A 144,179-nucleotide genomic window follows, 5' to 3' on the forward strand; every position below is an offset into this window, starting at 1 on the left:
CTGAGTGGAACTAGAGAGAAGTTGGAAAGTAGCAGGGAAGTTGGAGGGAGTTGGAGTTCGCGCGGTTCGGTTACAGGCGGCTGGTCAAGTTCAAGTCAAGGGAAGACGGCGGTCGGCAACGAGGTTGCGGTGTGGCGGTCGCTCGTCTCGTCGCGGGACCCAGGACAGCCAGCCATTCCCCTCTCCCTGAGTATCAGCAATTCCCCCCCCCCATCCGCACTGAGATAGTGCCGGGGGGGCCCCGTTCCTCCCCCACCCTAAACGCGGTGTCAACCAAACCGCTCGCGCGGAGCACGCCGGAGAGGACTCGCCGACCACGCGAGGGGCACCAAGTCGGGGCGCAGCTGCGCGAACATTGCGGCTTGCCCGCCATCACGTCACGAGGATGCGGGTAAGACCTTCTCAGTCTCGTGGACCTGGCCGATCTTCCTGGATCCACGTACATTTGGTCTACGGACCTGTCTGCCTCCTTGCCTATGAGGGTGGCTTTCTTTCTTTCGGGTTGAAAGCATGCTGTGGCGCCGTGTCCAATAAGTAGAACTGTGTAAATGTTGCCGTGTGTAAATAATTCCCTTTTATTCGGGTGTAACTCTTTTCCTTGCATTTGCTTTTGTTGCATTATTGTATGGATGTATATACGTGCTTCCGTGTGTGGCCGTATTAAAGTGCATTGCTTGTGAACTGTTTTCCCGTTTCGCTTCGTCTTTTCCTTGTATTGAATCTCCATCTTGCATCACGTAAGGGATTGATAGTGGGTTTAAAACGCCCGGTAATTAATCGGAACCGTCAAAGCCGACGATAACTCCGCTCGGTTATCCCTGTAATACGGAACGAACCGCTTAAGCGGATGGCTTCATTCATGCTTATGAAGCATGCTTCATGCTTATGAAGCGGATCGCTTAAGCGGAAATTCAGCCGCTGATGGCTGTGGCAGCCATTTTCCACTGCCATCAAAAATTTGAGATGGCCCAATATCCAAATCTGTTCATAATATGATAGGCTACTAGTGTGCCAAATTTGGTGCTTTCCTCACAAAATGCACAATTGTTATGCTATATTTAGCTAAGTTGCCCCACTACAATAACCTTTTTTATTCTTTGATGAAAACAACACATCACCTGACTTATCATTACTTGTGTCATATATATATATATATATATATATATATATATATATATATATATATATATATATATATATATATATATATATATATATATATATATATATATATATATATATATATATATATCACTTGTCGTAATTTCAAATATAAATCTATCTGTATCCATATGTAACAATGACACATTATCCTCATACGTTGATTTTAAATTATTCTCGTAATAGTCATACATTACCGACTTTGACAAGTGCAGAATTGATGTTCCTATATAAATAAGTTTATCCATTTCAATACTCTCTTTTTTTCAAATGAATAGCACAAAAGTTCTCTGAAAACACCTCCGTTCGCTCAAAACTTGATCTATTAATCAACTTTGAAGCCTGTTTCCAAGATGAAGAAATTCTTATGTTTTGTCGATTCCTAACATTTTCCATAGTCTTTCCAAATACAGCATTATTCATTAATTTATAAAAGTCCTTATCAAAATCTGTTTTTGCTTCTGTTCTCCTTTTTGTATTAAAATCAATATACCTCTTTAACCAATGACTGTTTAAATTTCATAATCCGATGAATTTTTCCTCACTCTCAACCCAGCAGATAAATATTGTTTCAAGTTCCTTTGATGCAAAACATAACTTTCTTTATCATTCAATGTAGTAAGTAGTTTGTCTGGAGATTTACCTTTTATATTGAATGACTGTTGGTAATCACTTTACCATTCTTTTCTTGGACTTTCTTTATCAGGGGCATAAGGTTGGTCTTTATGTTTGTGATGAAGTTCTTCTGGATATTTTAAATCAACCTCAAAATAATATCCAACTTCATCCAATTCTTTTTGAGAGAAGATAACAATGTCAAGTAAAACTTTTTCATAATGTTTTTCTTTAACCCATTTAAGTTTTCCATAAGGTAAAGATTGAGACATAGCCCACCCATATAAATTGTTAGCATGATAATACATCAGGTAAGAGTTGTCCTCATTCTTATTATAATCAGGAATATATTTGTTATTTGCTTTGGCATATCTCTTGGAACATACTTGAGATATTCCTCCTCTTTTAGCCTTCTCTATCATTAAAAGCATATCTACATCACTGATTAATTCCAAATTTTGTTTTGTCATTTTTAACATAGCACTCAAAGCCAACCCCGGGGCTATGTAATAGTGAACGGGGTCTAATCCATAAGAATTTTTACTATGACAGACTGTTCTAAAAGTTTCAAACACATCAGCCAATAACAATACATCAGTTTTAAGATACAAATCATGATATTCTCCAAGATTCTTTATATTAAACTTCTCCCAAACCTTTTTAGCTTGTGTATAATCTCTATCGGAAATATGAGTTTTATTTAACTTTCCATAGAAACTTTCCCTTGAAGGAAGTTGTGTTTCTTTAAACTTCTCAAGTGAATCCATATAGTCATACGGATATATTCCCTTTTGTGATAAGAGATCAATCTCTTCTTGATTTGAGAAATGTGATTTAAGATTCGGTAAGTTTTTAATATTTGATGCTAAGTTAGATAATGGACTTGCCATAAACTTGTATGTGTCAAGAAATCTGATATGGGTTATGGGGGATGTATGAATTGTTTTTGTGAATGAGATGTATTTTTGATCTGTGTTAGGAATGGCAGAAATATATCCAGATGTCTTTGAAAGTTCATTTATAAATAGATGTGTCATAGTGAGCATTGTTGTGAAGAAAGACAGGAATAAAGTTTGGGGGCTTGTAATTAAGATTACAACGGGAGTGAGCTGGTCCTCTATATTTACCAGTAAGATGAAAGTGATCCCTAACCTTGACCTCTCCCTCAATTTTCTTCTCACAAATATGACAGATACTGTTCTTTCTAAATTCATTTTTCTCTCCCTTTGTTAATGACATTGGTTTATAGGTTTTAACCATTATTTCTCTTCGTCTTATACAGTCTTTTTCCAATCGTCTTACAAACTTCTCTGAGGCATCTTCTCCTGTATAAAGTTCTAACTTGTTGTATTCATCACCAACAGATGATTTGATATCATAACAGAATCCACAAGGAGTATGTTTTTGATATTTATTTGTGTATGATTTATTTGGATTTGGAGAAACAGTATCTATCTTTTCAAGGATACTTTCAAAATCAGCATATATCACAAACGGATGTTTTATAGATTTGTTAAAATCTTTGAATGATATGTTTGAACCTGCTTTTGGTAAATTGATTACGATTGATTTATGATTACTGCAATATTTTGAATGTGGATTTAATCGTTATTTTGAGTGAAAGGATTCGAGACATCTCTTACAAGGACACGTTTTACATTTTCTCTTATATAGTTGTGATTTGGTTAATGTTGAGAAATTTTTGATGAAAGCAGAATGTGATTTTTCCTTTGAAGTAAAGTAGAGAAGGTCAATGTGTGTTTCATCATTTTTATAGTTTGAAATTTTTAATATCTGAACTTTGTTTGTATCCGTTAATCCATATACATTAACAGATAGATTATTCATTTTCTCAAATTTAGAAATATCTCTTAATGACATTGGAAACTTTAAATAGTTAACATTTAATGTATTCTCGTATTTCTTATAATGTTCAACCCTTTCAGGATTCCATTGTGGAGAATGTAAGTGAGCAAGAACAGACCATATAAAACATTTATTATCTTTGTTTTGAATACTAGTGCATGCCCGTAGGTGCGTGGCTGTACGTGCGTGGCCGTACGTGCGTGGCCGTACGTGCGTGGCTGTACGTGCAAAAAAAAAAAAAAAAAAAACTTTCAAACCGCTTGCCAGAAACAACAACCACACAGGCCGTTCCTTCGCTCTCGCATGCCCATAGGTAGGTGCGTGCCTGTCGGTGCATGCCCGTACGTGCATGGCCATACGTACGTGGAAAAAAAAAAAACTTTCAAACCGCGTGCCAGAAACAACAACCACACAGGCCGTTCCTTCGCTCTCGCATGCCCGTGCGTGCGTGCCTGTATGTGCGTGGCCGTACGTGCGGGCCCGTACGTGCATGGCCGTACGTGCGGGCCCGTACGTGCATGCCCGTACGTGCATGCGCGTACGTGCATGCCCGTACGTGCCTAAAACAACAACCACACAGGTCGTTTCCATACCCACCTTGAGAGTGATCCGATGTGGAGGCACATACTCAGGTCCCCAGTGTCAATTGTGACGTCATATCAAATGAAGAAGAAGAGGAATTGTGACGTCAATCGTGCAAAAAAAGAAAAAAAAAAGAAGAATTGTGACATCAATCGTGACGTCATAGCACCATGTCCTGTCATTGGTTGGCAAATAAATGGCCGTAACTTGGGAACTGCTTGTCCGATTAATATCAAACCTTGAAAAGGCACATCTATAGGTCCCCAGCAATATTCCTGGCAAGTTTAAATTAGATTGGACCAGTGGTTGTCGAGAAACAGCGGTCACAGGCACACACACACACACACACACACACACACACACACACACACACACACACACACACACACACACACACACACACACACACACACACACACACACACACACACACACACACACACACACACACTGCTGGAATTACAGATAGATTAACAACCGCTTTCTTCAGTTTTATCTCTTTTGGTAAATTAATATAAGAAGCGTGAAGAAGATCTGATTTTAAGATGTGTATATCTAAAAAGATTATTTTTGTAATCGTAAATCCTCTACCTCCGACAGTGTTATCAACATCTTGTTTTTGTCTCTGGAGTTCATCGTAAACAACACATCTTACAAAATCTTGAAATGATGAGATAAAGTGAGGGCTTGTCCTCATATAGGGAGTAGTTTCATTACCTTGTCTTACCATATTCAATTTTACTCCCATATAAAACTTAAAAGTTTTCATTTCACTTAATGTGTTTTTAATTATAGTTTCAATACTTTGTTTAACCATATCAACAGCTTCCATGATTGAAGATGGTCCAGGGTCTTGAAAGTGAAACAATCTTATTTTTATATGCCCTTTAAATGCCCCATCAGTGTTTTCAATGGAGAATTTAGTGGCACCTTCCTTTTCTTCATTGTTTTTGTGTTTGCATGATTGAAGGTGTTTATTTTTATTTTTTTAAAGCATATCATTATCACATCGATCACAATGTTTTGTTTCTTGGTCAAGTGGAGATATTTGTCTGAAAAGATTGAATGTGTGTTTGTTGGTTTGAAGGTGTTTCTTATAACATTTATATTCATGATTACAAACATCGCAGTACGTTGTATTCACCATATTTGTAGAATAAAACTTTGCTTAAAATATAATTTTCTTGATGAAAATTTCGTTTAATATATTGGTGAATCTGTGCTTAAAACCATTTTATCCTCCAACTTTTTTCACTTAATAAATACAATGTATCAAGACACAAAAGACAAGTTTCAATCAATCTCTTCATTTGTAAAAGATACTGAGAAATATGTCGAGGATGTAAAATTGAATAAAGATAAATATAACAACTATTGGATAAAAACAATTATGGTGAATAATGAGTTCTTCAATTTCCTTTAGTGGAAGGGCTTTTAGTATATCTGGAAGAACATCAATTAAAGTAGCTCCAACAAAAGTTTCTCCTCTCCTTCTGGCAATATATTCAAAACTAGAAAAAGCAATGAAACAAGAAAAAGTATCAATAAAGAAAAACCTTATGGATGAAGCTTTGGAAAGAAAAGATAAGACCATCTGTAATATGCAAGGAGAAATTTGTATTTTTTTTGAACAACCCTAAAGATGTAAATCCTGATGCAATAAAGGATGTTAATATATCAGGTGAAATGACATTTCGTTCAATAGTCGTTAAGGATCATTTTAAAATTACCTTTAATATAAAAAATGTAGTAGTTGAATCTGTTAATGAAAAAAAGTATGTAGATATAGATGGTAATGTTTTTTTCTACTAATTAAATACGAGTCATTATTCAACTGAAGATTTTGAAGATTATGAGAGTGATGATCGTATCTCTGTTGGAACAGAAGACAGTTATGATACTGAGAGTTTGTGTTCAAATGATAGTTATGAAAGTAGTTTTATAGATGATTGAGAAAGCATCAATGAAATTACCGAAGATGATACTGAAGATGAATTTTTATTTGAAGTAAAGTGTTACTTTATAAATGTGAATAGTTTATGAGATTTTGAGGCCCTTGAATTCCCTGATTCTCCATATGACAAATTTGAGAATTGTCTTGCATGTGATAGAGTAGGATTAAACACAGAGTCAAAAGCCTATAAACAATGTATATTCTGTGATTATCTTCTAATTAATGATAAAAAATATAAAAAGGAAACTAATTCTTTTAGATTTACACCAAAAATGAATTACTTTACAAGATTGATAAGAGAAATGAATGTAAAGTATGAGGGTGATAACACACCTTTCCTTACAATGGAAGAAACTGAACGTATTAGATAAATGTTCAAAGGGTTGTTGTTATATATTATTCACGATTGTCATTTTCAGGGAAATATCAACACAAGATATTATATAAATAAAATAATGGATTATGTTGAAATTAAACCTGAACTTAGGATAAAATATAGTTTCTAAAAAAGCCAATAATAAATTAAATAACCTGTTTTCCAAATATATAAATGAATGATTTTTTTACCCATTTGCAAAAATAAGATAAAATTTAACAACCATAAAAATCTTCCAAATTCATGAAGATGGCTCATAGTTGGTTCAAGCGGGTGTGGAAAACACTGCTTACTTTTAAAGATGCGCCTTACTCCCAACTTTTTAGATTATGATAATTTAATAATTTTCACAAAGTCGAGTTTTCAACCAGAGTATCAACTATTCTCACAAGGTTTTAATCCTGCTCTTCAGAAAGAAGATATAATCGGTTTATTTAAACTTCAAAACAAACTAAATGATGACAACATTGAAGATATAATTCAACTATTTTGTGATACACAGAGATATAAAAATAAATCAAAGCCGATAACTTGTATTCTTAGTGATAATACGGATGATATACTTTCTCCCCAAGATTTGGATAAATCAAAAAAGAACCTCATTATCTTTGATGATTGTGTTAATCAGAGAAACCAAACGGTAATGGATAGCTACTACACAAGAGAGAGACATTCTTCTTGTAATTGTATTTATCTTAGTCAATCATACTTTCAACTCCCTTGTCACTCCATAAGAAACAATGCTAATGCTTTTATTTTATTCAAGTTAAATTCAATAGATATAAATAATTTTTGGAGAGACAATTGTTCTACTTTAAGTAGTAAAAAGGAATTTGGGGATTATATGAAGCACACCACTGAAAAATATAAATATATTGTGAAACAAGATGAGATATTAAGGGATATATTTTTTATTTTCTAAACAATTACATATATATATACATATATATATATATATATATATATATATATATATATATATATATATATATATATATATATATATATATATATATATATATATATATATATATATATATATATATATATATTGTTACGGATTCGCGCCCGCCGGCGTGCTGACGGCCACGTAACTCGAATCGCGGCACGTCGCCCACCGGACGGACAATCCAGTCGTGACCCTCTCGGACTAACGCCGGGAACCAGTCACGGGTGGACCTTTCGGTCTCACCGCGATCGAGCCAATCAGCCCCCGCGTGGGATAGGGTTGCTCGCCAAATTCGACCTACCTAAGTACCCACACGGAGGGTAGACCGGGCGATCGCACCTCGCCGCAGGTCGACTTCGGACACGGGCCACTTAAGCGACCCGTTCCGTACTATCGGGATAACCGAGCGGTGTTATTCGTCGACCTCGACGGTTCGATTAATTATCGGGCGTATTCAGCCCACTACCAACCCTTTACGTGAAGCAAGATGAGGATTCAATGAAAGAAATGACGAAGCGAAGCGGGAAACAGTTCAACACAAAGCACATTTATTCGCGATGAACGGAAAGCACACATATTCAATTCCACCAAAAGCACATAGAAAAGGAAGACAAAAAGCAAATGCGACAATGCAGATCTAATACCGATTACGCGAGCACACGGCAACACTTATACAATTCTACTTCACAGACGGCGCCGACAACACATACACTCAAAGCAAGAAAAAGAACACCCTCAAGGATGAGGCGGGCCTGAGGCCGAGACCGGGTCGGGCCTACCCGTCTGGTGATGAGACGCGGAGCGGCGATGGTGCCTCAACTCCGCGGGCCTCGCGGGCAGTGTCTGGTAGGGGGTGGGAAAGGGGCCCCCTTGGTCGCACTATCTCAGCACGGGGGGAAACAGGAGGGGGTTGCTGATGCTCGGGGTAAGGAGGATTTTTACTCTGCCTCGAGTCCCGCGACGAGCGTCTCCACCTCGACCAGGTCGCGCCGTCGGCCTCCCTGGTGTGCAGCTCCCGGCACGACGCGAGCACCCCCTCGTCTGCCTTCGCCGCCTCTCCACAGCTCCGTCCTCTTCGCTCCGACTCCAACACACACGACGACGATGACGACGACCAACCAACTCTTCTTCCCAACTCCACTGACTGCGAAGTCTTAACTCCAGCTCTACTGACGAACGCAGCCTCTTATATAAGCCCCGTGGCTTCGCTCTCTCATCTTTGACCCCCTGCCTTCGACCTTTCACCTCGCTCCCCATTGGCCCGAGAAAAAGTGGGCGTGAATGCATTTTGATCCATGAATTTGCAAATAGCGACCGCCCTCCAACGCCCTGGAGGCGGGGCCAAATCGCCCCTCGCTCACCGATTGGACGGCACAAAAGTGGGTGTGTGTCGTTTTTGATCCGTTTTTGGAGCGGAAAATCTGTGGTTTTGTACACGCTGTTCGGCGCGCGCCCTGCACGAGTCCAACACCGGTACCCACAAGCGGCGCAAGAACGGTGGCGATGCGACGGTTGCGAGGTGTGACGTGAAGCGGCGCCGCGGTGGGTGGTTGATGTTGTGGTGGGTGGTGGTAACAATGGCGGTTGGTCCAAAATAAAGATAGTAAAAGAAAAACGGCTATCCTGAAGAGTCGCAGCACGCATAAATGACATGTATTCCCACTAGACAACGGGTTTGGGCCTAACTACACATATACTTACCGAGATACCTCACCTAAGGGACCTGAATGGTGGTTTGCGAATTTGGTAACCACAACAATATATATATATATATATATATATATATATATATATATATATACATATATATATATATATATATATATATATATATATATATATATATATATATATATATACATATATATATATATATACATATATATATATATATACATATATATATATATATACATATATATATATATATATATATATATATATATATATATATATATATATATATATATATATATATATATATATCTATATATATATATATATATATATATATATATATATATATATATATATATATATATATATATATATATATATATATATATATATATGACAACTATTATTATAAATCTTGTGGGTAAATCTGCTTCTGGAAAAAAACTTTCATACATCAAGGTTCTTGTATAGTACAAATGAGAATATTTTTAACTTGCTTAAAAAACACCCCGTGATACGCATTGTATCGACAACAACTCGAGCAATAAGACCTGGAGAAGTAGAAGGTGAAGATTATTACTGTATTTCAGTGGAGGAACATATGCGATTGAGGAATGAAGGACAAATATTTGAGGAGGTTTCTCTTGGTACAACAAAATATTCACATTGCAAGAGTGAGTTAAAGAAACTGAAATCTGGTGGTCTTGGGATATTAGAAACTAATCCAGAAGGAATGAGAGAAATTATTAAACATCTCAGTGGTAATGGGGTTAAGATTTTATCATTCAGTTTTGATGTTGATGAAGAAACTCAACACAAACGTATGAAAAGCAGAGATACAAATATTAGTGAAGAAGAAATTACAACTCGTATTAATGTTAATAAAGAATTCGATGAAATATTTAAAGAAAAGGATTTATTTGAACACATCTACTTTAATGATGAAGAAAAGGAAAATTTCCCTGTTGACCTTTATAATTCAGTGAATGATATTTTCCAATAAATAAATGGATGTGAAAGAAAGAGCAAGAAGATTTAAGGAGCATCAAGAGTTGGTTTCAAAAGTTGTAAAACATCAGGAAGACATAAAGAAGAAATGCAGACAGAAACTAACAGGAGAAGAAGCATTTGAAAGAAAAGAAGATAAATTTTTGAAACCACTTTAAAAAACTTCCCAAGAAAAAAATTATTGATGTTTCCACAGTTCCCACAATAGAATATACTCCGAAAAAAACTTCAAATGTTAAAAGATTTCAGTCAAATGACGGAGGAAGAAATAAGAGCATATAGGAGAATTAGAATATGATGATGGATTATTTCAACAACTGGAAGAGATTAATCAACCCCCTGATTATATTGTGAATGCTCTTCAAAACAATGAATATTCAGCGGATTCATAAACCATAGCAGGACTCATTCCAACAGAACAACCAGCAATATTCCATTTTGTTCAAGAAAAGGTATTGATATTTAATGATGAATTAAGGTTCTTGAGTTCTGCTGAACCCCCTGTTAAACTAACTCGGAGATTAATGTTTCTTCTCACAAAATATGGGGGACAAGGTTCAACTGTGAGGGATGAATCAAAGTATTTTGATAAACCATTGGATATGAAAAATAATGATGATAGAGTATATATTGATCTGCTGGACTCTCTTAATTATAGGGTTCGTCTATCTGGTAAAAGTAGGAAGAATGAGAAGGAGAAACACATTATTCAGGCTTTAAGTAGCCTTGGTTCAGGTGTTAGTTTTCTTCCAAATGACCCATCACAATTTGTTAATAGACTGTTATTGCTGTTAGATAGTAAGAAGGCTGGAAATAACAATTGTTTTAATGAAGCATCGGCCATTTTAGACCAGTTGATAACCATGAAAATAATTAATAAATGTCAATACAAAGACATTTTATCTCATATTAAATAAGATGAGAAGCACAATCCTTGGTTTTCATTTCACAACAATGAACCATACATCTTCATTCCCATACCCACTACAACTTTACGCAACAAAAGAATATGAGGCGTCTTTATTGTCCATGGAAACTTATAATACCTTATTTAATATCACCGAGAAAAATGACAAGTTTAGTTATAATCCGAGAAGTGGATACAAAACGATAACAGTTTCACTCGGAGTATATGAGATTTCTCAAATATCTTCCAAAATTGCTCGTCTTATGAAAGAACAGGGTGATGAACCAAAAAATATTGTTATAGATATCCAAAAACATACTTCAAAATCAACGATTAAACTTTAAAATAACTACAAGGTTGATTTCACAATTGATAATTCATTTTGAGAGTGATTGGGTTTCTCCTCAAAAAATATTGAAACTAATAGGACCTTTTACATGATGTCATTCAAATATCCTCAGGCATAAATTCGGTATTAATTCACTGTGATTTGATTGATGGCGCTTATAATAATGGAATAAGAACAAATACAATATTTACATTCAGCGCATACTCAACCCCAATTGGTTATAAATTAAATATGGAACCCAAAAATCTGGTTTGTATACTTTTAGGATAACCATATACAGAGTAAATTTTAGGATAACCGACCAAGATAATTGCATGATTTTTATTAATGGAGAAATTATATCCATCAGAATTCACCAACGTGAAGTTTTCCAATAAATAAATACGATGGTTATTGTGAGGAAACATGAGTTGGGAAAATATAAAATAATTACAGGGGATGGGATGTTCCTTTCCCCATACTAAAAGGGTGAAGGTATGTATCTTGGTAAAGGATACTGTGACGTCCACGGGACTTGAACAGTCCCGCCAACGTAGAATGAGCCGAAACGATGGAGGCGGTTTATTTATTTATAACCAAAACATGGCGGTTCTAATCGCTCTACCGTAAACGGGACGAGGAAGGTGGCACGAGTCACTTTTCACTGAGTTGATGATGTTTATTCGTTTTTACTATTAACCAGAAATAACAAGACTCGGCAAGAAAAGGGATCCGGGGCGATTCGACGGGATGGTGTGGGATCGGGCGTGGGGAAAAACACAGACAATTCCAATGAATATACAGATCTCAAACCCTCTAAAGCGCCAAGCACACACACACACACACACACACACACACACACACACACACACACACACACACACACACACACACACACACACACACACACACACACACACACACACACACACACACACACACACACACACAGTAGCTATTTCTGGTGGTCAGGCTGGACCGTGGTGTGGACGCAACTGTCCCTGGATCGGCATCGGACGAGCTGGCCATGCTCTCGTCAGGGGGGCAGGAGAAACCGTGGTGCTGTTGACCTCCTGGTCTTGGCCCAAGTCCGCTCACAGCCGCCAGGGAACCAGTTCTGGCGCCAAGTTGCGAGCAGGAGAGGGAGGCAGGTCCGCCCGCTGTTCGACCCCGTACTCCGAGTCAGCAGAACCCCAGAGCCAACCAAGGTGAGGCACGAGGCTCAGCAAGGCTCCAAGACACGATCAAGAACACGATCGAATCAGCACAACAACAAGGACGCTCTCCGCGCAACAGCCTCCACACCAAAAAAACACGATCGTTTTGTCCCGATCTTCTTCCTCTTCCTTTTCGACCCCAAACAGAACCTTTTTATCCTCCTGTCCTCGTCACTTCCAATCGAGCAGTTTATTGGCCCACCGCCATCGCCTTCTGCCAATCGTGATCACGGGGCGGAGCCATCCGCTGCACTGTCCTGTGACGTCACGGCCAGTATCCAGAGAATACCAAAAGGGGTTTACGCAGACACACTTACCCTATCCCGTGTCCCTATCTAATTACGTGACAATTATCATTTCCCCCTTGAAGAAATGGACATTTACTAGACAACTTATCACCACTGAATTGCTACTTATTACATCGAGATCCTGGTAACCTCGAACAGCGTGGCATACCTAATTAAACATCCTAATTACCCTTTGAATGCATACCCCCCCCCTCAAACGTAACACTGCCCCCTCCTCTGGTACCGCAGCTCCTGCAAGGTATATCACAGGCGCTACCGTACCAGCCTTAACACTTACTGACTCACACCTAATTAACCTAACGAAATAAAGTAGGAGGGGCAATGGGCAGCGAGTCGCAGCTAACTTACCTATCCTGCTTAATGTACTACCCTCTTATGGCCTTATCCTCGCCTAAACAATCATTCGTTTTTTATTTTATTTTATTTTATCACATGAGAGCACTGAGCGAAGTTGCACTCCATCTTCTGGATCATCGCTCTTGCCCAGCACTCTTCCAGTGATCTGGGGAGGGGAAACAAAAGGTTCCACAAAACACAACACTTATACTTTACATTCCTACTCTAAGCCTTAACGACACTATTCACAGGATATTTACACTTGACCACCTCCCCCAGTGGATGCTAATAGACCCAGCGTTACCTGGGGAGCCAATTTTCAAATTTGCTTGCCCCAAAATTATGCGGACATCATGCCCTTGCTGCACATGTCAAGTTGTGCGGGATCGAGTGGGACTCACACATCTTCACAACACTCACACCATGGTCATCATCACATTTCTAGGTCATGGTCCTCACTTTAATCATGCAGGCTGAATCCCGTCATGGCCGTGGGGTGGGTTACCACAAGATGATGGGGGCATCTCAGGTGCAACCATGCCCACAGGTAAGCTTTAGTCCAACCCGGACGTTTCTCCACCCCGCTCCCTTTGATTCCCTCCCCCCTGGTAGCCATCAGCTCTAATCCCGTACAACACTCTGGAAGGGGTCTCACTGGCTCCTCTGGCCTTCCTGGGTCGCCAAGGTCCTACCCGCCTTGGTCGCCCAACCAGACCCTCTCCCAGTTGCCTCCAGACACTGTCACCATTAGCCACCAGGGGTGAATCTCCTTGAAGGGGGTCGCAATTCCCGCTCACCGTGAGCTTCAGCAATCCCTGTGGACAAGCACATCATCCCCACCCACACAACCCACATGACTCGCCCACCCCATCGGCCTTACATGTGACACCTGCATTTCTAACACTTCACCGACCATGACATTCCCTGTTACCACACCATGCCCAATAAAAAAAACAATGTGTGCACCATACATTTCACTTCTTAACTTGAAACAACTCACACAGCACTTCTCACCCGATCCACGCACCAGCCATTGGACAGCCACTCGTGCCCGCTTTGTTACCAATTACCCACTGTCCCGATTGTCACTCGAAAACCCAGCAGAACTTACAAACCCATGCCAATTTTCCAACAATTCATTTTTTTTTCCCACCAAAGGAGGGCACTTCGCCACAATCTCAGCAGCCGAGCATGGCCGTATATGCTCAGCCCAATCTAGTCTCCCCGACCCCCGACAGTGATCTCCGGACCCGACCTATGAAAGGGCATCTCGGATTGACCTGGCGGTTCAGCTGGAGGATTCACCCTCTCCGAGTCTAAAAATCCATTGGAGGGTCCCTCCATCGCCGGGTACCAGCAATATCGTTGCATGTGTCCTCTTCGCCCGCACCGGAAACAACTCCTCATAAAAGGCCCCCGTGAGTATTGGTGAAATGTCTCTTCCGGTTCCGGACCCCCTCGGCCATAATCAAATTGCTCTATTGGCTGGGCTGGACCCCGCCGCTTTGGCGCACTAACTACCGGATTACCCTTTATCAAACTTGACAGTTTCTGGCAAATTTCCTGAAACATTTGGGTATTGCCAATTTCTCCCAGCCCCCCTCCCTGATCCTGGATCTCTGCCTGTCGGATTGGCACCGATGGCCTCTCTGGATGAGAGGTGGGTGGGTGAACGATGAACGGTGGGTGGATCCTGTAACTCCACTAGCGCTCGGACCTCAGGGTCAGGAAGAGCAGCTAAAAATTTCTCTAGTGCCAGTCTGTCCCATGCCTCCACTGTAAGGTCCCGATACGCGATCCTGACTGATTGGTAAATGTCCTGTGCCAGCTCCTGCACTGTCTCACCCGGCTTTAATCTGCGGTGCTGGAGCTGAGCCCGCACCAGATCACAGTTTGCCGCGAACCCAAACCGACGGCTCAACGCCTCGCAAATGTGGGAGCTGGTCAACATCCCCTCCGCGATCACGTTTAACACATCTGCGGCTGGTCCCCGCAACGTTGCCACCAAATTCCCTGTACGTTCCCGCTCATTCCACCCGTTTAGTCAGGAAATGCACTCAAATTGCGTCAGAAAAGCTTCAACGCTCCCTGACCCGTCAAAATTTACCAGGGGGATCACTTTTACGGTGGCCCGCTTCTCAGTTTCTCCCTTGTCCGAATCCAGCCCCGGGATCAAACACCCTTGTGGCTGCATATCCAATTTCGGAGCCCACTGTGGCCAAAGATGTTTTGTGGTGAGGGTCTCATGGGTCAATTTTGCCTCCTGTTCCAAACGTTGAATGGACCGATTCACCTCTTCCCGCAGGATCTTCTGGGCCCGCACAACCTCCTCCAAGGCTCCGTCGCGAGTTTGTAGCTGCTCCTCAACCAACCCGGACACTACTTACAAAAGACGGCTCTACCAGGCCTTTATCCAAGACTTCATCTTGGCTCATAATTTTATCTTGTTCATCCAAACGAGCCTCCAATCCTTTTACCTCCTCCGCCAAATTCATCCCTTGCTTCCTCAGCTCTCCCCACTCTTAAACGTGCAGCTGCATACGAGCATCCACACAGGCATGATGACGTTCCAGGCTTTCATGCACTTTATCAACCCGAATGTTCGTTGCATCAATTTTATCTACCAATTTTTTCCGTATATTTTCCCCCTCCAATGTAATTTCTACCTTTGTTTCCTCCAATCTATCCTCGAATTTACGTTGTATTTCCCCCAATTTAACATCCACACACTCCTGCATCTCAGTTTTCATTTTCTCCATCTTTTCCCCCAATTCATCCCTCATTAAATCAATCCATGCACCCAACTGTACCCCCATTACCCCCAATTGATCTGTCATTTCTGCCCTCTGTGCCGTCATTTCTGCCCTCTGTGTCACGAATTGATTTGCCATTTCTGCCCTGTGTCACGAATTGATTTATCATTTGTACCGTCATGTCCCCTATTAAACGTTCCAACATTGTCTGGATCGACATCGCGCCGGTTTCCGGCGCTGCCGGCCCCGTTACGGGCGATGAAACACGGTCCACGCTCGGAATGGGGGAGGTTCCAACCCTACCCCCATCTCTCCCTTCTTCCCCCGACTCACTGCCAGACACGTGGCCTTCCTCCTCAAACATCTGCACATCCGCCATGGTGCAGAAGTCCCGTTTGCCGCCAATTAATTTAAATTTGAAAAATCCCGCCAAAATTTTCCCGCGCTCGCGCGCTTTTCTGTAGTAATTTTGTATTCCAATTCGTGGCGAGATTTTAATCTTGGTATGTTCTCCTGATACCAAATATAATTTAGAGGGGTTCGAACATCCAACACCCTGACACCAATGTGACGTCCACGGGACTTGAACAGTCCCGCCAACGTAGAATGAGCCGAAACGATGGAGGCGGTTTATTTATTTATAACCCAAACATGGCGGTTCTAATCGCTCTACCGCAAACGGGACGAGGAAGGTGGCACGAGTCACTTTTCACTGAGTTGATGATGTTTATTCGTTTTTACTATTAACCAGAAATAACAAGACTCGGCAAGAAAAGGGATCCGGGGCGATTCGACGGGATGGTGTGGGATCGGGCGTGGGGAAAAACACAGACAATTCCAATGAATATACAGATCTCAAACCCTCTAAGGCGCCAAGCACACACACACACACACACACACACACACACACACACACACACACACACACACACACACACACACACACACACACACACACACACACACACACACACACACACAAAACGTAGCTATTTCTGGTGGTCAGGCTGGACCGTGGTGTGGATGCAACTGTACCTGGATCGGCGTCGGACGAGCTGGCCTTGCTCTCGTCAGGGGGGCAGGAGAAACCGTGGTGCTGTCGACCTCCTGGTCTTGGCCCAAGTCCGCTCACAGCCGCCAGGGAACCAGTTCTGGCGCCAAGTTGCGAGCAGGAGAGGGAGGCAGGTCCGCCCGCCGTTCGACCCCGTACTCCGAGTCAGCAGAACCCCAGAGCCAACCAAGGTGAGGGACGAGGCTCAGCAAGGCTCCAAGACACGATCAAGAACACGATCGAATCAGCACAACAACAAGGACGCTCTCCGCGCAACAGCCTCCACACCAAAAAAACACGATCATTTTGTCCCGATCTTCTTCCTCTTCCTTTTCGACCCCAAACAGAACCTTTTTATCCTCCTGTCCTCGTCACTTCCAATCGAGCCGTTTATTGGCCCACCGCCGTCGCCTTCTGCCAATCGTGATCACGGGGCGGAGCCATCCGCTGCACTGTCCTGTGATGTCACGGCCAGTCTCCAGAGAATACCAAAAGGGGTTTACGCAGACACACTTACCCTATCCCGTGTCCCTATCTAATTACGTGACAATTATCATTTCCCCCCTTGAAGAAATGAACATTTACTAGACAACTTATCACCACTGAATTGCTACTTATTACATCGAGATCCTGGTAAACTCGAACAGCATGGCATACCTAATTAAACATCCTAATTACCCTTTGAATGCATACCCCCCCCCTCAAACGTAACAATACTATAAACCTTAGAGACAAAAGGGTATAGGACATCAATTTAGAAAAAAAGTAGATGGGATAATTGATACTCTAATGGGGATAGGTTCAAGTATTCTTAAACATAAAGACCTAATTGGTTCAACTGCTTCTGCTGTGGGAAATGTGGTGGGTGCTATGAAGAGTATAAAAGATGCCCAAAAGGAATCTCATAAATTACAAGCAATAAAATAAATTAAGAAAGGCAAAACTCAGTTGTCTCCCCAAGAACGACAGAAAATAATTCAAATACTTGGGTCAGGGTTTCAAAAGTTTTAAGATCTTTTTTCCGAAATAAATACAAGTATGGAAGCAATTGATAGCATCTATGATTTGGATGATACCATTGTCAACTCAAACTCTACTAAAAAAGAAGATTACTTCAAGGTAAATGCAATAACTGGAATGCAAATGGACAAAAAGTTTTGAAATAAATAATCAATAAACTTATTTGAATCTATCTGAAAGTTTCTTGTTGTGTAAATTTACATTCGCTAAGGCTGCGAATAACACAAATGCTACACTCGTAAATGATTTCTTCTGCAAAATGTTTGATAGTGTTCGTTTGTACATGAGAACACAAGAAGTTGAAGTGGTTGATTATGTCTCTGCAACATCTGAAATGATGAAATTTACACTATATTCATTTGGTGATAGAATGGGAAAGGGGGCTGTCGAAGGTATTATTCCTGATATGTCAACGGGAACAAACACAGACCCTGGATATAGTCAAAGGAAAGGAATGTATAATGATGATGCAAAAGCAGGGAATAGTTTTACTGTGGCAGTTCCTCTTAAAGGTATATTTGGATTTTGTGATCATGATAAAGTTCTGTATGATCTTAAAATTATATTTCAACTGCAAAGGAATGATAATGAAAATAGATTGCTTTTTGGTGTGGCTAATGCTTTTGCTGTTCAGAATAAATTTGTTATTGATGAAATTATTTGGTATATTAGTGAATTTTCTCCTTATCTTAAAACAGAAAAGATGTTGAATAGAAGACTTAACTCAAATAAGCCACTCAATGTATCTTACCTTAAAAGAAGATGCCACCTCGTTAAACTGAACCGAACCACTTACACGTGGAATTTGGATGTTCTGGAAGGAAAGCCACGATGTCTGTGGCTCATTAAAAAAAAACCAGATGGTGATACTGCGACTGATAAGAATAATGCATTGAGTGATAATGTTGCGAATCTGGAAGCCAGGATCACACAGACATTCAGGTTCCGATAGCTTAGCTATTTTGATAGGTATGTGTTTTCCAGTGAGAATCCATCCACTAGTCTAATGGGTGAATAAATGTAAATGCGCTGTATGTTATTTTTATAGTTAGGATTTTTACACCCCTTATGACAACAACAACACGCCTTCACCTCAACGCCATTGGCAACGTGCGTTCGACCACGTAAGTGGGCGGAGTTTCCTCGGCCACCAGAGCTCTGACTCCGCCCTGGAGAGATGGAATGTTCCCCCTGACCAATAGGAGGCGTGAGACAACTCAGACACTGACGTTCCCACGAACCCCGGACCAATGGGAGGCGCGAGACGCCTCAGACATCGACGTTCCCACGAACCTCGGACCAATGGGAGGCGTGAGACGTCTCAGACATCGACTTTCCAATGAACCCCGGACCAATGGGAGGCGAGACGTCTCAGACGGTGATCCTTCCCACGACACCCCCTCCCACAGGAGAAATGCCATATAAGAAACGCCAGGGCCTTGGAAAGTCAGTCAAAGTCAGTGTGAGCATGAGCATCAGGGGAGGAGATCAGTGTAAACATCAGCGTCAGGGTTGGGCGTCAGCTTCAGGGTCGGCTTGGCAGTGATCAGGTTCGAGGTGCCAGAGATTGACTCGTCTGGTCTGGTCAGCTTGGCAGTGATCGGGTTCGAGGTGCCGGAGATCGACTTGTCTGGTCTGGTCGGCTTGGCAGTGCCTGGCGTCTGATGCTTTTTCTCTGTCTCCTGGTGCTTGGAGTGGCATCGTGTTGCGGGTTCGAGTCCCGCCGAGCCAGATCGAAGACCACACGAGGTGGACAGGTCCAAGCACAGGCTCTGGTCTCCAGCTCACCTTTCCTCGAGCTGGAAACCTTCAATAAAGACCCGATGGGGTCCATTTCTGTGTGTGGGCCCATCTTTAAGTAGCAACTGTATAAGTGCTTGTGTGTAAATTTGCATTTCTTATAGTCATGATAGCTCTGCTCTTTGTGTGTTCCCTTCTCCCCATTGTAAAATAAATACCCCTATTATTGAATGTACCAGCTCGTTCCCTGTCATTTCTTTCATTGGCTTAGCACGGTGCGTGTTGGGAAATTGGGAAACAGTAAATTGTGCATTTGAACCGACGGGTCATGGTAACCATCCGCTCAGGTTATGCAGTTTGAGCACTATAACGGCTCGTTCCACTCGAGGCCTGCCGAGGGTGTGAATTCCCCGGTAGCTTTGCCACGTGGATACTTAGGTATATTGAAGTTGGCAATTAACCCTATTCCACGCGGCCGAATTATTGGCGATTCACAGTCCTGTAAGGGACCCGTGCCTTTCGGAGTTCTCCGAGGAGCACGATCTAGATTCCGGGTGTTCGGTGGAGCCGACTCTACTGCTCCACCTAGCAGTCGTGCTCGCCACCGACACCCAGCCCCACAACAATACCACCTTCGTTTTTGACATTGGGCCTATGTTGACCTCAAAAAATAATTGGCTGGTTGAATTAAATGACCTGAAATATAAATCCTCTTCAAATTGAGTCAATCGAATGAAAACTGAGGATTTTGGAAACCTCACCTAAGTTGTTGACCTTTGGCCTATGTTGACCTAAAAATAATTTGTGGTTGATTTCAGTAAGCTGATATGAAAATCCTGTTCAAATTTTGTCAATCGGATGAAAATTGAGGATTTTAGAAGTTTGCAATTTTGTTGACCTTTGGCTCATGTTGACCTTTTGGCCTCAAAAACAATAGGCTTCTTGCTTATAACAAACTACCATGTGGTGAAGTTTCGTGAAGATCAGTGTAAAATTGTGACCTGTACACGATTGACAAACAAGCAAGAAAAAGATGTCGTGCAGAGCACGATACTTGCAAAATCCACCCCCTCTCCAAAGGTTGCCATGGATACATCAAATTGTCCACTTCATTAAGATTAAAATTGACAATCTTAATCAAAGCTTAGATCAATCAGATGAAAACTGATTATTTTTCAGATTGAAATTGATGATTTTCAAAGTTTGACTTTGTTGACCTTTGACCTTAAAATAGTTGTTTCCCAAATTCAGTGATGCACTATGCAATTGCTGCTTCATTTTCAGGTTAATCAGATGAAAATTGATTTTTCAGATGAAATTTGAGAAGTTTGACCTTCAGTTGACCTTTTGACCACAAAAATAGGTGTTTTCACAATTCAGTGATGAACAATGCAAATCCTGTTCAACTTTCTATTTAATAGGATGTAATCTGACAATTTTTCAGTTGAAAATCGATTTTAGAAGTTTAACCTTGATTTTACCTTTGACCTTTTGATCTCAAAAATAGTTGGTTTTCCAATTCAGTGACACAATATGCAATTTTGTTTTCAAATATCAAGTCAATCGGATGAAAAATTACGATTTTAGAAATTTGACCTTTGACCGCAAAATCAATAGGCTCCTCAGTTGAGATAACCTTGACAACTTTGTGAAGTTTCGTGAAGATTGGTTTGAAATGGTGACAGTTAAACAGACAGACGCAGAATAACAAAATCGACTGACCAATTTCCTCGAAAAATCTTTGATTTTGCAAGTAACAAACAAACAAACAGACAGACAGAAAGGGGAGAACAATCAACAATGATCATTCCCTTTATCCGTATCCAAACCGATGGCTGAGGTGGAGTTTCAGACAGCTCTGCCTTGTTCTTTTTACATCTCTCAAGCGTGATGGAACAACTCATCTTTGGCGTCACCGTTTCTCATGCTTTTTCACTGTTTGTTAATTCTCCACGAATTATGTCATTTCTGAAATATGCAAATGATGTGCATATTAAACGTTTTTTTTTTGTTTTGTTTTTTAAACCAAACAATTAATGAATGAATTATGTAAGTAACGTGAAGTTCCATCATCTTCTTTACATTCGATAAAGTTCCATCTTCCGAAAGCAAGTCATCCCTCCTGGTTTCATCACCCTCCTCGAAATCCTGAACACCCTGGGACGTTGCAGCTGGCACCCTGTGTCGCTGGCCTAAAGCCGTCTGCTGCATTAGGCCTCTTTAGTAACAAAATCCATTCGCATCGTCAGAGGGGAGAGAAAGAAAATCCATTGCAAACGCAATCATGAGACATCATTTCACAAGGCAGTAAGCCAGGCCACTTTCACCCGAGAAATATTTCTATTGTGTAAGGAAACCCTCAATGTTGCAAATTCCAGGAGAAATTAAAAATGTCAAAATAATCCGTTTATTTATTTCAATACAAAGAACGGTACAGTTAAATATTAATCACAGGCTTATTGGACTGCAACATTTGTTAAAGGGTTAGTACGCGAGGATAGTTTAAGGTTGCGGTTGACGTGTTATTAGAGAAAATCAAAAAGTGGAGGGATGTTTTTCTTCTTCCTCCATGTGCAGTGCAAGGATGAGTGGTAGCATCAATGGCTGAGGGCACGGCTGTCTGCTGATGCAGTGCCCCTTTAGGTTAAAGCAGGAATTTGATCATAGTGCTGGCAATAGCTTACCTACTTTCATGAAGGACACAGTAGGATCTTTAATGTCAGCATGCAGGTCAGGTCAGGTATGGTAGCATGCACCAGAGCAGCATGTTGCTGCGTCCACTTTCCAGTACTCCAGGGTCCTCTGTCTGGCCATCCCCCAGGCAGATGCCTGGCCTATTCCCATCTCCTTGAGATGCCGATCAACCTGCTGCAACCACGAGGCACGTGGTCGACCCATTGGCCTCCTCCACTCACGAGGTTCCCTCGCCGAGAGAATCTGGTGAGCAGGATCAGAGTCAGGAAAACGAGCCACATATCCATACAGCTGCAGCTGATGCTCACGGACTATGTGCAGGTAACAAATCTCATTTGAGTCTCTCTCAGCAACCGCTCGTTGTACACAAAGTCCGAGCAGCAATAGCCATGGATTCTTCAGAGACCTGGTACTAAAGGAATAAAGTGTCCCCTGATCAGAGTCCAAGTCTCACATCTGTAGAGCAAGACTGGAAGCACCAAGGACCTAAAGACTCAGACTTTTGTCCTCCTGTACAGGTACCGACGGCGCTACACCCCATGATCCAGTGAATCCATGACTCCCCAGGCCCGACCCAGATGTCTATTGACCTCTGGCTCACAGCCAGCAGAGACACGAATATCACTGTCAAGGTAAGTGAATCTCTCCGTGACCTCAACATCTTCACCACAAACAGGTACAAACAAGATAGCAGCATCCAATATGTCATAGAAAGTCTGAATCTTAGTTTTGACCCAGGAAACTCGTAATCCTAGCTGCTCAGACTCCTCATTCAGCACCTCAAGGGCCCCCAAAAGGATATCCAGAGTCTCTGCAAAGATGACTGCATCATCTGTGAAATCAAGGTCAGAGATCTTGACATTCCCAAATGATGCACCTCAGCTTGATCTCTCCAACACCCTCCCCAGAATCTAGTCCATACAAGTGCTGAAAAGTGTGGGGGCCAGTACACACACACCCCTTACAAACTCCAGTAATAACTGGAAGTAAGTCGGAGATGGCATCACCACATCTCACAGCACTCTCAGTACCAGAGTATAGTTCAGATATCAGATTGATCAGTTTTGGTGACACCCCACGAAGACCTAGAATCCTCCAGAGGGCATCCCGATTCACTGAATTGAATGCTTTGCAGAGATCAACATCGGCTGCAAGCAGCCCTGCCGAAACTCTCGTCTGCATTTGGTGAGGACCCGAAGAGCAAGGATACAGTCAATCCTTGTCCTCTGGTGTAAAGCCTGACTGCTCTGGACGCTGATGCCCAAGCAGATGGTGGCAAATCCTGTGAAGAATTATCCGAGCAAAGACCTTGACCGACACTGAGAGCAGCGTTACCCCTCGGTAGTTGTCGTCCTGGCGATCACCCTTCCATGGAGATCACCCTTCCATCATCAGTTGGGAAGATGCCTGTGTTCCAGGCAAAGCACAGAACTGCATACAATGACATGAGTGCAGCATTTCCACCAGTCTTGAGAAGTTCAGCAGTTCAGCATGGAACTTGAGAAGTTCAGCAGACAGGACACCCCGTTTAACGGCCATCCGATGGACGGCAGATACATTGATGACTCATCCTGTCTGCGAAACACCGAGATGACAGTTCATAGCTGGGTCAGGATTCAAACCCAGGCTTGACAGCTCAGAGGTGAGTGTGCATACCTTGTGAGTCTAGGCCATCCTGCCAGCCTATAGCGATGTCAATGAAACTTCACTGACTTCTTCATTGCACATATACATGCATCACGTCCGTGCTCGTACAAATCTTTAGGACAGGTCGGGAGCCATTTAAGTGCATGTGCTTTGCCGTCATCATTCGTAATTTATGAGAAATTGGATGTTCTTTGAGTGGTCGAAGGTGACTTGTCAACATACAGCACTGCCTTCAGAGGTGTAATGGCCAAATGCCTTAAAGGCAGAATTATTGTTGAAAAAGAACGAGAGAGGCACACTTGGCAGTCACCTGAAAAGTCGAGACAAATCTGTACTGTATGGAGCATCATTTAGACATCCTGGAGTTACTGGGGAGGGTTAGAGGACTGAGGGAGGAGAGGAAGCAATATCAGAGAAGAGGTGGTTAAAAATCGGAGGGACCACCAACCCACCCACCTGTGATGTGAAAGCAACAGACGCTTGTGCTTCGGCATCATCACAAACCTTGATGTTTCTGCAACCTGGAAGCTTAATGCCTAGTCGGCCACTACTTCGAAGATGGTAATAACATCGAGAGCTTTTGATTCCACAGAATCCAGGAGACACAAATGTAATTCTGGGCCACCAGCCCATAGGAGAGAGCAACAGTACTCAATTGAGTTATGGACATAGGTGTAGTTGGCTCCAAGTCATTTTACTTTTTCAAGGAATGACTTGGAATGGCAGACTTCCCACTTAGCGATTGACTTTGAGTCCAGCTTTCAAATATGGTCAGCCGAAGAGAGGTCATGGCTGATGGTGAACTGCATCAGCAGGAACAACCAGACGTCAGCAATTACGCAACCACCGGGCTGAGGTCATAATCAAATCTGTCCAATACGCATGCCCTCGATTGTAATATTTACTTGAGCAACACCAGTTGGTTGCATCAGAGAATGCTCGTGATCATTCATCAGTCAATTCATGGCCATTTTTTCAGGTCATCATGAACTATACCCTATGCAGAGCGTTGGTGCTGCTGAAGCAGTTACTGGGCTACAATGCTGGTCTGGTCACCACCGAACAAGGCAGGGGCAGGAATTTGTAACTTATTCAGGGTGGCAGCGATAGCTCACCTTCTCTTCATGAAGGACACCATAGGATCATTAAGTCCACAAACTAATGCTGGCAGATGTGACACCCAGTTTAACGTCCATCTGAGGGGCGGCACACACATTGATGAATCGCCCTTCCTGTGAAACCTCGGGATGACAGTTTATAGCTGGGTCGGGATTCAAACCCAGGCTAGACAGCATAGAGGTGAGTGTACATACCTCTTGGGCCATCCTGCCAGTCCTTTTCTCATCTCATTGCACCTATTAAACACACAATTACATGAAAGACATACATCACCATATTGCACAGATAATCTTGTGAATATCAATTGGTTTGATGTTTTTCTTCAAGAGGAACGTCACAACCCACAGCAGCACGCGACTGGTGGCCGCCAGCTGGGTTTTACCCATGATCTGCAATAAAAAGTGTAAGTTACCCTTGAACTTCCATCGTTTTCAGAATTTCTCATTAATTCCACTCTGTTTACATGATACTTACGTTTTTGAACAAATCAGTATGTCATGACAATGAGCTGTCCAACTGGCTGAATACCTTTTTCATAGTGGGCTGCAGAGCAATTAAAAGATTTGGTAGGAAATTATACTTCTGTACTATACATCAAAAGTTCGATGTTCTTGGCATGTTTAGAATGAATTTTTTTTTTGGTGACTTTGTGAATTGTTGTTCCTTCATTTCGCTGAACTTCAAATGGGACTTCAACCTTGCAAAAATTACAACCTTTAATAGTTGATTATTCTCATCTGTGTGCAATCCGTTTGCAACTTCTTCGGTTCTCAAGTGATTTTCAATACCGTATGTGCAACTTTTTTTTCCCCATCACTGTCAGGACATAGTTGGGATGGCTACGTCAACGTCATATTTGTACTTTGATGTGAAAGTGGGTGAATTATAATAACTGCTTAGTGTGAATGTATTCTTACACAGCTGGACAGAATAATATGAAAACTGGATGTTATCGCTAAAAAATAAATCAAACTCCAGGACGATGTACAAATCACGCCAATTCTCTGTGTTATAGTACTGTATAATGAAAACTATAATCATCTCGAAGCACCGAAGCGTTACCCGGAGGATGTCACAGCAGAAAATAAATGAGGACACCAATGTGCCCTGCTTGTTGTTTTATGCGTGAAACCAACATCCGACAGGAGACAGAAGGATATTTTATTGACAAAATAAAATGTCATCCATCCATCTGTCTGTATGTTCACGTTTTTTGCAGACAGCCGTGCCGACAACCACCACATTTGACACACAGATTAAGTCTGACCCTGGGATTCTCCGACTAATGTTTCATCCACCACCTCAGCATTTAAAGACCCCAAGACCGTTTAGACCCCCAAAACCCATGACACTTAATGATCCTGAAGACCGTTGAGACCTCAAAGACCCTTGAGACCACAAAGATCCGTAAGACCCCAAAACCCATAAGACCCTTTATGACCTTGAAAACCCTTTAAATATTCCCAAAACCCTGAAGACCCCAAATACCTTTAAGACCCTAAAGACCTTTTAAAACCCTTAAGACTCCAAAGATCCTTCAAGATGTTGAAGACTCCTAAGACCCCTTACACCCTTCAGACACACCCTACACCCCTTGACTATTTAGACGAGAGCTTTAGACCACTTGGACCTTTTTCAACTCACCCGGAGTAGGGACCCGGGCCTGACGTTGCCTGGCAACGCTGGGTACCTTTGAGAGTAAATAATATTTATTACTCCTGACAGTCTACCTTTAAAACAATAATACTAATTAAAAGCAACCCTAAATGGCTTTCCTAAGACTCCCCAAATTAATAAATTACAAATGTCACAGATATCAATGCAGCTATGAATTAATTCAAGACTTTTGAGGTGGCAACTCATCTTGGGTAGACAGTTTGTATAATAAACCCCAGCAAGTTGTAAAGGCTTAACTGTTAAGGTGGCTGGCATAAGATCTTAGGGTCTTGAGTTTGAACCCCCTTTTTTAACCGTTTAATTATTACCAGGTGGGGTTGACTCAGCCTGTTACCCTTCCAGAGTCTGCAAAATGAGTACCAGTGTACTGGTTGGTAGAGGGGCACAAAATTCGTGGCACAACCGCGCTTCCAAGAAATGATAGCTACCCGGCAGCCAAGCTACCATACGCAAGAACAGATAGCAAGGATGCCCTCTGTTTTGTGTGCAACATAAAAAGAAAGTACAACTTCATCAGTGTCCTCAGCATCAATCATAACGGCATCCATGATTCCTGCTTTCCGTGTCCCGGAAAATATGTCGAAGATGATTGTATCTGCCTCAATGTGCTCACAATCAAAATCTTCAATTCTTTCTCCCGTGGAAAGGTTCCAACAATTTTGACTAATTTAATAAACAAAGCCAAAACCTGGAAGTTTCTTTGCGAGCTTCTTGAATCCATCTTCGAGAAATTTCTGCAGTCTTTGTTTGTTTGCTATATTGCAGAACAGGTTGTGAAAATCCTTGGAGGCTAGAAGTTTATCTGATGTCTTCATATACACATTTCTGGATCCATCCCTATATGATGGGTTTGTTACACGCCACTCATGCTCACCAGCTTTGATTGTGATTTCTATATCATAGAGGTCAATCGTGAACACAATTTGGCTTGTGTGTGGATGCCTCACAAGAATAATAGAGAACAATTTCTTGACATAATCACCCCATGTGAAGGTTGTCCCGTCTGGTTTCTCGTGGTCTTTCGCAGATGGAGAAGCCAGTTGCCACAGGAAACCCATATTGACTAATGCAATGTACCTATCAGGAACTGGATTGATGGGCTGTATGTGTAGTTTGTCGACAAATTTTGATTTCTGGGATTTCTTCATGGTGCCATTAATGTTGAATATTGGCAGGCACTCAACTGTCACACGGTATTCCATCACCTGTGCAAGAGTAACTTTCTCTTCAGCTGTCTGTACCAGCAGATTATTGATGCTATCTCTTGGTTTTCCATAGCATCTGTCTTTGTCACTTTGGTTGGTGTTGCATCCTTACTCACAGGTGGCTTGCCTAAACTACACCTTGAACTTCTGTGGATTGTCGCATCAAAGGGTGTATTCTCTGAAAACATGCGATCACTGAATAACTGTTTCACTTTTCTTTCACCGTCTTCAAGGGCACTTTCAAAGTCACGAACAAGTACATCAGAAGCAATAACTCCAGATTCTAGAGATCTCGGTTGTGGATTCTCCAGATCAAACTGATCTCAGTCAAACTCTGTGATCACAACAGCACCACTGAGTGACATGCCTTTCTGCGTTTCGTTTCAACACACACACACACACACACACACACACACACACACACACACACACACACACACACACACACACACACACACACACGAGACTTTTTCCATATTTTCAGGGATGAGATCACGCCGACTCACAAATGACACTTTGATACTCGATGGAGCACTGGCACAAATATGTCCTCCTGTCTTCATTTTTTCTTTAATGTAATGAATCGTCAATTCGTTAACGCCATAATGGTGTCGTGCCTGGTGTTGGCTTAATGGTTAGGGTGGTGGGCTTGGGATCCTAGGATCCTGAGCTAAAATCCCTTTCTACTGTTGAATTAATACCAGGTGGGGTTGACTCTGCCTGTCATCCTTCTGTGATTAGCAAAATGAGTACCAGCTTGCTGGTATCCTGTGTCGGAGTGGTGACCTGTCCAGGATTGTGTCCAATAGCCAAGGAGACTGCTAAGGCAGCACACATGCTCTGTACAGAGTATGGTCCCAACGGATGGATGGATGGATGGATAATGGCGTCCGATCACAGCACCACTCACTCTGCTGGCCAACTTGTCCAACTCGTACACTTTCTCTAAAAGTGCCATCACTTTCCTTTGCCCTTTTCTCGAAGTCGTTTCACCAGTACCTGCAGTATGCCTCATAGACATAATGTACTTATTTAAAAGACCAACAAAAACGAAATCACACAATACTGTAGCACACAATAACATGCTAAATCACACGACAACAAACTCAATCATGTAATATCACACGATAACAAACTAAATCACGCGATATCACATGATAAACTAAATCACACAATACTGTAGCACACAATAACAAACTAAATCATGCGATATCACACGATAACAAACGAAATCATGCGATATCACACGATAAAACGAAATCATGTGATATCACACCATAACAAACTAAATCACGCGATATCATATGATGACAAACTAAATCACGCTAAATCACACAATACTGTAGCACACAATGACATGCTAAATCACACGACAACAAACTCAATCACGCGATATCACACGATAACAAACTAAATCACGCAATATCACATGATAAACTAAATCACGCAATATCACATGAAACTAAATCACGCGATATCACATGATAAACTAAATCACGCGATATCACACAATAATAAACTAAATCACGCGATATCACATGATAAACTAAATCACGCAATACTGCAGCACACAATAACATGCGAAATCATATGACAACAAACTCAATCATGTGATATCACACGATAACAAACTAAATCACGCGATATCACATGATAAACTAAATCACGCAATACTGTAGCACACAAACATGCTAAATCACATGACAACAAACTCAATCACGTGATATCACATGATAACAAACTAAATCAAGCGATATCACATGATAACAAACTTAATGACGCGATATCACAAGATAAACTAAATCACACAATACTGTAGCACACAATAACAAACTCAATCATGCGATATCACACGATAACAAACTAAATCACATGATATCACACGATAACAAACTAAATCATGCAATACTGCAGCACACAATAACATGCTAAATCATACGACAACAAACTAAATCATGCGATATCACACGATAACAAACTAAATCACGCGATATCACACGATAACAAACTCAATCATGCGATATCACACGATAAACTAAATCACATGCTATCATACGATAACAAACTCAATCATGCGATATCACACGATAACAAACTAAATCACATGATATCACATGATAAACTAAATCATGCGATATCACACGATAACAAACTAAATCACATGATATCACATGATAACAAACTAAATCACATGATATCACATGATAACAAACTAAATCACATGATATCACATGATAACAAACTAAATCACACGATATCACATAACAAACTAAATCACACGATAAACTAAATCATGCGATATCACACGATAACAAACTAAATCACACGATATCACACGATAACAAACTAAATCACATGATATCACACGATAACAAACTAAATCACACGATATCACACGATAACAAACTAAATCACACGATATCAAACTAAATCACACGATAAACTCAATCATGCGATATCACACGATTACAAACTAAATCACACGATATCAAACTAAATCATGCGATACTGTAGCACACAAAGCATGCTAAATCACACGACAACAAACTCAATCACGCGATATCACACTATAACAAACTAAATCACGCGATATCACATGATAAACTAAATCACGCGATATCACATGACAAACTAAATCACGCGATATCACATGATAAACTAAATCACGTGATATCACATGATAAACTAAATCACGCAATACTGTAGCACACAATGACATGCTAAATAACAAAATAAGTCACGTGATATCACGGGATAACAAACTAAATCACGCGATATCACATGATAAATTAAATCATGCAATACTGTAGTACACAATGACATGCTAAATCACACGACAATAAACTAAATCACGCGATATCATACGATAAACTAAATCATGCGATATCACATTAAATCACGCGATATCACATGATGAACTAAATCATGCGATATCACATGATAAATTAAATCACACGATATCACATGATAAATTAAATCACGCGATATCACATGATAAACTAAATCACGCAATATCACATGATAAATTAAATCACGTGATATCACATGATAAAATAAATCACGCGATATCACATGATAAATTAAATCACGCGATATCACATGATAAATTAAATCACGCGATATCACATGATAAACTAAATCACGCGATATCACATGATAAACTAAATCACGCAATACTGTAGCACACAATAACATGCTAAATCATGCGGCAGCAAACTCAGTCACGCGATAACAAACTAAATCACGCGATATCACATGATAAACTAAATCAGCCGATATCACATGATAAAATAAATCAGCCGATATCACATGATAAAATAAATCACACAATACTGTAGCACACAATGACATGCTAAATAACAAATTAAATCACAATAGCAAACTAAATCACGTGATATCACACGATAACAAACTAAACTTCTCTTCCTATGGTATACAAGGCCATCTCCACTTATGGCTCGCAGACTTCCTCTCCTGTCGCAGTCAACGTGTGGCCCGAAATGGAGTTCCCTCATCCCCTCTTCCTGTCCAGGCTGGAGTTCCTCAAGGCAGCATTCTGGGCCCCGTTCTTTTTGTTTTTCATCAATTATCTCTCCAACTCTGGAAAATCCTCTATTTCTTTGCTGATGACTCCAATTTTCTGCCGTACCATCTGTCAACCCTCAGACCGGCAAGCAGCAGCTTCTTCGCTCACTGAAGATCTGGGTAAAATCACAAACTGGTCCAACACGTGGAACATGTTTTTCAATCGGGACAAATCTCACAGTGTCATTATGTCTCTCCAAAAAGGACTGTTTGGACCCCCCCCCCTCACCCCATCCACTTTGTCAACAATCCTCTGGAAGAAGTCCTTTCTTTCAAGCTTCTGGGTCTCACCGTCTGCCATGATCTTTCCTGGGAAAGCCACATTTCCAACTTGGTCTCCAAAGCCAGTCACCGACTGGGAATCCTCCGTCGTGCAAAGTCCTTCCTCGGCCCACCTGAGCTCCTGACCACATACAAAGCTTTCGTCCACAGCCTGATGGAGTACTGCTCTCCCTCTGCGCTGGTGCTCCTGCCTCCCACCTTTCTCGGCTTCACATTGTGGAAACCAAGGAATTTTGGATCATCGACATCTCCCGCGATGAGGCCGGCTCTTTGGGACTCTCACCGCAGGCAGGTTGGTGGTCTTTCTGTTTTCTACCGTCTCCTCTCCGGTCTCGCCCCTCTCCCCCCTGCTCTGTCTGCAATTTGTCCCCACCATATTTTTGCAGGGTGCTCAAGGTCCACCAACAACCCACTTCTGGTAAAACTACCAAAATCATGAATCACTGCTCACCTTCACTCTTTCATTCCTCTTTTTGCCCACCTTTGGAATAAACTCCCCCACTCTGTTCAATCCCATTCTTCCCTCCAGGCCTTCAAAACAGCTGTTCACCAACACCTCTTATTGTCCCCTATCGCAATCCTCGATCTTTTCTACCCCTTAATCAACCCCAAACCCATCTCCTTCAAATTCCCTGCTTTCCTTCCTGAAAGTCCCTGTAATGTCCATCTTGTATTCCCCATGTTCCCCACCCCATCCCTCTCCATTCCACAGATCTCCTAATGTCTCTGTTCCCCACTGTTTTGTCCTTCCCACTCCCACCCCTCTTGTCTCATGCCCCCCCCCCCCCTTGCTGTGCGTTGTGTGTTAGCTATCATTCGAACCACGACAAGGTTAAAAAAAAAGAAGAAAAAAAGTCACACAATATCAAACTAAATCACGTGATGGTCCATGCGTCACGATATTGAAAGAGCAACTGTGAGGTGAGACAGACATGCGGGGTTGTGTATTCCTCCACACCAGCCCAAGATAGTGAGAGACCCATATCGCGATTGGCACATTTTACCACAATAATTCAACTACGATAGAATGAAATAGTGATGCAGAAACCTGCATTTGGGGAGGGCCTGCGGTACATAAATATGTAATTTACATTAGTATTCAGCCCACTGAATCAATACTTTGAAGAAGTGCCTTTGGCAGTAATTACAGTCAAGTCTTCTCTGGTATGTCTATCAGCTTTGCACATCTGAATTTGGGGATTTTCTCCCATTCTTTCTTACATTCCATCCATCCATTGGGACCATACTCTGTGCAGAGCATTGGTGCTGCTTAAGCAGTCTCCTTGGCTAATGGGAACAATCCTGGACGGGTCACCACTCCGACACAGGATACCAGCAAGCTGGCACTCATTTTGCCGACCTCGGAAGGATGGCAGGTCGAGTCAACCCCACATGGCATTAATTTAACAGCTTTCTTACAGATTTGATCAAACTCTGCCAAGTTGGATGGGGAGTGTTGGTGAACAGCTATTTTCAAGTGTTTCCATAGATTCTCAATGGGATTCAAGTCTGGGCTTTGGCTCGGCCACTCAAGGAATTTCGCGTTTTTGTTCTGAAGCCATTGCAGTGTTGCTTTGGCTGTATACTTGGAGACATTGTTCTGTTGGAATGTAAATCTTCACCACAAGGTCTAAGGTCTTTTTAAACTCTGAAGCAGGTTCTCCTCAAGGATTTGCCTGTATTTAGCTCCATTCATTGTTCCCTCTGTCCTCACAAGTCTCCCTGTCCCTGCCACTGAAAAGCATTCCCATAGCATGATGCTGCCACCACCATGCTTCATGGCAGTGATGGTGTTCGATGGGTGATGAGCTGTGCTCGGTTTCCGCCAGACTTAGCGCTTTGCATTTAAGCCAAATAATTCAATTTTCATCTCATCAGACCACAGAATCGGTTGCTTCATGCTTTCAGTCTTTCATGTGCCTTTTTGCAAACTCTAGGCATGCTGTCATGTGCCTTTTTCGAAGGAGTGGCTTCTGTCTGGCCACTCTCCCATAAAGCCTCGATTTGTGAAGTGCTGCAGAGACTGTTTTCCTTCCAGCAGGTTCTCCCATGTCAGCCAAGGTACTCTGTAGTTCTGTCAGAGTGGTCATTGGGTTCTTGGTCACCTCCATGACCAAAGTCCTTCTTGCCCGGTTGCTGAGTTTGGTCAGACGGCCTGCTCTAAGAAGAGTCTGGGTAGTTCTATATTCTTTCCATTTCTTAACGAGAGTGCTCACTGTGCTCTTGGGCACTTTCAACACTCGAGAAATTGTTTTAAACCCTTCCCCCAGACCTATGCCTCCTTACAATCCCATCTCGGAGTTCTAAGTACAACTCACAATTCCACGAGATATGTTCCTTGGACTTTATGGAAGAGTTTTTGCTCTGACATGCACTGTCAACTGTGGGACCTTATATAGAAAGGTGTGTTTCTTTCTAAATCATGTCCAATGAATTGAATTGGCTACAGGTTGTAGAGGTTGTAGAGGTTGTAGAGATGCCTCATAGATGATCAAAGGAAATTGGATGCACCTGAGCTCAATTTGGAGTGTCATAGCAAAGGGGTTTGAATACTTATTCACTCAAGACATTTCAGCTTTTCATCTTTAATTAACTTGTAAAAAAAATTAAAAAAAAAATTACACTGACATGATGGGGGTGTTCATGAGTCGATCAGTGACAAAAAAAAATCTGAATTCGAATCTCATTTAAATTCAGTCTGTAATACAACAAAATGTGAGAAAGTCAAGGGGTATGAATACTTTCTGAAGGCACTGTAACCAACAGGGACCCGCTGAACATCCGCAGAATGTAAAATTGTCCATGAGCTCTCTCTGGTCCATGAGCTCTCGCCCTGTGGTCCATCATCCGTTCTCTCTCTGGTCCTGAAGCCCCTTCTGCCCTTCAGTCCTTTCTTGTTCGGTCGTGAAAGCACCAGCAGCAACGCTGGAGAGAGCTCGCTGACCACGCCAGGGGCCCGAGGTCAGGCGCGGCTACGCAAGGCCGTGGGGAGTCGACGTCGCGACCTGCCCACCGTCGCGCAACGAGGGCGCGGGTAAGACCCTTCGGTTTCACGGGACCCGTGCCATAAAGGTTTACAAACCCCGTCTACCTCCCTGCCTATGGGGAGGGTTTTTCTTTGTTTTCGTATGCATGCTGTGGTGCCGTGTCCTGCCAAGTAGAAACTGCCTAAGTAACGGTGCATGTAAATTGATCTTTGCTTATAGTCGGTAGTAGTACTTTCTATTTGTTGCTTGAACATTGCATGACTGCCTTACTTGTGTTGTGTATGTAATAATAAATGTCCTTGTTGAAATGTATCCCGTTCATCGTCTTTTTCCCTTTTGAAAGTGCCATCTTGAATCGCGGAATAAATTAGTAGAGGGTTTTGAACGCCCGGTAAACAGAATCACATCTGTCGAGGTCGGCGATAACACCGCTCGGTTATCACTGTAGCACGGAACGGACCGCTTAAGCGATTCGTGTCCTAGGCCGACCTGCGGCGAGGTACGATTGCCCGGTCGACTACTTGCGCAGGTACTTAGGTAGGTCGAATTTGGCGAGCAACCCTATCCTCCGCGGGTCGGCAATTGGCACGATCGTGGTGAGGTTAAACCCCCACCCGTGACTGGCTCCTGGTGGTAGTTCCAGGAGGGTCACGACTGAATTGTCCATCCGGTGGGCGACGCGGTTGCGATTGGAGTTATGCAATCGCTCGCACGCCAGGCGGGCCAGAATTCGAAACAATATGTATGTTTGTTTGTGAGACAAAGTGTTGAAACTTTGTGATTGTATTCAGGGTGTGCATGGGAATGGTTAACTAGTTTGGGATGGCCAGCTCCAACTTGCTACTCCGGTAGAGAGCAAGTTTTCTAGTAACAGTAATTTCAAGTGCCAGTCAGTTCCTGGTGGAGAGTTAACCATGTGGCACTGCTACTGGTTGGTGTTCAGGATGTCTGTCCTGGGGAATCGGCTTTTAAAAAACTTAAAAAAAACAAAAACACCACAAAAGTCTGAGTTATGCAACTTTTAATTCAAGAAACATCAAAGTTCTCTCTGTCCTGGAAGTCGAGGCCACCCAGGCATGTAGTTCCTGATAAGTCCTGAGCGGCTGAGCAAGCCTATCTACCAAAACTCTCCTGCTGAGTGCCAGGCATCATTCATAACCTGGCATACCATGTATGGCAGAGAAACTATTTATATGGAATTTGTGTAAAATAAATTTGAATAATTGCTTTTTGCAATTAATCTTTTTATTATTTCATTTAAGTAAACCATTTGGCAGCATCATGCCAACATAAAATCTATCCATCCATTGGGACCATATTCTGTACAGAGCGTTGGTGCTGCTAAAGCAGTCTCCTGGGCTAATGGGCACAATCCTGGACGGGTCGCCACTCCGACGCAAGATACACGAATGGCTCAATCATCCCAGCAAGCTCGTACTCATGTCGATGACCTTAGAGGGATGACAGGCTGAGTCAACCCCACCTGGTATTAATTCGACAGCTAAGCAGGATTTCAACTCAGGAACCCAAGCTCCCAAGCCCACCACCCCCCCCCCCTTTGAACCATTAAGCAAGACAAAACGGCACACACATAAGTTACCGTTTATACTTGGTATTAAAAAAACTGGCTAATGATATCACTATCTCAACAAGAACTGTGTATGGTTTACAGCTATTGTTACCTTCTGAAGTAGTCATAACAAATCAGTAAATGGTGTATTTTCCACATGATGCACCACTCATCTGCTGCAATATATCCCAATGCTGAACCCTTCACAGATCAATGTTTGAACAAACCACTTCACTGATTAAATTGCATTATACACTTGCTGCACAACTCCCAATATATCGGAGTGAGTTGGGCTACGGTACTTACCCACCACCACCACTCAACTTCTGATTCAGCTTTTGATCTTGAAGCCAACTTTCCATGCTCATTAAATCATAAACCATCATCATCATATTCGTTTAACAACCTTTTCTCCTATTTTTGGAGGTTACTTGATCTCCATTCAATTCTTTCATTTACATGTTCTCTTTCTTCAAACCTAATGTTTTCATGTTGTTCACACACCCTTGCCAGGTTTTCCTTGGCCTGCCTCTTGGTCTTTTTCCATTTGCCTCAACACTTCCTCTCAATATTTTCATCCTCTATACATTTAGCTACATGACCAAACCATGCAAGTCTTCTTATTTCTTAATTCAACCTCTGTACTGAAATTTTTTGTGGATTTCTAAGATCTTAACTCCAACCATAAAAGGAAGAGTTAAAAAAACAAAAAACCCAGGGAAATTTCGAAAATGGTGCACCTCAATTAGCTTCACGGTACATATAGTGCTCGTGATTATCACCATAGATGATGGAAATCCCAAGAAAAAGACATTTTAAGAGGAAGGACACACACACACACACACACACACACACACACACACACACACACACACACACACACACACACACACACACACACACACACACACACACACACACACACACACACACACACACACACACACACACACACACGGTTGGTTGTCAATACTAATGCAATTACTTTTGAAACAACCAGCTTCCATCACTTGCTAAACCAGGCTTTTGCTCCACAAAATCTCAATGAATGTGTAGCACTTTGCATGTTTGTCCATAATGGTTAAAAGCATGAGGTCATGCAGATAATGGCCTCTTCAACTGACAAATGAGTGGCTCATGGACAGACAGCAATCTTTACGAGGCTAATTCTTTGCACAAAGGCGTCGGCTCTTCGACACATTCCCCTGATGATAGTCACAACTGCTCCAAATTAACGAGCGACTGAATTCATCCTACATCAAGCTTCAAGGTAAGCATCTTATCCTGTTAACTTTGAAAGCAATTAACCAAGTAACAATCCATCCAAGCTTACTCAATGATTCCAGCAACACTCATTTCATTAACCACATTTCACAAAATCTCAAATCATCAGAGAACAATACATAAGCAACTGATTTGAAGGCAACTCTTTAATACATTTGTAACGGCAAATTAAGTGACGTTTATACAAGAGCTTGAAACCAGCCGAGGAAAAATGAAAAACCTCAGACCTGCCGTAGTCAGCAGAGTTTGCAGCCAAAGTTGTCATAGTAACTACTGCAGCTTGCAAGTTGAAATAAAATTTTCTGGTCCACCAGGCAAGAACCCTCGCTTATTGAGTCAGGCACTGTGCGATGGTACTGCGGAAGTGGTTAAAGGAAAAAAAGTGAAGAAAAAAAATCCACAATGATGGAATATCCTGCACCGTTCATGACAGACAGGCGACCACAACACAATTTCACTCACTGTTTTGTGTGCATGTTATTACAAAGGCAGTAGCTATGGTAACAAAATCCTCAGAAGATCCCGTTTGCATTGCTGCAGCTTGGGTGGGTGTCCCGCTGCTTCTATCGCTTCAATTTGTGCACGCAGGCCAAGAGATTGGGCGAGGGAAAGGGCAGTCACTCCACCGTGTCCTGACACCAGTGTCCCCATTGCCACCAGTACACGGAAGACGGCTTCAGGACTGAGCCGGCACTCCAAGGCCGTCGAAACTGCAGAGAGGAGCTGAGCAAAGAAATCTGCATCAAGTTTTGTGGAGGCAGCCACTGAGAAGTTGAGTATCAAGGTGGCAAGGGCAACCTGTAAGAAGAGAATGAAGGACAAAGCTGATATCATCAAATTAATAATTCCAAAACATGTAAAGCCTTCTTATTGTCGACTGTCAGTTGAGACAGTGGATAAGCCAACAAAAGCAAATGGTTTCTCCTCTATAAGTTCATAAAAATGCTTGTACATGCATACCAATGTACAAGCACTTACAAACTACCATACAACCTGGTATGAGCTCCCCCCGAAAGAACCATCCCGAGCCATGGACTCTACATTAAAAGACATACCTATGCCACCCGGCACCCACAGGTAAGCAGGTTACATGAAGGTCAGTGGAAAACGAGGATTATCGAGATTGAAAGAAAGTCTCAAACTTTCACGAATGGTGATCAATTACAGGAACAAACTATCATGTTGCACTGGCTAAGAACCTCACAGGACTAATCATTATATTCGATAAAGCAGCTGATGTGGTCGAGATACACTCAAAGAATTAACACGCCATGGGACGCAAACACCAAACAGGACTAAACGAGACATTACTTTTTTCTTCAAGCACATGCTATGGGAATTTCACCAGACCAGTTAAAGGCCCATTTGTAGTGGCTAAAGATGACACTTTCTTCTGCCACACTTTGCAGATTCTCAAGTACTGTACTATATTTTTGAAGAGGTTTAACACTCAATAAAAATAAAAATACGAGAATTGCTTTTCCACAAATACCAATTTATTGATATTTCAAGTCCTCTTGTGTTTGGCACAGTGAAAAAAAATATATTTCCTGACAAATCTTACACGATCAATGTCTCTCTGGAAGGACCATTTGGTGAACCCTCCCATATATTTACTGAACAATACTCTTGAAGTAGTAAATTCACTCAAACATTTGGGCCTTACTACCAGCTATATTTCTTAAAGCTATATTTCTATCAAAGTTTGCCTCCAAAGCCAGCCGCCGACTGGGCATCCTCCACCATGCAAACCCTTTCCTTGGTACATTTGAACTCTTGTCTACTTACAAGACCTTCATCCAGAGCTTGATGGAGTACCGCTCTTCCCTCTGGGCTGGTGCCCCTGCCTCACACCTTCCTTAGCTTAATGCTATGGAAACAAAGGCCTTCAAAATCATTGATATCTCCTGCGATGAAGCCGAGTTTCTGGGCCTATTATTTTCATACAGCAGGCAGGTCGGTGGTTTCTCCGTCTTTCTGGTCTTGCACTCTCTGCCCGCCCCAGGTTTCTGCAGGAAGCACGTGGTCCACCAGCAACCCAGTTTTGCTGAAGCTCCCAAAATCCAGGCTCACCGCTCATCTTCACTCATTTGTTCCTCTTTTCTCACCTGTGGAACCAACTTATCAGTCTGTTAAATCTCGTTCTACCCTCTTGTGCTTAAAGACAGCTGTTCACCAACATCTCAAGTCACCCCCCCCTCACCCTCACTCCCATCCATACCAATGATCTTTTTCACCCTTGTTAACTCTCCCCAAGCCCACCTCTTTACGTTTTTCCAGGTTACCAGGTTTTCCACCACTCCCTCACTCTCCTATTAAGTTTTTTTTGTTGTTCCATTTCTGCTTTTTCTCCAGTTTTCCCTTCTACTACCTTGGAATCAAGAGTCGGCACCTCATGTCCTCCTCCTCCCCTTACATTCTTCCCAGCATCCTTTCTCCCCCCAGGTCTCCTATATTTGTCCCTCTATCCCACTGTTGGTGTGTCCCCCCTCCCCTATTTTCACCGTTTGTTTTGTTCTGTCATATCCTGGTCCGTTCTTTGTTCCAGCTCCTCCACAAGCCTCAACAACAACAACAAAACTGACGACCATCTTCACATCGATCATGCAATTTTTTTTCCATGCTGCGCTGCATTGTTTTTTTTTTCCCATTTCACTTGTGTACGTGACTAATCCATACGAGTCAAACAATACGTGGGACACACTGCGTTCCTTCCACCTTTATTCCGAGTTCACCATCTTGTTTATGCAGACTTCAATGTCAATTATCATCCTGACTCTGCATCAAAGTTTCGGGTTCTTCACAGACTTTTTCTTCTTCTTGAATCGGCACCGGATCACCTTCAAATTTAAAACAATTTACCAACTCATATGAACCAGGAGTGTATGCCAGGCAATTGTTGATTGTTCTTTACAATTTCTTCTTCTTCTTCTTGACTGCTTCGGAACAATGTTTTGGTCAATGTTTAGTCACATGTTGCAGCATTAGTTACTTGGTTTTTGTGTTTTTTTTTTTGCTGTATCTGTTATAACATATTGTTATTGCTAATTATAATAGGTCACATGTATTATTGTATAAAAGCACCCTGTTATTCACATTAGCTTACTACCCTGTGCACGCGAAGCAAAAAACAGGGTTAGGCGATTCGTTCATGTCCATCAGTCTGTCGGTAAATGTCAGTTTATGATCGAGGAACAACTTGTTTAAATTGAATGTTATATTTTCAACACAAATCGGAACATGAATTGGAAGACGAGTCTTTCGTTTTAAGATGCTTTGGCTCTGAATTTGTCCTGAACGCACATGCATTGAGAGGATCGAGATAAATTTTTTATTTTTATTTTACTCTTTGCCTGCTTGACAGTCCAGCAAAATTGAAAATCATTTCAAATGGAAAAAAAATCACTGTTTTTAAGGACGTTTTAAAGGACACATATGACAGGCACGAATACCTAATGCAACGTGTTAGATAGGGTGGTGTAATAGACACTGCATAAATGGGGGTAAATCCCGGAATTAATTTATTTACACGACTTTTACAATCTTTATTTTATTTAAGTTGAATTATATACTGAACACTGAAGAACACAAATTGCCTTCTTTGCACTTCCAAGAACCTCCAGTTTTGCAGTACATGGACGTGTTAAATAGGGTGTTGTATAAGGGTGATGTGCAAGACTGTTTGAACAGCACTGAACTTATGGAATGTTTAACGATCTTTAAAATCATAATTTTATCAAACAATTGAAGGATACACTTAAACACTGCACGGGGTAATGTGTTCTATGAACTCTCTACCACGACATTTGCATCGGGTTTTGGCCAATCATCTGGTACAATGGAACATAATTGCACAATTGAATGGTGTTTTCCTGTTAACAGAGATAAGGTTAAAAAAAAAAAAGCCCACCTCTTTCCAAGTTTCCAGTTTTTCTTTCCTGGCAGTATGTGGCTGTATCTATCTTGTTCATCCCCAGCACTCATTTGTTTAAGTCTCCCTCTATTTTTGTCCTTCATCCCTGCTGTTGGTGTCCCCCCCCATCCCCCTCTTCCCTCCCTCTCTTTCTACTGTTCCTTTTGTTATGTTACATCCTGATCCGTTCTATGTTCTACCTCCTCCATGAGCTTCGACATTCTATGCAATTAATCAATCAACAAAACTAGAACGGCACTCAGTGGAGCAAACAACTCCGCCAGGCTGAACAGTTTGCACTTTGTATCCCACCAATATGTCTGATCTGGATCCGGACCTGAACCAAAATCTCATCGGCTTGTTCGTGTCACCTGACCAACTCATCCACCTAGTTTAGTCCGAATCCGTCCACACCATTTGGAAAAAAAATCATGCTATATATCATTTTTTTTGCCTCATCCTTCAATGGTAAAGAATCACTTATAAAATTCTCATCTCCAGATGTTCACCAAAATCGAATCAATTCGTCATTGTCACACACCCAAACTGTCCATCATGTTTCGTCAGAATCTGTCCATAACTTTTTTAGATACCCTGCTCACAGACAGACAGACAGACAAACAGGGGTGAAGACATAACCTCCATTCACCTTCGGTGGTGGAGAGAAGTAGGTAATTAGTAAAACAAACAAACAATGGACTTTTTACATTGGTAGCATTTCTGAGTAATAATTTCAAGAATTCCAAGTATTTGGAGAAAGTAGTCTCCTCCAAAAGGTATAAACCTTTTTTAACTGACAATCCCCTTTTGTTCTCATAGATTTGTCTTATATCCCATATTGGGAGCATCACTTAATTATGCTGTGATAACGTGAATCACACTCTCACAGGGAGTGGCTCAATGATGACCCAAAGAGTGATGATCCAAATGAATGGCTTGGTGAAGGAATTAATGCTGAATTGATTTTTCTTGCCTGCAAATATCTCTCTTTGAGATACATCTTCGGGATACACAAATCGTGACATTTTTGATCCTATGAGAGTCATTAAAATGTTCAAAGCATGAGACAAATATTGTCCATAACATGTCAATGTTGACACTTGTTGCATTTCCCCTTCAAATTGTCTATCCCAGTAAAATACAAGTCTTCAGATAACTCACTCAGTCACATAATCAGTTGCTTCACCTGCTTCCTCATCGTCTGTGAACTGGTGGGCAAGCAGGTAAAACGTCAGACATTGAAACAGATAATACTTATACGGTTGAGGTCCAACATCCAGATCTGGATTGGGGATGGGAAAGAGTTAGGAAGGGGAGGGGGTGGTTGGGGGAGGGAATGTTCTAGATGCTCAAAGCCACAGATGTGAATGGTAGTCTGTGCAACAAGCTTTATGCACAGGTATGTTGCCATGCACAGAGAAACACATTTGAGCATTCACCCAGGATGGCTTGCCGCAAACTTCACATGAGGCTGGTGTAATATTCCACTACAATTGTAGTTTAGCGAGGACCTTTATCAATTTACAGAATTTTTCTTGGTATTCCAGAAAATCGTGGCCATAATCTTGCCGCCTGAGGGTATGGTGTGAAATTTCTTGGGTGGCAGTGAGCTCTTGTGCTGCCATTGCACAATTTCCAATATGGTTTCAGGATTCCAGTGGTGAATGCGTATTTCATCACGAGTTAACCGACAAGGAATAAAGTTGGCTGGATCGATCAAGTGTGTCGAATCGTTTGAGAAGCTCCTGATGTGATGCCACCCATTGCTGTCAATCATGAGTGCTGAGATTTCACAAGAACCATCTTGTTGAGACCATGGGCATGCCTACGTGTTTACGCATGGTAATAATATTATTATTATGAATAATAATAACCATTCCTTTCATGCTATGAGGCACATAGGAGCTGCCGAGGCAGTTTCATTGGCTAAGATGATGATGATGATGATGATGATGATGATGATGATGATGATGATGAAAATAACGCTGCCTGAACAAAATTCTGTGGATATTTTGGTGATTTTAACGTGCCGCTCCTCCATGATTAACACCTCGATATGGACAACAATGTGTGGGTCTGTCATCTGCCAGCCGTCTTGACCTGGGGCCATCTTCAAGAGACTGGTGTCTCCACTTAAAGTCAGCCACCCATTTTGTTAGTGCAGTATAATGAGGGGGTACACCTTGACATGCAGAGCAACTACGAGTTTGTGGATTTCTTCGAAAGTGGCACCTTCTTTGCATAAAAAAAAATTGATAACAGCTCGACGCTCAATCTTGTCAAGGTCTATAATTGTGTGACTGCAAATTTATAGTTTATGCTGCAAAACAAAAAAGTCAGATTGATGAAACTAATGGCGTATATAAAGAAAATAATGATATCACTGAAACGGTTGACAAGGGCAGAGTTTGGACTGCACATGCTCGTTCGCCTGAAATTTCCTGTGCAAAAAAATATTTTCACACGAGGGTGGTCAGTCACAATAAAAACTTTCAATTCCTAATGAAATTAAAAAAAAAAAAAGATGAAATATGGCCACTTTCAGCGAGCTGAGCGAGTACCATGATGTATCATACACACGTCACATGGAACAGAGATGTCCTGATGTAAATCCATCACGCAAGTGCTCTACACCTATTTTTCATAAGTGTAAATATATTCATAGCTTTCCCAATTCATGATTGGGTACCAAACTTTCCACTTTGTTCTTCTTTAACACAAAAACAAGTGATCCTGTTCTGTGCCATCTTGTTCCATCATCGTCCGTTTTACACATGGAAACAAATTCTCTACTGTAATTGCCTGAATGCTGACCTTTGACAAACATTCGAATGAAAAAAAAAACTTCTTCATCACTTTTAACTGAACATTGTGCGTTCATTTAGCAAGTTTGTTTCGGTAAGACGAGTCACTTGTTGCGTTATGACATCATCTTCAAGCCATTTCCAAAAATGATGACGATCATTTGAGCCACGTTGTTGCAAGTTACTGATACAAGCAGTATTTTCTACGACAATAAACAAGGCCCGTGGACAAACACCACAAAGAGTTTCCCTTCACCTAGAAAAACATGCGTTTTCCCAATGGACATCTGTAAGTCACTTTATTACATACAACAGCATTTCACGGCATTAGCTATTATGGGCATTCATCCAGGTGTGAAAAGGTATTACAAGTCATTTGTCAAAAACATTGCTCTCCGAGAAGCACTCCTGTAGCACGCCAACAATTAAAACAATCTCAGCTTCGAAGTCAACAGACCAATCGGAAAACAATTCCATCTTCTAAAGGCCACGACCACATCACAACATTAACTCGAACGGCGCTCGGAAGAGATGCCATGCCAAGCTGAACGGTTTACGTTTTGTATCCCACTGATAGGCCGACCCAACTCATCCACCAAATTTTGTCAGACTTTGTCCACACGTTTTGAAACATCATGCTACATATCGTTTTTTGGCCCTCCAACACAATGGTGAAGAATCATGTAAAAATTCTGGGATCCGGATCTTCACCAAAATCTAATCAATTTGTCCTCGTCACACACCCAACAACCTGTCCACCAAGTTTCGGCCCAATTAGTCGATAACTCTGAGATTTCCTGCTCACAGACAGACATGCAAACGTAACCTCCGTCCACCTTCGGTGGCAGAGGTAATAAACTCAAACATCCATCTTGACTATGAGCATAACAGGATTTGTAATATATCAACATCAAAAACCTGGTGTGCATGTAGCAACAAAGAGCAATATTCACGATTTATCAATTGTAATTTCACCAGGTCCCTTTCTTTGGGAGTAATAACAACCAAAAGGGACCCACGGAAGATCCGCACAATGTCAAATGTGACTAAGTCCTCAACAACACCAACCCACCCCCACACCTCACTCACAAACACCAAGTCCTCAACTTCACAACTTCAAGTACTCAACCTCCACACCCCCCAACCCTAAGGCTTCAATCCCCTCCCCACACCAAGTCTTCAAACTCCCCCACCCCCCAACTCTGTTCCATCTCTGCTCCACCCCCTTCCTCCCAATGAACTCCCCCCCCTTTTTCCCCACTCATAAAAGCAAAAGGGCATTCCCATATCGATCAATAAATATTTCTTTAAAACAGAATATTTAACTATTTTCCATCCCCTACCAGCCAATCACCGACTTCACAGAAACCGTGATCGAAACAGCAAGAGCATGGCTCCTACATGTCATGCCCCATCACGGTCACCTGTCCAACTTACAATCCCATGAGATATGTGGAAACCCCATGGAATTGCAACTCTCAAGTGATCACGAGCAGCCTCAATTGTGCCAATAACCACCTTAACTGAATTACCATCTTCCTGATGCAAATATACACACACATCGTTAGAAGTAAATAATGACGGATGTTTTCTTTCACAATCTCGCTAGATTCCCAGAACTCCTCGGACAATGACCTTGATACTGATGTGGGTTTTATGGTTCCTGGTCAAGTCGTTTAAGAGAAAATAGTCAGAAATAATAGCAAGGACACAAATTCTCCATGCAAGTATGCATCATGTTGCACCGCTCACGATATTCAAGGGTGTGTTACAAGTCGTATTTAAATATGTCAATTCTCTATAAGAAAACCAAGGACATCATCGAAGTGCGGGAATTATCATCCTAAATATAATACTGTTTGTGTGCTCGTTTGAGTTATATGCACTCCTGAATCGCTGGACGGAGAGAATTTTAAAACCAGTCGTCGTACTGCAAACCCTTAAATATCGCGGGTTTGAATATCGCAGTTTTGATCAGTCGGGGCAACCTCTTTATGGACCGATTTAGTTATCGTGGGGCTTAATTTCAACCAATCACGGTACCTTTTTTAGCTGAGATGTGATTGTTATCACGGCTTTTGTTTCTCATGCACCGTTAAGATTTGAATGGTGTTGAAGTGTAACACGTCAAAAGTGTAAAAAGAAAAACATAAATGATTCTTTTAATTTTATTTCTTGCTGGATTATGAAGCTGCAGAACTATTGACAAGAAAAACATATCAACAGATTACAAAGAAAAACTGTTTAAAGGATTAAAAAGGGAGGAATGGTGATGGCAAGGGGCAAGTTTAAATCGCTTCTAAATGTTTATCTGCTTCAACACAGCAGAAGACTTCATCGTAAAACGGATTTATATTTAGATTACATGGTTATTAACCTCCGCCATCGAAGATGGACGGAGGTTACTGTTTTCACCCGTCTGTTTGTTTAGGCCCGGTCACACCTTGACGTTTTAGCCAGCGATGGCAACGTATTAAAATGTATCTAAAACGCTGGCTTACGTTGAACTTTTGATGTTTTTTTTTTCAAGATTCGGACGTATTCATAGCGACTTGGTCTTATGTACAACGCATTGGTAATGGACACAGAACGTTTCGTTGTGTTATAGATAACTTATACCAATGAATGCTGAACCTGTTGTCGACCTACACAACCGATGCCCAACGATAGTCTAACTTAGGCATAGCGCGTTGCACGCATCGCCGACGATGTCGTGACGTAGCCTATTAAAAGGCTGACGCACAACGATTCGAATCATAACTGCCGTAGAAATGGAAGTGTCAACATCGCGGTGACACCTTGGCGATCTTGCCAGCGTATGCCGACCTAAGAAAAATGTGTCTAAAACGTTGGGGCACGTCAAATACGGTATGAGTAAGTTTGGTATACGTGAGTAGAACGCTAAAGTACGCTATCATACGTCGTAGTAAGTAGAGTACGTCAAGAAATTTTAAACATGTTCAAAATTTTACGACGTACTCGGCATATGACACACGTTCCGCATGTGATGGGGATAAGTTTTACACACGATATGTGGACGCTTACACACGTCCACAAAGGCTACTTATAAGCTACTCATAAGTCGAAACACGTCGCGGTAATGTCTTTTTTTACGCGAAACTTATTTCTAACTTATGTTTGACGTGCTTTGAACCAATTCTGTACGTAGTCCCAACACACATCGACGTATGTAGACGTATTCCAATGACGTCTTCCGGTTGACAAAAATAAAAAAATTAACGTGTTTCTAGCTTACAACTGCCATATAAAGACGTGTTCCCAGCGGTTTTGGGAATTGGTATATAAAAATGCTGCTCATAAAAGGGGAACCCAACAGTGTTTTCGAGTCCTTTTTGAGTTGATGTCCATGTCAGCATTAACAGTATCAGTATCAGTATTAGTATTAGTTTGTTCATGTTGGCAGTAGTAGGTGAGTGTGAGGGGGAGGGTGTGGGTTATGATGGATCGTCCTTGTGTCCGCGTGTCCACGGGTAGGAGACATCTTTTCACCATTGTTCGAAGTTCTTCGCGACTATTTTTTATGGGGCTTTTTCAACAATGAGCTATAGCTTGTTTTTACGATTTAGGTCTATTCATAACGGGTTGGACAAATGCACAATGAACTAATAATGTGCATAGAGCGCTTTGATTACTTATAGATACGATATACCAACGAATAATTATCATGAAGCCGGCGTTCACAAACTATGCCCAACGATAGCCTAACTTATCCATATCGTGCGGCAGTTTATCTTTGCCGGTGACGTAGGGTTTGCTATTCATAGGCTGCCACTCAACGATTTAAATGGCTGCATCTCCACGATTGAAAGTAGACGCTTGCGCTCAACAATTGGATTTTTTTACACAACGACTTTTAAACGGTACCACTCAGCTATTTTCATTGTTTACAATGAACGATTTAAATTGCTGTCACTCGCCTTTGTTTTTTGACGCTGGGGTTTGGAAATTTGAAGCGCTTCTTCTGAACGTGTTAAAACGCTCAAACTCGACTATTTTAAATAGACGCTGCCGATGGACAATTGGAATCATAGCCAAGCTAGACATCGAAGTGTGAACATCCTCGTCATGCCGAAGAAAAGTTTGAAGAATGCTGCAAATAAGTGTCCTGGCCGTGGACGCTGACGCAAGGACGATCCATTATACCGACGTCTTTCAGCCTATGAGTAACTTAAAAGTAACGTCTGTCGACGTGTGGCAACGATCGCGTAACGTGCCAACAACACGTTAATCATAGGTTAGAAATAAGTTTCGGGTACGCTAAACATTACCTCGGCGTGTCTCAACTTATGATTAACTTACAAGTAGCATGTGTTGACGTCTGTCAACGATCGCAGACCGTGCATACAACTTGTGGCCAGCGGAGCGGAATGTGTGAGTCATACGCCGGCATACGTCGTGAAATTTCAAGCATGCAAAAATTTGAGGACAACCAAAAAGTACAACGTTTAAAGCCAACGTACAACGCCGTATGGCAGTGTTTTTCAGCGTGCTCTCAATGTTATCAAAACTTACCCATAACGTATTCAACGTGTGCCAGCGTTTTAGAAAAAAAAATAAAAAATCGGCATACGTTGGCTAAAACGTCAAGGTGTGACCGGGCCTTTTGTTTGTGAACAGTATTATGGAAAAACTCCTCGACGGATTTCGACGAAACTTGGTGAGGGGATTAGGTATGGTCCAAGGATCATGCCATTAGACTTTGAACTTGGTCCAAAGTCCAATATGGCCGCTATGGCGGCCATTTTGAAAAAATATTTGAATTTTTGTTTTTGCATTTCTACATGTTTTAAGTGATTTCCAACCCACCCCCCCCCCCAAAAAAAAATTGTTAGAGAAAAAAACCCAAAATTTTGCAACTTTTTTTTCAACAAAATTTCGATTTTTTTTTTTGCATTTCTACATGTTATAAGTGATTTCCAACAAAAAACATGCCAAAATTATAATTGCGGCTGATTTTGGAACTTCAGGTGGATATACCCAAGTAAAATCAATTTCTGTCTCAAGGAGTCTAGTTATGACGAATGAATTGAGTATGTAAAAGTTAAAAGTAAAAGGGAAAGTTGCAAACTATAACTCTGTGAGCACTGTTGACGTCAAATTGAATGGATAGGATATCAGGTTCACTTGAGTGACCAAGCAGTATTGGCGGCGGAGGTTTTGCACTCTACTGAGTGCTCCCCCTCTAGTTTAAATTGTGATTTTTTTTTTTTTTGCATGACACTCACCTGCCTCTATATTTTCTTGAAGCCCAGGAGTTTAACGTCCCTTATTAGCACACAAAACTGGTTTTCACTATCTTGGTTTTGAATATTACGGCGTTTTCGATGAACATAACCCCGTTATATGTAAGGGTTTACTGTTTTTTAATTGTTCATGGGAAGCTTTTTATTGGTTGAAAAAAACAAAAATCATACTCTGGGAAATTGGAACATTTTAGGAAGGAAGAAAAAAAAACAATTTCAGTCTCAGGGGTTCAGGGTGGGTAGGGGAGGAGGACCCCATCGTCCTCCACAAGTGGATTGTATAGCACCACCTGATGGTAGCCCATATTACATGTTGTGAATTATAAAAGTGGGGGAATTAACCTGTCCGTAAGAACTGGTTCTTTGCCAGTAATAATGATATTGATGATAATAACAATAATAACATTAACTAGAACACAGCTGCCAACATCACCTTAAAAATGGGACATGGAGATTGTACATTTAATAAGTAATTCAACAAATCAAGGTTGTAGAAAGGTGTATAAATAAATAATTCAAGGTTAATTGTACGTAGTTACAGTCAGGTCAGGTTCGATCTGTGACCTGCTACAGGTACCATGTAAACCTGTACTAACCTGTTCCATGGTCGGGTTGTCGGCGACTAAACCGTCTCCCCCACCAGGTTTTCTGGTGAGGAGGGTGTTTGGATATGGACACCCAGCAGGATTAAAAACAAAACCTGTCAAAGGGCGGAGGAGCTCCTTGTGAGCCAACGGCCATCCATATCTAGTGCCCAACTGTGTCTGCGGACGTCCTCCTGCAGTTGGGTTACTCCTTATTAGGAGGTTGGTGGCAGGATTTGCACTCCAGCCACCGTAAAACGCTTCATTCCGCAAAACGCAAAAACGCAAAAAAATCTGAAAACCCACTCCGTGGGAGTACCTCCTGTGCAGCTTCCCTTCGCAGGGCAGCTCACCGGATGACAGGATTGGGGCAAAGCCTTTGGGACCCCCAATCTTTGATAGGAGGGAAACCACGGGGTAACATCCCTGGGTCAGATTGCAGGAGAGTGTGTCGGAGTGGTGCTGAGGTGTCGTCCACCAGACGGCGGTCTCCTTGGGTTAACCTGAGGCGGTCCCTTCGGGTGGGTGCCTGGAATGTCCTATCCCTAAGAGAGGATGATCACCTGTCTCTGTTATCATCTGAGCTCAAGCGTTTGGACATCGGGATTGCAGCTCTCTCTGAGGTTCGGAGACCGGATTGCGGCGAGATAATGGTGGGTGGTTACACCTACTATTGGTCTGGTCGCTCTGATGGTTACCATACCCAAGGAGTTGCTGTAGCTGTGTCCAATAAGCTGACCCCAATGATAATTGAGGTAACACCGGTCAACGAGCGTATTATGAGATTAAGGATTCGCCACTCCTTAGGTGTCATTTCCCTGGTCTCTATTTATGCTCCAACTGAGGCGAGTGATCTCACCGTGAAGGACACATTCTACGCCGCACTCGAGTCTGTGCTTGATCAGTGCCCCAGACGAGATGCACTTCTAGTCTTGGGGGATTTCAATGCATCGACTGGAACTGATAGGGATGGTTATGAGGTGTGTGTTGGTCCCCATGGGTCAGGAACTATGAACCAGAATAGCACTAAGTTCCTTGACTTTGCAAGAAGTCATGGACTTAGGGTGGCTGGTTCATGGTTTCAGCGCCCGCAAGCTCATCGCTGGACTTGGTATTCCAACGCTGGTGGTGTGGCAAAGGAGATTGACCATGTCCTCATTGACGGTCGTTGGAGGATGATCCAGAACTGCAGGGTCTACCGGAGTGCTCAGTTCCTCAATACTGACCACAGGCTTGTTGTAGCAACTCTAAAGCTGCAGCTTAAATCCTGGAGAATGGTACCATCCCAGCCTAGGCTGGATGTTGCCAAGCTCAGGGATGAGAGAGTAGCTGAGGAGTTTGCGAACAGGCTGAGTGGACACTTGGGGGGTCTGGGTGCTTTGGGGGGTCCTGAAGAGTTGTGGAGCGCCTTCAAGACCACCGTCCTTGATGTTGCCGGTGGATGCCTTGGAGTTCACCGCAGGGCAAAGAAGAATTTTGTCTCTCAAGGGACACTGGATACCATTGAGCAGAGTCGCAGGGCCAGGCTGAATGGCAGAGCTGAGCTGTTCAGGGAGCTGAGGCGTAAAACTGTACGTGCACTGAGGGTGGACAAGGAGGCCTATGTGCGAGGAATCTGTGAGGGGGTAGAGCATCACCTGTGGACAGGTGATTCTCGTCCCGCTTACAGGGGAATTCGCGCATTACGTTCATCCAAGCCCATCCCTCGGAGCACTGCAGTTCGAGCAGAGAGTGGTAGGCTCTTGACAGGAGTCTGAAGTGAAGGCCCGCTGGGCCGGTTACTTTGAGCGGTTGTACCAGGCTGATCCCCCAGCTGTCGAGTTGGACGTCAAGGGTGTTACAATCCCTGTTGCTGACCCTCGAATCAACTGTGGTCCACCATCGCTTGTGGAAACATGGGCTGCGGTGAACCAGTTGAAACGGGGCAAAGCTCCAGGGATCTGTGGCATCTATGCTGAACTTCTCAAGGCTGGTGGAAATGCTGCACTCGTGTCGTTGCATGCAGTTTTGTGCTCTGCCTGGAACACAGGCATCATCCCAACTGACTGGAAGAGGGCCTTGTTGTCCCTCTCTGGAAAGGGAAGGGTGATCGCCAAGACTGCAACAACTACCGAGGGGTGACGCTGCTCTCAGTGCCGGGCAAGGTCTTTGCTCGGATAATTCTTCATAGGGTTCGCCACCATCTGCTTGAGCACCAGCGTCCAGAGCAGTCAGGCTTTACACCAAAGAGGTCAACGATTGACCGTATCCTTGCACTTCGTGTCCTCACCGAACGCAGACGAGAGTTTCGGCAGGGGCTGCTTGCAGCCTATGTTGATCTCTGTAAAGCGTTCGATTCAGTGAATCGGGATGTCCTCTGGAGGATTCTTGGTCTTCGTGGGGTGCCACCGAAACTGATCGATCTGATGTCTGAACTCTACTCTGGTACTGAGAGTGCTGTGAAGTGTGGTGGTACCATCTCTGACTTATTTCCAGTTGTTACTGGAGTTCGTCAGGGATGTGTACTTGCCCCCACACTTTTCAGCACTTGTATGGACTGGATTTTTGGGAGGATGTCGGAGAGATCAAGTTGCGGTGCATCGTTTGGCAATGTCAAGATCTCGGACCTTGATTTTGCAGATGATGCAGTCATCTTTGCGGAGACTTTAGACATCCTCTTGGGGGCCTTCGAGGTGCTGAATGAGGAGTCGGAGCCGTTGGGATTACGGATTTCTTGGGTCAAAACTAAGATCCAGGCTTTCGGTGACATCTTGGATGCTGCTGTCCTGTCTGTGTCTGTTTGTGGTGAGGATGTTGAGGTCGTGGATAGATTCACTTACCTTGGCAGTGATATTCATGTCTCCGCAGGTTGTGAGCCGGAGGTCAATAGACGTCTGGGTCGGGCCTGGGGAGTCATGGATTCACTGGATCATGGGGTGTGGCGCTGCCGGTACCTGTGCGGGAGGACGAAAGTCCGAGTCTTCAGGTCCTTGGTACTTCCAGTCTTGCTCTATGGGTGCGAGACTTGGACTTTGACCAAGGATCTGAGACGGAGACTTAATTCCTTTGGTACCAGGTCTCTTCGGAGAATCCTTGGCTATCGCTGGTCGGATTTTGTGTCCAACGAGTGGTTGCTGAGAGAGACTCGGATGAGATTTGTTACCTGCATAGTCCGTGAGCGTCAGCTGCGGCTGTATGGACATGTGGCTCGTTTTCCTGACGCTGATCCTGCTCACCAGATTCTCTCAGCGAGGGAGTCTCATGAGTGGAGGAGGCCAGTGGGCCGACCACGTGCCTCATGGTTGCAGCAGGTTGACCATCATCTCAAGGAGATGGGGATGGGCCTGGCATCTGCCTGGGGGATGGCCAGACGGAGGCCCCTGGAGTACCGGCGGAAAGTGGATGCAGCGACGCGCTGTTCTGGCACATGCTCCCATACCTGACCTGACCTGTACGTAGTTGTGGTGGTAAAGTGTACATAAATAAGAGGGATAGAGAATTAAAAGTTGCACATCAGTGGTGGGAGGAGAGGAGATGGTGTGGTAAAGTGTATATCCTTATCCTTACAATAATTCACAGACCGGTGTTTGTTTGTTTTGTGTTTGTTTGTCACGCTACTCCAACTACAGTTGTAGATGATTACGTCCAAACTTGCTACATAGGATCAGCATGACCCCAATTAGTGCATAGGGGTGTTTTTATCTTTGCCGGTGGTCTTGGAAGGACGTGGGGGGGGGGGGAAAGAGGGATTGTAGGGAACGCAAATTCTCTATGTAAATGTGTATCGTGTAAATGTGTATCTATGTAAATGTGTAAATGTAAATGTGTATCTATGTAAATGTGTAGCGCTACCTCCAGGTGGGAGGGGGTATTACAAGTCCCCACTCCACAGTGCCGCCCGCATTCCTGTCCCTTTGTTTTCCAGTGCAGTGAGGTGTTTTGAATTATACGCAGGAGGCATGTTTTTTCTTCATGCACGTAACCTGGGTTATTTTTATGATTATTATTTTTGAGATCGATTGAGGCAGCTGTCAGTTGCCTATACACTGCCCAAATAAAGGTATGTGCCAGAAGAAAGCATTGCATGCTTGGTACAAGATCACCCATAGGGTGGATACTCTGCTATTGAAGAAATAATTCAAGGTGGTATGTCGGTAGCAAAAAGGGTAAAGTGTACATATATAAAATAAATAAAGACTATAGAATCATGTTTTGGTAGTGTTGATGGTAAAGTGTATGTAATAAATAAATAATTCAAAGCTTGCGTTGGTAATGCATTTGAGAAAGTAGATATAATAAATCTTTCACATGCAGCACAAGGCTGTTCTGTTCTTGCGTGTGGCAGCTTGGCTGCCGGGGTAGCTCTCATTTATTGGAAGCGCGGCTTTGCTGCTGATGCTGTGCCCCTCCACCAGTACACTGGTACTCGTTTCGCCGACCTCGGAAGGATGACAGGCTGAATCAACCCCACCTGATGTTAATTCAGCGGCCAGCAGGGTTCGAACTCAGGACCCTAAGATCCTAAGCCAGCCACCCTTACCACTAAGAACACCAGGCTTAGCACAAGGCTGTGGGGTAGCATCATTGACTGAAGGCATGGCTTTGCTGCTGATGCAGTGCCCTCTGTAGGTTAGGACAGGAATTTGGAACATATCCAGGGTGCCGGGGATAGCTCGCCTAGTCCTTGTGAAGGACACCATGTGATCTTTAACATCCACAAATTACTGCTATTATCTGGGACACCTGTTTAATGTCAATACGAGGTACAGTACACACACTGATGACTCACCCTACCTGTGAAACACAAGGATGACAGTTTTAATATAGCTGGGTCGGGATTTAAACTCAGGCAAGACAACTTGGAGGCGAGTGCACATCCCTCTGAGCCATCCTGTCAGCCCTATATAATTAATGAATAGTCCCAAGTGGGACAGACACTCATCTCCCAATGGAGTGTGGTCATAGTGCATTCGGTGATAAAGTTGTTTTTCATTTTGATTCGATGGAAAATTATGGGCCCGTGGGGACTGAAAGGCCTGATAACACGATTGTAAAGTGTCTAAAGTGTTGAAGGGGGTCTAAAGAAGTCTAAATGGGTCTACGGGGCTGAAAGGTCCAAAAGGTATATTCCAATAGCAGTTGGGGTGTAAAGATCTAAAGGGTCTATTAGATCAGGGTCAGGTCAGGTATGGGAGCATGCGCCAGAGCAGCGAGTCGCTGCGTCCACTTTCCGCCGGTACTCCAGGGACCTCCGTCTGGCCATCCCCCAGGCAGATGCCTGGCCCATCCCAATCTTGAGATGCCAATCAACCTGCTGCAACCACGAGGCACGGAGTTGGCCCATTGGCCTCCTCCACTCACAATACTCCCTTGCTGAGAGAATCTGGTGAGCAGGATCAGCGTCAGGAAAACGAGCCACATGTCCATACAGCCGCAGCTGATGCTCACGGACTATGCAGGTAACAAATCTCATTTGAGTCTCTCTCAGCAACTGCTCGTTGGACACAAAGTCCAACCAGCGATAGCCAAGGATTCTCCGAATCAAAGGAATTCGTACCAAAGGTGCCAAAGGAATTAAGTCTCCATCTCAGATCCTTGGTCAGAGTCCAAGTCTCACACCCATAGAGCAAGACTGGAAGCACCAAGGACCTGAACACTTGGACTTTCGTCCTCCCGCACAGGTACCGGCAGTGCCACACCCCATTATTCAGTGAATCCATGACTCCCCAGGCTCGACCCAGACATCTATTGATCTCTGACCCACAGCCAGCAGATACATGAATATCACTGGCGAGGTAAGTGAATCTCTCCACGACCTCAACATCCCCACCACAAACAGAAGGGGTCTAAAGATCAGAAGGGGTCTAAAGGGTGTAAAGTGTCAAAAGGGTCTTAAAAGGAGTGAAAGGGTAAAACGACGAAAAGGACTGGCCCCGGGGACCTGTTCCGCGATGTCCGCCTGGTCTTGGGGAGAGGCCAAACGGGAACCCTGGGAATTTTTTGGGGACTCCCAAGCAAAAGAAGATTATCTATTTCTAGAATATCTTGAACGCTACTTACACAGAATCGAAAACTATTTCGGCCAAAATTTGCACGTACTCGGGGTACCCAGGGTCAGGTTTTGGGCACCTCCCCCCCCCAAACACGAGGTTGAGAAGATGACGCGATATTTGCTTGTGCCCATAGCATGTGGTTTACGAATCCCTATCTGAGAAGGCCGGTATTACTAGCAGCGGCACATAATACATTTACCCATCCTCCTCTCCGCCTTTCTCCCCAGGCCCTCTGGGAGCAGGCGTTTCCATTACCAAATATACAACCCCACCCCACCTATCCTTCCTATCTCCTTTCTGCCCAGTCTCCAACTCTCATTTTATTGTCCAAACTCATCCCTCTTGATTGCAAAATATATTCCAATTTAGACTCGCATTGTTGCAAACATAATATATTGTTGCCTCTTACAACTGAACTTATCTTTTGCAGTTCCCTTTAGCAATGGGGAAATTGCCACATTAAAAGGGCTTTAGTGGTCAGGGCATTAAAAATAAAAATTTATACTGTACATGGATTAAATTTTTCTCAGCATCTCTCTATCCATTTACATCGTATGCAAATACTGTAAACAGTAAATTATGTTGATAGGAAATAATTAAATAAATAAATAAACAAATAAAGGCACCTGCAAGTTCTTGTTTTCTGATCCAATCAGTTTCAGGGTCATTTTCATCACATCATCTCGATGTGACATGAGTAGCTCCCAGCCTGCCGTTTGGCTAAAAGCATTACACAGTGTGCGCAGGCATAGCATTTGATTTGCCGGGTGGCCGTCCGGTCTGGCCAATTGCACAAGTTGTGCAAGAAAGCTAGGGCCTGAACATGCACGACAAAAGTGTTGATTGATAGCGGGGAGGCGAACAGCCAGGCGTAGGATGTCCAATCCAGGAAAGACTGTCTCTGGTGAGGATAGGTTAGAAATTAATAATTAAAAAGACATGACCAGTTTTATCATTGTGCCCCCCATCCCCCAATTCCTTTATCTTTTAGTCAAATGACCGCTGCTTACCCTCTGGCCAGTGCAGAGCCCTATCCAGGGCATCCAGGTGATCAAGCGTTGGTTCTTCACTCCCCGTAGCCCCAATGGCATACTCTGCTAAGATCTGTAGTTGCATCAAAGTCTCCATTTGCAGGCGCTGATTCTCAGGTATCTGACTGTTCAGCTCTCTGAACTTTGCTAAACAAGTACACAAAATAATGCTTGTTCACATGCATGACTGGTTTATTACATTCCGTAATCATACTTTGCATCCAGAGCGTCGTGCACATCAATGTGTGAACATTTCTGGAGTTGATAACCCAATGCTGGACAAACCACAACTGCATCACAGGTGTCAGTGCTTTACACTAATCAAAGACAAAGACAAATAGATTCAAGAAGAAGAAAAAAAAGTGGAAAATAATTACGCAATTATTTAAATAATATTTGTGTTTTAAAGAAGTAAATTATGTTACTACACCTTTTTGGGTGACTGTCTTTTTTTTTTTTCACCCTGTCTGTAACTTGTGAAATAGAACATTCACAAGTATGTATATTTGCTGGTCTGTTCTGTTATTAGTCTCCTACCAGTTTCACCGGAGGGGATTACAGGTTTACTCTCCGTCTGTCCCACCTGTGGTTTTTCAGACTTTTTTTTCCCCCCATACCCTTTAACATATTCAACTCATACTTGGTACATGGCTTCATTGTGATAAGTTACAGAATAAGTTTGAGAGCGTTGTCAATTTTTCAGTTATGCCCTTTTTAAACTTAGAAAATATCACATATTATACACGCGTCAGTGTTCAGCTGCCCTGACTCCACCTCAATAAAATCATGCACCACATTTGCATGAAGCAGGACAGATCATCAGGCCTCAGAACTCAGGTCTGGCAGTTCATCCACGACCCAGTGCAATTACGATGATCCCAGGTACACTACATGGCCAAAAGTATGTGGACACCTGCTCGTCCAGCATTCCAAAATCAAAATCATTAAAATGGAGTTGGTCCCCCCTTTGCTGCTACAACAGCCTCCACTCTTCTGGGAAGGCTTTCCACGAGATGTTGGAACAATGCTGCAGGGATTTGCTTCCATTCGGCCACAAGAGCATTCATGAGGTCAGGCACTGATGTTCGGCGATTAGGTCTGGCTATAACAGTCAGCGTTCCAATTCATCCCAAAGGTGTTTGATGGGGTTGAGATCAGGGCTTTGTGCAGGCCAGTCAAGTTCTTCTACACTGATCTCGACAAACCATTTCTGTATGGACCTCACTTTGTGCACGGAGACATTGTCATACTGAAACAGGAAAGGGCCTTCCCCAAACTGTTGCCACAAAGTTGGAAGCACAGAATCGTCTAGAATGTCATTGTATGCTGTCGCATTAAGATTTCCCTTCACTGGAACCAAGGGGTCTCTCGCCTGAACCATGAAAAACAGCCCCAGACCATTATTCCTCCTCCACCAAATTTTACAGTTGGCACTGTGCAATCGGGTAGGTAGCTTTCTCCTGACATCCGCCAAACCCAGATTCGTCCGTCGGACTGCCAGATGGTGAAGCGTGATTCATCATTCCAGAGAACACATTTACACTGCTCCAGAGTCCAATGGCGGTGAGCTTTATACCACTCCAGCCGATGCTTGGATTGCGCATGGTGATCTTAGGCTTGTGTGCGGCTGCTCGGCCATGTAAACCCATTTCATGAAGCTCTCAATGAACAGTGCTTGTGCTGACGTTGCCTCTAGAATCGGTATAGAACTCGGTAGTGAGTGTTGCAACCAACGACAGACGATTTTTTCACGCTACGCGCTTCAGCACTCGGCAGTCCTGTTCTGCGAGTTTGTGTGGCCTACCACTTCGCGGCTGACCTGTTGTTGCACCTTGACATTTCCACTTCGCAATAACAGCACTTACAGTTGACCGGGACAGCTCGAGCAGGGCAGAAATTTGATGAACTCACTTGTTGGAAAGGTGGCATCCAATGACGGTGCCACAACGAAAGTCACTGAGCTCTTCAGTACGGCCCATTCTACTGCCAATGTTTGTCTATGGAGATTACATGGCTGTGTGCTTCATTATATACACCTGTCAGCAATGGGTGTGACTGAAATAGCTAAATTCCCAAATTAGAAGGGGTGTCCGCATACTTTTGGCCATGTCGTGTATATTGTTATGGATTTGGAAACCTTGTGCAAACAGCCAGAGTCCCCATAGTTCGGTTATTTTGATAAGTATGTGTACAGTTAGAATCCATCCCCTATGTATAATGGGAATTTCATGTGTGTGCTGTGAGTTATTTCATAGTTAGGTTATTTAAATCTCCACATCCCCTCCACTTGCGGCCACAGTGTCTTTCAGCGCTTGCGCCCTCGCCTTGCGGCCGTAGCATACGAGGCAAGGTCCTTGCGTGCTTGATTCGACTTCCTCGAATTGGTCTGCATTCCAACACCACGAGGCAAAATCGTTGTTTCTCAAGCAAGAGGGATACAGACATGCGTAAAGGGGGCGGGGTTTTCCCGGTTCGGCCATAACCCCACCAAGAAAGGGCGGATCCATGGAGGTCCCTGTCCAATCAGGGCGATCAGCGCATCAGCTCCACCAAGGCATCGCCCCACTCAGAGGGGTCGATAAAGGAGGACGCGACCGTGTGTGTGTGTGTGTGTGTGTGTGTGTGTGTGTGTGTGTGTGTGTGTGTGTGTGTGTGTGTGTGTGTGTGTGTGTAGAGAGTTCTTGTGCTCGTTCGAGTTCTGAGAGTTCAGAGAGTTCTTGCGTGTCCTTGGGAGTTATTGAGAGTTCTTTGAAGTTCTTTGGAGGGAGCAGTTCTTGGAAGGCAGTTTGGGTGCGCTGTCGTCATTGCTGAAGCTCTCAAGCCTGGAGTCTTCGCTGGCCTTCAACAAGGAGCGACCCTGGATCCGCTATTCACCATCCAAGCTCCCACGGACCACAGACCCCACACATGCAGTGTGGGGCCAAGCCGCACGAACACGGTCAGGTACTCCAATGGAACTCTGACCGCCAGCTCGACTATCCTCTTGGCTGAGAGTCGAATAAAGACCAATTGGGTCCTTTTTCTTTTGGATGTGTGTCTGTGTGTGGTGCCGTCCTACAAGTAAAACTGTTTGTTTATGATCATTGTAAATATTTGCTTGCATATAGTCGAAAATAAGTCTACACTTCATCCCTTTCTTTTATTCCTGAAAATAAAATAATTGTTTAAATGTTCCAGTTCGTTTCTGCCCTTTCTTTGATTGACCCAGCATGGTTCGGACTTGAGAATTAGTGAGGCCATTTGGGCCGGTAAGTTGTCATTGGGACCGGCGCGGCTCTGGTAACCCCACTCGGTTACGCTGGATCCGAGTCGGTACCTGCGACTCGGTCCGGACAGAGTCGGCCGAGGGTGTGGTTTCCCCGGTAGTTGGACGACGTGGGTACTTAGGTATATTGAAATGAGGCAATTAACCCTACCCCACGCCATCAAAATATTGGCGATCACGGTCCGCTAAGTGACCCGTGACCTTTCGGACTTATCCGAGAGTCACGACCTAAATTCCGGGTGTTCGGTGGGAGACGACTCCACTGCTCCACCTCGTGGGCGTTTATCGCCACCAAACCCCAGCCCACAACAAATTGGTTGTCAGCAGTGGGGTACGAACCCCTCCACCTCCATAGAAAATTTGCAGGACACCAATCACAACAAATTGGTGATCAGGAGTGCGATTCGGCCCTCCGCCTCCGTAGAGAAATTAACGAGATTCGGATCAGGGGTGTACGGAGCAAAACCCCCCATTCCCTCCAAATTAAGAGTGAAAATTGTTCTCAGACGCACCATGGCGGGCCAAGATGTGCTGGAGCAGGTGGGTGTGGAGATAATGGTAAAGGAACCAATGACCCAGGACGAAACCCCCATGGAGGAAGACATTCCCCCTCAACCAAACCCAGAAGTAGTTTTGGGAGTGGCTGGGGTGGCGCATGAGCACCCCCAAGTGCAATTTCCCGCACGGACCAGATGATAGAAATGATGAGACAATTGATGCAAGATGTACGAACAATAAATGACAAAATTGACCGGAATGCGCAAAAGATGGACGAGAGTATGCAGGCATGGTGGGGGGATATGCGGGCAATAAGAGGTGATATGAAAAACGTGGTCCGGAACTTTGCAAATGCAACCAGGACAGTACATGAAGAGGTGACCGAGTCGAGGGGGAGTGTTGAAGGTGTTTGGACCGCAATGGAGACGGGCAAGGTCGAGGGGACGAGCGATATCACGATAATTGGGGGAGAGACAGAATTAAGAAAGACACAAGGGGAGATGCAGGATTTAGAAATAATGACGGAGATGCAGGAAGCAAAAGAGGGGAACAAATTAAATAAAGTTAAAGCGGAGCACACATAGGTAGAGATAGGAAGGGACATTGAGGTTGAGTGAGTGGAATGTTTTGGGACCCAGTTCGAGCATCAGGTTAACCTCCCTCAGGAACAGAGGGAGACGGTATGCTCCCATGAAGTGGATTGCGACCAGGTGAGTCCGGTTGGGCCGTGCGAGGTCGAGTGGGTGCATGATGTGAACGGGTCCATGCAGAGTTTGGGGGGGGGGGGTTAGAGATCCCGGGACCCCTTGAGTTAACACGAATCCCCGATGTGATTGTCCCGGAGTGTGTGTGAGTGTTGTGAGTGTCCTGGCGTGCATGAGTACGTGCATGGAAATGGATGACACGGACCGATCCAGATGGGAGACATGAATGGCGAGCTTAATGGGCCGCAAAGGGTGAATTTGGCAACCGCGACGGCACGTACGAGGTCCATGGCGCATTTCGCGCACGGCCCACATGCGCGCGTCTGTGCGAGTGCAATCCGGCGCGAGAACGCTCCACGTTGGACACAAACCGGCCATGTGGATGGCAAAAATGGCGGTGAGTGTCGGGTGAATTTGGAACATGCGGGTTCCCATGCGGGCGCGTGTGCGAAGCTCCCCGTGCTGCGCACCACGTGTTCTGTTCGCGGAATGCGCGGAGTGAGTTCCCAGGACGATACGCTCAGGCTGGCCTGCACGGGAAACCGCGCAGGTTCGGTGTGCGAGTGACGTCACCGGGGATCTCGCGGCATGAAGGCCGGGTAAACAGCGCACGTTGTCCTGCATGGGGAATTTCCTGAAAGCAAGCGCTGATTGGGATGCGCAGGGTGACGACAAGGCCCCAGGTATCCGACAGAAGGGACAATGAGCGAGTCGCAGACCGCCACCCTGGCGGTGCAAGAAAAAAAATGGCCTCGCTCAAAGTACACGGCCCCGGCCGGGATGTGGTAAACATCCTGCATGGGCAAAGGAGCGTTAGTTGGTGGGAAGGGTTTAGCGATAGATAGACCGGCCTCATGGGACATCAACAGTTCCTCATGGGGCCCGTGGAACAGTTAGTGGGAATTTAGGTTAGATTTAGAAATGGATTTGGGAGACATGGATGGACATGGAATGTGTAGTGGGGACGTAGCTTAGTGATATAATTAAATGGAACGTGCACTAGTTTAAGGGATGATGGGGAGCACGAGATAGTTAGGGGGACGTTGTTGTTGGAGTGTTGGTGTGAAAATAAAAGTGAAAGAAAGATGGATGATGAGTGAATGTGAGTGGAGTGAATGTGGAATGCATGGTGCGAATGAATGATTGGTGGGAGGAGTGAATCCCACCCAAGGGAACCTGGGTCAGTGTAATGTTAGTTAGTGGGTTAGTTAAATTTACCAAAAGGAGGTTGTTTTGTTGTTGGTGTGGGAAGAAGGCTCGAAACCCTTTTGAAGGGTGCAGGAGTCCATTGACCGGCTGGGAGCGTGGCAGTGGAAAGGTGAGTATTGAGTAGAGGGCACCCCGGGCGCAGAAGTAGTCGGCCAGAGTAGGCCATGGGTCCAAGGGACCGGGATAGTGTACTGGGCACGGGTGGCCCATCGGAAACGGGACCCGTAGCGCTGAGATGCCACATGGGCATATACGGGGGAGTAGCCGGGAAGGGCACTCCCCGCGTTCATAGGGAGCAGGTAGGCTTGGAAAGAGCCTCAGGGCCCGGAGGTGCCGTAGTTAGAGTTTGACAGATGGGAATCCCTGCCAAGTGAGCCACGCTGCCCAGCCACAAAACTGTGCAAGGGCACGAGAGAAAATTTGCGGGCCAGGCCCAAATTTATAAGGAACACCAACACAGGCAATAGGAATCATGGTTATTAGAACCGATATTATTAGAACGGGTATTATTAGAACCGATTTCAATGAATCGACTGGAACTGATAGGGATGGTTATGAGGTATGTGTTGGTCCCCATGGGTCAGGAACTATGAACCAGAATAGCACTAAGTTCCTTGACTTTGCAAGAAGTCATGGACTTAGGGTGGCTGGTTCATGGTTTCAGCGCCCACAAGCTCATCGCTGGACTTGGTATTCCAACGCTGGCGGTGTGGCAAAGGAGATTGACCATGTCCTCATTGACGGTCGTTGGAGGATGATCCAGAACTGCAGGGTCTACCGGAGTGCTCAGTTCCTCAATACTGACCACAGGCTTGTTGTAGCAACTCTAAAGCTGCACCTTAAATCCTGGAGAATGGTACCATCCCAGCCTAGGCTGGATGTTGCCAAGCTCAGGGATGAGAGAGTAGCTGAGGAGTTTGCGAACAGGCTGAGTGGACACTTTGGGGAGTCTGGGTGCTTTGGGGGGTCCTGAAGAGTTGTGGAGCGCCTTCAAGACCACCGTTCTTGATGTTGCCGGTGGATGCCTTGGAGCTCACCGCAGGGCAAAGAAGAATTTTGTCTCTCAAGGGACACTGGATACCATTGACCAGAGTCGCAGGGCCAGGCTGAATGGCAGAGCTGAGCTGTTCAGGGAGCTGAGGCGTAAAACTGTACATGCACTGAGGGTGGACAAGGAGGCCTATGTGCGAGGAATCTGTGAGGGGGTAGAGCATCACCTGTGGACAGGTGATTCTTGTCCCGCTTACAGGGGAATTCGTGCCTTACGTTCATCCAAGCCCATCCCTCGGAGCACTGCAGTTCGAGCAGAGAGTGGTAGGCTCTTGACAGAGGAGTCCGAAGTGAAGGCCCGCTGGGCCGGTTACTTTGAGCGGTTGTACCAGGCTGATCCCCCAGCTGTCGAGTTGGACGTCAAGGGTGTTACAATCCCTGTTGCTGACCCTCGAATCAACTGTGGTCCACCTTCGCTTGTGGAAACACGGGCTGCGGTGAACCAGTTGAAACGGGGAAAAGCTCCAGGGATCTGTGGCATCCATGCTGAACTTCTCAAGGCTGGTGGAAATGCTGCACTCGTGTCGTTGCATGCAGTTTTGTGCTCTGCCTGGAACACAGGCATCATCCCAACTGACTGGAAGAGGGGCCTTGTTGTCCCTCTCTGGAAAGGGAAGGGTGATCGCCAAGACTGCAACAACTACCGAGGGGTGACGCTGCTCTCAGTGCCGGGCAAGGTCTTTGCTCGGATAATTCTTGATAGGGTTCGCCACCATCTGCTTGAGCACCAGCGTCCAGAGCAGTCAGGCTTTACACCAAAGAGGTCAACGATTGACCGTATCCTTGCACTTCGTGTCCTCACCGAACGCAGACTAGAGTTTCGGCAGGGGCTGCTTGCAGCCTATGTTGATCTCTGTAAAGCGTTCGATTCAGTGAATCGGGATGTCCTCTGGAGGATTCTTGGTCTTCGTGGGGTGCCACCAAAACTGATCGATCTGATGTCTGAACTCTACTCTGGTACTGAGAGTGCTGTGAAGTGTGGTGGTACCATCTCTGACTTATTTCCAGTTGTTACTGGAGTTCGTCAGGGATGTGTACTTGCCCCCACACTTTTCAGCACTTGTATGGACTGGATTTTAGGGAGGATGTCGGAGAGATCAAGTTGCGGTGCATCGTTTGGCAATGTCAAGATCTCGGAGCTTGATTTTGCAGATGATGCAGTCATCTTTGCGGAGACTTTAGACATCCTCTTGGGGGCCCTCGAGGTGCTGAATGAGGAGTCGGAGCCGTTGGGATTACGGGTTTCTTGGGTCAAAACGAAGATCCAGGCTTTCGGTGACATCTTGGATGCTGCTGTCCTGTCTATGTGTTTGTGGTGAGGATGTTGAGGTCGTGGAGAGATTCACTTACCTTGGCAGTGATATTCATGTCTCTGCTGGCTGCGAGTCAGAGGTCAATAGACGTCTGGGTCGGGCCTGGGGAGTCATGGATTCACTGGATCATGGGGTGTGGCGCTGCCGGTACCTGTGCGGGAGGACGAAAGTCCGAGTCTTCAGGTCCTTGGTACTTCCAGTCTTGCTCTCTGGGTGCGAGACTTGGACTCTGACCAAGGATCTGAGACGGAGACTTAATTCCTTTGGTACCAGGTCTCTTCGGAGAATCGTTGGCTATCGCTGGTCGGATTTTGTGTCCAACGAGCGGTTGCTGAGAGAGACTCAGATGAGATTTGTCACCTGCATAGTCCGTGAGCGTCAGTTGCGGCTGTATGGACATGTGGCTCGTTTTCCTGACGCTGATCCTGCTCACCAGATTCTCTCAGCGAGGGAGTCTCATGAGTGGAGGAGGCCAGTGGGCCGACCACGTGCCTCATGGTTGCAGCAGGTTGATCATCATCTCAAGGAGATGGGAATGGGCCTGGCATCTGCCTGGGAGATGGCCAGACGGAGGCCCCTGGAGTACCGGCGGAAAGTGGACGCAGCGACACGCTGTTCTGGCACATGCTCCCATACCTGACCTGACCTGAGAACCGATAGTTTAAAGTGACAGGCGTTTTGGAAAGCCCCGGAGAGAGTTTAAAGTGTAATAAATGCTAGGGTAGTTCAAAAAAAAAAAAAATGTACCTCTTCGCACCATCCATCCCTTCGCTCTCTGTAGGCCGCTGGACTCACTGTGGGAAGATTGCTGAACTCTGTGGAGGTTGTTCTGAGGTTTTGTTGGGCCTCCAGGCAGGACACTCATATCTCCCTTATTCCCCTCCAAAAAGGATCTTAGGGGTTGGCAGTAGACGGACAGGATAGGTTAGCCGGATAAGGACAGTAAGAGGTTTCGGGACCAGCAATTATAAAGAAAAATATTTAAAATAAAATAAAATTAAAGAATAACAGGGGGCTAAATTTTGTTGTTTTCTTGTTGCAAACTAAGGGAGTGGGTATGGACAGAGACAGGCAAAGGCGATACGTTGGGGGGGGGGGACAGTAGGGTAGGTCCGAGCCTGTCTTCGGAGCGGCCAGCACCACCGCACTCTCTCCACAACCTCACGGGACCATACCAGAGGCCGGTCAGCTTCATATGCCGGCCTGTTGTGCTGTATTTGTGGGTCCGCATTTGCCTTGCCTCACTTGCCTGCCTTTGTCTTGACCCCATGCCTGCTTGCCCTTGTTGCATTTGCCCCTGTGTCACCAACTCACCATGTGTGCCAGGACCATCTTTAGCGTTTTGCAAGGACTGCCCTGCAGGCAGCCACACCACGAGGACTGCATTGCGCAGCCCGTGCATCGTTTGCATCCATCATCCATTTTGTGTTTTTGCATCCAGTCCATCTCCATCCATTCACATGTGCCAGGGACTGCATTGAGCAGCACAGCTACCTCCTTCTTGAATAAAAGCCAGTTCAAATGGCCTGTGGGACGGCGCATGGCCTACCGTGTTAGGGTGAGTTGCCTCCAGCAGCTGAAGACTGAAATAAAAGAGAAGGTTCAGTGACAAAAGGGACCTTTTGAGTAGGCCCTGAAGACGTCTGACCTTCAAGCTGCTGTGCACTAACCCACACAAAATGATTGACTTTACTGTGCCTTTTTCTTCACAGATCACAGGTCCTGGGCCATGGTTAGTGTAAATATTAGAAAATGTAAATAAGTTTTGCAACCCACCTGTGTGTTTGTCTAGCGCTGCAATCTTAGTTAAGTTGTCCATGTGAGTCTGATAGTTTAGTTACGCAGCGCACTAGGTTATTTACTTTTGGGACATGTATACAAATGTCGCACTCAGGGATCCGCAGGTAAAACGTACTCGGGGGGGGGGGGGTGGGGGAAACCTACACATGCATGCCACACGGAAATTTGAGTACTCGGGACGAGTCTGTAAAAAGGGGAGGGGGTAGTGTTACGGATTTGGAAACCTTGTGCACACAAACAGCCAGAGTCCCCGTAGTTCAGTTATTTCGATAAGTATGTGTACAGTTAGAATCCATCCCCCATGTCTAATGGGAATTTCATGTGTGCGCTGCGAGTTATTTTATAGTAAGGTTATTTAAATCTCCAGATCCCCTCCACTTGCGGCCACAGTGTCTTTCAGCGCTTGCGCCCTCGCCTCGCGGCCGTAGCATACGAGGCGAGGTCCTCGCGTGCTTGATTCGACTTCCTCAAATTGGTCTGCATTCCAACACCATGAGGCAAAAGCATTGTTTCTCTAGCAAGAGGGGCACAGACACGCGTAGAGGGGACGGGATTTTCCCGGCTCGGCCATAACCCCGCCCAGAAAGGGCGGATCCATGGAGGTCCCTGTCCAATCAGGGCGATCAGCGTGTCAGCTCCACCAAGGCTCCGCTCCACTCAGAGCGGTCGATAAAGGACGACGCGACCCTCAGTGCGTGCGTGTGTGTGTGTGTGTGTAGAGTTCTTGTGCTCGTTCGAGTTCGGAGACTTTAGAGAGTTGTTGTGTGTCCTTGGGAGTACTTGAGAGTTCTTTGAAGTTCTTTGGAGGGAGCAGTTCTTGGTAGACAGTTTTGGTGTGCTGTCGTCATTGCTGGAGCTCTCGAGCCTGGAGTCTCCGCTGGCCTTTGACAAGGAGCGACCATGGATCCGCTATTTACCATCCAAGCTCCCACGGACCCCACATGTGCAGTCGCGGGCCAAGCCGCATGAACGCGGTCAGGTACCGCAATGGAACTCTGACCCCCAGCTCGACTATCCACTTGGCTGTGAGGGTCGAATAAAGACCAATTGGGTCCAGTTTCTTTTGGGTGTGTGTCTGTGTGTGGCGCCATCCTATAAGTAAAACTGTTTAAGTGTTTATGTTCATTGTAAATATTTGCTTGCATATAGTCATGAATAAGTCTATACTTCGTCCCTTTCTTTTATTCCTGTAAATAAAATAATTGTTAAAATGTTCCAGTTCATTTCTGTCCTTTCTTTGATTGACCCAGCATGGTTCGGACTTGAGAATTAGTGAGACCGTTTGGGCCGGTAAGTTGTCATTGGGATCGGCGCAATTCTCGTAACTCCGCTTGGTTACGCCGGATTTGAGTCGGTACCTGCGACTCGGTCCAGACAGAGTCGGCCGAGGGTGTGCTTTCCCGGGCAGTTGGATGATGTGGGTACTTAGGTATATTGAAATTAGGCAATTAACCCTACCCCACGCCATCAAAATATTGGCGATCACGGTCCGCTAAGTGACCCGTGACCTTTCGGACTTATCCGAGAGTCACGACCTAAATTCCGGGTGTTCGGTGGGAGACGACTCCACTGCTCCACCTAGTGGTCTTTTATCGCCACCGAATCCTGGCTCATAACAATATAACCATGATATATTACATATGCATACAAGCCATACGCATGTTTTTGCTTCATTTATGTACATCGGTGTTATTATCCCACAATCACAAAGAGAAAAGCGGGGGTAAGCAATCGGTTGCGTATGTACGTGCGTGTCTGCATTTTGATAAGGGTGTACATCAAAAACCGCTCAAAGGAAGAAATTAAAACTTTACCATGTTACATGACCATTTGATATAGTGAATATTGAGCATACATCAAAAAAAAAAAACGTACAAAATTAGTTTTATTGTACTCGCTTCAGCCTTTAATTGTGCTTGGCTGGTGAAAAAGCAAAGAAAATGATGATGTACAATGTGGCGTTTTAACGATCTCCCCATTTATACGTTAACGATCTACTCTGGTGTTTTTTTTTTTTTTTTAATCAGCCTTGGTAGTGATGAAAACACTTGAATGAGAATAAAAGCTACTTTGTAAAGGCTTATGAATGTATAGTACTGTGGATGAAAAAAAAATTATATTAATTTATTCTCAATTATATTCACTTGTCGCTGTGTATTCAATTGTTGTTGGGACTTTTCTAAATTGAACACTGCATAAAATAAGGTCGTACTTTTGTACCCCCTCCCCGACAGTCTTTTCACCTCCATGGTGATATAAATGAATCTAGAAGTAAAGTAGAATTGTATCGGACTAAATCGTAAGTGCTTTTATCTCACTGAAATACATATAACCAAGACTAGTATCTCCAATGTTTAAATGGAACTGCCCAGCTGCTAAAGAGAACGCCTTGCTGGCGCTGCCTCATTGTCTAGAAGAAATTAAATAACTTTGTTAGGCTACTGGAGCAAATGTCTTGCTGTCTACAGAAAATTAAATAACTCCATTGGCTTTTGATGACAAAGGCCTTGCTAGCTGCATGAAAACAAGCTGGGTGTTTGAGAATGCATGTTCAAAGTACTGACCTCAGGTGTTTTTGTTTTTTTTTAATCTCTATCTCTATCTCCAAGCTTATCATCCTTTCTTCATGGTTAACACTGCAAACTTTTGCCACGAGTGTGTTATTTTTTTCCCTCCCACCCAAAATGGTCATATATTGCAGTTCTGAGTTATTTTGCTTTGTGCCTATCAGCCCTTCCCCAAGTTTGACAGCCAAAACACGGGAGGGTGAAACATTTGGCAATTCAACGAGCATAAAAGGGGATTACTGTGTGCATTTTGACCAGAAAGAGGATCGTGTTTGATATTGCTTGTGTCTTGTATCTCCTTCTTTCCCATGCACATGTTTGTTGTTGTTTGTTAATAAATGGTCTCAGACGCCGACAGAGAAGAACTGAATTTCTTCCACAAATTGGCGACTGTGACAGGATGCAATTTGCCTCGGTGAATCGAGATCAGTGGCATGCAGTTGGAGGAAAGGGAAACAAAAGTGAGCTTACCATAAAGGTAAGGGATTTCGTCCCCGAGGGGGAGCATAGGTACAGTATGTTTGCCCTCCCTCCCTGCATGCCTCATCTCTCGACCATTTTGTAAACTTGCTTCGGAGTTACACAAAAGAGCCTGAACCATTTGATGTGCTTGTAGTTGGTGTCCTGGTTGATGAAGAGTTGGTGTGTTTCAAGGTTGGCAGCCTGTCCTGATCAGACAAAAAGCCATTGTGGGCATCCCCCTTTTTAAGTCTCGGTGCCACACTCAAGGCAATTTGGTGTTTTTTACCAGAAGTAGGAACATTATTTGGTGTTTTTACCTTAAGTAGGAACATAATTTGGTGTTTTCACCTGAAGTAGGAACATAATTTGGTGTTTTTACCTGAAGTAGGGATTTGTAATTCAGTGTCTCTACCTGAAGTAGGAATATACTGTGATTTGGCTGTTCCACCTGAAGCTGGGACATAGTTTGACTGGTCGAACCTGAAGTTGGATAAATTGACTAAAGTGGAGGGATAAATTATGGGTTTATTGTTATCTTCACCTGAAATGGAGGGATAAATCGACTAAATTCATTGTTTTTCCAACCAGTTGGAGTTGACAGAATTATGGGTTTATTTTCACCTGAATGTTAGAAGGATAGGGCTCTTGTGAATTTGTGTTGACTTTCATTAAATTTTGTATGTGCAATGAATTGTGTACCAAGTGTTGTATTATTTGAGTTATTTACATAAGGGAAGCGAGTGTTGATATAGTTTGTGTACGATATCGCAGTATTTCAATTTGTGTATTTTGAGCTGGGAAGCATATGAGAATGAATAAGCATGGAAAGTGGAGATCAGGATTGGTCGTCACCGTACACTGTGAAGACTGAAAAAGGCGAGGTGTGTCACCGATTTCAGACGAGGTGCAATCACATCAGATTCCTCACACGCCTTTGCAGCTTCGGTGTTTAAACTAAATAATCGAAAAAGAACAACGGGTTTATGGCTTGCATTGAAAGACAGAACCTTAGCATTATGATGCGGTCTCTTTAGAGTGCAAAACAAATGCCATTGAGAGCGTTTCAAGAACAGATAGAGAGGTAGTGTATGTGAATTCGATTTTGTTAACATCTGAATCAGAAGCGACTGTGGACTCTGTGCCCTCCATCCGGGATGATAAGGAACTGAAGATTACTGTACAATGTCATAATCCTACATATATTGATGAGAATGTCATGTACGAAATTATATTGTAACAACTAAAGCATGAAGCGAAATGGGCATTCATAAAATAAAATAAATATATAAAACCACCTCAGCAAGACGTAGTTTGGAGACAGATTACTCACATGAACAGCCGAAGTTGTGCTCCATGGTTGCTTGGGATGCCTTTGCATGGTTGCTTACGAAATCGCAAGTGCTTTTATCTCACTGAAATAGATATAACCAAGACTAGTTTCTCCAATGTTTAAATGGAACTGCTCAGGTGCTGAAGAGAAGAACGCCTCGCTGGCACCTCATTGTCTAGAAGAAATTAAATAACTTCAGAAGGCTACTGGAGAAAATGTCTTTCTGTCTACGAAAAATTCTATAACTCCATTGGCTTTTGATGGCAAAGGCCTTGCGAGCTGCATGAAAACAGGCTGGGTGTTTGAGAATGCATGTTCAAAGTACTGACCTCAGGTATTCTCTGTCTCTGTCTGTCTCCCTTTCCTCCCCAAACTTATCATCCTTTCTTCAAGGTAAACACTGCAAACTTTTGCCACGAGTGTGTTATTCTTTCGCTCCCACCCAAAATGGTCATGTATTGTAGTTCTGAGTTATTTTTCCTTGTGCCTATCAGCCCTTCCCCAAGTTGAATTGCCAAATGTCTGACCCTCCCGTGTTTTGGCTGTCAAACGAGTATAAAAGGGGATTACTGTGTGCATTTTGGTCACAAAGAGGATCGTGTTTGATATTGCTTGTGTCTTGTATTTCCTCCTTTCCCATGCACATGTTTGTTGTTGTTTGTTGTTAAAAATGGTCCCAGGCCCCGAACAGAGAAGAACTGAATTTCTTCCACAGTACTCTTATAAAAGACTTTTCAAAGCATAATTTGTACACATTTACCTAAGCAGTGTAGACAGATTTACAAAATTGCTGCCAGAAGAGTTGGGCCCTGTTCTTTTTCTGGTTTTCATCAATGATCTCTCTGACTGTGGAAAATCCTCTTTATCTCTTTGCTGATGACTCCACTCTCTGCCGTACCATCTGTCATCCCTCAGACCGGCAAACAGCAGCTTCGTCACTCTGCAAATCTGGATAAAAATCTCAAACTGGTCCAACACGTGGAACATATCTTTCAATCCTCACAAATCTCACACACTCACTATGTCTCTACGAAAGAACCGTTTTGACCCCCCCCCCGCCCCCCCACAGCCACATCTACTTTCTCAACAATCCTCTGGAAGAAGTACTTTCATTCAAGCTTCTGGGTCTCACTATCTGCCATGATCTTTCCTGGGAAAGCCACATTTCCAACATAGCCTCCAAAGCCAGTCGCCGACTGGGCATCCTCCATCGTGCAAAGTCCTTCCTCGGCCCACCTGAGCTCCTGACCACTTATAAAGCTTTTGTCCGCAGCCTGATGGAGTACTGCTCTCCTGTCTGGGCTGGTGCTCCTGCCTCTCACCTTTCTCAACTTCACGCTGTGGAAACCAAGGCATTTCAGGTCATTGGCATCTCCCTCAGTGAGGCTGAGTCTTTGGGCCTCTCACTCTCCCACCACAGGGAGGTTGGTGGTCTTTCTGTCTTCTACAGTCTCCTCTCTGGTCTCTCCCCCCCCCTTTGCATTGTGTGCAATATTTCCCCCCCCCATATTTCCACAGGGCGCTCAAGGTCTGCCAGCAAACCCCTTTTGGTAACACTACCAAAATCACGAATCACTGTTCACCCTCCTCACACTGCTCTTTCATTCCTCTTTTTTCCCGCCTGTGGAATCAACTCCCTCACTCTGTTCAATCCCATTCTTCCCTCCAGGTCTTCAAAACAGCTGTTCACCACCACCTCTTATCTTCCACCATCCAAAACCACAATGTTTTCTACCCCCGTTCATCCACCCCAAACCCACTTTCAAATTCCCTGCCTTCTTTCCTGAAAGTTCCTGCGGTGTTCATCTTCTATACCCCGTGTTCCCCATCCCATCCTTCTCCTTTCCACAGATCTCTAAATGTCCCTGTTCCCCACTGTTTTGTCCTTCCCTCTCCCACCCGTCTCCTGCCCTTGTCGTGTTATGTGTTAGCTCTCATACGAGCCTCGACAATGTATACAAAAAAAGAAGAAAGGAACAACAAAAAAAAAGAGTTTGCTCACACCAATTCCTTCTCAAGACTGTGCAGGGTAAGTATTCTATGAATACCATCTCGTTTTTAAATACGAAATAGGCAAGGCCAAGAAACTAGCAAAATTTTGGGTTCGAGAATTTCTTCTTCTTAATTTTGGTTCTGGTATTGGCTCGAGCGTGCGTTAAAACAAACTAATTTTTATCTCCGGTTTGTTTGTTTTTGGAAACTGAATTTATACTTTGCAGTCGCGTTTTGTCAACCCAGCAAGGCATTCCTTCTTCATAACCTATTAAAAACATGAGAAATGACTTGTATTGTACTGTGCTGTGTTTATCGTCAAGTCTGAACCCAGACAGAAAGAATCACTATATCTCTTGCAGCCTATTATGTAAATCACTACAAATGTAAATTAATCAACACATCAAAAAGGAAAGATGGTAACTTAACATGCTGATAAACTTGAATCGGTTATGTTGTTATTGACGTGAAACTACAAGAATGACAATTACTGTTTTTTTTCCACATCGGTTTACAAGTTCCAGATCCACCCCCATAATGTTTATCTTCGACTTAGAATCACAAATTAAGACTTGACATTACCTAGCGTTTCCAGTGTTTCCTTGACAGTGCATTTCCATTGAAATGTAAAGAACAATTATTAATAACTTTTGTCGTATTTACATTAAAAACGACTAAAGCTGTAAACTGTTAAATCAGGAGCTCACGAGTAGGGTATCTGTCTCCGATGGGTTCGTAGATGTCTCACCTGAAATAAGCAATTTATCGGAGTGTGTATTGGTGGAAACAGCAATTCAGCATAAAAATTCAGTGAGCAAATAGAGTGGGTGGAGCCGGTAACCTTTCCGACCTTGTTCCATTCCATCAGCTAAGATTTCCAATCCATGCGTGTTGCGCAAGTGTGAAATTATGGAAGCTCGGCTGGGAAATGGATTTAGACACTTTTTGAACCCACTGCCTGACCGAAGATCACTGAAGTCTTTCCATGCCAACCAAACACCTCCAGGCACCTATCTCTCTCCGCATGGCTTCTTCAGCCCCCCCCCCATTCTCTCTGTACCCCCATAGCTTTTCTTTCAGCAATTCCATTTCGGAATTGCTCACAGTATTTCATTGGGGTTTCCCATTTGATGAGTGGTAGATCAGTAGTTTCAGTTTCACTTTCCAACATCAGCTTTGCTTTGGGATATCAGTTTTGATTTGTCATTTAAATTTTGATGCGATGCGAATGGTGCACAAAAAGTCATAAAAAACGGTTTTCGGGAGGATTTTTTTTTCATTTTCAAAGGGGTCTTTAAAGTTTCTTTAGTATGTTAAGGGTTTCACCCTCGAGCGGTCTGAGGGGTCGTAAAGGGCCGAAGGATGAAAGAGCAAATGTCTAAACTCTTTGAAGTGTCCAAAGGGTCTTAAAACTACCAAAATGGTCGAATAATGTGTGTAGGACTCTTAAGGGTCTAAATGGGTATAAAGGGGTCTAAAATGGTCTCAAGGGTCTGAGGGGCATAAAGGGCCAAGTGCAGTGATCGCAATTTTTTGGAGGGGGGGGCTCTTTTGCCGATAAGACCAGTGTGAGAGCTGCCACACCGCCTACAGATCTCCGTAATGGTTGCCATTAGGCCCTGCCCCCACATACTCTTCTACGTTGTGGTTAATTGTGCTGCAAGCATAACTGTTTGTACACTGCCATCTACTGATGTAGTGATGTCAATTTTATGCTTCACGTTGGAACACTCATTTGAAACCATTGGGTCAATTTTATATCATTTAAAGTGGATTATGATGGAGCGTTTTCACATTTGTGCATTATCAGCCGCATTTTTGGGTGTAAAGTGTCTTAAATGGGTATGAATGGGTCTAAAGGGTCTTTAGAGGGTCTGTGGTGTCCAAAGGTCTGGAAGTTGCATTCCAATAGTATGTAACGGAATTAATCTACGTAGTCATGGTCCAATAAAAAGTAATTAATACACGTAGTCATGGTCCAAGTCAGGTTCAAACCGTACTATATTGATAAACATACTCATAAGGGTCCATTGAGGCTTCACCTCCATCCCTGCTCTCGCCTCCCAATACATAGCAATCCCTGCTCATAGCAATATACTACGCCACAATACATAGCACAATATTTGAACACAAGATTTACAATACACTATATCAGTATATTGTACATAAATTTTCCACATGCACATGCAGGAACTGGAAGCGATACTAGTACGAGCAAGAGTTTTTCCTAGCATATTATGGTCAAGATTTTTTGCCAACCAATGTTTTATTTGACAGTATGTATTGTGGCGTATTGTGTGTCCAGCACCCGAGTCCCCCAACATAATTCTTTGCCATGCGTGAACCCAACCCATTGGGATCCCATTTTCATTTATGCTGAGGTGTTGGAGTATATGAAGGGGTATTCTCACACGAAAAAAAAAAATCGGGGCCATCAGTTTGGCTGGGGAGCGGGGGCCCAAGGTCAAAGGGCGCCCCAAACTATAACTTTTTGAATTACTGTTTCGGAGTGATTTTACGTTACGAAAGTCAAAAGATCTCACTTTTACGAGCATTTTGATACTAAGATCAGCCAAATCGGACCACTACAACCTGTGATATGGCTTCTGGAAGATTGTGGGGCAGCCGGGGGCACCCAAATTTGGGGGGCCCCTAAAATGGGCCCACAGGTCTAAAAGTTGGTATTTTGAGTTTTTTCACACAAGTGAATAAATGACCAACATATGGGGAGAAAATGAGGTATTAGTGTCGGGAGGGTGTGTACACTTGACATGGAATGCCCCACTTGCACTGGTATGTGCAGCTGAAATGGAGAGGCGTTTGCAGGGCATGCTTTCTAACTCGAGGATATGCGTGACTGACTTGGGCCCAGAATTATTTCACCTAACATTCCTTGAATAGCATTCCTGAACTCGTCCTGATCTGGGTCTGGAAGCGAATTAGGTCCGAGAGAATGGATTTTCTCACCAATGCCAGTTTCTTCTCTCGAAGGTCAGGAAATACCAGGTAAACTCTTTCTCTAAAGCTTGGAGGTTCTCAATAACCATAGCCCTGAGATGAGCTATGGTTATTTCTCTTTCTCTAAAGCTTGGAGGTTCTCAATAACCATAGCCCTGATGATGAGTCCATTTCTCCCTGAGCTGCAAACTCACAAATTGTCTTGAACATTGCGAAATTACCTCAGTTGGCTTTCCTCCTCCAATACTGAATCTTGTCCATGAATGTGCACTTTGGTTGTTGGTCGAAGAAAAATCAACAAAATCGGCCAGGTCTGCTCCCCACAATGGATCCTTGAAAAATAAGTCTTGTTTTTCTCGCATTTCCAGAAACAACTTCAATTCGGCTTGGTTCGAAGACTCGATTAACGCAATGCCTTTAAACAACCAACAACATTTAATGTAGATCAGGAGAGCTTTGTGCTCTGAATCTGAACCCAATAAGGACCATGTCTTTGCACAGCTCCTTCAAAAGATGACCGTTGACAGCCACAGATTTGACGCAATTCGAATGACTCCATTCAAGATCCCTTGAAAGTGACGTGGGAAGGCATTTGGATGGAAGGGAGTAGCTCTTGGAGACACCTCTTTCACCCTGGTCTGAAATGCAGATTTTGAGCTCGACATTGCATGTACATTGTTAGTGTACACTCCACACAGATTCTCCCATTATAAACATTAATTGTTGAAGTAATTAGTTACGTTCATATGCGATCTTATATCATACATACAACGAATCTCCATGGCCCACCGGTTAGGAACCATTGCTATATGCCATCCTGTGAGGCCCATATAAAATATCAGAGTAATATGCTGGAACATTCCAGAATAATTTAGAACATTTTGGAATATCCAGATATGCAAGCCACAAGGTAAAACTTAAACTTTGTTGAGCAACCCCTCAATGTTAATATGGATAAAATTTGGTGTGAATTATTCATTTGTATATTGTAACAAAATGAGTGGGTGAGTGTAGAAAATCTGAACTTCTAAAACAAGGATGATCCTACGGTCGACACACTCATGTTCAACTGCTTTCCTGTGCTTGTTTAGTTTAACTTCTCAAAGTTCAAGTCACATTGAGACCTGTCACAGCCCCTATCCAAATAACCTTTTCTGTTTTGCATGCGATCCTGTTTGTGAGACCCATACCTATTTGTTCCACATCCTTTTGTCAATATGTAAACCCTTACAATGAAATGGAATGCAGGAGGAGGCCATAAGGCCCATCAAAGCTTGCTCTGCGATTGCCAGCTTATGGTTGTTTGTCCATGATCTATCCTTTAAGAAAATGCTTATAAAGCTGGGTGCTAAGCAAGGAAACAGCATGTACCATATTCTTAAAGTCTTTGTTGTGATGCGGCCAGGATTTGAACAGTCAACCTCTCAGATTCAGAACGGACATTATATCCATTACACGACCAAGTCAGGTTAAAACCCTAATTCCATTGACGCTATAGCTTTCAAAGATAAACAATCTTTTCCACTGTAATGTGAAACAAATGACTCATTTTTTCTTTTTCTTTTTTATCTCCCTCTCCTCTCACCAAGGATCGTTGTGATATTTCCAGAGTCGAATGTGACCATTTCTCGTTGGGGGAAAAACTGGCTTGGAGTGGAGTTTGGAGAGCTGGTCCAGTACGTCTCACTTCCTGTATAATACAATATGTAATCATAAAAGAATTAGGCAAACACACAAATTTGCAGTATTTTAACACAATGACATAGCAAATGAGAACCATGCATGTTTTTTCTAACTCAAGGCAGACACTATTTTGAAAGTGGAAACAGATTAGCAATGTCACCTGTAAAGGGATCTCTTCCATTCCTCACTCCTTCAACAGTGTCAGAAGTACCAGAACTAGCCATGTAACGACTTTCTCCTGGAGAAAGAATAGACAACAAATTGTTACACATCTGGCATCTCAGCTTTCATGATGCACAGCTTTGAGCCATCAATCTCCTTCATGACTGCTTTTTCCTTTTACTAACCAGTGAAAGGGTCAGAGATGGGAGTGAGCTTGTGTTTTGTAGACCCTGCATGCTGCAGTATGAATTCAGCCACCTGGTCCAGATAAAGAAGGTCGAGGTCATGCTTTTGCAGGAACGTCTTTGCAGCATGCCAAGGGTCTTCATCTTTGTTGTAGGGCAACTTCAAGGGTGTCCCGTGGTCATCCAAATTAACAGTAAAGACAAAGTCGTATTCCTACGAGAGAATGAGTTGTTGAATTATAGTACATTGTGCATTGGTAGAGCCCTGTCTGTGATCAAAGCCAAATCTTTTTCATCTCAAATAGAAGTAGAGCAAAGTTGATGGCATGCCATCACAATCGCCACACTTACCACCTTAAGCAAAGTTTAAAGATGGCAAAAAGTTCCACTAGGATTGACACAATACGAGTTTAAAAATGTGTTTGCACGTTTTGACCCTGTGACCCCCTGGGCCGTGAACCAGGGGTCAAACCACAAAAAATTGTTACAAATTTCATGTGTCCCCCAATGTTGATTGCATTTACAAAGTTTCATTTAAAAAATGTTTTAAAATGTGCCCGTAATTAAATTTTTTGGTATTTGATCTTTTGACCCCACCCCAGGCAGAAAATCCAAAAATGATACCGTTGTTGCACCTTCGTGTCATGTGTTGATCATAACTAAGCTTGGTGAATTTTTACCCAATCGTTTCGGAGATAACGTGATGGATCGACAGATGGAGCCGATTAAAATAACCCCCCCCCCCCGCTTTTTTTGTGCATATACACATACTACTCCAGTAGCTCATGGTGGTTTTGTATGCACTTGTATATCCAGAGCTAAACTCTTTAAAAAAAATCATCTAATTGAAGGTCATTGAACAATTTTTGGTTGGTCACACATTTGCCACTGACGGCGAAATCGGTGAAATGGCCACGCCCCTTTTTAAGCAAAGTACTACCACCCGCCATTACTGCATCTCCAGAACCGTTGGACCTAGAAGGTTGTGTGACCACTCAAAATGTTCGGAATGGACACATTATGGGGGGGTCAGTAACACATTTCCATGTCCAAAAGTCAATGGTTTTTAAGATATTTGCCAAAAACTGATTTCAACATGTTACGGACTTCAATTATTCATAATTGTTCCTTCTTCTTTTGTTCAATTACTTGATTCCTGAAGAGTTCAATTCTTTGACTCCTGAAGATTCTAGGTGGGCAATAATCTGCATTAAAAAGATTACAATTAACCATATTATTTCTTTGTTGTAGGAGGCGCCAGGTGTTCAAGTGTTAAAGAGTTCTCTGATGGCAAGTAATTCTACCTTGGATCCCTGCTTGCTGTTACTATAACATGGTATGATTTCATTATAGTTGAATTATGCACTTTAAAATCATCTGAACAAATACCGGGGTGTATACCCCGGTTAAAATAGGTGTACCATATCCCTGTGTTGTAAGAGGCGACCAGGGTTGCGTCAGGAAGGGCATCCGGCGTAAAACCTGTGCCAAATCACGATGCGGATCATACGGATGTCCGCTGCGGCGACTCCTAACGGGAGCAGCTGAAAGGAGAAGAAGGAGAAGAAGAAGGAGAAGAAGAAGGAGAAGAAGGAGAAGAAGAAGGAGAAGAAGAAGGGGAAGAAGAAGAAGGAGAAGAAGGAGAAGAAGGAGAAGGAGAAGAAGAAGAAGAAGAAGAAGGAGGAGAAGGAGAAGAAGAAGAAGGAGGAGAAGGAGAAGAAGGAGAAGAAGAAGAAGAAGAAGGAGAAGAAGAAGGAGAAGAAGGAGAAGAAGAAGGAGAAGGAGAAGAAGAAGGAGGAGAAGAAAAAGGAGAAGGAGAAGAAGAAGAAGAAGGAGAAGAAGAAGGAGAAGAAAAAGGAGAAGAAAAAGGAGAAGGAGAAGAAGAAGAAGAAGGAGAAGAAGAAGGAGAAGAAAAAATAATCTGAACAAAGTTTTTGAATAATAACTGCGTCATCTACAATTAATTACGCAAAAAAATATTTTTTACAGGAAACTTTAGTGGTTTCAAGGTCAGCAGCCGAAGGGGTTTTTGATGGGACTTCATGCGTTATATGCAACACTGCTTCAGGAAAAACGTTAACAGGTAAATTTCAGATGTAATAGCATCAGAACCATATTTGGCCAACTGATGACCAATACTTCCCTTACCTCACAATGTCTATGGATGAAAAAGTGTGTACTTATATGTGTGTATACAACGCCATGCTTGTAAAAATTAAATCTTTGGTACCTTTGGAACACAGGTAGATGGACCCTATTATTTTGGTGATATTTCATACATATTATTTTTCAGGAACTGATGATGGGCGTGCCAAAATCCGGATGGCAGCAGAACAATTGGATGATTCTTTAGTCATCTCAAGAATGAACGCATGCAGCAACACATTCAAGTACCATCTGAAGCCGAAAGCCTGTTATCCCACTTACATTCTGAAGTCGAAAAGATCAGCCAAAACGAAAAGTGAGCCAGAACTTGTTGAAGAGGTTGAGGAGCGAGAAAGCAGTGACAGTTATAAGGCCCCCAAAAGACGAAAGAAGAGTACTAGTTCCAGTTGCAAAGATATTGAAAGGAAGTGTTATATGTGACAGAGCAAGAGAGAGTTGTGGTGATAGGAATCGGGTGTTGTATCGCATCTCAGAGTCTGACAGAGCAGCATTGTTTCGAGATGCTTTGAACTTTTATAAGCATGAAGTTAAGATAAGATGTGCTTTTCTGGATACAGCTGGTGATGTGTTTGCTGCAGATATCTTCTATCATGGGAATTGTTTTCGACAATACTTGCTAAAGTATAACAGAAATCACTATCACCATTAGGTCTGACAATCAGAAACTCCCTGTCGATCTTGATATGTTCTGGAGCTCAATGTTGAACAAAGTAAGGTTGCAGGAGTATGTCTTCAAGTGGATGCTGCAGAATGTTGCGTCAGAAAAGGAAATTATCTTTGGAGGAGAATATGGGGGTGAATGTAGGAAACTGTTAGCTGGCACTGAAACACAGATCGCAGAGCTCTCAAGCAACCAATAAGAAGCCGATGACAGAATCATGTTCCATATTAATGATGGTGTTATGAAACACGGGGTTCAATCAGTCTTGGTTGACTCACCTGACACAGATGTCTTTGTCAACCTCATCTTCCACTTCAAGAAAACCTGGCAACGACAAAAGCTGTTTGTAAAGCTTGGTAACCGGAAAAACAAGAAAACTGTACCAGTCCACGTGTTAGTTGATCAACTGGACAACAATTTGGTGTCGTGCGTCCCAGCCATTCATGCACTTAGCGGGTGTGACAGTACCAGCAAGGTGGGTCGAAAATTGTCTACTATGAAAGCATCCATGGATCTCTCCCTACTGGAAGGGTTTAGTGTAGAGGAACTGTCACCACAGATGATAAGTAATGCTGAAAAATTCCTTGTGTCTGGATGAAAGAAGACCGACTGTTCCACATTCGATGAGTATCGTTGGGAGCAGTACCACAACTCCAAGAAAGAGCTTGACTTCAACCAGCTTGTGTGCTGTTCTTCAACGCTATGAGAACACATAAAGCGAGCATATCTGCAGTGTAAGATGTGGTTACAAGCTCCAAATCCTGCAGTCACCAAACCAGATCCACGCCAGTATGGTTATAAAGCAACAGATGTTGGAATTACACCTGTGATACTGCCAGTACCGTGCAGGCCCGATGACCTTCCCCCTCCATGCAAATGTCCAAAATCATGTATGAGTACCAAGACGTGCACTTGCAGAGGAATGAACATAAAATGTGTGGTGTTTTGTGGTTGTAGTAAGGGCAAAAAGTGTAGAAATCCACATAATTAAACTCTAAAATATGGACAATGTGCAAAATTACAACAGGTAAAATAATAAAGGGTCAGAACTGTAGTGCGTACCATGCTGAAATCAGTTTTTGGCAAATATCTTAAAAACCATTGACTTTTGGACATGGAAATGTATTACTGACCCCCCATAATGTGGCCATTCAGAACATTTTGAGTAGTCACACAACCTTCTCGGTCCAACGGTTCTGGAGATACAGTAATGGCGGGTGGTAGTATTTCGCTTAAAAAGGGGTGCGGCCATTTCACCTATTAATTTCGCCGTCAGTGGCAAATGTGTTACCAACCAAAAATTGTTCAATGACCTTCAATTAGATTATTTTTGAAGAGTTTAGCTCTGGACATACAAGTGCATACAAAACCACCATGAGCTACTCTAGTATACAAAAGAGTTTAAGCAGGAAGTGAAAGTTCAAAAACAAAAATTCCTAATGAGAATAACAGCCTCTTAAAACTTAAAACTAGGGAAGAGAAGAAAAAAAAAGAACAAAGTTAGAAAAAGTTGTCAACAGTACCATAATGACTTTATTTTATAGTATTTAAGGCTCAGATGAGCTTGCATGTAGATGCCATGGAGTGTGTGGGCATCTGAACTTGGGATCGCAGCATTGTGAGCTTGGTCTCGGATGGGAATGCACATAGGCCAACTCCATGTGACAGCAAATAGGTTAAAAAAAAAATTGTTCAAATACAATCACAAGCCATGCACATTATTCTGACTATTCAAAAATATAAAAAAACATTATTATTTCTGTGGTTTCAGAAACGAGTGACATTGCTCCTGCCCTATCCTGTCTCAGCCCTCCCCAAGGACCCCACAGGTCACACACATTCCTTAAAAAACCTTCATCTGTTCATTCTCCCAAAGTCAAGGCTGGTTGCTCACCAGCATTCATTAGCTCCTTTGTTCTCTCGATTTTGTATTTATCTCCTTGGGTCCGTTGTCTTGCCCTCACTTCAGTATTTCAAATGCGCTGCCCATCACCACCTCAGGTGTTTACCCAAAGCACATCCATGATCTCCTTATACTGTGCATGCTAATTCTTTCTCATTCAGTTCAGTTCTGGGCATTTGTTATTCGTTTTTGTTTTATTCCCCTTCCTCCTTTTGTTTGTCCATCCTCAACCCTCCAATACCCTTTAGTGTTTGTGAACCCACTGCCCTTTGCCATTTCGCTCTTTCAGAAGCCTAGACCCTTGTCTTTCTATTAAATGCACCACGCTTTAAACGGGTTTTGAATCTTGAAAGGAAAATTTAACAATGTCAAAAATAAAATAATTACACCAATAATTATTACTTGTTATTTCTGCAGCCGCAGTACCTTGCCTTCGAAGAGCACCTTGCCCGAGGTGGCCTGTGTCCCTCCAGAAGAACCAACGACATCGCCGATCTTTAACCAGCGGCTCTCAGCTCCACTCCATTGGTACGCCTCAACCTGTCCGCCATCATTCACCAGCCGTGTCTGTCCATCCTTAGTGCCTGCCACACATAAAGAGGTGTCTGGATACGAGTGTTCACCTCTAACTAGGAGCCAAATGGTGATCGTTACAATCTTATCATTATCCTTCTCCTTTGACATGCCTATTGTGAGACCATTTACCATTTTACTGTGACACGAGTTCATAAACCTACTGGAACCACCATGTACAATTGCAATTCATTCGCACGAGGACTTCAGATTAAGTATGCATTGAAGAGATTTTTACAACAGTGGACGAGGGAATAAACAGGTGGAATCGGCTATTGATTTATTATGTATGCAATATGGCAGAAGTGTTGACATCTCACCCCACCCCTTCCCTCCATAATTTTACCCTACGTGCTACCTACATACCCCTCGTCCCCTTACACTTATCTCATCAAAGCCTGCATTCCATTTCATTGAATTCCATCTCACCTCCTATTTTTCATTTCCACCATTGTAATTTTAGATGGTCAAAATACAAAACATTATTTAATGTTTGAAAAAGATTTCTAAACTTGCCTCGCTAACAAATTCAACCACAGACACAAGTGGTGACAAGGTGAGTGGCCACTGATTGCTTCCTCAGGAAGTAATAAATGCTGACCGAGTTCAAATTTTTTTGATGCCATCAACAATATTGCACTTTTTATGGAGGGGTGGGGTGAATACTTCATGTCACATAATCACTAAAGCTTTGATTCTGCATGAAGCTGGTCTTATAGGTCACCTGTCTTGTCTTGCACCCTCTGCCCTTTCTATACAATCCCCCCCCCCCACCCAGGTTTCCCCAGGGTGCACACAGTCTGCAAGTAACACAATTCTGGTGGAATTCATTTGAATAAATTTTTTTAATCCAGGCTTGCCGCTCACCTCCCTCCACATATTTGTTCCCCTTTCTCTCACCTATTTGTTTGAGCCTGGGGAGTAACTGCTGAAATCTATCTGTCAGGGCTCTTCCCCACATCTTTGTCCCTTTCACATTTCTTTCTAACTTTTTCACCATTCTCTTTATTCATTCAAATTCTTGCTTTTTCTCTTCTTTCATCTCTTTTACTCTATATTCATCTCTCTGTCCAAGGATCTCTCTCTGACTGTTATTACATCTCTCTGGCTGTTATCAGAGAACCACATCAGTGCCGTCGAGTCTGGCATTTTACTCAAGCTGACTGGCAGGGTCTCCAAGCAGCCATCAAACTTCAAGACTGGTCTCCCATCGCTACTTTCTCCAACATCAACTCATCCAAGGAATTCTTTCAAAGAAACTATTGTTGCGGCCATGGAAATTTGCACGACACCATGAAGGTACTCAGATCAGTTATACCGATAAGTATATGTATAGTTAGATTTCCCCACCGTTGTTTAGAGGGAATTTCCGTGTTCACAGGGCTGCGATCCTTTGAGACAGCCGTTTTTCTTTTCTCTGATTATTTTGGACCAATCATCCCCCAACAACCAAATCGCCACCACCAACAACGCCCCCAAACAACTACAACCAAACCACCACCACCTTCGCCGCTTCACCTCCACAACCCCACCCCGCAAACATCGCCTCACCCCCGTTCTCAAACGACGCCCGCCAACAACCAAATCGCCACCACCAACACCATTCCCAAACCACCACGGCAAACCCCCACCACCTTCGCCTTTCTCCCTCCACTACCATCAACAACGCTACCCCACAAACATGGCATAGCCTTCGTCCCAGAGTCTACGCCGAAGTCGCGCTGGCTAAGGGCCGTTTGGTGATTTCTACCACGTCCGCTCCATCGGGGCCGAAGTCGCGCTGTCTAAGCGATGTTTTGGTGATTTCTACCACGTCCGCTCAATCAACGCCGAAGTCGCACTGGCTAAGGGCCGTTTGGTGATTTCTACCACATCCACTCCGTCGGGGCCGAAGCCGCGTGGCGGAAGGACTCGATGCATTACACGCATCGGTTCGGCCGGATGAAGCCCCGGCAAATCACGCGTACACACATCGGCTCGTTGGGCGGGACGAAGCCGCGTGGTGGACGGACTCAATGCATTACACACACGCCGGCTCGCGGGAACGAAGCCGCGCTGAAAGGCAAACGCCTCGGTGTGTTACACCCATCGGCTCATCGGCAAAACGAAGCCGCATTGGCGGACGGAGATTCCGTGATTTATACACACGCCGGCTCGTGGGAACGAAGCCGCGCCGAAAGGCAAACGCCTCGGTGTGTTACACCCATCGGCTCATCAGGACGAAGCCCCGAGACTCACACACACACACATCGGCTCGGCTGGATCAAAACCGCATGGTCGAGGCAAAGCTTCGGGGATAAACACCACCATCAGCTCGGCGGGATGAAGCTGAGCTCACAGGGCGAGGCTTTGGCGATTCCTACGACGTTGGCTTTGCCGGGGTCAGGGGTCACGCTGACAGGGCGAGGCCCCAATGATTTCCACCAGGTACGCTTTCCAGAGGTTGGAGGTCAAAGGTCAGGGGTCAGATTCTTCCACTCCCCCGGCCTATATAAGGGCGAGCACAATGGAGCTCGCGGCAGACGGGAGCCGGTCAATGGAGAGGAAGGACGAACAGGACGAAGCTCGGGTCAGAAGTGAGAGGCGAGAAGAGCGAGAGTGGTGAACGGAGCAGGGACGTGGAGAAGGGCTCAGGGGCAAGCCAGAGGGCTGAGTGGGGACCTCCGCCGGGAAAGGGGCGTCGTGGAGGCCACAGCCAGGAGGAGTTTTGCCGGAGCCAGTGCGGTCCAGAGTGCTCACGGAAGGGAGCATCAGCAATTTCCCTCCCCCATAAGGAGCTTTGTGCTGAGAGAGCGCCGGTAAACCCCGTCTCGCCAGGAGAGCGTTGACGTGCTAAGAGAGCATCAACAATCCCCCTCCCCATACCGGGCATCAACAACCCTCCACATACCGGGCATCAATAACCCTCCCCATACCAGGCATCAACAATTCCCCCCCCCCATACCGAGCATCCGCGCTGAGAAAGCGCCGGTAACCCCGTCCGTTCCCCTCCCCAACCGTGGTGCCGGCTGTGTAACGCGAGCCTGCGCGGAGAACGCCGGAGAGAGCTCACCGGCCATGCCAGGGGCACGAAGTCAGGCAGCGTAGCCGCTTTCTCAGCGCGGATGCTCGGTATGGGGGGGGGGATTGTTGATGCCTGGTATGGGGAGGGTTGTTGATGCCCGGTATGGGGAGGGGGATTGTTGAGGCTCTCTCAGCACATCAACGCTCTCCTGGCGAGACGGGGGTTACCGGCGCTCTCTCAGCGCAAGCCGCCATCGCGCCACGAGGGCGCGGGTAAGACCTTTCGGTCTCGTGGACCTGGCCGCTCATCCAGGATCCACGTACATTTGGTCCACGGACCTGTCTGCTACCCTTGTCTTTGAGGGTGGCTTTTCTTTGCTTTTGTATGTGCATGTGGTGGCGCCGTCTTGAAAAGTAGACTTGTCTAAGTAACTGTGTGTGAATAAAAGTCCATTTATTCGGTTGTAACTCTTCAATTACTTGCTTTCACTGTATCACTGTATATACGTGCATGATTCACTGTATGGCTGTCAATACGTGCCTTGTCTGAGTGTGTAATAAACGTGCTTGTTGAACTGTTCCCCGTTTCGTTGCGTCCTTTTCCCTTGTTTGAAAGTGCCATCTTCCATCACGGAAGGAATTGGTAGAAGGGTGTACACACCCAGTAAATAGAATTACATCCGTCGGGGTCGACGATAACACCGCTCCGTTATCACTGAACCACGGAACGGACCGCTTAAGCGGTTCGTGTCCTAAGCCGGCCTGTGGCGAGATACGATCGTCCGGTTAACTACTCGCGCAGGTACTTAGGTAGGTCAAATTTGGCGAACAACCCTATCCTGCACGGGTGGCCAATTGGCACGATTGTGGTGAGGTCGAAAGACCCACCCGTGACTAGCTCCCGGCATTGTTCCGGGAGGGTCACGACTGAATTGTCCGTTCCGGAGGGCGACGCGGTCGCGATTCGAGTTACGTGGCCGATCGCACGCCGGGCGGGCCGAAATTCGTAACATTATCTATCTCTATCTCTCTCTCTCACACACAGATTTATCCCCTCTCGTCTTCAGTTGTCCTACCCTTCTTTCTGCCCATAGTTCACTGAAGCTTGTGGTGAGGCAGTTGTCATGAAACAACTTGCCTTTGCCTCATGGAAAGCAAACCCAACTGAAGGTAATCTCAGTTCTTTCCATAAAGCTCAGAACAAGTGTGTATCTACCCTCAGGAGAGCCAGAAAACAACATATTTCTAATGTCAAGTCCGAACCCTCAAACCTCTCTCCCTCCTCCAAATCCTGGTGGCATCTCATCAAGTCTGTTTCTGGTGTATGTTCTCCCTCCATCCCCTCCCCTACCTCAAATGGCCGCACTGCTGATACCACACGTGAAAAGGCTGAATGCCTAAACTCTGTGTTTGCATCAAAATCTTGTGTCCGAAACCCATCCCTTTCTGCACCCACCTTACCCAGTCGCACCCAACTGTTCCTGGAGTCTGTGTCCTTTTCTTCTGACAAAGTGGACAGTTTGCTGTCAAACCTCGACTCATATTCAGCAACCGGTCCAGACGGCATCAGCCCACGTGTCCTAAAAACCTGCTCCTCTGCTCTTGCTCACCCTCTCTCTGTTATATTCACCCTGTCATTTGCTCAAGGTCATCTGCCATCAGCTTTCAGCAGAAATCAGCAAACATTACCGCACTGCATAATAAAGGTACAAAAACAGATCCCTGCAACTCCAGACCAATAAGCCTTCTCCCTATCATCAGCAAGGCTATGGAATCCATCATCGCTTCAGACATTAAATCCTTCCTCTTCTCCAATGGCTTGATGTCCGATCATCAATTTGGTTTCAGACCAGGTCACTCCACCCTGGACATGCTACTTCTGCTCTCCCAACAATGGATGGAGGTACTCAATGCCGGGCATGAAAACAGAGCCATATCCCGAGACATATCACGTGCTTTTGACACGGTCTGGCAACCTGCCCTGCTGACCAAACTCTCTTCCTATGGTATCCAAGGACATCTCCACTCACAGCTTGCAGACTTCCTCTCCTGTCGCAGTCAACGTGTGGCCCTAAATGGAGTTCTTTCATCCCCTCTTCCTGTCCAGGCTGGAGTTCCTCAAGGCAGCATTCTGGGCCCTGTTCTTTTTCTGGTTTTCATCATTGAGGTCTCTGATTCTCTGGAAAAATCACAAACTGGCCCAACACGTGGAACATATGTTTCAATCCTGACAAATCTCACACTCTCAGCATTTAGGATCATTGGTATCTCCCGCGATGAGACCGAGTCTTTGGGCCTCTCACTCTCTCACCGCATGCAGGTCCGGTGGTCTGTCTGTCTTCTACCATCTCCTATCCATTCTCGCTTCCCTGCTCTGTCTGTGATATGTCCCCACCATATTTGCGCAGGGCGCTCAATGTCCGCCAACAACCCCCATCTGGTAAAACTATGAAAAACACGAATCATTGCTCACCTTCACTCTTTCATTCCTCTTTTTTCCCGCCTTTGGAATAAACTCCCTCACTCTCTTCAATCCCATTCTTCTCTCCAGGCCTTCAAAATAGCTGCTCACTACCACCAATCTTCCCCCTTCTAAAACCTCACTTTTCTACCCCCATTAATCCACCCCAAACACACCTCCTTCAAATTCCCTGCTTTCCTTCCTAAGAGTCCCTGTAATGGGTGTCTTGTATACCCCGTGTTCCCTGCCCCATATCTCCTAATGTCTCTGTTCCCCACTTTTCCTTCCCTCTCCCGCCCCTCTTGTCTCATGTCGCCCTTGCTGTGCGTTTTGTGTTAGCTCTCATACGAGCCTTGACAATGTGTACAAAAAAAAAAATAGTGAATTCTTGCAGAAATTTTTCTGGAAGGCTCACTTGGCTGCGCCAACATGGGTTTGAGGGTAGTGGAGCAGCAGCAGAAACCCGAATCCTATCCAGGCTCCTCCTGATGACTCCAATGCAATATGTGGTCTAACGTTTCATTTTGGAAGCAACTACCTCAATATGTTGAATCTCATTCTTCTGTACATAGTTTCAAGATGGCTGTTCACCTCTCCCATCCAAACTCATGATCAACCCCCATTACCTCTCCTTTCCAGGTTATTGTGTTTTCTCCCCTCTCCCACCACCCCAACCCCCTTTCGTTTCTTCCCCATTTTCTCCTTTCACCCACCCCCCTCCCCTCGCCCGCCCACCTTCTTGCTATGTCTGAGATTGTTCACTTGTGTCCTCCTTGCCCTCCCTGACCGATTATCTCTCTATTGTGTCCCTCTACCCCGCTATTGGTGTTTGCTTGCTTACCCATGTTCGTTATGTTGTGTTCTCACCCTTCCATGAGCCTTGCCCTTGCACACAAATCCTTTTTCACATTACTAGAATGCAGTGACAACAAAAAATATTTTCTCCATTTGTAATGGACACACTAGTTTAATATGTGTTGCAACCATGTGCACTAAACTGTAACTCAATAGATAAAAGGAGTTCCACAATTTTTGTTTAAACAAAAAGTGTCAATGACATTTTTTTGGGGTTGGTTAGTTTCAATGCTCTGAAAGGCAAGTATTTAACAAGCATTATTACGAAGAAATAATTTATCGTACGACAAAATAACCACTTTCCACAACAAAACCCTCACCTGGCTCCTCAAGGTGGTCACGTCCAGGCAAATCTGCAGTGGAAATTCCTCCCAGCTCGCTGGACTTCGGATCAATGTTTGAGGATGCAAGTTCAGATTCAAACTCGGTACGCAGCTCTACGCTAGCCACTCGTGATGAATCTTCGGTGAATATACGGATTGTCCCATCACTAGTAAAGCACACCATGCAAAAGGGAATGTCATGAACAGTGCATAACTCTCTCCCTCATGGCAGCCATAGCAACAGCTTTGTGTGCTAACTGTAATCACATTTTGAATACTTCTCAGAAGGCCAATGTCTAACATCTCACCCCGAGTTCCCTGATTGCAATTATAATTTTAAACAAAAGGCTGACAAAAGGTATGGGGTCAGCATGGAAGGGTCACGTTATTATGGGGTCAGCGCGAGGACACGAGACGCAGTAGAGACAGCACCTTATATATCTGGACATCTGGCACACTGAAGGCCAAGAGACCACCCGTGGTGTGCAATTTACCCGTTTTGCCCCAATAATTAGTGCAGGCCATCAATCATCACCTGGCAGGCCGCGACAGCCAATTGTGGTAAGAGACACCCGGCAGGACTCAGTATAAGCTTTCACACTGCATGCTTGTTCTTTCTCCTGATGCTGGTGGTGGTCGATTGCCGCCCCCGCCGCTGGTGGTGGTCGATTGCCGCCCCCGGCGCTGGTGGTGGTCGATTGCCGCCCCCGGCGCTGGTGGTGGTCGATTGCCGCCCCCGGCGCTGGTGGTGGTCGATTGCCGCCCCCGGCGCTGGTGGTGGTCGATTGCCGCCCCCGGCGCTGGTGGTGGTCGATTGCCGCCCCCGGCGCTGGTGGTGGTCGATTGCTGTCCCTGCTGCTGTTCGGTACCTGCCCACCCCCTGAGCTGCTTCCTCAGTCCGCTGTTCCAGTCATTCATAGTGTAGTTATAACTCGGTTGGACTGGCCCCTAAGGTGCCACAAGGACAGCCTAAACTGACCCACTGCGTACCCGGAGGAAAGACCATGCCACGCATGCACATCACATCGCGCGTGGAGCAGGTATCCCTTTTCTTTTTCTCTCTGTCTTGTCTATTATAGCTCTGTTCCGTGTGCCCCCGAGTGAAAGCGATAAGTTATTAATTGAAGCAGTTGAGGTCCCAAGGGTGCGCTGGTTTATTTATTTTATAGTCATTTGTTTGCCAGTGATTGGTGGAGTGGATCCATGTTATTCTTCTTCCACCAAACGCAAAAGCGCTTGAAAAGCAGATCACTTGACAGACTTGCTCAGCCAATCTTGTCAATCAGATTTGCCATGGTCGTGTATTCTTAAATGCCAATATGTGCTCAAATTAAACCAGTGGATGTGTGGATCTTTTTGACCCTCATCCGCCGGCGGCGCGACCATTGCAGAAGATGCACGACTGTAACATCCAATCAACCAGAAAGACCTGAAATGATTCCGTGGATTCAAATTTAAAGGCACAGCTTATTTGATATTTGTTCACTATTTCAGCAGTCCTGAGGTTGTTTAACACTCAACTTAAGCAGCATTGGAGACAATCCGGCATTTTTGAAGGATTTTAGCCCTCAATGGTGTTGTCCCATCCTGACAGCCATCCCTCCATAACCAGACATGTAATATTTGCAATTTCCCATCAGCTGTTTTTGTTCATCAAAAAGGCAGGTACTCTGTCATTGTATACTGACGCTTGTTTAAACTCGAGGATTCGCCTCTGTCAGTCTGTCATGGGCCCGGGTGTTGAGCCAACTATTTATCTGGGCGGTGTACAGGCCAAGGATCTCTGGTTCAAATGCCCCTCTGAATATCAAACGCCTCTCCCCGACGAGTCCTGCAACTTGGGGGTGAGACCAAAATTTGCCCACGAAGAAGCATTTACTTATCCAGGCAGTGGACAAACAAAGGACCGCTGGTTCATACACCCCCCAATGCATCTGACACTCTTTAATGAGTGAGTGAACTTTGTCATTAAAAGTATTTATACCACAATGAACCAAGAATAGCAGTATTTAGTGTTTTTGAAGGTTTGCTAAATACTTAAGGAAACACAGGTCAGGGTCAGCCAACTGCAATGAACTTTCAGAATACATTTTTGGCCTTCAAAGTTTGCCATTTGACGCTATGGCCGGAAGTCACTGAAAGCTGAAGTTCAATTTATCGATACATCGCGCTGTGTCGGCGATCAACGTAGATTGCTGCACATGACACGTCGATGCACAGCCGGTCATAAAAGTTGAACATATTCAACTTTTACGATGATTGCAGATACGCCTGAAAAAAGTTGTTGATTAAAATAGTCAACCACCGCACATTACACGATTATCGAAGAGTTTCACAGATTAAGCTGTCGTCACTTAAAACTGCTGCCTTCAGCTGTATTTCAACCCACAAGCGAGATGCCATTCCATTGTCCTAAACTCCACTATGCCACGAGCCAAAAAGTGAGCTCACCCGATTGAAAACAAAACAAAACAACATTTTCCCAGTAAAAAGCTGAAAAAGACCTTTGATGCCACTTACGAAACAAACTTCCACAATGCATTTGCACATCTACCTGCAGCCGACTGCAATATCCCGATTTTGCAGAGCACATACAGACCAGGCGGACTGTGCAGGAACACGCAGTGTTTGCACACATTGGCTTCCACGCCACACGCGCACCGAACGATCTTCTCCGCTCGTGACAAAATCTGCACAAAGGGAAACACACGGCCAAACAGAAATCCTGCACAGAACTAGCTTAAAAAAATAAATCAATAAAAGATCGATTATAGAGTCAAACAATGCTCTTCAAAAACTCTGACGATATAACCAAGAATTTCACAAGTGTTGGAAAGTTAATAATAAAAAGAAATGCGCAGCTCATCTGCAAGTATGGTACACCATTGCAATAAAGCAAGGTAAGGCACTCCAAAACAACATATAGAAATAAAGAAAAAGCATGGAAGCACACATAAAAGGAAGAACAGTTGATTTTAAGGAATTAAAAGGAAAAATATAAAAGTTACCAACAATTGCATAGTAGTAGCACAGTGCAATAAAATAAAGTTCATGTCACACACCTTGTGTACCAGGTAACAGGCAGATGCTATAAATGAAGTTTGTGTGTGCATAATACACAGAAACACAATCGCCACTCAGCTGCCAACGTCGCACACTCGCATCATTTCCGCATGACAGAAACTCCACATCTGAGCACACTGCCAGGCTGCGGACGCAGTCTTCGTGGCCTAGAAAGAAGTAAGGAGGTTGGAAGCAGAGTGCAAGCAAAACCATTTGAAATCATACTGCTCTCCATTTGCCAATGATGCCAATTTTGCGTTATTACCTCGGACACTGAAGGTACACGGAGGTTATGTATTCACCCTTGTTTGTTTGTGAGCAGGATATCTCAAAAAGTTATGAACAGATCCGGATGAAAAACTTGGTGGCCAGGTTGGGTGTGTGTGACAAGGACAAATTGATTACATTTTGTGAATATCCAGCTCTGGATCCAGATACGAGAATTTAAAAAGTGATTCTTTGCCATTTTAAGTAATTCTTCACTCTTGAGTTTTGTCATAAACCATCCACAACTTTTGGAGATATCGTGTTATGTGTATTTTATATATATATATATATATATATATATATATATATATATATATATATATATATATATATATATATATATATATATATATATATATATATATATATATATATATATTTTGGTCCAACGATATAGTCATGTCCACGCCGGTTAAGACCGAGGTGGACGAATAGCCGAATGATTTCCCTGGGAGGCGAACAGCCGAGTGCCCAGAGAACAGCTTGGCGCCATTTTGGGTGCAGTTTCCCACGCAGGACGATGTGGTTCGATCCCCAAGCTCCTCAAAGATCATCTCTGGACGAAGCTAAGTGTCAGAATAAAGGAAAGGATTTTCTTTCATCTTATCTTTCCCCTTGTCTATTTTTCTAACAGTGTGTGGAGACGTCTCAACTTTAGGTGTTAGTTTACCTCACGTTTTAGATTTACAGTCATGCGCCACTTAATGACCGGGTTACGTTCTGAGAAACGCGTCGTTAAGCGACGTCGTCGTTGTGCGAACATAATTTTTTTTTTCGTTTACGAACATCGTACTTACACAAACCGAGACACCGAGGCTACATGGTATAGCTATATGGTTTCCAGGTCAATCATTCGACGTGACCTCTTACTGGCAATATCAGCAGTGGATTTTGTACGCTCAAGGTCCATGATGAACAAAACAACACGAGATTAAATGAAGCACACAGAAAAATGATGCAATCAAGAGACGCGGTAAACACGAGATGTACAGTAGAACAATGCTGCGTGACACGGCATGCTGTTTTACAGTAAACTTTATTTTAATATAAGTATAAAGAGTACACTCTAAAATAACGATAAAAAGTATAGTATAGTAAATACATAAACCAGTAACATCGTTGTTTATTATCATTATCAAGTATTATGTACTGTTCAGTGTACATAATTGTACTGCTATTTTTATACGACTGGCAGCGCTACGTCGGCTACATCACTAGGCGATAGGAATGTTTCAGCTACTTTTTTAATGTTTCATTATTTTTTCCTTTTTTTTTTTTGTTTTTTTTCAGAGCCGTTAGATCCGTCGTATATGCGATCCGTCGTTGCCCAGAACTTCGTTAAGCGGCGCATGACTGTATTTCCATTATAAACATTTGATTTATGTTCATTAAATCCTTATTTATTAAAGTTGCTTGTGTCTGTCGATTCGTGGTGGGTTCGAGTAAAACCCATATGCCTCCGTCTGCTACGCGTCCTTGCCGCCCTCCATCCCGCACGCGCCATAATCTCCAGGGAACTCAGCTGTTTGCCTCCAAGAGAAATCGTTTGGCTATTCGTCCACCTCGGTCTTAACCGGCGTGGACACAATATATAGAATGATGTTTTGGGCCAAAAACGATATGTAGCATGATATCTCAAAAAGTTGTGGATGGGTTATGACAAAAGTTAGTGGATGAGTTGGGGAGGTGACGAGAACAAGCTGATTATATTTTGGTGAAGGTCTGGATGCAGATCTGGCCTATTAGGGGGATAAAAAAATAAGCTATTCAGTCATGTTCTGCTCTGGGTGCCGTTTCTGAGTGCCATTCTAGTGTCTGTTAGAATTCATTGGAAGTGTATTGAAAGAAGGCAATAACTAACTAAAGGCCCAGTCACACCTTGACGTTTTAGCCAGCAATGGCAACGTATTAAAATGTATGTAAAACGCTGGCTTACGTTGAACTTTTGATTCACGTATTCATAACGACTTGGTCTTATGCATAACGCATTAGTAACGGACACAGAACGTTTCGTTGTGTTATAGATAACTTATACCAACGAATGCTGAACCTGTTGTCGGCCTTCACAACCTATGCCCAACGATAGTCTAACTTATGCATAGCGCGCTGCACGCATCGCCGACGATGATGTGGCGTAGGTTATGAAAAGGCTGCCGCACAACGATTCAAATCATAACCGCCGCAGAAATAGAAGTGCCAACATCGCAGTCACACCTTGGCGATCTTGCCAGCGTATGCCGACCTCTGAAAAATGCGTCTAAAACGCTGGCGCACGTCGAATACGGTATGGGTAAGTTTGGTATGCGTGAATAGAACGCTAAAGTACGCTATCATACGTCTTTTCAAATGGAGTACGTCTTGTAATTTTAAACATGTTGAAAATTTTACGACGTACTTGCCGTATGGCACACGCTCCGCATGCGATGGGAATAAGTTGTACGCACGATATGCGATCGTTGACACACAGACACACGTTACTTGAAAGGTACTCATAAGTCGAAACACGTCAAGGTAATGGTGAGCGTCAGTGTTCCAGACTCCCGGTTTTTTTTTTTCGGTATGACTGTGTTCAGTGTGCAGTGCGGTTATGATTTAAATCGTTGAGCGGCAGCCTATTAATTATATTATAACCACACTAGAAATCGAAGTGTCAAAATCACCATCATACCGAAGGAAGGAAGAAAATAAAAAATAAAAAAAACCAGGGAGTCTGGAACACTGACGCTAACCATTACCTTGATGTGTTTCGACTTATGAGCACCTTACAAGTAACGTGTGTCGATGTGTGTCACCGATCGCGCAACGTGAGTACAACACGTTACTCATAGGTTAGAAATAACTTTCGGGTACGCTAAACATTACCTCGACGTGTTTCGACTTATGAGTAACTTACAATTAACGTGTGTCGACGTGTGTCAACGATCGCGTGACGTGCCTTCAACTTATGGCCAGCGTTATGCGGAACGTGTGAGTCATACGCTGGCATAAGTCTTAAAATTTCAAGCATGGAAAATTGAGGACAACCGAAAAGTAGAACGTTTAAAGCCAGCGTACAACGACGTATGGCAGTGTTTTTCAGCGTGCTCTCAATGTTATCAAAACTTACCCATAACGTATTCGACGTGTACCAGCGTTTTAGACAAATTTTTCAAAAATCGGCATAAGCTGGCTAAAACGTCAAGGTGTGACTGGCCCTTTAAACTATTATAAACTGAAGCTCAGCGATATACAAGTGGCACAACAAAATAACCAGGTGACACACGCAGTCCTAAGCAAATGCAAAAAGACAAATACAGAACATCAAGCACCTGTAAAGACTTGCTTGCATCGAGTGGCATTCCAGAGTCGGATGGTTTTATCTGCTGAACCAGTGAGCACAGCTCCTTTGTTTGCCATAGCCACTGCCCAAACTGCAGCGTTGTGTCCCTGTACATTTGTTCACTCAGTAAAAGCATAATAATCAATGATAATCATGTTGTGCACATTGCTGGCTTATGGCAGAGTTACACCCAAAGTTCTGCCAGTCATAGCAGTTGATGCAATCGTACACCTGTGCTTGCACATCTCTGACAGACAACATTATAAGAGAGATTTATTTGCCAGGGTTATCACCCACATTGCTCTTTCTTAGAAAAAGCAGGAATTTCAAACAAAAACAAAATAAACTGGAGAGTTCATAGACCACCTTACCCCCACGGTGTTTAAGTATACAATTCAATTGAAATAAAATAATGATTTTAAAAGTTGAATTTAAAAAAATATATATATATTCTGGCATTGCTGACGCAATGTCTTTTACACCGCCTTATTTAACATGTTAAATTAAGCCTGGTGTGTTGGCGCAGTGGTTACGGCAGCGGCTTGGGATCCAAAAGGTCCTGAGTTCAAGCCCCGTTGGGCCACTGAATTAATACACCAGGGGGTTGACTCAGCCCGTCATCCTTCCGAGGTCGGCGAAATGAGTACCAGTGTACTGGTCCGGTGTATACCCCGGTTAAAATAGGTGTACCATATCCCTGTGTCGTAAGAGGCGACCAGGGTTGTGTCAGGAAGGGCATCCGGCGTAAAACATGTGCCAAATCACTATGGGGATCATACGGATGATCCGCTGTGGCGACCCTTAACGGGAGCAGCCGAAAGAAGAAGAAGAAGATTTAACATGTTAAATTAGTTATTCGTGCCTATTGTGTGTGTCCTTTATGAAGTCCTTAAAAACAGAAAGTTTCCTGTTTGGAATGATTTGCAATTTGGTTTGACTGCTAGACAAGTAGACCGAGGAATAAAAATATTATCCCACTCCCCTCTACACATGCATGATCAGGACAAATTCAGAGCCAAACTACTGCTGAGCTACAAGTTTGTTTTCTGAATAATGTTCAAAATATAACATTCAAATGAAATCAAGTTGTTCCTCGATCATAAAATGATGTTTGTGGATGGACAGACAGCTGGACGGACAGACAGAAGTGAATCAATTGCTTATTCCTGCGTTTCGCTTCGCGTGCGTGTGGTAAAAACTGCACAAACCTTGGCCCAAATGAGCAGGCAAGAGGTTTGTACATACATGACCAATTGTTATGAGCTTGGGAGTATAATATTACTGACTGCACGACATCTTTTTTTTTGCATACAATAGTTACAAGATAGTAGTATGGTAATGCTGACCGAGCACTGAAGTCTGGAATTTCTGACCATGTCCTTTTGTCTACATGTCTCATAGTATTTATCTATTGTCCAATTTTCCCCTTTCTTAGGTCATCTTTTCGAGCATGACCTAATAATATGGGTGTAGATGTCCTTCGACCCATCCGTCCGTCCGTCCGTTGCGAAAATGACGACTTTCAAATTCTATCTCCTCCTACATTTCTCAAGCGATCTTGAATTTGATTGTGGCATATGAATCTATGGGACAATATCTAAATTTGGTCGGGCCGGATTTTCGATATTCGCTTTCGTGTCACGTGAATTGAAAGTTGGCAAAAAATGCGAAAATGACGATTTTCAAAATCTATCTCCTCCTACATTTCTCAAGCAATCTTGAATTTTATTATGGCATATGAATCTATGGGACAATATCTAAATTTTGTTGGGCCGGATTTTCGATATTCGCTTTCGTTTTCGCGTCACGTGACTTCAAAGTTTGCGAAAACTGCCCTACCTTCAGGAGGCTATATATTTTCTCGCAGAGATGACCGTCACTCCCGCACGGGGGTAATTTTATGGTAATAAGTTTTATTCGGTGGATTTAAAAAAATAATTGTTGTCTCCACCGACGAAGAGACCTTGAAAACAAGACCTCAGCTAGTGACTTGGAGGCACAGCTCTGGTAAGCCCCAAGAGACGAACAGGGCAACTGCATCGCAAAGCCCAAATAATGTATTGGGGCTGTGACCAGATCAGAAGAACCAAGGAGAGTAACTCAGAGCTCTCCAGAATAGTGTAGAGGGTTCTGCAAGTGGGCTGGTATATGCACTGAGTTTGTGATACTATTTGCAAATACAGTAATCCCCCGTTTATCGCGGAGGTTACGTTCCAAACCCCCCCCCCCCGCGATAAGTGAAAATCTGTGAAGTAGCGACCATATGTTTATTTTATTATTTATATATATTTTAAAGCTTTATGACCCTCCCCACACTCTTATTAACCTTTCCCACACTCTTATAAACACTTCCTATATTTTTAAACAGATTCATTGGCGGCCTACAGCAGTGAAGCTTCTCCCTTGCTTTAACATGTCGAGAAGTTGCGCTTTTTCTACGATGGTTAGCATCTTCCTCTGCCGCTTAGGTTCAGTGCCAGATACCTTCGAAGGTGCAGAACGTTTGGGCGGCATTGTAGGGGTTGAAATAAATTAAAAACTTTCACGGATAATTCACACAAACACAACACCGCAGAGTAACACTACGAGCAGCGATTGCACTTCGATGTGAAATGGAAAAGGCGAGATGCTGAATGCATGCTATGCGCGGGAGATGCAGAGAATGATGCTACGGTCGCTGAGCCAATCAGAACCCAGGATACAGAACACCATGCTCTGGTTGGTTGCCTCCCATCCATCAGCCAATAGCGTGCCGTGTACGATCTCACGTGGGTAAACTAGCGCAAGTGGAAGCGGCCGCATCTGCGTTTTCCATACGCACAACTCTTTGTCTACTCTTTTACTGTACACTATGTACAGTATTTTATTTCTTGCAATACGTTTTAATTATTTTTTTTTTTACGTTTTTAAATTTTTTAGGCTAGAAAATGCTTATTTTACCATAAAAATAATTAAAATTATAAATATATAAAAATACATTTATACCGCAAAATCCCGTGATGTAGCGAAAAATCCGCGATATAAAATTAGATATGTAAGAGTTAAAAATCCGCGATACAGCGAGACCGCGAAATGGCGAGGGACGACTGTACCTTGCAATGAGTCAAGGGCTAACATCGATGTTCACAGTCAGTGCAACAATACAACATGCTCAAGAGTAATGTGTTAAAGTACTTCTATTGGCTTTCTGGATGAGTCAGTCACATGATGATTCCCAAATGAGCACATAGTTCTTGATACTGAGATCCCAGGTTAAAATCTCATTAACTGATGATTTGTCTATCGTCGACAAAATTGATGAGCAAGCTCAATTTATGAGCTTAGAGCTGTCCTTGCAATTCAATAAAAATCAAAATGATGCCTCCTAATATCCTTGTCCTGCATGTCATACACGCAGACAAACTTTTCTATGATAAATGTAAAAATACATCACAAATAGGGAGAAAAATTTGCTTTCTTTTCTGTTATTATTTTCATTCCACTATTTCCAGATAATTTACAATATCCATTAAAAGAGCAGGTTTTGGGTCGCTGATGACTTCGCGTGATTCAAAGGTTGTAATCACATGAATAATTGTTGGGCAATTATTTTCTTACATTTGAAACTCAAAATATGCTAAAATTAACTTTTAGGTCAAAACTTTTGTCAGTGATCGAAAAACAGACCGGAATTTAACGAAGATGCTATGACGTCACATTCTCCGAAAACTTCATGAACATTCGGAAACAGCGTGTGAACAATGGCGAGATGCGAATCAGAGAGTGATTTCAGCGGCGATGAAATTGAGTGTTTTCATTCCGATATTGCCGAGGACGAGTCAGAGGATGATGGGAATTTATACTATGGAGTTTCTGGCCCTGAGCCATATAAATTTGAGCCACTTGCAAGTGCTAGAAAACGGCCTATTTTGTGTACAAGTGGCAGGATTGACTGCCCGGCAGTTCACAATGACAGACTCCACCAGACAGATTGGTTTGTAGATTTTCATTTTCTTGTTCGATGCATAAAATAATGTAAAGTTTGATTCGTCTGTGACTTGATTTAATAATTTTTAACCCTCCAGTCACTCAAGAGTCAGAAATAGAATGAATGAATAATGGACCCAAATATATTATACACCGTAGCCTTGGCGTTGAAGTCTTTCTGACAGCTGAGCTTGACCCCAGTGAAAGTGAACAGTTAGGACAAACCCCAACTTTCAAGAGACTGTTGTGGCATATAAATACCAAAACATGTTTAACCTCATTGGGAAATATTCTACCAAATTTAGAAAAAAAGGTGGAAAATTGATCAATTTTTTAGAATTGAAATGAAATAGCCCAATTTGCTGATGCTGTTAAAAAAGTAATTTAATCAACAATAAGTTGATTTGTTGAGAAATTTTTTCATGCTTGTGTTTTTCAGAAAGTTTATTTACATGTTTTTCCATGTACTCTTTAAGAATACATTTCAAGGTTTTTCTCACTTAAACTCAACAATTGATTCTGTGGCAGAGCAGTATCTGGAGAACTTGTCAACCAACAACTCATATTCAGAGTGGTGATCAGATGTGTTTATGCCTTCGTAATCCTCGGCTGTGAAATGGTCACCACAAATGACAAGTCTATCCAAAGGGTCTTCATTACTCGTTTTCTTTGGGGGAAAATTCGCCCGTTTTGTTTGTACAAATCGTATCCACTGCCGGCGAATGTTTGATTCCTTCGGGAATCGGTGGGAGCGATTACGCATTTTCCAGCCATTTTCGCAAAACATGACGACACACGTACGAGGCATGATGTACAAATATCCAAATAACTTTGTTCTACAATAGTTAAAAATAAAAAAGGATAATATAGACAGTTGCAAGCTCAAAAAAAAATCGAAAGAACGGCCCGCTCAACTGGACACTTCTTCAATGAGCGAGTGAGCGTCCGCTTTGTTTTGGAGAACGTGACGTCACCATCCATATATGGCACGCGGCTGTTTTTTTTCAACAGCCTCGAGAAATAACAACTTCGGAGTTAAATTTCATTAATTTTCCCAATAGTTAGGCAACCACAATAGTTTGCATCGAACTATTTAATGCACATATAATCATGTTGATACATTTTCAGAACATGTTTGGTGACCCGCAACCTGCTCTTTAAAATCAAACATTATCGACCCCTCGAGATTGCTTCTGATGTACCATATGTTGATACAGACCGTTGGTGCTACCAAAGAAGTTTAGACAGCTTTGAGGCGAGTGCGCACATCTCTCGGCCATCCTAACAGCCCTCCAGTTCAGCTAATATGCAAATATACACCTCAAATATTACTTTAGCAGAAAATCCCTGTTCTGACAAGCCAAGGGATTATATGGTAGGCAGCCTAAAAGAGAACCTGTCACTTCCCCACCTGCATTTCCTCCAAACACTGGTTCTGGTGCCAAACTCGAGCAGTGGAGTCCCAAGAACCAGTAATCAATGTCCCAGAACTTCCTGACCTGAGACAACAAACTGGGAACAAGGATACAGGGGAAGGTCAAAACAAGTACAAATAATGAGCTACGAGAACATACTGCAATGCAAAGAAATCGATGAGAGAAGTATTAAATACTGTATGTACAAATAATGCAAAACAATTGCAACCTCGATAATCTTATGAAGATGTGATATTCTGCTAGAAACTACATTTTTAGCTCATCTTGACTTTGGTCCGGTGAGCTTATGCGATCGAGCAGTATCCGTAGGTAAGTCAGTCAGTGAGTCTGTTAACACTTCAGTCATTATCGCTTGAACCAAACACACGATTTGGATGAAACTTGGCCACAAGCTTCACATCTGAAGCCTAATGAAGGTATATTGACCGAATCAAAATCTGCACTCATTAACAGGTTGAAATCAGGCGTAAATGCTAAACATTCCTGCCCTAACCTACAGGTGGCGGTGCATCAGCAGCGCAGCCATACCCTCAGCCAAAAGTATGACCTGTAACCCTTGAAAACATGTATCACTATAATTTCAATATTTTATGACTCCATTGACTGTTGCTCTTGTCCAGGTGAGCTTCAGGACCCATGGTACTATTTTTACAATGGTCTTCACTTTGACACATTTTTAGCTCACTTTGACTTTAGTCAGGTGAGCTTATGCGCTCGAACAGAGTCCGTAGGTGAGAGAGAGTAAGTCAGTGAGTAAACACCAGTCATTATCGCATGAACTAAACAAACGATTTTAACAAAACTTGGACACAAGCTTCATATCTGATGCCTAATCAAGGTGTATTAACCGCATCAAAATCTGTGTTCATTTAGGGGTCAACGGGGGAGGGGGTTGACCCCCCCCTCCCCCCCCACAAAATAGGTATTTGCTCTCTTCTCCGAAACTACATGCACAATTTTGATCACACATCACCCGTGATGTACCAAGGTTTGTTCACAGCATTAAACAATAAAAAAAATAATAATAAAAGTCTGGGTTTAAGGGTGTCTGCGGCCGGTTTGAGTGACTGTTGCTTATAATCCAGGTGAGCTTCAGGACGCGTTATCCTATTTTTACAATAGTCTTCGTTTTGATTTGTTTATTTTTTTTTGTTTTTTTTTTAGTGATTGGATATTTAAAAAAAAAATTTTAAACATTGTTGCCACTTTACTTGCGTCACAGTGTCCCTCAAGACCACTTTCTATGATATCACGAAAAAAAAATTAATGCATTAAAAAAAAAGATTGTTGCTACATTACTTGTGTTACAAAACCTGGTGTTGGCTTAATGGTTAAAGTGGCTGACTTAATATCTTATGGTCTGGAGTTTGAACCCCTGTCAGACAATGAATTGACACCAAGTGTGGTTGACTCAGCCTGTCATCCTTCTGAGGTCTGCAAAATGAGTCCCAGCATACTGGTAATAGACGGCACTGCATCAGCAGCACAGCCATATCCCCAGAAAATGATGCAACCAGCAGCCACAGGTTGCACATGATAGACACTTGTGTTACGGTATCCCTCAAGATCATTTAATGTCCGATCACTAAAAACAAAAATAATAATAATAATAATAATAATAATAAAATAAATTGTTGCCACGTTACTTGTGTCACGGTGTCCCTCAAGGCGATACAGAAGCGAAGACGTTTCTATGTCAAACACGCACACAGTATTATCATGGCCTCCTGTAGCCAGCAGGCCTTCTGCATAGAGTGGGTCCCCGTAAATGATGCAAACGCATGACACAAAGCCACGGTGTCCAAAGAAACTTCGAGCCTCCGAGAAACCCACACCATCTCTGAAAAATAGAAGAATACACGAATGATAAAAACACATAAGCTGCTGTTCACACAAACGGTCACTCATGAACCAGAGGTTGCTATTAAACTTTATTCGTAAAGCACTCTGTTAAACTATACTATTAAAAAGGGGTCTTGTGTGTAGCCCCCCCCCCCCTTCCAGTTAACAGTTCCCCAAGGTTTGTGATGGACCTTGCAACAATGCATGACCTACCGCACAAGTTTTTTTGTATAGTGTAGTGTAGGCTCATGGAAGAGCGAGCACATTGAACCAATCAGGACAGAGCAGACAAAAACAGGATGCAAAACATGCATGCATGGAGAAGGAAACTCCAAGAAGGAATATGGGTGGGGTTAGTGAGGGTAGAAAAGATCATGTTTTTTGGATTGGGTACGATCTGAGATTGTGGTGAACAGCTGTCTTGAAGACCTGGAGGGAAGAATGAGATTGAAGAGGATGTGGAAATTGATTCCAGAGGTGGGAAAAAAGAAGAACAAATAAGTGGAAGTGAGCAGTGATCCTGGATTTAGGTAGTTTCACCAGAAGAGGGTTTACGATGGACCGTGTGAACCCTGCAGAAACCAGCAGGGGACAAAGCACGGAAAGAGCAGAGGGTGCAAGACCAGAAAAGAGGCATTATAAGACAGACAGACCACTGACCTGTCTGCAATCGCGAAGTGATAGGCTCACAGACTCCGCTTCAGCATGGGAGATTGCAATGATCTTGAAGGCCTTGGTTTCCACAACGTTAAGCTAAGAAATATGTGAGGCAGGGGAGCCAGTCCAAGGAGAGAGCATTACTCCTTCAAGCTGCGGATGAAGGAGTTGTAGGTGGATAGGAGTTCAGGTGTGCCAAGGAAGTACTTTGTGTGATGGAGGATGCCAACTTTGAAATGTGGTTTGCCCAAGAAAGATCATGACTGATAGTTCGACCCAAGAGTTTGAGTGACTGAACTTCCTCAAGAGGATCATTAAGAAAATAGGAGGGTTTGCCAGATGGTCCTTTCGGAGAGTGATATTGAGAGTGAGAGATTTGTCAGGATTGAATGATATATTCCAGGTGTTTGATCAGCTTGTGATATTTTTTTTCAAGGTTTGAAGAGAGGGAAGAGGCTGCAGCCTACCTGTCTGAAGAAGGGATGTCACAGCAGAGGGTAGAGACATCAGCAAATAGATAAAGATGATTTTCCAGAGTCAGAGAGATCATTGATGAAGACCAAGAATATGAGTGGGCCCACAACACTGTCTTGAAGCACTCCAGCTTTGACAGGGTGAGGAGATAAAAGGATTCCATTGAGTGCCACATGTTGGCTACGAGCGTATAGGAGGTCAGTAAGTCATGTGTGGAGCACAAGATATGTCCAGAGACGTCTCTGAACTCATGTCTGACATTGAAGGCTTCCATACATTGTTGTGCGAGTAGAAGCAGCATGTCCAAGGTTGACAGACCTGGTCTGAAACCAAATTGGTGATCTAAGATGAGTTTGTTGGAGAAAAGGAATGATTTCATATCAACTGCAATAATGGATTCCATGACTTTGCTGATAATTAGAAATAAGCTGATAGGTCTGTAGTTAAGGGGATCAGTTTTTGCAACTTTATGTAATGCAGTGATGTTGGGCAGATTTCCAAGCAGAAAGAACATGACCGAGTGCAAACGATTGGGTGAAAAGGGCAGAAAAAAGGTCTGCAAGAGCAGCAGAGCATGTCTTTCGGACACGTGAGCTGATGCTATCCAGTCCAGTAGCAGAGTCAGTCGAGGGTCGAAATAACCTTCTCCACCTTCTCAGGTGTAAAAGAGACAAAATCCAGGAGCAGTTGGGTACGCTATGGAAGGATGGGTATTGAGAGTGAGGGATTGGGGATGCAAGATCTGGAAGCAAACACAAAATTGAGGCATTCAGCCTTCTCACGAATGGAGTTTGCTGTGGTGCCATTGGAAGAGGGGGTGGGATGGAAGGGAGTACACTCCAGACACAGACTTAACTAGAAGGGCACTTAGTAGAGTGCATACCTCCACCACGTAATGCCTGATCCATGAGAACATATTGGGCCAAATACATTTTCGAAATATCATACCACACAGTACTATATCATTTTTGGCCTTACCTCTCAATGGTGAAGAATCACATTAAAAACTAGAGGGGGAGCACTCGGTAGAGTGCAAAACCTCCGCTGCCAATACTGCTGGGTCACTTAAGTGAACCTGATATCCTATTCATTGGAGGTCAAAACGGATCAGACTCTACTGAACCACGATTGAATAAACGAAACGAGATCGACGCGCATGCAGAAATGCCAAGAAAAAAAAGAAATTGAAATTTTGTTGAAAAAAAAAAGTGCAAAAATTTTTTTTTTTCCTCTAACGAATTTTTTTTTTTGGGGGGGGGGGGGATTGGAAATCACTTAAAACATGCAGAAATGCAAAAAAAATTCAAATTTTTTCAAATAAAATCGAAAAAATGCTGAAAAAAAAGTTGCAAAACTTTTTTTTTTCTGTAACAATTTTTTTTTTGGTTGGAAATCACTTAAAACATGTAGAAATGCAAAAACAAAAATTCAAATATTTTTTCAAAATGGCCGCCATAGCGGCCATATTGGACTTTGGACCAAGTTCAAAATCTAATGGCATGATCCTTGGACCATACCGAATCCCCCCACCAAGTTTCGTCGAAATCTGTCCAGGAGTTTTTCCGTAATACTGTTCACAAACAAACAAACAAACAAGCAGTCAGAGACTGGTACTTATGAAATCGTCAACTTGACCTCTGACCTTGTCTAATAAAAGCTGTCTCCAGAGAAGGTAGCGACGCAAACCAGAATTTTCTACGATGATTCTGTACCAAACCATCAAAAATCGAATGTTTAGGATGTTTGACCTCACTGTGACCTTGACCTTTGACCGATTTTGACCAAAATCTAATCAGCACTAGCGATCACTCTCCTGAATCACGTGGTGTAATTTGACATTGGTAGCTCCTTCGTTCTCGAGTTATCGTGCCTACAAACAAACAAACAAACAAGCAGTCATAGACTGGTACTTACGAAATAGTCAACTTGACCTCTGACCTTGTCTAATAAAAGCTGTCTCCAGAGAAGGTAGCGACACAAACCAGAAGTTTCTACGATGATTCTGTACCAAACTATCAAAAATCGAACGTTTTGGATGTTTGACCTCACTGTGACCTTGACCATTGACCGATTTTGACCAAAATCTAATCAGCACGAGCCATCACCCTCCTGAATCACGTGGTGTAATTTGATATTGGAAGCTTCTTCCGTCATCGAGTTATCATTTTATGGATGTTTGACCTCACTGTGACCTTGACCATTGACCGATTTTGACCAAAATCGAATCAGCACGAGCCATCAGCCTCCTGAATCACGTGGTGTAATTTGACATTGGTTGCTTCTTCCGTTCGAGTTATCTGTACCAAATCATCAAAAATCGAAGATTTGACCTCACCGTGACCTTGACCTTAGACCGATTTTGACCAAAATCTAATCAGCACTAGCCATCACCCTCCTGAATCACGTGGTGTAATTTGACATTGGTAGCTCCTTCCGTTCTCGAGTTATCGTGACTACAAACAAACAAACAAACAAGCAGTCATAGACTGGTACTTACGAAATCGTCAACTTGACCTCTGACATTGTCTAATAAAAGCCGTCTCTCGAGAGAAGGCAGCAACGCAAACCAGAAGTTTCTACGATGATTCTGTATCAAACCATCAAAAATCGTAATGTCGACCGAAGCAAAAATCTCCATTTCTCGACGCAATTACACCTTAACGTAACTCAACGACGCGTCTGTTCGAGCGCACTGCATCATGGGATGACCCGTGACGCGTCGAGTGGAATATTTTTTTATACAATCTTAAAACGTCTCCAAAACATCCGATTTTTACCAGAATTTCGACAACCGAGTTTTAAGCATCCAAAGCGATCGCAAAAACCAAAGACAAAATTAAAATTGAAGTTAAAACGAACTCGTAACGTCGAGCGAAGCAAAAATACTCCATTTCTCCACATGAATTTACGGAATTATGTTTGACCTCACTGTGACCTTGACCTTTGACCAATTTTGAGCAAAATCTAATCAGCACGAGCCATCTGCCTCCTGAATCACGTGGTGTAATTTGACATTGGTTGCTTCTTCCGTTCTCGAGTTATCGTGCCTGCAAACAAACAAACAGTCATGGACTGGTACTTACAAAATCGTCAACTTGACCTCTGACCTTGTCTAATAAAAGCTGTCTCGAGAGAAGGTTGCGACGCAAACCAGAAGTTTCTGCGATGATTCTGTACCAAAACATCAAAAATCGAATGTTTTGGATGTTTGACCTCACTGTGAGCTTGACCTTTGACCGATTTTGACCAAAATCTAATCAGCGCGAGCCATCACCCTCCTGAATCAGGTGGTGTAATTTGACATTGGAAGCTTCTTCCGTTCTCGAGTTATTATTTTTTGGATGTTTGACCTCACTGTGACCTTGACCTTTGACCGATTTTGACCAAAATCTAATCAGCATGAGCCATCTGCCTCCTGAATCACGTGGTGTAATTTGACATTGGTAGCTTCTTCCGTTCTCGAGTTATCTGTACCAAACCATCAAAAATCGAATATTTGACCTCACCGTGACCTTGACCTTGAACCGATTTTGACCAAAATCTAATCAGCACTAGCCATCACCCTCCTGAATTACGTGGTGTAATTTAACATTGGTAGCTTCTTCCGTTCTCGAGTTATCTGTACGAAACCATCAAAAATCGAATATTTGACCTCACCGTGACCTTGACCTTGAACCGATTTTGACCAAAATCTAATCAGCACTAGCCATCACCCTCCTGAATTACGTGGTGTAATTTGACATTGGTAGCTTCTTCCGTTCTCGAGTTATAGTGCCTACAAACAAACAAACAAACAGAAACGGAAGGCATCAATATACTTACGAAATCTTTAGATTTCGTAAGTAACAAACAAGCAGTCAAAGACTGGTACTTACTAAATAGTCAACTTGACCACTGACCTTGACTAATAAAAGCTGTCTCGAGAGAACGCAGCGACGCAAACCAGAAGTTTCTAAGATGATTCTGTACCAAACCATCAAAAATCTAATGTTTTGGATGTTTGACCTCACTGTGACCTTGAACTTTGACCGATTTTGACCAAAATCTAATCAGCGCTCGCCACCACCTTCCTGAATCACGTGGTGGAATTTGACATTGGTTGCTTCTTCCGTTCTGGAGTTATCTGTACCAAACCATCAAAAATCGAATATTTGACCTTGCTGTGACCTTGACCTTTGACCGATTTTGACCAAAATCTAATCAGCACGAGCCATCACCCTCCTGAATCACGTGGTGTAATTTGACATTGGTAGCTTCTTCCGTTCTCGAGTTATCGTGCCTACTAACAAACAAACAGAAATTGAAGGCATCAATATACTTACGAAATCTTTAGATTTCGTAAGTAACAAGCCGGTAGGCGACGAGGGATTCACTAGGATTGAAGCGCTGGATACGATGCTTTTCATTCTGACCGATCCACCGACGAAGATTCATTGCCAAGACGTATTGGTTCACATACAATTGTTCCTCTGCCTGGCAAGATTTTTCCTATTGCGTATTTTGCCAACTGGCACTCCTCATAAAAAGGACGGTAAATTGACACCCTATTTTTGAAGGACTACCATTTGAAAAATAATCGGTTTGCTGGTTTGTGCTGTGGAACCTCGCGTTGCAGACACGTACGCACGCACGCACACACACACACGATAAACTTCTCTCAATGCTCTTGTTTGACCACACCTCCTGAGCCACACAATATTTTTCATTAGCCACGCCCACTTTCCTACACCACTCCCACTTTAAATAATAAATAATTGGAGGTGGTGTGTGGGTCGTGGAATCGTTTTCGGTAAATAAATAAATAATTGAAGGTGGTGTGTGGATCGTGGTGGAATCATTTTCTGTAAATAAATGAATAATTGGAGGTGGTGTGTGGGTGGGGAATCGTTTTCGGTAAATAAATAAATAAATAAATAAGGTGGTGTGTGGGTCGTGGAATCGTTTTCGGTAAATAAATAATTGAAGGTGGTGTGTGGGTGGGGAATCGTTTTCGGTAAATAAATAAATAAATAAATAAGGTGGTGTGTGGGCGGGGAATCGTTTTCGGTAAATAAATAAATAAATAAATAAGGTGGTGTGTGGGGAATCGTTTTCGGTAAATAAATAAATAATTGGAGGTGGTGTGTGGGTCGTGGAATCGTTTTCGGTAAATAAATAAGGTGGTGTGTGGATCGTGGAATCGTTTTCAGTAAATAAATAAATAATTGTAGGTGGTGTGTGGGTGGGGAATCGTTTACGGTAAATAAATAAATAATTGGAGGTGGTGTGTGGATCGTGGAATCGTTTTCAGTAAATAGATAAATAATTGGAGGTGGTGTGTGGATCGTGGAATCATTTTCAGTAAATAGATAAATAATTGGAGGTGGTGTGTGGGTGGAGAATCGTTTTCAGTAAATAAATAAATAATTGGAGGTGGTGTGTGGATCGTGGAATCGTTTTCAGTAAATAAATAAATAATTGGAGGTGGTGTGTGGATCGTGGAATTGTTTTCAGTAAATAAATAAATAATTGGAGGTGGTGTGTGGGTGGGGAATCGTTTTCAGTAAATAAATAAATAATTGGAGGTGGTGTGTGGATCGTGGAATTGTTTTCGGTAAATAAATAAATAATTGAAGGTGGAGTGTGGATCGTGGAATAGTTTTCAGTAAATAAATAAATAATTGGAGGTGGTGTGTGGATCGTGGAATAGTTTTTGGGAAATAAATAAATAATTGGAGGTGGTGTGTGGGTTGTGGAATCGTTTTCGGTAAATAAATAAACATATTATTAGAAATCCACAAAGACAGAAATGCCGGTGAATGCCGATTTTTGAAGGACTACCATTTGAATAATAAAACCTCAATCAAAAATCGGCTCGAGTAAAATTTTCAAAATATCTCGAAGTGTTTAATTCCGAAGTCTCGTTTCTCTGCATTCAAAACTGAAGGACAAGTATTGAAAATACTGTACGCGGTTTTTCGGCCGCTGCACAGCAACGGGTGGTTGCTAGGCAACGAAATTCAAACGCACACCTTCCCAGTATATATTCCATCTGTTGGCAAAGTTTCATCGAAATCGGTTTGCTGGTTCGTGCTGTGGAGCCTCGCGTTGCAGACACACACACACACACACACACACACACACACACACACACACACACACACACACACACACACACACACACACACACACACACACACACACACACACACACACACACACACACACACACACACACACACACACACACACACACACACACACACACACGGAAAACCCGACAATAAGGGATATCTCATATATAGCGAATCCAACAGATAGAGGTGAAAACAGTAACCTCCGTCCATCTTCGATGGCGGAGGTTAATTAAATAATTCTCGTATCCAGATCCGGATTCCGATCTTCACCAAAATCGAATCAATTCATCCTTGTTACACACCCGACCTGTCCACCAAGTTTCATCCGAATCCATCCAAAACATTTTGAGATATCATGCTATATATCATTTTTAGCCCGATCTCTCAATGGTGAAGAATCACTTTTTTAAATTCCAGCAGTCGGATCTGAATCTTCACCAAAATCGAATCAATTCTTCCACGTCACACACCGAACCTGTCCACCAAGTTTCATCCGAATCCGATAGTGCAATATATTGGTTTCGCGCTCTCTCTCAGTGATGAAGAATCAATGAAAAAATTTGCAGATCCGGAACCGAATCTTCACCAAAATTGAATCAATTCTTCCTTGTCACACACCAGTGTCCATCAAGAATTCCCAAGCTGATTTAACATTAGGGGCAGTCGATCAAGGAGACCAGTCCTGAAGGGTGATGGCTGCTTGCAGTCCCTTCCAATCTGCTTGAGTGAAATGCCAGACTCACCAGCATTGAGGCAGCTCTTTGAGAACACCCAGAGCGATGTTTACTTTCACGAGCACATGATTACATTAACCAATTGGAGCAAAGGAAGAGCGGGAGATATTTGTGGGAAAGTTAATCATCACCAAGTCCAGAAGGGAACATTTTCCATTGGGAGAAATTCGGGTCAGAAAGTTCACAGATATAACCAGTCCCATGGAGTCACAGAAGTCCTTTGCTGAAGTGCCACGACTGGTGAGAGAGGAACCAACACACAGCCAAGTTGCATGTTGACAATTGAAATTGCTACATATGAGGAAGAGAGAGTTTGGATGAGTGGTTAAATGTTTGTCCATGTTGGCTGTGTGTGTGAGAGAGAGACAAAGAGAGAGACAGACAGAGAGACACAGAGAGACAGAAAGAGAAAGAGACGGAGAGAGAGAGACGGAGAAAGAGACGGAGAGAGAGAGACGGAGAAAGAGACGGAGAAAGAGACGGAGAAAGAGACGGAGAAAGAGACGGAGAAAGAGACGGAGAAAGAGAGACGGAGAGAGAGAGACGGAGAGAGAGAGACGGAGAGAGAGAGACGGAGAGAGAGAGACGGAGAGAGAGAGACGGAGAGAGGGAGACGGAGAGAGAGAGACGGAGAGAGAGAGAGAGAGAGACGGAGAGAGAGAGACGGAGAGAGAGAGAGAGAGACGGAGAGAGAGAGAGACGGGGAGAGAGAGAGAGAGAGACAGAGACAGAGACAGAGACAGAGACAGAGACAGAGACAGAGACGGAGACAGAGAGAGCCGAGAGAGCAGGGAGAGACGGAGAGAGGGAGAGACGGAGAGAGGGAGAGACGGAGAGAGAGAGGGAGAGACGGAGACGGAGAGAGAGAGGGAGAGACGGAGACGGAGAGAGAGAGGGAGAGACGGAGACGGAGAGAGAGAGGGAGAGACGGAGAGAGAGAGGGAGAGACGGAGAGAGAGAGGGAGAGACGGAGAGAGAGAGGGAGAGACGGAGAGAGAGACGGAGAGAGGGAGAGACGGAGAGACGGAGAGAGGGAGAGAGGGAGAGAGAGAGAGATAGAGAGAGACGGAGAAAGAGACGGAGAAAGAGACGGAGAAAGAGACGGAGAAAGAGACGGAGAAAGAGACGGAGAAAGAGACGGAGAAAGAGACGGAGAAAGAGACGGAGAAAGAGACGGAGAAAGAGACGGAGAAAGAGACGGAGAAAGAGACGGAGAAAGAGACGGAGAAAGAGACGGAGAAAGAGACGGAGAAAGAGACGGAGAAAGAGACGGAGAAAGAGACGGAGAAAGAGACGGAGAAAGAGACGGAGAAAGAGACGGAGAAAGAGACGGAGAAAGAGACGGAGAAAGAGACGGAGAAAGAGACGGAGAAAGAGACGGAGAAAGAGACGGAGACAGAGAAGGAGACAGAGAAGGAGACAGAGAAGGAGACAGAGAAGGAGACAGAGAAGGAGACAGAGAAAGAGACAGAGAAAGAGACAGAGAAAGAGACAGAGAAAGTGACAGAAAAAGAGAGAGAGAAAGAGACAGAAAAAGAGACAGAGAAAGAGACAGAGAAAGGGACAGAGAAAGAGACAGAGAAAGAGACAGAGAAAGAGACAGAGAAAGAGACAGAGAAAGAGACAGAGAAAGAGACAGAGAAAGAGACAGAGAAAGAGACAGAGAAAGAGACAGAGAAAGAGACAGAGAAAGAGACAGAGAAAGAGACAGAGAAAGAGACAGAGAAAGAGACAGAGAAAGAGACAGAGAAAGAGACAGAGAAAGAGACAGAGAAAGAGACAGAGAAAGAGACAGAGAAAGAGACAGAGAAAGAGACAGAGAAAGAGACAGAGAAAGAGACAGAGAAAGAGACAGAGAAAGAGACAGAGAAAGAGACAGAGAAAGAGACAGAGAAAGAGACAGAGAAAGAGACAGAGACAGAGACAGAGAAAGAGACAGAGACAGAGACAGAGAAAGAGACAGAGAAAGAGACAGAGAAAGAGACAGAGAAAGAGACAGAGAAAGAGACAGAGAAAGAGACAGAGAAAGAGACAGAGAGAGAGACAGAGAAAGAGACAGAGACAGAGAAAGAGACAGAGAGAGAGACAGAGAAAGAGACAGAGACAGAGAAAGAGACAGAGAGAGAGAGACAGAGAGACACAGAAAGAGAAAGAGAAAGAGAAACAGAGAGACAGAGAGAGAGACAGTCTGTCAAGACAAAATAATTTCCACCCACCTAAAACCTCAATGTCACGTGTCTGTCGTCGTGACAACAGACAGAAAAGAGAGAAATAGAAAGAGAGACAGATATGCAGAAAGAGTCGTCTCTGTGAGGAGGATGGTACAACATTCAGATGACCAAGACGTGGGAGTAGAAGAGAAGTCAAAACCAGAGGTCCTCCTGGAGGTTGGGAGGTGCAAGGTCAGTACAAGGTCAGTGAGAAATTGAGTTCCTGATATAAAGTGCAACTCCATCACCACGGCGTGGTTCACTCCTATCAAATAGGCCTGAACAGGATGAGGAGATAGTATCCGGGTAGAGAGACCAAGGAGTCGGGGACGTCGTGTGGGACGAAGGATTCTGTTAAACAGATGATGCCTGGATTGAGAGGTCTGTCAGGTTGGAGTGGAGACATCAGATGTTTGAGGTTCACACAGTTTGAGATAGGGGGGAGGAGGGATTGGGATGACGCAGGATGGGGGAGTGGGGAGGTTTTGCAGGGGAAGGTGAGTGCAGAGTGTGTGGGGTGCGGGGAGACGGTTTGAGTGTGCGGGAGGACGGTTTGAGTGTGCGGGAGGACGGTTTGAGTGTGCGGGAGGACGGTTTGAGTGTGCGGGAGGACGGTTTGAGTGTGCGGGAGGACGGTTTGAGTGTGCGGGAGGACGGTTTGAGTGTGCGGGAGGACGGTTTGAGTGTGCGGGAGGACGGTTTGAGTGTGCGGGAGGACGGTTTGAGTGTGCGGGAGGACGGTTTGAGTGTGCGGGAGGACGGTTTGAGTGTGCGGGAGGACGGTTTGAGTGTGCGGGAGGACGGTTTGAGTGTGCGGGAGGACGGTTTGAGTGTGCGGGAGGACGGTTTGAGTGTGCGGGAGGACGGTTTGAGTGTGCGGGAGGACGGTTTGAGTGTGCGGGAGGACGGTTTGAGTGTGCGGGAGGACGGTTTGAGTGTGCGGGAGGACGGTTTGAGTGTGCGGGAGGACGGTTTGAGTGTGCGGGAGGACGGTTTGAGTGTGCGGGAGGACGGTTTGAGTGTGCGGGAGGACGGTTTGAGTGTGCGGGTGAACGGTTTGAGTGTGCGGGTGAACGGTTTGAGTGTACGGGAGACAGTTTGAGTGTGAGGTGCGGGGGACTACATAATTTATTATTATATTAGTTAGTCTTTCAGCCATGATATAGTAGAGCAGAGTAATTATCCCTGGAAACAGACCTTGTAAAATGTTAATGTTTGTTGGAATTAATCAACAGGCGGGTTACAGTGCCACGATCGTACAAAAGATGATAGTTGGTACAAGACAACGCGACAAGTTACTGAGAAAAAGTGATAAGGGAATTGTGAACGGCACGGGCATGGTGAGAACTTACTCCGCTGGGAGCCAAAGACGAGCAGTGCTGTCACGAGAAGCGGAGACGAGGCTTTGTGAAGAGGGTGGACCACAGGTCACGCAGCGCACGTCTTGCTCGTGGCCTCGCAGGGAGGTACGAAGCCGGTAAGACATCGCCGATGAAACAGCGGGTGACAGGAAGATGGTGAAACGGCAGAAAGAGCAATGAGAGGAACACACCACGTGAGTGAGCAAGTTTCAGGAAGAGACACAAGAAAGATTTTGTTGTTTTTTTTTTTTAAGTGAAAACAAAAATCGTTACGAAAATGAGGATTGAATTCACTTTCTCGCATCAAAGAACAGTTTTAAAAAAGAGCGACGGCAAATGTTTGCAACAGCTGTTGTAAATTGCTGATTATACCACCATCCATTACACCGCAAATGATACAATCACCTATTACACCGCTGATGATACCATCACCTTTTACACCGCTGATGATACCATCACCTATTACACCGCTGATGATACCATCACCTATTACACCGCTGATGATACTATCACCTATTGCACCGCTGATGATACTATCACCTATTACACCGCTGATTATACCACCATCCATTACACCGCAAATGACACCATCACCGATTACACCGCAAATGATACCATCACCTATTACACCGCTGATTATACCACCATCCATTACACCGCAAATGACACCATCACCTATTACACCGCTGATGATACCATCATGTCTTACACTCTTAACATTCTTGTGAAAGATATGTTGAACAACAATGTTGAAGGATAGATAGATAGATCGGGGACAAAATCGTCCTACTGAAATTTGATAAGTGTGTGTTTGTTTGATTGACTCCGATGCCATCCAAAATCCGGACAGAATGAGTTGAAAACTGGTCGGTGTACTCAAGGGCTTCAATGGTGGGTTTTAGGTGGGAAAAATTCATCGTCCCAGTGGTTTAGAGTGGGGGGGGGGGGTACCTGGTCCGTGGTCGATTTGCAGCAAGTAAAAAATATACTTTTCCCAATTTTTGGCTTCTATTACATTTATTGGATTTCAGCTCCATTAAAAAACTTATTCTCCCCAAAAAATAACAAAAAAATTGTTTTCCTTTCTGTGGTGTAGTGGCCTGCGGGGGCAGGTCATGGTGCGGGGAGCGTGGTGGAGGTGTGGAGGAGTGGTTTTGGAGTGGTCACGTGCCTGCACGGGTGTTAGGAGTTCGCGCCGCCTGAGGCGTTGTTGTAGTCTTTGTAGTCTGCGGAGCCGGTGTAGTCTCTGTGTTGTAGTGTGCATCCGGTGGGCAATAAACAGTGTTCAGCAATCCTCACGACTGTGCGAGTCCCGCTGCCCTCCGGACATTACACTTTCCACATGTTTATAAATTAATTATTATTTTGGGGACTAGTGGTTGCAGCAATATTTCTTTCTGTACGTTATTGTTTTTTTTCTCACAATTTATTGCTATTTCTTCACTTTTTTCCTGGATTTAGTTTAAAATATGTGTGTGTGTGTGTGTGTGTGTGTGTGTGTGTGTGTGTGTGTGTGTGTGTGTGTGTGTGTGTGTGTGTGTGTGTGTGTGTATGTGTATGTGGGTGTGTGTGTGTGTGTGTGTGTGTGTGTGTGTGTGTGTGTGTGTGTGTGTGTGTGTGTGTGTGTGTGTATATATCCTGGTGCTGGCGCAGTCGTTAGGGCAACGGCTTGGGATCCAAAAGGTCCTGAGTTCAAGCCCCGTTGAGCCACTGAATTAATACACCAGAGGGTTGACTCAGCCTGTCATCCTTCCGAGGTCGGCGAAATGAGTTCTAGTGTACTGGGCCGGTGTATACCCCGGTTAAAATAGGTATACCATATCCCTGTGTCGTAAGAGACGACCAGGGTTGCGTCAGGAAGGGCATCCGGCGTAAAACATGTGCCAAATCACTATGCGGATCATATGGATGATCCGCTGTGGGGAGCCCTCACGAGAGCAGCCAAAAGAAGAAGAAGAAGAGGAAGAAGATATATATATATATATATATATATATATATATATATATATATATATATATATATATATATATATATATATATATATCTTCTTCCTCTTCTTTCGGCTGCTCCCGTTCGGGGTCGCCACAGCGGATCATCCGTATGATCCGCATAGTGATTTGGCACATGTTTTACGCCGGATGCCCTTCCTGACGCAACCCTGGTCGCCTCTTACGACACAGGGATATGGTATACCTATTTTAACCGGGGTATACACCGGCCCAATACACTGGTACTTATTTCGCTGACCTCGGAAGGATGACAGGCTGAGTCAACCCCCTGGTGTATTAATTCAGTGGCTCAACGGGGCTTGAACTCAGGACCTTTTGGATCCCAAGCCGCTGCCCTAACCACTGCGCCAACACCAGGCTTTGTATGTGTATATGTGTATATGTGTATATGTGTATATGTGTATATGTGTATATGTGTATATGTGTATATGTGTATATGTGTATATGTGTATATGTGTATATGTGTATATGTGTATATGTGTATATGTGTGTATATATATATATATATATATATATATATATATATATATATATATATATATATATATATATATATATATGTTGCGGAAATGGCCCTTAGTGGGTTATTAAATATAGGATTAGTCCAGATCCCCCATTAAATGCATGTTTAGCCAGGTTGTTTGGTAAATGGATGCTACATGTGTGACGGGAGGTGTAAGAGGCTGTTCATACATTGGTACATTGGTGGTGGACTGAGAGGTTCTTCTTCTTCCTTCCTCTCTCCGGACAGTCGACTCCGCCCAGCGGGCTGAGAGGGGGAGTGGCCTAGAGAAGGAAGTGAAACTGAAAGGAGGAGTTTGTCGGCTTCGGTAAAGGGCGCGCCCAAAAAGAAAAGGTGGAAAAAACTGAGGACGGAGTTGGGCAGTCGGTTGTTGAGGCGAGCGTGCGCCGGGAAGACGGTGGTGAAACAGCGCCGGTGTGGTGCGATCGGCTGAATAGGGCTGGCTGTGTGCGAGTCAGCAGTCGGCTTTGAGGCGAGCGAGTGAAGGAAAAGACTGCAAGGGCAGGAAGACGGTGGTAAAACTGAGCGCCGGTGTGGCGCGATCGGCTGAATAGGGCCTTGTCTGGACTGCTGTGTGTGTGTCAGCAGTCGGCTTTGAGGCGAGCAAAGGCCGAAAAGAAGTGAAACTCAAGAAGTAAAACTGCAGTGGGCTTCGAGGCGAGTGAGCAAAGAAAAGCAAGGGTGAATCTGCCTTGAGAGAAGCTGAACCTGAGTGCGCCGAGTCTGCGATCGGCAGTGGTGAAACTGAGCGCCGAGGTGGGGCGTGATCAGCTTTCATGAGGAGACATCGACAGGTTCATCCGGAGTCCAGTGACGGAGCCTCTGACTGTCCCTACTCACCTCACGGCTCGACGACGTCATGGAATCCCATGGACCCGGCCTGCAGAGCCCAAAACCTCGATTTGGCCTGGTCTGGTGAACAGGCCAGGCCTGGACTTGTATACTGGACTTGGGAGAAACCAGCTGAAACCCACCATCGATCTAACGTTCTTGTGCCATCGACCTTACGCAGGGTCAGAACGCGCGGAGGCCGCGTGCGTGGGCGGTGCGACAAAAGGAGGTCGAGCGCCATCTTGCCACGCGGCGTGTTTGAGCTTGGGCGCTCGAATGCGTGGACATCGGCTTGTCACAAGCCACATTCGTGCCTTTGACACTTTCCTCTCATCCATGAAACATCACCAAGTACTCTGTGTCTTGTCTGCATGCTGTCCATGTCTTGTCTGCATGTTGTTTCAGGCTTATCTCATTAGGGTCCCCTTCGAAACCCGTAATCCGTAGCTCACTAGTAAAGAACAGGTTATAGATTAATTATAACAATGTCGTGAATGTGTTGCTTGTGTCGTGTTCTTCGATGTCCCCAATTAATCTGGCTGAATCGTATGAAGTTGCCACTTTGAATTCATTTGTGCCGCGCTGAGGAACGATCCGCTCGATTTGGATATAATAATGAAAATGGTTACAGACTGGTAGACTCTGCTCGGTCTCTGACAAAACCAGTTATAACAGGGGTCTATTCCCCCAGCTGGCAAGGTACAGGTGTATTTTGGTATCGTGGTTCGAGACGCGTAACCCGAGAATTGTGCCGAACCAGCCGGCGTTATAACCCCGGAGATGGCGGTGGTTAGGGTGGCGCCGAATCTGTAAAATTTGGCTGTCGAGAGTAGGGTGCGAAAATCCAAACTGGTTACGGACAGTGATTGACGCACTCGTCCGAATCCCGCCACCGCTGAATCCTGAACTATATATATATATATATATATATATATATATATATATATATATATATATATATATATATATATATATATATATATATATATATATATATATATATATATATATATATATATATATATACAGTGGGGAGAACAAGTATTTGATACACTGCCGATTTTGCAGGTTTTCCCACTTACAAAGCACGTAGAGGTCTGTAATTTTTATCATAGGTACACTTCAACTGTGAAATACGGAATCGAAAACAAAAATCCTGAAAATCACATTGTATGATTTTTAAATAATTAATTTGCATTTTATTGCATGAAATAAGTATTTGGTCACCGGCCAACCAGGAAGAATTCTGGCTCTCACAGACCTGTTAGTTTTGTCTTTAAGAAGTCCTCCCATTCTCCACTCATTACCTGTATTAAATTCATCTGTTTGAACTCGTTATCTGCATAAAAGACAGCTGTCCACACTCAATCAATCAGACTCCAACCTCTCCACAATGGACAAGACCAGAGAGCTATCTTAGGACATCAGGGACAAAATTGTAGACTTGCACAAGGCTGGGATGGGCTACAGGACAATAGGCAAGCAGCTTGGTGAGAAGGCAACAACTGTTGGCGCAATTATTAGAAAATGGAAGAAGTTCAAGATAACAGTCAATCTCCCTCGGTCTGGGGTTCCATGCAAGACCTCACCTCGTGGAGCCTCAATGATTATGAGAAAGGTGAGGGATCAGCCCAGAACTACATGGCAGGACCTGGTCAATGACCTGAAGAGAGCTGGGACCAGAGTATCAAAGAAAACCATAAGTAACACACTATGCCGTCATGGATTAAAATCCTGCAGCACACGCAAGGTCCCTCTGCTCAAGCCAGCGCATGTCCAGGCCCGTCTGAAGTTTGCCAATGACCATCTGAATGATCCAGAGGAGGAATAGGAGAAGGTCATGTGGTCTGATGAGACCAAAATAGAACTTTTTGGTTTAAACTCCACTCGCCATGTTTGGAGGAAGAAGAAGGATGAGTACAACCCCAAGAACACCATCCCAACCATGAAGCATGGAGGTGGAAACACCATTCTTTGGGGATGCTTTTCTGCAAAGGGGGCAGGACGACTGCACCGTATTGAGGGGAGGATGGATGGGGCCATGTATCGCGAGATCTTGGCCAACAACCTCCTTCCCTCAACAAGAGCATTGAAGATGGGGCGTGGCTGGGTCTTCCAGCATGACAACGACCCAAAACACACAGCCAGGGCAACTAAGGAGTGGCTCCGTAAGAAGCATCTCAAGGTCTTGGAGTGGCCTAGCCAGTCTACAGACCTGACCCAATAGAAAATCTTTGGAGGGAGCTGAAAGTCTGTGTTTCCCAGCGACAGCCCCGAAACCTGAAGGATCTGGAGAAGATCTGTATGGAGGAGTGGGCCAAAATCCCTGCTGCAGTCTGTGCAAACCTGGTTAAGAACTACAGGAAATGTCTGATCTCTGTATATGCAAACAAAGGTTTCTGTACCAAATCTTAAGTTCTGTTTTTCTGATGTATCAAATACTTCTTTTATGCAATAAAATGCAAATTAATTATTTAAAAATCATACAATGTGATTTTCAGGATTTTTGTTTTAGATTCCGTCTTTCACAGTTGAACTGTACCTATGATAAAAATTACAGACCTCTACGTGCTTTGTAAGTGGAAAAACCTGCAAAATCAGCAGTGTATCAAATATTTGTTCTCCCCACTGTATATATATATATATATATATATATATATATATATATATATATATATATATATATATATATATATATATATATATATATATATATATATATATATATATTGTTGTGGTTACCAAATTCGCAAACCACCATTCAGGTCCCTTAGGTGAGGTATCTCGGTAAGTGCATGTGTAGTTAGGCCCAAACCCGTTGTCTAGTGGGAATACATGTCATTTATACGTGCTGCGACTCTTTAGGATAGCCGTTTTTCTTTTACTATCTTTATTTTGGACCAACCGCCATGATCACAACCACAACATCAACCACCGACCACAACCACCGCTTCACCACAACCGCCACGACCTTCACGTCACACCTCGCAACCGTAGCATCGCCACCGTTCTTGCCCCGCTGTGGGTACCGGTGTTGGACTCATGCAGAACGCGCGTCGAACAGCGTGTACAAAATCACGGATTTTGTGCTTCAAAAACAGATCAAAAACGACACACGCCCACTTTTTGCCGTCCAATCGGTGAGCGAGGGGCGAATTGGCCCCGCCCCCAGGGCGATCGATATATGCAAATTTGTGGATCAAAAAGCCTTCACGCCCACTTTTTCTCGGGCCAATGGGGAGCGAGGTGAAAGGTCAAAGGGAGGGGGTCAAAGGCGAAGTTACAGGGGGATAAAAGGACGGTGTTCGTCAGTCAGAACGAGAACGAGAACGAGAACGAGAACGAGAACGAGAACGAGAACGAGAACGAGAACGAGAACGAGAACGAGAACGAGAACGAGAACGAGAACGAGTCGGAACGAGAAGGAGTCGGAACAAAAAGGAGAACGAGAACGAGAACGAGTACGAGAAGGAGTCGGAGGAGAGAGAGTAGAACGAAAAGGAGAACGAGAACGAGAAGGAGTCGGAACGGAGGGGACGAGTGTGGAAGTCTGGAGCCCGAAGCCTGCAGTGGCTGGAGAAGCTGAAGAGAGTCGGACGAGCGGGTGCTCGCGTCGGTGCCAGGAGCTGCACGCCCGAGGGAGGCCGGCAGCGCGACCTGGCCGAGGTGGAGACGCACACCAGGGATAATAAAGATCCTCTATACCCCGAGCATCAGCAACCCCCTCCTGTTTCCCCCCGCGCTGAGATAGTGCGACCAAGGGGGCCCCGTTCCCACCCCCTACCAGACACCGTCCACGAGGCCCGCGGGTTGCGGGGCCATCGCCGCTCCGCGTCTCATCACCAGACGGGTAGGCCCGACCCGGTCTCGGCCTCAGGCCCGCCTCATTCTTGAGGTATTTCTTTTCCTTGGTTTTGGGTATGTGTTGTCGGCGCCGTCTGTGAAGTAGAATTGTATAAGTGTTGCCGTGTGCTCGGTAGTCGGTATTAGCTCTGCACTGTGTTTTCACTTTTATGTTTGCTTTTTGTGTAAATGGAAGTGTGTTTTCTTTTTTTTGTGTGCATTTGGTGGAATTGTATTTGTGTGCTTCCCGTGTGCCGCGAATAAATGTGCTTTATTGTTGAACTGTTCTCCCGCTTCGCTTCGTCTTTTCCTCCATTGAATCCTCATCTTGCTTCACGTAAAGGGTTGGTAGTGGGCTGAGTACGCCCGATAATTAATCGAACCGTCGAGGTCGACGATAACACCGCTCGGTTATTCTGATAGTACGGAACGGGTCGCTTAAGTGGCCCGTGTCCGAAGTCGACCTGCGGCGAGGTGCGATCGCCCGGTCTACCCTCCGCGTGGGTACTTAGGTAGGTCGAATTTGGCGAGCAACCCTATCCCACGCGGGGGCTGATTGGCTCGATCGCGGTGAGACCAAAAGGTCCACCCGTGACTGGTTCCCGGCGTTAGTCCGAGAGGGTCACGACTGGATTGTCCGTCCGGTGGGCGACGTGCCGCGATTCGAGTTACGTGGCCGTCGCACGCCGGCGGGCGCGAAATCCGCAACACTGGTGTCAGGTCGTGCGATACAAATTCATCGCCCTCCTCGCGGCACTGGTATCGGAGAACAGGAAAACGGGCTCTCCTGTCTCCGGCTAAATTTACGGGAATCGGTCCAGGGGTGAGAGAAGCGACCCCCGATTCCCTCCAAATTACGAGCGAGCAAATTAACCCTTCACGAGAAGCAAGATGGCGTCTCAAGGCGAGCGGGAGCCGGGGGTATTAGAAATGTATATGTGTAATAATGTAGAGTCCATGGTCCAGGATGGAATCCCCGAGCAGGAAATGTTGATTGTGCAGGAACACGGACTCGCCCAACTGAACCCAGGGCCCGAGGTGGGTGCGGCAGCGGCCGCGGTGTATGACACCTCCCCCCCCCTCTCCACCAAGACCCTTCCCCAACCCTTGCCGAAACGGCTCAGCTGAGTGCATCCAACATGGCCCAGCTATGCGCCATGCTGGCGGCAATGAACAAACAAATGAATGAAGTGAAAACGACGATGGATACAAATACAAATGAAATGAAAAACGAAATGAAAGGCATGAACGAAAAGATGGATACAAATACAAATGAAGTGAAAACGACGATGGATGCGAATACACAGCAAATGAGGGAAGAGATGAAAAAGCTGCGGGGTGAGACGCAGAACATGGGCCGATGCCTGCAGGCGGGCATGAAGGCCGTGACAAAGGAAATAATAGTTGAGACAAGGGAGGTAAAGGGTGAAGAGTTGGCAGAGACACGGGAGATAGAAAAAATAGAGGAAAGACTACACGAGGAAGACGGGGTAAGTGACGCACACACACACACAGAGGTAGTGGAGGATAATGGGGGTGAGCTCGCGGAGCGTGCAGGGACCCGGTGCGAGCACCTGGATGGCCTCCTCCAGGAACGAGGGGAGGGAGTATGCCCCCTTGAGGTGAGTCACGACCAGGTGAGTTCGGTCGTGCTTTGCGAGGTTGAGAGGACGGGTGCTGTGGACAGGTGCTTGGAGAGCTTGGGGGGTATAGAGGCCCCGGAGACCCTTGTGGGGACACGAATCCCCAGTGTGGTTGTCCCTGTGTGTGTGGTGCAAGGTGTGAGTGCGTCCCCGTGTGTGGAAGCGACCCCGTGTGTGATTGGTGTGGTGGCGATGGTGCCGGAGTACGTGCTTCCCAGCACGCCGTGTGTGGATGAGGCACCGTGTGTGGAAGAGGCCGTGTGTGTGAGTGAAACGGTCAGTGTGGATGAGGCACCGCGGGTTAGTGCCCCCGCGTGTGTGGGTGAGGAACCGTGTGTGGATGAGGCACGGAGTGTGGGTGAGGCACCGCGGGTGAGTGCCCCCGCGTGTGTGGGTGAGGCACCGTGTGTGGAAGAGACCGCGTGTGTGAGTGTCGCCGTGTGTATGAGTGAGGTACCGCGGGTGAGTGCCCCCGCGTGTGTGGATGAGGCACGGAGTGCGAGTGAGGCACCGCGGGTGAGTGCCCCCGCACGCGTGAGTGAACGGCCGTGTGCAAGGTCGCTGTGTGCCAGGGAGACCATGTGTGTGAGAGAGCGGTATGTGAGGGAGATGTCGGTTGGCATGCGGGAGCACGCAGCCGCGTCTCCCGGTGTGAATGTGATGGAGTGGACTGTGTGCGTCGTAACACGCAGGTATGCGTGTGTGGAATGGAGACGGAGACGCCGACATGAGAGGAGAGAAAGCCGAGTAGCGGCTGTAGCTATTTCGTGGACCGTGCCGGGTTCACCCAGCAGTGAGCACGCGGTTCGTGCTGTGCAACGCACGAGACCGCCACGTGCTCGCTTGCGAGAGTGAAGTCCCGGTCCGGAAACGCACGCGGTGGATTTGCCGATCCCGCGGACGGACAAAGTTTAGGCAGGTAAACGGATTTGGACCGGACGGGTTCTCCACGCGATCGTGTGTGTTTAGCTCCAACGGGCAAAGCACATGTGTTCGCGTGGGAAACCCCTCGAGACGTGGGGCTTGTGGTTTTTTTTGCGCACGGTGACGTCATGGCTGCACGTGTGGTTGGAATCCGGCAGGAGGGGTATCTCTGCCGGATGGTCCCGTCCAAAGAGGGACGAGGAACACGTGCAGCTGCATGACGTCACGGGCAGGTGCAAAGTGCGCGAGCTCTGAGTTGCCGCGCAGGTGCTGCGCATGGGAAAAAAAAAAAAGCAAGCCTCACTTTCGGGTGTACAGGATTCCTGGGCAAGGGGTGAAAGACCCCCTTACCCTGGGCACAGGATGAAAACTAGTTAGGGGGAAGGGTTAGCTTAGCTAGACCGACTCCATGGGGCAGGGGTAAGTCCTCATGGAGTCCGTGGAATGGATTAGGTAGAGGGATTGTAGCCAGATTTAGGTTGGGAAATAAAATGAATGATTTGGAGACAGTGACAGACTTGTGGATGTGTAGCGGGGACGTAGTTTAGCTACGTAGGTTAAATGGAACGTGCTATAGCTTAAGGGACGACGTGGGAGCACGAGTTAGTTAGGGGAGGTAGTTAGAAGGATGGCAGAGTTCAGCAGTGTGTGTTGAAAAGTTGGTGAGTTGTGAGGGTGAGTACATGATGAGTGAGTGAGGCCAGCGGGTCTGTGTGAGTGGAGCGAATGGGGAATGCATGGTGCGATGAGTGATTGGGGGGAGGAGTGACTCCCGCCCAAGGGACCCCGGGGTCAGTGTAGAGTGAGTTAGCTGGGTTAGTCAAATTGAAAAATGGAGGTCGTTTTGCTGTTGGTGGGAAAGTAGGCTCGAGACCCATTTGGAGGGGTGCAGGAGCCCTGTTGACGGGCTTGGGAGCGTGGCTGCGAAAGGTGAGTATCGCTGAGTGGGTACCCCGGGCACCAGGCTAGTCGGCCGCGGTAGGCCATGGGCCCATGGGGGGCCGGGATAGAGTAGTGGGCACGGGTGCGCCTGCTTGGTGCGGGGGCCCGGGGCGCCATTAGCCGCGTGGGCAGTGTTGTGGGCACGGGTGACCCTCGGAAAGGGGCCCGGGAGGCCGGCCTGCCACGTGTGCGTTTCAGGGGAGGTGCCATGGGGGGCACTCCCCGGTGTTAGGGAGCTGGTAGGCTCGGAGGCAGTGTAGTGCCCGGGGTGCCATAGCGGGAGATTCGGCAGAGGGTCGTGCCTGCCAAAGGGAGCCACGTGTCCCAGCCAGGAGACCGTGTGAGGGCACGGAGAGAAAATTGGGGGGCGAGGCCCGAAATTGTAAGGACACCAACACAGGCGACGGGAATCTGGGTTTATAGAACCAATAGTTTAAGCGAGAGGCGCTTGTTGAAAGCCCCGGGGTAGTTTAAGAGTTAATGGTTAGGGTAGATTAGGAGATGTACCCCTCCGCACCATCCATCCCCTCGCTGTTGTTGTGGGCCGCTGGACCCACTTGGTGTTAAGATCGCCGAACTCTGGGGAGGCCATTCTGAGGCTTGAGTTGGGCCTCGACACAGGACGTTAGCTCTCCCTTGTTCCCCTCCGGGAAGGGAACGTCGGGGTTGGGAGTAGGCTAGGTGACAGAATAGGTTAGCCGAACAAGGACGATAAAGGGGGTTAGGGGACGATTTATAGTAGGGAAGTAAAAATAAAAACAACAAAAAAATGAGTTGGGGCTAAATTGGGGTTTGACAAATTAAGGGAGTGGGTATGTACAGTGACAGGCAAAGGCGATAGGTTGGGAGGGAGACAGGTAGGTAGGTCCGAGCCCGCCTTCCAAGTGGCCAGCACCACCGCACCCCCTCCACCAACCTCCACTGAACGGCAAAGGCTGGCCAGCTTCATCGGCTGGCTGTTTTTTTTTCTGCAAGGCCTGTGCCGGCCAACTTCATCGGCAGCTGTTATTTTGCTGCAAGGTCTGTGCCGGCTGGATCGTCTGCAGCTGCTGTGCTGCAAGGCCTGTGCCGGCCCACTTCATCTGCCGGCTGGCTGTTTTTTCTTCAAGGCCTGTGCCGGCCAGTTCATCTGCCGGCTGTGTTTGCCTGCAGCGGCCTTCTTCTGCGGGCTGTGTTTGCCTGCTGCCTTTGCCATGCCATGCCCACTGCCCACGTTCACCAGCCCCCGTTCAATTTTTGCTTTGCCCCCCCCCCTGTTCGTTTCCATGTGCGCCAGGATCTGAAAGCAACAGTTTGCAAGCTGCAAGAACTGCCCTGTTGGCAGCTACAACACGGGCCTGCAGTGGCGGCCCGTGCACCGTGTTTGTGTTCATGCATCCATTCGTTGTGCTCATTGCGTGTGCCACTTGAGCTGGCACGGAGACTGCGTTGTGCGGCCCATGCACCGTTGTGGTTCACTGTGTTCAGTTCAAAAGGGAAGGCCTTGGACTGCGTGTGAGCAGCCAGCCACGTTCCCTGTCACCTGCATTGTTTTGAGCCAGAGACTGCATGTGGGCAGCCTGGCTCCCTGCTAACTGCTTTTCTTTGCAGAGTTCAATGATCCTGGGCCATGGTTTAGTGTAAAATTTGTAAGTTAAGGTTAAGATGTACTGTACATATGAGTGCGCCCCCGGCATGTCTGTCTAGCGCCGGCAATTTTATTTAAGTCGTCCGTGTGAGTGAGTTTGTTTAGGTAGTTACGCAGCCCTCAGGTTATTTATTTTGGGGACACGAATACCATGAATGTCGCACTCAGGGATCCGTAGGTAAAATGTACTAGGGGAAAACTACACATGATGGCACACGAAAATTTGACGACTCGGGACGAGTCTGTAAAAAGGGAAGGGGGTAGTGTTGTGGTTACCAAATTCGCAAACCACCATTCAGGTCCCTTAGGTGAGGTATCTCGGTAAGTGCATGTGTAGTTAGGCCCAAACCCGTTGTCTAGTGGGAATACATGTCATTTATACGTGCTGCGACTCTTTAGGATAGCCGTTTTTCTTTTACTATCTTTATTTTGGACCAACCGCCATGATCACAACCACAACATCAACCACCGACCACAACCACCGCTTCACCACAACCGCCACGACCTTCACGTCACACCTCGCAACCGTAGCATCGCCACCGTTCTTGCCCCGCTGTGGGTACCGGTGTTGGACTCATGCAGAACGCGCGTCGAACAGCGTGTACAAAATCACGGATTTTGTGCTTCAAAAACAGATCAAAAACGACACACGCCCACTTTTTGCCGTCCAATCGGTGAGCGAGGGGCGAATTGGCCCCGCCCCCAGGGCGATCGATATATGCAAATTTGTGGATCAAAAAGCCTTCACGCCCACTTTTTCTCGGGCCAATGGGGAGCGAGGTGAAAGGTCAAAGGGAGGGGGTCAAAGGCGAAGTTACAGGGGGATAAAAGGACGGTGTTCGTCAGTCAGAACGAGAACGAGAACGAGAAGGAGTCGGAACGAGAAGGAGTCGGAACAAAAAGGAGAACGAGAACGAGAAGGAGTCGGAGGAGAGAGAGTAGAACGAAAAGGAGAACGAGAACGAGAAGGAGTCGGAACGGAGGGGACGAGTGTGGAAGTCTGGAGCCCGAAGCCTGCAGTGGCTGGAGAAGCTGAAGAGAGTCGGACGAGGGGTGCTCGCGTCGGTGCCAGGAGCTGCACGCCCGAGGGAGGCCGGCAGCGCGACCTGGCCGAGGTGGAGACGCACACCAGGGATAATAAAGATCCTCTATACCCCGAGCATCAGCAACCCCCTCCTGTTTCCCCCCGCGCTGAGATAGTGCGACCAAGGGGGCCCCGTTCCCACCCCCTACCAGACACCGTCCACGAGGCCCGCGGGTTGCGGGGCCATCGCCGCTCCGTGTCTCATCACCAGACGGGTAGGCCCGACCCGGTCTCGGCCTCAGGCCCGCCTCATTCTTGAGGTATTTCTTTTCCTTGGTTTTGGGTATGTGTTGTCGGCGCCGTCTGTGAAGTAGAATTGTATAAGTGTTGCCGTGTGCTCGGTAGTCGGTATTAGCTCTGCACTGTGTTTTCACTTTTATGTTTGCTTTTTGTGTAAATGGAAGTGTGTTTTCTTTTTTGTGTGCATTTGGTGGAATTGTATTTGTGTGCTTCCCGTGTGCCGCGAATAAATGTGCTTTATTGTTGAACTGTTCTCCCGCTTCGCTTCGTCTTTTCCTCCATTGAATCCTCATCTTGCTTCACGTAAAGGGTTGGTAGTGGGCTGAGTACGCCCGATAATTAATCGAACCGTCGAGGTCGACGATAACACCGCTCGGTTATTCTGATAGTACGGAACGGGTCGCTTAAGTGGCCCGTGTCCGAAGTCGACCTGCGGCGAGGTGCGATCGCCCGGTCTACCCTCCGCGTGGGTACTTAGGTAGGTCGAATTTGGCGAGCAACCCTATCCCACGCGGGGGCTGATTGGCTCGATCGCGGTGAGACCAAAAGGTCCACCCGTGACTGGTTCCCGGCGTTAGTCCGAGAGGGTCACGACTGGATTGTCCGTCCGGTGGGCGACGTGCCGCGATTCGAGTTACGTGGCCGTCGCACGCCGGCGGGCGCGAAATCCGCAACAATATATACACTCAACAAAAATAAAAACTTTACACTCGTTTCAAAGTCAATAATTTGAACACTTTGGAAAATAGGTTTGAAATAACGATTGTATTCAATTCTCTTGTCATTAAAGATGCTATAGCATACAGATCATGTTTGTCATGGAATCGGTTCCACCGGAAATGCGACGACAATGTCCATGATCAAAAACTGTGAGTCACAACTTAATGAAATCATGTCAATATCGGGTGTGTCCTCCATGGGCGTTCACAACTGCGATACAACATCTCCTCATGGATTGGATGATGTGTCTGAACACAGCTTGGGGAATGCGCCGCCATATTTGTACCAACATGGCACCAAGCTCCTGCAAGTTCTGTGGAGGGTTCCTTACTTGATGGAGCTGCCTGCCTAACACATCCCACACATGCTCTATGGGGTTGAGGTCAGGAGATCTTGAGGGCCACTCCATGACATTGATGCCAGCGTCCCTGAGGAAATTCGTTGTTAAATTGGCCGTATGAGGTCTGGCGTTATCCTATTGGAAAGTCAGACCTGGGCCATGAGCTGCCATGAATGGTAAAAGCTCTGGAACGAGCACCTGATCCCTGTATGCTGCCGCATTAAGGTTTCCCTGGATGACAATGAGTCGGGATCGAGCATGACCGTTGATACCACCCTAAACCATAACGCTACCGCCCCCAAAGCAATCCACTTCCTGTACGCAACACTGGGCATTGCATTCTCCTCGTCTTCTCCACACTCTAACCCTTCCATCAGCAAAAGTTAGTGTGAACCTTGATTCGTCACTAAACACAACCCTATTCCAATCTCGCTGGGTCCATCTCAGGTGCCGTCGTGCCCAAAGAAGCCGTTTGGGTCGATGAAAACGGGTTAGAATTGGTCCACGATATGGCCGCCGTGCATGACGACGAGCAGAGCGCAGGCGATTTCGAATGGTTTGGGCAGTCACTCGACCTCCAAACAATTCATTCCCAGTGGATGTGGCAGTGACAAACCGATGACGCAAATGACGTAAGACAATCTGCCGGTCTTCTGCGCGTGACGTAACATGTGGTCGACCAGGACGGAGCCGGTCAGCTGTGGTGCCAGTTTGATGGAGACGTGTCTGGAGGTTATGGATGGTCTGTCGACTGCATCCCATAACCCTCGCAACGTCAGTGACGGATGTTCCCGTATTCAGCATGCCAATGCAACGTTCACGCTGAATGTTTGACAGTCGTGGCATTGCAAATTAACGAATAATTAACCATAAAACTTGTTTTTCTGAGATGATGCTCTCCTCTGCTGCCTTGAGATCAATTGCAGGTGTATCAATAGGCCACGTGACTTGTGTCACGTGGAAACGTGATTTTAGCGTGCAGTGCTCTGTTACGTGCTATGTAGGCCCGACCAGTAGAATGAATGTGTGAAGTAATGCCCTCGACAATGGCTTTAACCATAATTACAACAAGAACTCTTTCAAGAAAAGTTTCTAAACACTATTTGACAAATAATGAGTGTCAAGTTTTTATTTTTGCTGAGTATATATACAGTATATACAGATTGTTACGGATCTGGAAACCATGTGCATTCAACATACAGGTCCCAAGAGTCAGTTATGTCATTAAGTATGTGTGTAGTCAGATCCCCTTCCTTTTGTTCTAGTGGGAGAATCAAAGGTGTGCATTACGATTTCTTTTAGTTTGGTTATTATATCCAACAAGCCATTTAACAACCATTCCATCCCCCATCACGATCCACTACCCACCCGCTGTCCACAAGCACTCTTACTTGCCAAGACAGGGTCTTGCAGCCATTCCTTTCCATTTCCACCAACGTACCTTCCACAAACGTTGTAACTCTTGCACGACAGCCTGTGCAACGTTGATACTGTTACTCGTCGAGTGTGGGCCCGCGTGGAGGAGTGGCTGGGGTTTCCTGGCAGGGGACAAGGCCCCGCCCTGGAAAGGTGGGCCGTAGGACCCTGTCCAATCAAAGACGGACAGAGAGGTGTGTTGACCAAGGCCCCTCCCTGCTGAGGGAGGTCCATAAATTCCCGAGTACTGTCTGAGGTTGATTGGTTTTTTTTTGTATACATTGTCGAGGCTCGTGTGAGAGCTAACACACAACGCACAGCAAGGGGGGCATGAGACAAGAGGGGAGGGAGTGGGAAGGACAAACAGTGGGGAACAGAGACATTAAGAGATCTGTGGAAGGGGAGGGATGGGATGGGGAACATGGGGAATTGAAGATGGACATTACAGGGACTTTAAGGAAGGAAAGCAGGGAATTTGAAGGAGGTGGGCTTGGGTGGATTATCGGGGGGAGAAAAAAAAATCGAGGATTTGGATGGGGGATGATAAGAGGTGGTGGTGAACAGCTGTTTTGAAGGCCTGGATGGAAGAATGGGAATGAATAGAGTGAGGGAGTTTATTCCAAAGGTGGGGAAAAAGAGGAATGAAAGAGTGAAGGTGAGTGATTCGTGATTTTGGTAGTTTTACCAGAAGGGTTTGTTGGTGGAACTTGAGCGCCCTGTGGAAATGTGGTGGGGACAAATCGCCGATAAAGCAGGGAGGGTGAGGCTGGAGAGGAGAGGGTAGAAGACAGAAAGACCACCGACCAACCTGCGGTGATTGAGTGAGAGGCCCAAAGACTCAGCTTCATTGCGGGAGATGCCAATGATCCGAAATGCCTTGGTTTCTACAGCGTGAAGCCGAGAAAGGTGGGAGGCAGGAGCACCAGCCCAGAGGGGAGAGCAGTACTCCATCAGGCTGCAGACAAAAACTTTGTAAGTGGTCAGGAGCTCAGGTGGGCCGAGGAAGGACTTTGCACGATGGAGGATTCCCAGTCGGCGACTGGCTTTGGAGGCGAGGTTTGAAATGTGGCTTTCCGAGGAAAGGTCATGGCAGATAGTGAGACCCAGAAGCTTGAAAGAAAGGATATCTTCCAGAGGATTGTTGAGAAAGTGGATCGGGGGGTTTTCTAAATGGTCCTTTCGAAGAGACACAGTGAGAGTGTGAGATTTGTTCGGATTGAAAGACATGTTCCATGTGTTGGACCAGTTTGTGATTTTATCCAGATCTGCAGTGAGCGAAGAAGCTGCTGCTTGCCGGTCTGAGGGATGACCGCTGGTACGGCAGAGGGTGAAGTCATCAGCAAAGAGATAAAGAGGATTTTCCAGAGAGTCAGAGAGATCATTGATGAAAACCAGAAAAAGAACAGGGCCCAGAACACTACCTTGAGGAACTCCAGCCTGGACAGGAAGAGGGGATGAAAGAACTCCATTTAGGGCCATACGTTGACTGTGACAGGAGAGGAAGTCTGTGGAGATGTGGAGAAGTCGAATCTCCATGAGTGGAGATGGCTTTGGATACCATAGGAAGAGAGTTTGGTGAGCGGGGCAAGGTGCCAGACTGTGTCAAAAGCACATGATATGTCCAGGGATACGGCTCTGATTTCCTGTCTGGCATTGAGGACCTCCATCCATTGTTGGGAGAGCAGAAGCAGCATATCCAGAGTAGAGTGACCTGGTCTGAAACCAAATTGATCATCGGAAATCAAGCCTTTGGAGAAGAGGAAGGATTTAATGTCTGAAGCGATGATGGATTCCATCACCTTGCAGATGATTTGTAGAAAGCTGATTGGTCTGTAATTGCAGGGATCTGTTTTTGCATCTTTTTTATGCAGGGCAGTGATGTTTGTTGATTTCCAAGCAGATGGCAGATGACCTTGAGCAAATGATAGGGTGAATAGAACAGAGAGAGGGTGAGCAAGAGCAGAAGAGCAGGCTTTGGGGACATGTGGGCTGATGCCGTCTGGACCGGTTGCAGAATCTGAGTTGAGGTTTGAAAGCAAGCTCTCCATTTTGTCAGGAGAAAAGGACACAGAGTCCAGGGACAGTTCGGTGCGACTGGGTAAGGTGGGTAGAGAAAGTGATGGGTTTTGGACACAAGATTTAGCTGCAAACACCGAGTTTAGGCATTCAGCTTTTTCATGTGCGGTATCAGCAGTGCGGCCATTTGAGGTAAGGGAGGGGATGGAGGGGGAACATACACCAGAAACAGATTTTATTAGACGCCACCAGGATTTTGAGGAGGGAGAGAGGTTTGAGTGTTCAGACTTTAGATTAGAAAGATGTTTTTTTCTCCTCTCCTGAGGGTAGACACACACTTGTTCCGAGCTTTATGGAAGGAACTGAGATTGCCCTCAGTTGGGTTTGCTTTCCATGAGGCAAAGGCAAGTTGTTTCAGGACAACTGCCTCACCACAAGCTTCAGTGAGCCAAGGGCGGGAGGAAGGGTAGGACAACTGAAGACGAGAGGGGATAAATCTGTGCATGAGGGAGAGCAAGTTTCTTTGAAAGAATTCCCAGGATGAGTTGATGTTGGAGAAAGCAGCGATAGGAGACCAGTCGATAAGTTTGATGGCTGCTTGGAGACCCTGCCAGTCGGCTTGAGTGAAATGCCAGACTCGACGGCGGTGAAGTGGTTCTCTGATAATAGCCAGAGAGATGTCCACTTTGACCAGGACGTGGTCAGAATAAACGATTGGAGTGGAGGAAGAGCAGCAGATATTGTCAGGGAAATTTGTCAAAATCAGATCCAGAAGAGATGGAGTACCGTTGGTTGAGATCCGGGTCGGGAGTTGACCGATTGAGTCACAGAAAGCTTTTGCCGAGGTGCCATGACATGACACACCCAGCCAACTGGCATGATGACAATTTAAGTCGCCACATATGAGGAAGAGAGTTTGGATGAGAAGATAGAAGTTGGTCCATGTTTTCGGATAGTGAGGTGTAGATGGAGTCATCCCTGTTAGGTGGACGGTCAGTACACGTATAAACATGAGGTGGGAGTGTAGGGGAAGCTGTAGCCATAAGTATTCCTGGGGGTGTGGAGGAGTGAGGACAGTGCATGAAGAGTGAGGAATAGTCTTTGATGAAGAGAGCAACTCCTCCACCAGGACGAGGCTCAGGTCCGTCATACCGGAGGAGTGAGTAACCAGGGAGAGATACTTGGGAGTCAGACACGTCTTGGGGAGGAAAGTTTCTGTAAGGCAGATTATGTCTGGTTTGACAGTGGCAGCCTGTAAGGAAAGATCTGAAAGGTTTGAGCGAAGGCTCCGGATATTTGAGGTCCACCCTGTTAATGAAGAGGTAGGGGAGGAGGCTTTGGGTACAGGGGGTGGGGGGAGGGGAGGGAAGGTGAAGGGACGAGGGGGGGGAGGTAAGGAGGGTTGTTGAAAGAGTGTGGAGGATTGCAGAATAGCTAGGGGAGGGGGCCGAATGAGGAGGAGAAAAGGCTCTGTGGTGCTGGGGGAGAGGGGGGACAAGAGAGAGGGAAGAAGGCAGTTGAGGATTTGAGGAGGTGGACTGAAGAGATGGAGGTGAGAGGGCAGTGGAAGGAGGCAGCTTTGTGGATGAGAGGGACAGGGCAACTTTGAGAAGGATGTAGAAGTTGAAAGGACAGGGCAACTTTGAGAAGGATGAATGGTGGGAGAAATGTGAGGAGGGAGTTTTTGAGAGAGGCGAGAGGGAGGCTTGGAGGGAGAAGAGTGTGATGGTTGCTTTGAGAGTGAGGGGTGAGAGGGGTGAGTTGGCACTGAAGTTGGAAAAAAAGAATGGTTGAGGGAAAGCAAACATTCAAAGCAAACTGAGGTTTTTAAAAAAGTTTTAGGTCAGAGATGCGATTTAACACAATTCTTGATGGATGCAATAAAGGCGAATTCAGAGAATGGAGAGAAGAAGCGCTGTAACAGTTGGATTTTTGGCAAGGTATGAAGGAGAGGTGGAATTGAGAGCAGTCTGTTTAAATTGCAGAAGAGTAGTGCATTATTGAGAGTTCTGAGAGGTTCTTAAGGGTTTTTGCTGTTTCGAAGGGGTGGTTACGAGGGATGGTTACAAGGGGCGATTACGAGGAGTGGTCACAGGAGGTCTACGTTGCTGTTACGAAGGGGTTTTTGCTGTCACAAGGGTAGAGCAGAGGGCCATTGAGGCGGCGAACGTGTCTCTGCTGGCCCTCTACAAGGAAGGACAGAGCGACCCTGACCCCCTCCGTGGACCCCGATTATTCACCACCCGAACTCCACCACGGGCCTCGAGTCCCCCACGTGTGACTGGGGACCGGACCAATGACCTTTGTCAGGTGCCGCATCGCGGAGCACACCCTCCCTCCGACGGTCAGGTACCCACCGCACTCTGACCCCCAGCTTGTCTCTCTCCACGGCTGCAGGAGTCCAAGAAAGACTCTGGGTTTCTTTTCATTTTGTGTGTGTCTGCGTGTGGGCCCGTCTTATAAGTAGAAAATGTTTTAACTGTTTGAATCATTGTAAATCTCTCGCGTCTCTTGCATATTCGCGTTAACTCTTGCTTTGTGTCTTCATTTACTGTAAATAAATCATCACAGAAATGTTCCCAGTCCGTTTCCGTCCCTTCTTGCATTGGTCCAGCATGGTTCGGATCTGAGTTTCGTCCGGGATTTTATACCCGATAATCCATTCATTCCATCCGGCACGGCTTTGGCAGTTTCTGCTCAGATGCACCCGAACCGGAGTTGGTAGTCGGTAGTTGGAACGCTACCGCAGTCGGTGGAGTGACCAGGTTCGAGCAAAACGTGCCAAGGGCATGGTTTCCCCGGTCATCAAAATCGCGAAGTTAATTAGGTAAATTGGTTATAGACAAATAGACCCTACGCTACGCGGTTGAAATATTGGCGACCACGGTCGGTTAAACGACCCGCCGGCTCGCGGAGTTATCCGAGCGACTGCCTACAATTCCGAGGAGTTTGGTGGGAGACGACACAAACCTCCCCCACCAAGTGGTCGTTCTCGCCACCGACCCCCGGCCCACAACAATATATATACATATACATATAGCGTATCCCAAAAAAATATACAACTTTTAAAATGCTTCATTTGATCCGATAAAAGCAGTAATTTTGTCAATAATGCTTCATTTCTTGTTGCAGAGACCCTGAAGTTGATTTCGATACCAAGCAAGCACCAGAAAAATGCCAAGACTGACCGTACAACAACAGACCAAAACTGTTGAACTTTGGCACCAGACCAAAAGTGTCATACAGGTGCAACGTCTTTAGTCGAGACATTTCGGTATCCACTTGCGCCATGCACCAAACTTTCGGACAATAAAGTACACCATCGCAAAGTTTACCAATGTGGGAACCATCTGTGATCTTCACAAGGGTCACAGTGTTCGGAAGAGGACAGGTCGTCATGAAGAAAATGTGGAAATGGTGAGACAGGTGGTCGTTCAGAGTCCAAAAAAATCGATTCGACGACTTTTTGCTGAGACAAACATTCATAAGAGCACCGTTCAGAGGATCCTTCGCCAAGACATTCATGCCTTTCCATACAAAATTCAAACGGAAATGGTGCTTACTGATCAACAGAAATGCAAACGACTAGACTGCAAATTGGTTCTCAGGAAAGTTGGAGGAAGATGCAGACTTCCTCAAAAAACTTCACATGATGGACGAATGCCATGCTCACTTGTCCAGGGAGGTAAGCAGGCAAAACTTTCGGGACTGGGGAACTGAAAATCCTGGTAATGCATCAACTGAACTGGTGCCTCGATCTGTTCTCAAAGTAACCATGTGGGTGGCGGTTGGTTAGTATGGGATAATTGGTCCATAATTCTTTGAAGATGATCAGGGACACACTTGCACGGTAAACCAGAGGAACTATCGCGAAATGATTCAGGAATTCTATCTGCCTGAACTACGTACTCAGTCCGTAGGAGAAACAACCTGATCCAGATGAGAACCCAGTGGTTCCAGCAGGATGGGGCACCGCCCCATACAGCCAGGGAAACAAGGCGTTTTCTCAACCAACATTTTGAGGGCCGCTTTATCTCCCTCTACGAAGACGTTGAGTGGCCACCATATTCCCCTGCCCTTACTCCTCCAGACTTCTTCTTGTGGGGGTATCTCAAGGACAGGATCTATGGAAACCCTAGGCCTCAGACTCTTAATCAGCTGAAGGAAAACATCCACTGAGAAATCCAGAACATTCCTCAGGAAACGTTTCCCAAAGTGATGGAGAACATGACAACGCGTTTGCAGGCAGTGATCGGACAACGTGGAGCCTACGTCGAACATGTGGTCTAAAAGAAAACGACGATTCTATACCAAAATTTAAATTTTGGTGGCAATTTTGACATTGGTACAATAAACTTCAACCTTTCAGCTTTCTATCCAGCCATATATCTTTTAAAATACATATATGTTATGACCATCCTCTTTGCAGATGAAAAGTATTTTTTTTTGGGACACCCTGTATATGCATATATACATATATGTATATGCAGTATATACATATATTGCATTTAAAATGTCAATCGATTGACAGGCTAAAGATACAAAGAAGACATCGGTATTGATTCTTTATGCAACATTTCGGCCTGGGAAGAAATGTTTTCCAACATGACAAGCGGAAGTCACATATGGAAGAGGAGAGTGGGACATTTGCACCACCAAAACGAACCTCTCAGCTGATAGGCAGGAAAAGAGAGTGGATCATTTGCACCACCAAAACGAACCTCTCAGCTGATAGGCAGGAAAAGAGAGTGGATCATTTGCACCACCAAAACGAACCTCCCAGCTGATAGGCAGGAAAATGGGTGACTTTTCACCAAAAGGGATACCTTTTTCCTGTGATAAGGGCACCTCCCCATTCATTGTGGCGGATTGAGAATGCATGTTGAGTTCAGAGAGGGCCTAAATATTCCATGAGGAACAAACTGAACCTTGGAGGATGGGATCGGGGAGTACTGTGATGAGTTGAGGAGACAGGCTAAATTCAGCGAGATGCTATCGAGCTGGCGAGGTAGAAATTGAAACTGGGTGGTTGTGAGGCGTTGCAAACTGTGCTGACTTTTACATGTGGCCGTGAAAGTCAACAGGTGTTATGCTTCGCAGGACATGCACAATGGGACGTGGCGCAGGTAAAGTTACACGATTTTTCCGGCAGACGTAGCTCTGATGATTTTTTTTTTAACTTTGGGTAAAGACAACGCTTACAAGGTTTCCTTATCGAGTTCCCTCCCCTCTGGCGTTCACACATCGATTGCTCGATTTGTAAATAGCTTGGGTTTCTAAACGATATCCACACTCGGTGTTATATTTGTAAGAGCGTTCACTCTGAGTATGGGAGGTTGGTGGTTCAAACCCTGGCTGAGTCACACCATAGACTTTTCAAAAAGCTGAGAACATGATGCTTCCTTGCTTTACACTCAACATTTAAGAGGATAGAGCAAAGACAAACAACGCTGGGAGGGCAATGGCAAATCAACAAGTTTAACTCTTGCTAAGAAACTGCTTTTGTCGCACCGACGCTCTGTAACAGGCGATTATGGTACATGTTTGGAATCAGAATACTGTACTGTATATATATATATATATATATATATATATATATATATATATATATATATATATATATATATATATATATATATATATATATATATATATATATATCAATTAATGGAGGGCACTGAAACTTTTGAAAGAAAACTCCTATATATATATATATATATAGGTGCCCGTCTTCGACAGGCATCACTGGCAACATATGGTAAAAGACAGATAGCATGAATGTATTTTAAACAATATATTATATCATTTTTATCCATTGATTTATGAGGATGTTCAATATCACTGTTAGGTTCAAGGCTCGGGCTTGGACTTGGGGGGGATGCTTGCAACAGAATTTTCATCAGAGGATTGACTTGAGGAGTCTTCATGTTCCTTGTTATTATTGACATCTGCCATCACGATCGAACTCTTACTTGTGAGACGGTTGAAGAAGTACTTTTACAGAGCGGTAGACTCAAGGCTCACTGAAGCACTGAAGGCTCGAAGGCTATTTCTGTCGGTTCAAATTTCAAGGATCAAGCGGCCATTGTTGTTCAATTCAAGTTGGGTTGCCAGATTTTATGTGCACGTGCTCAATCCCGCACCTACCCGGAAAAGACCCAAGTACACTGTCAGTACTCACCTTCACACTAAAACGATGATCATGATTTTGGATTTAACCATACCTGACCGGGCGATACTTTGTTGGCAGTTGGTACGGCTGGGCAGCGGGTATCGGTCGATGAAAATTTCAAAACGGCAACCATGTATAAAAAAAGCAAAGAAATACTTTGTACTTAGTCAGAAAGTCATGGTTTTGTGAAGAAACTACGGCACATGGAAAATGCAAATTCGTCAGGTACTAGTACGGGCCCGTAGGTGCGTGCCCGTAGGTGAGTGCCAGTATGTGCAGCCTCTCACTCTCTCTCTCAATCCTCGAAAAGGCACATCCGCAGGTCCCCAGCAATATTCCTGGCAAGTTTCAATCGTGCAAAATAAATAATAATAAATAAATAAATAAACATTAATTGTGATGTCATTCGTGACGTCATAGCACCGTGTCCTGTCATTGGTCGACAGATAAATGGCCGTAACTTGGGAACCGCTCGTCCGACTAATATCAAACCTTGAAAAGGCACATCCGCGAGGCCCCGGCAATATTCCTGGCAAGTTTCAATCAGATCGGACCGTCGATCGTGCAAATAAATAAATAAATAAATAAATAATCATTAATTGTGACGTCATTCGTGATGTCATAGCACCGTGTCTTGTCATTGGTCGACAGATAAATGGCCGTAACTTGGGAACCGCTTGTCCGATCGATATCAAATCTTGAAAAGGCACATCCGCGGGTCCCTGGCAATATTCCTGGCAAGTTTCAATCAGATCGGACCGGCGGTCGTCGAAAAATGGCGGTCACAGACAGACAGACAGACAGACAGACAGACAGACACACACACACACTGCTGGAATTATAGATAGATGAACTCAACTGTTTTCTCCCCAAATGGAACGTGATTCTATGAGCCAAACTCATCTTATTGGTCCTCTAAAAAATGGGAAACATTTTTATTTCTTTTTTGTGCAATAATTCCTCCCATTTTGCAAATGGAGAACATGAACTGTTTAACTACAATAATCATCAAAATGAATTTTGAGGGGCCTCTTAAGGAAGACAATAATATCATTACTGTATATGTCAAAGCTTGTTTCATTTCATGCAGTAACAAAAATCTGATTGTGGAACAAAAAAAAGGGGCGTGCCAAGATATTTATATATATATATATATATATATATATATATATATATATATATATATATATATATATATATATATATATATATATATATATATATATATATATATATATATATGTTTGGATATGTGTATGTGTATGTGTGTATATATATATATATATATATATATATATATATATATATATATATATATATATATATATATATATATATATATATATATATATATATATATATATATATATATATGTTTGGATATGTGTATGTGTATGTGTATGTGTATGTATATATATATATATATATATATATATATATATATATATATATATATATATATATATATATATATATATATATATATATATATATATATATATATACAGTCAAAGCTCGTGACTATGCCACCCGTCGGGACCGAGCAAAAGTGGCATAGTAGCGAGAGTGGCATAGTAACGAGATTTTGTAAAAACGGCCTTATTTTCTCAAATTACCCCTCTGTAGTTAATCTTTAGACAAAATTTATTCCAGCAAGTAAAAGGCACGACTGTTGTATAAGCTAAGCGAACGGAGAACATACACACACTAACAGAGTTCACACACTAACATATGGCATGGCGACAAATTCACGACACACAAAGCTTTCAAGAATCGTCGGCTGGCGCATCTTCTTTCGGCAGATCTCGTGCATCTCGTTGTCTAGCCGATCGCACGCTTGCATCACACCGGGCTTCCCGCTTTTCTGCTGCATGAACTTCCGGACGGTGCTACAAGCGCGCTGGGCTTCCTCGAACGGAACGATTTCCTCCTCAACAGTTACCTCGTCATCTTCGCTTTCCACCGGCTCCTCACTGCACAGAATCTCCTCCGCAATCTCCTCCAGCGTGAAATACCCGCCAGTCGCGAGGCGCTCGTCGGCTTCGAGAAAGTCAGACAGCTCGATCTCCTCGTTCTCGTGCATCTTTTCCTCGGCAGGCAGAGCTTCCCAGATGTCGGGCAGCTCCGCATCCTGTGGCTCAGTTTGGATCTCCTCTTCGAAGAACTTGGCCTTCGCGAAACAGTTCCTGATCGTCGACTTGCCGACCTGCTCCCAAGCACGCCGGGCGACGTGTAGAGCGTCGAGCAACGTGAACTTGAACTCCTTTTCCTCGTCTATGGCCTCAAGCCGGCGGCATAGCAGGAGCTTCTTGTAGTGGCGCTTGAGGTTCTCTATGATTCCCTGATCCATTGGTTGCGAATTGGTTGTCGTGTTGGGTGGGAAGAAGACCAGTTGGATGTTGTTCAGCTCGAGCTCGGGAGGGTGGCCAGAGAAGTTATCGAGACAGACCAGCACTCTGCGTCCCTGCTGGCCGAGTCGTCCGTCCCACGCACGCAACATCTCCTCGAAAAGCCCCGCCGTCATCCACGCCTTCGAGTTCGCCTTGTGCTTGACCGGGATCTCTTTGTTCTTGAAGGCACGGGGTTTCTTGGAATTGCCAAACACCAGAAGAGGGAACTTCTCGCTGCCGCTCATGTTTGCCCCAACCAGAAGAGTGATCCTTTGCTTGCTTTTCTTTCCTCCAGTACACCGCTCTCCCCTGAAAGCCATGGTCTTGTTTGGAAGGAGCTGCCAGAAGAGTCCAGTCTCGTCCAGGTTGAAGACGTCGTTTGCGGAGAACTGCCCGAGTAAAGGCCGGAGAACCTGTTGTTGCCACTCAAGAAGGGATTGCGAATCCACCGCTCCAGCTTCGCCCTGCACTGTCTTGAACGTGATGCCGTGGCGCTTCTTGAAATTTCCCAACCAACCGTCGCTCGCCATGAAGTCTGGGATGTGCATCAGCTCGGCCAGTTTCATCGCCTTCTCCTTGATCAGATCGCCGCTGACAGGCACATTCTGTCCTCTTGATTGCTTCAGCCACATGAGCACTCCCTCATTAAGCTTCGGGTCGTGAGCCTGCGTCAACTTCATGCGCTTCGATGGAAATCCAGCTTTGATTGCAGCCTCGAATGCATCCTTCTTGCTGAGAATGCCCTTCACGGTGGTTCTCTTAACTTCGACGCCCCATTTTTGATCATCGACGCCCCATTTCTTGCTAATCTCCCTGGCCAACTTGGACTGATTCGGCTCCTTCTTCACGGCATCGATGATCTCCTTCTTCTCCTTCAGCGTAAAGTCAGTTCGCTTGCGTTTCTGAGCTGACATTATGGGCTGAATTTGAAAAAAAATGATGTCACTGTTGTACGTGTGCCTGCGTGTCTGTGTGTGTGCTCGCGCTTTTTTGTGTATCGTTATGCGTGTTGCGATTGGCTTGTTGTGGCTGGCATCGGGGAGAAGAATCGCGCGTTTTGACACAGTCTGACTATGCGCATACGTATTGAGTTATGTTGTGCGCAGCTGGACTGTAGTTCGTCGCTTCGCCTTTGGATGTGAGTGTGTTAATCGAGCACTGCGCAATACAGACTTTTTCATGACTCGTGCCTTTTAACAGTCACACAGTTGTGGCATGGTAGCGAGAGTAGGGGGTGGCATAGTAAATTTATTTTTTATTGAATTTTGTCGGGACCGAGCAAAAGTGGTATAATAGCGAGAGTGGCATAGAAGCGAGGTGGCATAGTAACGAGCTTTGACTATATATTATATATATATATATAT

At 44.7% G+C, this 144,179-nt stretch overlaps 1 protein-coding gene and 1 long non-coding RNA gene across 5 annotated transcripts; one reads left to right on the forward strand and one right to left on the reverse strand.

Moving 5' to 3' along the window:
- Positions 1-36,050: 36,050 nt before the first annotated feature.
- On the reverse strand, positions 36,051-116,330 carry PLAA (phospholipase A2 activating protein). 4 transcript variants are annotated; one of them, XR_015049228.1, is made up of 16 exons: positions 116,086-116,330; positions 104,347-104,540; positions 102,676-102,776; positions 97,288-97,405; positions 93,712-93,879; positions 93,204-93,339; positions 90,647-90,816; positions 83,861-84,018; positions 78,705-78,918; positions 78,518-78,595; positions 78,260-78,364; positions 57,506-57,673; positions 57,122-57,396; positions 38,361-38,696; positions 38,126-38,254; positions 36,051-36,495 (listed from the first exon to the last, which is right to left on the reverse strand). XR_015049228.1 is itself a non-coding variant. In XM_085846007.1 (15 exons), exons 1-14 carry the CDS (start codon positions 116,217-116,219, stop codon positions 38,394-38,396), a joined length of 2,322 nt encoding a protein of 773 aa, XP_085702133.1. In that variant the 5' UTR covers positions 116,220-116,330; the 3' UTR covers positions 36,051-38,254; positions 38,361-38,393. The 4 variants fall into 4 exon arrangements, 2 of the variants coding, with proteins under 2 accessions (XP_085702133.1, XP_085702134.1); XM_085846007.1 differs by having other exon boundaries at positions 36,051-38,254; XR_015049229.1 differs by lacking the exons at positions 57,122-57,396; positions 57,506-57,673 and having other exon boundaries at positions 36,051-38,254.
- LOC147016875 (uncharacterized) lies at positions 79,938-81,242 on the forward strand. Its single transcript, XR_015049230.1, has 3 exons — positions 79,938-80,040; positions 80,694-80,787; positions 80,998-81,242. It is a non-coding gene; the product is annotated as an uncharacterized LOC147016875 (long non-coding RNA).
- Positions 116,331-144,179: the final 27,849 nt, after the last annotated feature.

The sequence above is a fragment of the Eptatretus burgeri genome, chromosome 11 (assembly GCF_056783735.1).
Source record: "Eptatretus burgeri isolate ZD-2024b chromosome 11, Ebu_testis_v1, whole genome shotgun sequence".
Classification (NCBI taxonomy): domain Eukaryota; kingdom Metazoa; phylum Chordata; class Myxini; order Myxiniformes; family Myxinidae; genus Eptatretus; species Eptatretus burgeri.

Coding starts and splice junctions, on each gene's coding strand:
- PLAA (XM_085846007.1), bottom strand. CDS start 116,219: ATGTCTTACCGGCTTCGTACCTCCCTGCGAGGCCACGAGCAAGACGTG. Junction 90,817..93,203: donor GATATTGCAGTCGGCTGCAG/GTAGATGTGCAA, acceptor GTGCTTTACTAG/TGATGGGACAATCCGTATAT. Junction 57,674..78,259: donor AAATATCACAACGATCCTTG/GTGAGAGGAGAG, acceptor GTACTTGTTTAG/CAAAGTTCAGAGAGCTGAAC.